General features: G+C 44.1%; 8 protein-coding genes across 12 annotated transcripts in view; 5 read left to right on the top strand and 3 right to left on the bottom strand.

Moving 5' to 3' along the window:
* Positions 1–23,787: 23,787 nt before the first annotated feature.
* Positions 23,788–27,672, top strand: LOC308311241 (cell adhesion molecule CEACAM1-like). Its single transcript, XM_080757891.1, has 5 exons — positions 23,788–23,843; positions 24,543–24,815; positions 25,008–25,286; positions 25,765–26,016; positions 27,517–27,672. The coding sequence occupies exons 1-5, from the start codon at positions 23,798–23,800 to the stop codon at positions 27,537–27,539; spliced, it is 873 nt and encodes a 290-aa protein (XP_080614017.1). The 5' UTR covers positions 23,788–23,797; the 3' UTR covers positions 27,540–27,672.
* A 10-nt stretch (positions 27,673–27,682) lies between these two features.
* On the bottom strand, positions 27,683–47,699 carry LOC308311232 (RNA polymerase II-associated protein 3-like). Of its 3 annotated transcripts, none has more exons than XM_080757878.1 (17): positions 47,555–47,699; positions 45,389–45,567; positions 44,801–44,956; positions 44,458–44,571; positions 43,786–43,913; positions 43,050–43,171; positions 41,986–42,056; positions 40,932–41,129; positions 40,177–40,304; positions 39,012–39,133; positions 35,638–35,709; positions 34,904–34,998; positions 33,989–34,329; positions 33,376–33,616; positions 31,850–31,947; positions 30,222–30,322; positions 27,683–29,190 (listed from the first exon to the last, which is right to left on the bottom strand). In XM_080757878.1, the coding sequence occupies exons 2-17, from the start codon at positions 45,563–45,565 to the stop codon at positions 29,105–29,107; spliced, it is 2,250 nt and encodes a 749-aa protein (XP_080614004.1). In that variant the 5' UTR covers positions 45,566–45,567; positions 47,555–47,699; the 3' UTR covers positions 27,683–29,104. The 3 variants fall into 3 exon arrangements, with proteins under 3 accessions (XP_080614004.1, XP_080614005.1, XP_080614003.1); XM_080757879.1 differs by having other exon boundaries at positions 34,904–34,990; positions 35,639–35,709; positions 45,389–45,571; XM_080757877.1 differs by having other exon boundaries at positions 45,389–45,571.
* Positions 47,700–48,202: 503 nt separating this feature from the next.
* atp23 (ATP23 metallopeptidase and ATP synthase assembly factor homolog) lies at positions 48,203–54,002 on the top strand. Its single transcript, XM_080757892.1, has 6 exons — positions 48,203–48,501; positions 49,144–49,189; positions 49,878–49,959; positions 50,417–50,554; positions 51,684–51,767; positions 52,606–54,002. Exons 1-6 carry the CDS (start codon positions 48,315–48,317, stop codon positions 52,807–52,809), a joined length of 741 nt encoding a protein of 246 aa, XP_080614018.1. The 5' UTR covers positions 48,203–48,314; the 3' UTR covers positions 52,810–54,002.
* Positions 54,003–58,726: 4,724 nt separating this feature from the next.
* LOC308311231 (chloride anion exchanger-like) lies at positions 58,727–103,444 on the top strand. Its single transcript, XM_080757876.1, has 24 exons — positions 58,727–58,816; positions 61,073–61,157; positions 61,580–61,648; positions 64,860–64,935; positions 75,682–75,911; positions 77,461–77,600; positions 79,871–79,981; positions 80,360–80,523; positions 84,313–84,477; positions 84,567–84,719; positions 85,881–85,963; positions 86,853–87,000; positions 88,914–89,027; positions 89,147–89,224; positions 89,893–89,988; positions 90,626–90,732; positions 92,526–92,595; positions 92,760–92,852; positions 95,037–95,132; positions 95,967–96,200; positions 97,071–97,125; positions 97,807–97,958; positions 100,248–100,316; positions 103,155–103,444. The coding sequence occupies exons 5-24, from the start codon at positions 75,781–75,783 to the stop codon at positions 103,179–103,181; spliced, it is 2,286 nt and encodes a 761-aa protein (XP_080614002.1). The 5' UTR covers positions 58,727–58,816; positions 61,073–61,157; positions 61,580–61,648; positions 64,860–64,935; positions 75,682–75,780; the 3' UTR covers positions 103,182–103,444.
* A 1,396-nt stretch (positions 103,445–104,840) lies between these two features.
* LOC308311246 (actin, cytoplasmic 1-like) lies at positions 104,841–105,944 on the bottom strand (the record flags this gene model as incomplete). The annotated part of the gene is made up of 1 exon (XM_080757896.1): positions 104,841–105,944. Exon 1 carries the CDS (start codon positions 105,921–105,923, stop codon positions 104,841–104,843), a length of 1,083 nt encoding a protein of 360 aa, XP_080614022.1. The 5' UTR covers positions 105,924–105,944.
* Positions 105,945–108,702: 2,758 nt separating this feature from the next.
* On the top strand, positions 108,703–122,645 carry LOC308310982 (chloride anion exchanger-like; the record flags this gene model as incomplete). The annotated part of the gene is made up of 18 exons (XM_080757475.1): positions 108,703–108,830; positions 109,677–109,816; positions 110,301–110,411; positions 111,423–111,583; positions 112,244–112,408; positions 112,817–112,969; positions 113,159–113,241; positions 113,604–113,751; positions 114,290–114,403; positions 115,099–115,176; positions 116,333–116,428; positions 116,505–116,611; positions 117,850–117,919; positions 119,414–119,506; positions 119,862–119,957; positions 120,849–121,007; positions 122,035–122,089; positions 122,494–122,645. 18 exons carry the CDS (start codon positions 108,703–108,705, stop codon positions 122,643–122,645), a joined length of 2,109 nt encoding a protein of 702 aa, XP_080613601.1.
* A 3,870-nt stretch (positions 122,646–126,515) lies between these two features.
* On the bottom strand, positions 126,516–135,405 carry cbll1 (Cbl proto-oncogene-like 1, E3 ubiquitin protein ligase). Its single transcript, XM_080757765.1, has 8 exons — positions 135,356–135,405; positions 133,049–133,231; positions 131,953–132,059; positions 131,251–131,334; positions 130,634–130,707; positions 129,836–129,959; positions 129,544–129,745; positions 126,516–128,893 (listed from the first exon to the last, which is right to left on the bottom strand). Exons 1-8 carry the CDS (start codon positions 135,366–135,368, stop codon positions 127,950–127,952), a joined length of 1,731 nt encoding a protein of 576 aa, XP_080613891.1. The 5' UTR covers positions 135,369–135,405; the 3' UTR covers positions 126,516–127,949.
* A 2,636-nt stretch (positions 135,406–138,041) lies between these two features.
* Positions 138,042–144,179, top strand: part of LOC308311230 (serine/threonine-protein phosphatase 6 regulatory subunit 2-like) — a 30,576-nt gene continuing 24,438 nt past the window's right edge. For all 3 annotated transcript variants that reach the window (XM_080757871.1, XM_080757872.1, XM_080757874.1), the window contains exon 1: positions 138,042–138,610. The gene's annotated coding sequence lies outside the window, so the exon portion shown is untranslated. The remainder of the gene's footprint in view (positions 138,611–144,179) is intronic.

The raw sequence follows: 144,179 nt of genomic DNA on the forward strand, positions 1-144,179 counted from the left end.
GTGTGTGGTTTGTGGTTTTAAAAAAAAATCTATAACCAACTTCCAACTATAAGCCCTGGCCTTAGCTGTCAGATATGCTTGAATCATTTCTGCTGTGAACATGTACGTGATTTGAATCATTTCTGCTGTGAACATGTACGTGATTTGAATCATTTCTGCTGTGAACATGTACGTGATTTGAATCATTTCTGCTGTGAACATGTACGTGATTTGAATCATTTCTGCTGTGAACATGTACGTGATTTGAATCATTTCTGCTGTGAACATGCACTTGATTTGAATCATTTCTGCTGTGAACATGCACGTGATTTGAATAATTTCTGCTGTGAAAATGCACGTGATTTGAATAATTGCTGCTGTGAACGTGCACGTGATTCGAATCATTTCTGCTGTGAACATGCACGTAATTTTAAATGCTCACCAAGGAAGGAAGGAACACCTTACAGTGGTGTAAACTAAATGTATAGGTACTTTTATCCAAGGAACTGAACTTTTACTACTAGAGTTAGAGTCGAAGTGTCCTTGAGCAAGACTCTGAACCCCTAATCGCTCCCGACGTGCAGGTTTTGTGCTTTGCATGGTTTCCTCCGCCATCGGTGTGTGAATGTAATGCACAATCTACGTAAAAGCACTATATAAATGCATGCACATATAAACTTTTACTCCACTACAATTCTATGAAAACTTTAGTTACTAGTTACTTTATTATTATGAAAACATTCGGTAAAATATACCTTTTCCACCACTGCACCTGTAACAAAATTATTTATGCACCATTAATCATACTGCAGTGCCGTTGAAACTCCTCTGTGATCTTAGTCTTACAATGTGGTTGAATAAATTATTATAAACATTGAATGACTTCTTGAATTTATACTGATTTTATACTGTATTTATTATTTTAGTGGGAATGCCACATGATACAAACCTAATCAGTCTTAATTAGCGAGAGGGAGAAAAACACTCCTTGCCTTGGCCTAAAAACGGCGACAGCCGTCATCACAAATGTGATGAGGTCAGCACATTTGGTGGATATGAATTTAGGCCAAGGACTGTATTTCGTGCAAAATACCCCCTAGTTTGGTGTGAAAATACTTGGAACTGAGTCTGAGAAGTGCACATGCTACTTAAAGCATGATTACATTTTGCCTTATATAGGTTGTCTAATGGTGTGGTATACAAAAATGGCCATAACATTTTTTCGCAATGTTTCCGTCAGAGCAGACCTCTCATTCTGTGGACCTTAATGACCAATCACGTTTGTGATGTCCTCATCACGTTTGTGATGTCCTCATCACGTTTGTGTAATCATCTGCATATAGGTTGTTGATGGTACCCCAACTTTCGGCAGTTCTCACAGATTCTCCTTTTAGGGAAACAAAATTTCAACCAATGTGAGATGTGTTCCATACTAGACACCTTTACAGACACATTGAGACCAATGTGAGTTGTGTTCCACACTAGACACCTTTACAGACACATTGAGACCAATGTGAGTTGTGTTCCATACTAGACACCTTTACAGACACATTGAGACCAATGTGAGTTGTGTTCCATACTAGACACCTTTACAGACACATTGAGACCAATGTGAGATGTGTTCTATACTCACCTTTACAGACGCATTGAGACCAATGTGAGTTGTGTTCCATACTAGACACCTTTACAGACACATTGAGACCAATGTGAGTTGTGTTCCATACTAGACATAGACACCTTTACAGACACATTGAGACCAATGTGAGTTGTGTTCCATACTAGACACCTTTACAGACACATTGAGACCAATGTGAGTTGTGTTCCATACTAGACACCTTTACAGACACATTGAGACCAATGTGAGTTGTGTTCCATACTAGACACCTTTACAGACACATTGAGACCAATGTGAGATGTGTTCCATACTAGACACCTTTACAGACACATTGAGACCAATGTGAGTTGTGTTCCATACTAGACACCTTTACAGACACATTGAGACCAATGTGAGTTGTGTTCCATACTAGACACCTTTACAGACACATTGAGACCAATGTGAGTTGTGTTCCATACTAGACACCTTTACAGACACATTGAGACCAATGTGAGTTGTGTTCCATACTAGACACCTTTACAGACACATTGAGACCAATGTGAGATGTGTTCCATACTAGACACCTTTACAGACACATTGAGACGTGTTACTAGCGGATGGAGCTCGTTCATTTTTATTGATAATGAGCACCTTATTGATCAGGCTTATCACGCCAGGTTCTTAACGAGCTCGCTATCGAGCATTTATGTTATTTTGTGGAACAATTCTGAACAGAACTATAGTGTCTTCAAATACAGAGCTGTTCTTAATAGACGGAAGGCAATTTACCTTTAAAAATATACATATATTAAATTAAAGAAACCACTTTAGAAGCGTGATTTAGTTTCTCCGGACAGCGCTGCATGGTTGGCAGGTATCAACATTAGACCCGACATGTTTGTCCCAGCATGGATGATTAGATGTATTTCTTGATCACCTCTTGTCTTGATTGTTTAAACATGACGTCATGCTCCATAACAGGCTTGATAAGCCTAAAGCAACGGGTACTCAATAAGATTGTTATCGTATTTTTTCGTGTATCGAGCTCCATCCATTGTTGTTACTACTAGCCTTTTTTTCTTTTACAAACACGTTGGTGAAGACATACATGTATCGGTAAGGAATGTATTCCCAGATTGGACATTATTGTTCCTATATTAAATATTCCCTGACAAAAAAAAAAAAACAATATCAAAACCATAATTATCAGATATTTGCCTGCAGCTACAGTAGGTGTACTCTCTCTCTCTCTCTCTCTAGCGTGCGATACAATTTGTACATTATGTACATGAAAACGTCAGACGTGTCTTTCAAATAGACTTTGTGGGAACAAAAGAATCCAGCTGTACAATAAACGCCGGCGCCAAGCACACATTAGAGCACGCCCTTAATACAGTACCAGGAAAAACATGCTGATAAAGCCGGCAGTGGCGTTCACCGTTGCCAGTAAATGTTGGGCAATGATGCCACATGTCATCTGCGGTTTGAACGATGGTGCGATATGGGACACGGATAAGGTCCTGTTCTCTGCGGTTTGAACGATGTTGTGATATGGACAAGGATAAGGTCCTGTTCACTGCGGTTTGAACGATGTTGTGATATGGACAAGGATAAGGTCCTGTTCTCTGCGGTTTGAACGATGTTGTGATATGGGACAAGGATAAGGTCCTGTTCTCTGCGGTTTGAACGATGTTGTGATATGGACAAGGATAAGGCCCTCCTCCGAGGGCTATAAGAGGCCAGCGGCAGGGCTCGGAGGAGCAGGGCATGCGTTGGTTCGACAGCTGGTTGTCAGGTTTGTCATGCAGGCCAGCGCCATGGGTCACCATCATCTTCATGCGTCATTCACTCTGCTTCTCGCCTGCCTGGCAGGTGAGGCAACGACACGTGCTTTCCACTGGAATACAGTATCGTTGGTGTCGTATTTCATGTTCCTACCGTATACCGACGTTGCCAGGTTTGACGATCATTCCGAAAATGGATACAATTTACAACTTTAGCAGACGCTCTTATTCTTATATGCTGCGTTCACACGCGCGCAGATGCAAAGATGCAGTCTACCGTCCATGTTCATTGGAAGCCAGCCAGTGACGTGAAGATGCAAAGATACTGTACATCGGGCGTTTTGTAGCTCATGCTGCAAATATACGACGGCTACAACAAAAAGTTCGGCCGGTTTCAACTTCAGCTACAAAGCTGAAAATATGCTGTGTCGCTTTGTAGTTTGTACAAATGTTTTTGATTTGACTGAGGATCTTTTTGGAATTTTCGTTTCTCAGTCAAATATGGTCACAAATGGTAAAATGGTAAATGGTGCATTTATATAGAGCTTTTATCCAAAGCGCTTTACATAGATTGTGCATTAGATTCACCCATTCACACACCTTTACATAGATTGTGCATTAGATTCACCCATTCACACACACAAACTCACACACCGATGGTGGAGGAAACCATGCAAGGCACCAACCTGCACATCGGGATAAATTAGGGGTTCAGTGTCTTGCTCAAGGACACTTCGACACTAACTCTGGGGGAGCCCACAGGGATCGAACCGGGAACCTCACCGTTTTCCCATCCTGGCTCAGGCTTTGTATCGTTTGCATCACGTGCAACATTACTACAGAGTGACATACAGTAAGACGAAACAACACATGGTAATACTGTACATCATATGCATGGAAATAGTCCTCAAGTAGTGTTGTTTTTGTCGACTAAAACCAAAACAAAAAATGTTCGTTGACGACCTTTTTTCACTGACGAAAACTAAATGGAAACTAAATGAAAACTAGGCTATGATGACTAAAACTAAGACTAAATATACTGAGAATTTTGTCAACAAATAAAAACTAGACTGTTAGGAGGGGACTATAGTGGACAAGAGATCCAGTATGAGTCATTTTACAATTAGTTGCATGCTGGAAATAGCCGATCTACAAGCTCACAACGCCTCGCGCTGCACCGCGTTGTGAGCTTGTAGTTCGGCTATTTTCAGCAAGTGAAAAAAAAAACAGTCATTACGACGGCATCAAGGCCCGCCAAAATACATTTTGTACGAATAAATCAACTGTCGATTTAGTCGACTAAAACTAGACTAGCACTAAAACATCTCAGGTGACTAAAATGTGACTAAAACTACAATAGAAATGTGCTGCCAAAAACAACACTGTCCTCAAGGATCATCAGTAAACTAATAACCTAATAATCTAACATATCTGTTCTTTGTTTATATTTTTTCTCACTGAAGGGATTTCTGCCAGTGAGAGAGAGCAAAGAGGAACGAAGGTGGAAACACCAGGTAAGATACAAATATTTGTTTGTATTATTATTATTATTATTTGCAATTTGTATTTATATAAAGGACAACTTTAAGGTTCATGTTTTAGGTTAATGTTATTTGTTAGAGAAAGTAAAAGATATGAGGGTTAAACTTTTCTCATTTGCTGCTGTCTTTAGTTTTAACGAGTTAACATAACAATAACTAAATGCATTTGAAATTCAATAAAAAGGTTACTTTTGTATTCCTCTGCAGACGGGCCGATGTCCGTGCAGATCCACGGCAGCAGCGTGGTGACGGTGGGCGTGCCGTACGGGTTCATGTGCACGGCCTCGTGCGTCCCTGCGTGCACGTTCTCCTGGGTCAGGGACAACGTGACCTCCCGCGGACCGCAGCTCGACCTGCGGCTCAAAAAAGGTGAGAAGAACAACAATATTATAATGTTCATTATAGTTTAGCTTTTAGTTAGTTTTGACTTATTTTTGTTTGTTTCTAATTCAGTTAGTTAGATTTTAGAGCTAGTTTTTGTGACAATGCTTACTTTTAATCAGTTTTAGTGTAAAGGTCCCTGCACGCAGAGTGCGTTTTTCCGTCGGTATTCCGAAAAACGTGTCCAGTGTGCAAACCACCTTTGGTGTTTTTTCGGCCCTTTTCAGTCCTGCAGTGTTGATTTCGCCGACTAAAACTAAGACGAAAATTGTTCGTCGACTACCTTTTTTGTTTAAGGAGGTTCGTTTTTGGAGCTTGGGTTGTTAAATAACCGAGGCTGGCAATCCTGGTGTTATAATAACTGTTTGATTTGAAATGATATTTCTAACAAACAAGAGGACACTGCAATGACGTTAGTTTTTAACAGAGATAAAGTCAGGACTTATGTTTCTAACAAACATGAGGATACTGCAATGACGTTTGTTTTTAACAGAGATAAAGTCAGGACTTATGTTTCTAACAAACATGAGGATACTGCAATGACGTTTGTTTTTAACAGAGATAAAGTCAGGACTTATGTTTCTAACAAACATGAGGACACTGCAATGACGTTTGTTTTTAACAGAGATAAAGTCAGTCAGGACTTGTGTTTCATACAAACATGAGGACACTGCAATGACGTTTGTTTTTAACAGAGATAAAGTCAGGACTTGTGTTTCATACAAACATGAGGACACTGCAATGAAGTTAGTTTTTAACAGAGATAAAGTCTGAAAATGGCCAGTGTAAGTATTGTCTCATAAAAACTCAAGAAAACACATTCGTCTACAGATTAAGCTAATAAATACATTGACATAAACGGAAAGTATAAGGGCATTTTGTCTGTCATGTCTATCAGTTAGTTTGTGTAAACACACACAATACACTTTCAGTTCAGTTATTGTTTTTCCTGTTTTTTCCCTTTCTGGTTTGTATTTAGTGCAGTTAACGAAGATGTATTTACTTTTTCTATAACCATCGTCTCAAAGGTGGCGTAGCATCGACAGTGCTGACATGCATAGCGGTGAATCCTACCACAAAACGATGGGTGACCGTCCACAAGACTCTGGAGGTGACGGGTACGTAGTAGGGGTGTAACCATACATTTTAACAGCGAAACGATACATGGTTGACGATACGATTCAATGATTTGAAATCGATACAGTAACTATTTAGCAAAGACATTAAATCTGTGTGAAACATGTGGATAGTCCAGCTTTTATTTAAGGAAAAATGTATGAATATGGATATAAATAAAAAAAAGTAAACAGTGATTCTCTGTAGTACCTCAACATTGTACTTAAATTACAGTACTATGTACTGTCCTTACTTTCCGAAATACCTATAATATCTATATCCGTGGTTCTCAATATTTCATGTCAAGGACCCCAGAAATGATATGGAATTGACCTGTGTTTTGCAGAGGGGCCGTCCAACATACAGCTGACCGGTCCCACCTACCTGACCAGCGGAGTGATGTCTGTTTTCAACTGCTCGGCCGACTGCAACCCCAGCTGTAGCTACACCTGGACGGTCGTCCACTGGGAGGCTTCTGGACAGAAGGCAACCCTCATGACCGCTCGGGGGAACACCATCTCCTTTGAGCCGCACCAGGGCCTCTTCCACGAGACTGTGATCTGCCAGGCCGCCAACACCGAGTCGGACATGTTCGTCTCCACCCACAGAAAGCTAGAGGTGGCAAGTGAGTGAGAGGAAAACCACTAAAGCGTTATTCATAGTCTGGATGTTCGGTGGTGAGGAGACCACCGCTCCGGTGGTGAGGAGACCACCGCTCCGGTGGTGAGGAGACCACCGCTCCGGTGGTGAGGTGACCACCGCTCCGGTGGTGAGGAGACCAGCGCTCCGGTGGTGAGGTGACCACCGCTCCGGTGGTGAGGAGACCACCGCTCCGGTGGTGAGGTGACCACCGCTCCGGTGGTGAGGTGACCACCGCTCCGGTGGTGAGGTGACCACCGCAACTACAACATGACGACACTGAGCCGCGGTGAAGAGCAAACCACCGCCACCGCCCAGCCCTTGTCTCTGTTTTTACTCACCACCGCTCAATGTTATTTCAGCTCCGGTGGTCACCTCACCACCAGTATACAAAAATTGACACAAAAACAATGATTTCAATAAAGTCAAATTTGTTTGACTGTATAAGTGAGTGAGAGAACAAAATCGCACTGTGCAAACTGAGCGGTGCACTGTGTGTTTGCGTGTGTGTGTGTGTGTGTGTGCGCGTGTGTGTGTGTGTGTGTGTGTGTGTGTGTGTGTGTGTGTGTGTGTGTGTGTGTGTGTGTGTGTGTGTGTGTGTGTGTGTGTGTGTGTGTGTGTGTGTGTGTGTGTGTGTGTGTGTGTGTGTGTGTGTGTGTGTGTGAAGAATGGGACGTCTTTTTTTCATGTCAAGGACCCACAAATTGACACTAATTAGACCCCCCATTTGAAAAGACATGCCAGGACCCCCAGTTTGACATGTATTAGGCTACGGAACCCCCATTTAATGGCATTTCTATCTCTGGGACCCCCAATTTATATTGTCAAATATAATCAATCAATGTTAATTTAACTCTGAGAGTGTACAAATCGACCCGTTTAGGGTCCATTTGGTTCCATTTGTACACTCTCAGAGTTACAGACCCATAGGGGTCCATTTTGGTTCCAAACTATGATTTAGCTGGGGACCCCCTGGAACTCCATCAAGGAGTAGTGGCAGCGGTGGCCGAACGGTTTGCGGAGCGGTCTTGATATCGGAAGGTCGCTAGTTCGTATCCCCGGACCGGCACGTTAAAATTACCACCGCTGAAGTGCCCTTGGACAAGTCATTGAACCCCTACCATGAAATGTTCTATGAGCAGGGCCTGGCTGTAAACAAGTTATTGAGCTTAGTCCAGTTACCCTGGGTAAACATAGTACGTTTCCTTTCTTTCCTTACCCCTTTGGGACTGATTCGTGTTGAAATCCCGTCTGGTTGTAGGACTCCAGGGCATCTACATCTACGGGCCCAGTTCGGTGACGCTGGGCAACACGTACACGTTCACGTGCATCGTGACGTGCCTGCCGTCCTGCAACTACACGTGGACGCTGGGCGAACACTTTTTCAAGCACGGAAACCAGATCCAGACGCCGGTCTTCCACAAGGGAACGGTGACCGTGGTGGAGAGCAAGCTGCAGGTCACCATCAGCGACGACGACAGACACCGCACGGAACCGCTGACCTGCGAGGCCCAGAACCACGCCTCGGGAGCCACCATTAACACCACCAAGATCCTCAGTGTCACTGGTACGCACACACACACACGCACACACACTCCAGAGGGCCACTATAGTTCCACACTCACTCCAGAGGGCCACTATAGTTCCACACTCACTCCAGAGGGTTACTATAGTTCCACACTCACTCCAGAGGGCCACTATAGTTCTACACTCACTCCAGAGGAAGACACTATAGTTCCACAATCAATCAAGAGGGCCACTATAGATACACACTCACTCCAGAGGGCCACTATAGTTCCAGACTCACTCCAGAGAGCCAATATAGTTCCACACTCACTCCAGAGAGCCACTATAGTTCCACACTCACTCCAGAGGACCACTATAGTTCCACACTCACTCCAGAGAGCCACTATAGTTCCACACTCACTCCAGAGGGCCACTATAGTTCCACACTCACTCCAGAGGGTTACTATAGTTCCACACTCACTCCAGAGGGCCACTATAGATACACACTCACTCCAGAGGGCCACTATAGTTCCAGACTCACTCCAGAGAGCCAATATAGTTCCACACTCACTCCAGAGAGCCACTATAGTTCCACACTCACTCCAGAGGACCACTATAGTTCCACACTCACTCCGGAGGACCACTATAGTTACACACTCACTCCAGAGAGCCACTATAGTTCCACACTCACTCCAGAGAGCCACTATAGTTCCACACTCACTCCAGAGGACCACTATAGTTCCACACTCACTCCAGAGGGCCACTATAGTTCCACACTCACTCCAGAGGGCCACTATAATTCTACACTCACTCCAGAGGAAGACACTATAGTTCCACAATCAATCCAGAGGGCCACTATAGTTCCACACTCACTGCAGAGGGCCACTATAGTTCCACACTCACTCCAGAGGGCTATACTATAGTTCCACACTCACTCCAGAGAGCCACTATAGTTCCACACTCACTCCAGAGGACCACTATAGTTCCACACTCACTCCGGAGGACCACTATAGTTACACACTCACTCCAGAGAGCCACTATAGTTCCACACTCACTCCAGAGAGCCACTATAGTTCCACACTCACTCCAGAGGACCACTATAGTTCCACACTCACTCCAGAGGGCCACTATAGTTCCACACTCACTCCAGAGGGCCACTATAATTCTACACTCACTCCAGAGGAAGACACTATAGTTCCACAATCAATCCAGAGGGCCACTATAGTTCCACACTCACTGCAGAGGGCCACTATAGTTCCACACTCACTCCAGAGGGCTATACTATAGTTCCACACTCACTGCAGAGGGCCACTATAGTTCCACACTCACTCCAGAGGGCCACTATATCACGTTTAAAATTGTCACCAGTTTTAATCGATTTTAATTGATTTACGATATATCGTTACACGCCTATTTAATTATAAAAACTATCGTTATTATTTATTTATTTATATATGCATTCATTTATTTACGGGAGGGTGATGCTTGAAATTCACCCGTAACAAATTACAGATTTGTTACGGGTAAATTACAGTTAATTTAATAGTTTTCCTGCGCATTTCTACACGTCATGCTAACTAAACGGCGGCTGTGGTTCAGGAGGTAGAGCAGGTCGTCCAATGATCCGTGGGTCGGCGGTTCGAAATCCCGGCTCCTCCTCCTCCTGTCCACATGTCCAAGTGTCCTTATTGGGCAAGAAGACACTGAACCCTACATCGCCTCCAATGAGTCGGTCGGTGTGAGCTCGCCACCATTAGTGTGTGAATGTGGGAAGTGAGGACGCTGGCGTCGACTGTTCACCGCTTCACCTCCCACTGTAGGAATGAATGGGCCGCGGTAAAGCGCTTTGAGTAGGCACGTAGCGCATTAAGCGCATTAAATAATAATTATTATTAACTGTTGTCTCTCCATGCAGACCCTATCTCTGTGCGTCCAGCATCGACCCACCTCCTCCCAGTGTCGGGTCAGCCCTTCTCCCTGCAGTGTGTGGGCTCCCAGAACCCTGCCTCCATAACGTGGCTGAAAGACTCTGTCCTCGTAGCCGTGTCCAGAAGAGTCCGTCTGTCTGACCACAACGCCACTCTGACCTTCAGCCCTCTCAGGCTGTCCGACGGCGGGACGTATCGATGCGACGTGGCGGAGAGCGGGTCGTCCATCAAGTCAGTGGGATATAAAGTAGAAGTGGACAGTGAGTATAAAGAGTATGACGTAGAAGTGGACTGTGAGTATACGTGTAGCAGGGAGGGATGTGCACACACAGACATCAAAGGGGGCTCCCGCCCCTGCCCCTTTTACCCGTCTGTAAAACAACTGCCCTCTCCAGACCACGAATGCAGGATTTACTACATGGTGAAAGAAATGCACATGCCCCTCCTTTCCTTTCCATGCCACGCCCAAAGTCTGCATTCAGGATAATTGCTTCTTTTTCTTTTTTTTTGAAGTCTCCTGAACTTGTACGCAGTATAATTTGTTTAGAATTCCATGTCGTTACACACCCGCATCTCCACTAGCTAAAGAGCGCTGGGTTGTGCCCCGCTTGTGAGCTTGTAGTAGCTCATAAAATGTGGATTTTTATGAAACAAACACTTTGCCGATAGAAAGAGGATAATTAAAGCTTTCACTACAGCTGCAATGTTGGTGATTTTGACGTTGTTTAATATAATTAGAGAGGACTTTTCCGTTTGTTTGAATGGGCTGTCTATGGGAAGTATCACCTATAGTTAAGCACCTTGCTGGCGAGATGGCTGCGGTCTGAATGTGGCCGACAGTGAATGAGCTGATAATCTCTCCCCAGACGGCCCTACGTCGGTGCAGATCAGTGGGCCTGACACAGTGACGGTGGGAGTCCAATATGAGTTCCAGTGCTCCGCCCACTGCTTCCCAAACTGCACCTTCACCTGGCTCAGGGACAACGTCACCTCCTCCCACGGACCACGGCTCCGCCTGCGGCTCGGCGTTCGCGCGGCGTCGCAACTCCTGACCTGCATAGCGGTGAACCCTGCCACACAACGAGCGGTGTCCGTCAACAAGACCGTGGAGGTGGCGGGTAGGTCGTGTCGTAGATACAGTGGGGGTATACAGTCCGGTTTTTCCCTCCTGGTCAAATGAGGGGCCTCTAGGTTTTCCTCGGTACCTCTGGGTATCTCTTCTCAGCCACACCCCCCCCTAGTCCAACCCCCAGATTCTATGACTCGCCAACGCGCTGCTGGCCAATGGAGAGCGACGCTGGCCACGTCGGCGGCCATTTTGCTGCAGTCAGCTCGCTCACGCGTCATGACGTTGTGTCTGCAGTGCATGTACTTTTTAAAATAACCTATAAATAACGGTAATGGGTCGCACACGCCAGACTGCATTTCAGTAATTTATTCATTCCATTTTGGACAGGAGACAAACGTTTGGGCTATCCAGCCTTCATCAGTGTCTGCTGATGCCCAAACGTTTGTCTCATGTCCATAATGAAAGAATAAATGTACATGAAATGCAGTCTTGGTGTGTGCGACCCATTACCGTTATTTATATGATATGATTTGAGCGGGTAACACACCTTAAGTCAGAGCGCGGAGGTCACATGAAGAGTTAGCTTCTTTTTTTTAACCACAACATGCTACATTTTCAACCGACTTTCAAACCGTTTGGTTTGTTATAAACGTACGATACTGCATATACTGATAAAGAACTTTCATATAAAACAATAACTTTAAGCAGATAAGTATCCTGAATCATAGCGTACGCTTATCATAGAGAACGCTTGTAATGAACCAACCCGTTTGTAAATATGTCAAAATGTCCTGCTAACCAAAACCAAAACGTACCCGAAAGGTTGACTGTAGCAAGATGGAAACTCCGCCATTGCGCCATCTTGTGTCTTTATAGAGCTCCGAAGTCCTGACGTCACTCGCTCATCCCCTGGTTTCCCCCGGTTCACGGAAGTCATTTCTCTATGGAGAATAACATGGGGTGATCTTAAAATCGTTTCATATAAGCATTTTGGGTCCAAAAATAAACAAGCTGTCTCAGCATTATTGTCAGGGAGGTGTCTCAGTCTGTTTCTAGCGAAAATGTAACAAATTCAGCAGCAGTAATATTAGCGTTTTCTCTCAGTCAGTTGATTCTTCATAGCCATACGAGTGAAACGGACGGGATGACGTGTTTATTTTTATATGAGGCGATCTAAGATTCCCCCTATGGGGATTACAATGCAAATAAAAAGTACATGAACCTGTGGACTTATAGCGCCCTCTACCGATATTGATCGGTAGATTCGGTGCTCATAGCGCGCCAAATCGAAGAATGACCGACATAGAAACATAGGTTTTTCAGAAAACTGTCAGGATGTAGAAGACAATTTTTTAATCTGATCTCAGGTCAATTAATGGATAAAAAATAAATCCCTGAACTTTGCAGTTGGACTGTCCAACATAAAGATCAGTGGTCCCACCCAGCTGTTGGTCGGGAGGACGTACACGTTCAGCTGCGCAGCCGACTGCTCCCCGTCCTGCAGCTACACATGGATGCTCAAAGACAACAACGGAGTGGTCTCCAGCACGTCGACGGGAAACACCATCTCAGTCCAGCCGAGGCGCGGAGAGGACAACGAGACGCTGGTCTGCGAGGCTCAGAACAGCGCCTCGGGAATGTTCGTCGCCACCAGTCTACAGCTGTCAGTGTCGGGTAAGTGTGGGAGGGGAAAAAAACCCCAATATTAGTATAAACAACGATTCAATTGAAATTGAAGCGTTTCATTCTGAAATGCCTGCAGGTTCACTTTTTTGGGGGGATGTCTGCAAATCACATGCAGCGAATTCTGAACTTAAACAGTTTTGATTTAATTGACATTCATTATAATTGTTCTTTCCCTAGACCTTTCTGTGCATCCTGGCTGGGACAATGAGGTTAGGGTTAGCAACCTATGTGGTCGGTTAAGACTGAGGTTAGGGTTAGCGACCTATGTGGCCGGTTAAGACTGAGGTTAGGGTTAGTGACCAAATGAAACAGTGAATGAACTGATAATCTCTCCCCAGACGGCCCTACATCAGTGCAGATCAGTGGGCCTGACACAGTGACGGTGGGAGTCCAATATGAGTTCCAGTGCTCCGCCCACTGCTTCCCAAACTGCACCTTCACCTGGCTCAGGGACAACGTCACCTCCTCCCACGGACCACGGCTCCGCCTGCGGCTCAAAAGTCGCGTGGCGTCGCAAGTCCTGACCTGCATAGCGGTGAACCCTGCCACACAACGAGCGGTGACCGTCCACAAGACCGTGGAGGTGTCGGGTAGGTAGTATATGGCTCCTCTAACCTGCAGTAAAGCTGCGTTCAAGGTTGGCCCGGACGGTTAGCTCAACCGTCCTCTAGAGGCTGCTGAGCCAGCCTGACGGCGTGCCGCGGGTTCGACCCCCCCCCCCATCTCTCCCCATTTCCTGTCGGTCTACTTTGAGCACATTTAAATTAATTACTTTCAGTAATATTTAAAATAACAAATCCCTTGAACTCTGCAGTTGGAGTATCCAACATAAAGATCAGCGGTCCCACGCATCTGTTCGTTGGAGTCTCCTCCACGTTCCGCTGCTCTGCCGACTGCTACCCGTCCTGCAACTACACATGGATGCTGAAATGGAACGCAGAGGTTCTGAGAACGTCGCAGGGAAACACCGTTTCAGTCACACCCAGTCTACACAACCAGACGCTGGTCTGTGAGGCGACCAACAGCGCCTCAGGCATGTTCGTTGCCACCAGTCTACAAGTGTCAGTGTCGGGTAAGTGTGGAAGGGAAAACAAAAAAAGTGAAACTATTAAATGTTTAAATTTGGGGGGGGGGGGGGGGGGGGGATAAATTACGCCTGTAATTCACATGAAGCAAATTCTGAACTGTAAACAGACCTCCATAATAACTCTATTCTAACCATAGAAACACAAACCATGTTTGTGTTAGCCCGGAAAGCCAATTTGCCTGTCCACATATGACGTAAATTCTCCTTTCATTGTCAATGGCAAATGTGACACGAATTAAGGACAAAAAGCTGTATATATATATATAGGAGAAAGAAATCACACCCGTGTGAAGTGAGGGGCGCTAATATATTAAAGTCTAACTCGTGTTGATTAGGTGATATAAAACAAACTGTGCCAACACGAACATCAAACGCCCATTAACAATAAAGAGACAACATGACAAACAGTAAACCTGTGTATATATATATAAGGAAGGGCTCGCGCCACTCAAAAAAAAGCAAACAAATCCCTGAACTCTGCAGATGGACTATCTAACATCGAGATCAGCGGTCCCACTGAGCTGTCCGTTGGAGTCTCCTCCACGTTCAGCTGCTCTGCCGACTGCTACCCGTCCTGCAACTACACATGGATGGTCAAACGGAACGTGGAGCTTCTGAGAACGTCCGAGGGAAACACCGTTTCAGTCACACCCAGTCGCGGAGGCGAAAACCTGACGCTGGTCTGCGAGGCTCGCAACACCGCCTCGGGCATGTTCTTTGCTGCGAGCGTACGACTAACCGTGGCAAGTGAGTATACACGTAAAAAAATAGGAATTTCAGACAGACAAGGGTATACAAGCGGATACACGCGACAAGATGCGGTGGTCGGTCACATATGTCATTATTATTCTAATCTAGACTACTAACATGGGTTACTCCTTTAGACCCAACATATGGGTGTAAACAGCTTAGTGAATCAGAGTAAATATAACCTCGCCTCACGTAGAGAGAGTCACCAGGCTTTCCACCGCCTCGAAGGAAAGCCTGGTCTCTGTTTCAAAAGTCCGTATGATCCGGGCTGGGGCCGGATGATGTGGTTACGTCATGTTGTAGTATTGTTTTGTAGTCGCCAGACAGGATGAACAGGCGGCGACAACTTCCTTTCCCCTCTCAATAAAAGCTCTCGCTTACGAGAGCTTTTATTGCTTTTAATCAAACAGGAAGCAACAAACAGCTTCCTGTTTGTTGTAGGCAAAGCATTGCCTACAACATGACGTAAGCATATCATCCGGCTCCAGCCCGGATCATATACCGAAATGAAATGGTGCCCAGGCTAGGGTAAATATGGGTGTAAACAGCTTAGTGAATCAGGGTAAATATGGGTGTAACAGCTTACTGAATCAGGGTAAATATGGGTGTAAACAGCTTAGTGAATCAGGGTAAATATGGGTGTAACAGCTTAGTGAATCAAGCTCATTTTGCCTGAAAGTCACACCCGGGGCGGCGGTGTGTGAATGGGTGAATGTGATGCACAATCTGTGTGTGTGTGTGTGTGTGTGTGTGTGTATGTATGGGGGAATGTAATGCACAATCTATGTAAGGCAATGCACCATTCCGAACCGTCAACCTTTTCATTCTAATTATCTGCATGTCATTCTAACTGTTCTTTCTCCAGACTATATCCATGTGCGTCCTGCATCGTCCAACGTCTTCCCACTCCCACTGTTGGGTCAGCCTTTCTCCCTGCAGTGTGTGGGCTTCCAGAACCCTGCCTCCATAACGTGGCTAAAAGACTCTGTCCCCGTAGCCGTGTCCAGCACAGCCCGTCTGTCTGACCACAACACCACTCTGACCTTTAGCTATATCACGCTGAACGACAACGGGACGTACCAATGTGAGGTGACAGAGAACGGGACGTCCGTCACATCAGCGGGATATAGACTAGAAGTGGACTGTGAGTATACAGATATACGCATCCGGTGGTGGGATTTCATTTGTGACTTTGTCTCGCATCGCTCCGGACATGTAACCGTTTCTGACGAGAGGTAAACAGTGTGCGCTAACCGCTAATGCTAACGATCACTGCTCAACAACAACAGCCCCCAACCCGGATATGAAACAGAGGCTCGTAGAATTGGACTCAATGGCTGGCAAGGTTTAGCTGTGCTTATTCTACCACCTAGCGGGCAATAAAAGAGTTTAAGTACAGTACTTGAGTAATTGTACTTAGTTAATTTACACCACTGCTAATTAACAAATTAATTGTGGTCTTGTCTTCCATTAATTTCCCAGCCATTACGGCTACCATTACCTCCAACGGCGAGCCGGTGCCGGTGGGTGGGCCGCTGGTGCTGTACCCTGGGTCCAGCGTGGCTCTGGAATGCTCTTCCCTGTGCAGCCCGGCCTGCAACACCAATTGGGAATACGACGGCCAGATAATCAGCTCCAACGCCTCTCTGATCTTCGCCCCGGTGCAGACCCCGCCGTTCCAGGGGGACCTCTGGTGTAACGCGTACATCCCGGGGATATCGTATAACTACGAAGCCTGGATTACAGTGATCATACTTGGTAATTAGTTTGTGCCGAGTGTCGTTGTGTGTGGATAAAGGTTTTAGGCCTGCCGTGAAAGATCATTTGAGCATCACGCACAAACTGGGGTATAGGGTTAAGCACTGTTTTACTGAGGTTATGAATAAGGTTAGGTTTAACTGTTTAAGCATAGTTTACTGAGGTTAAGGTTAGGAACAAGGTTAGGTTTAACTGTTTGGCATAGTTTACTGAGGTTAAGGTTAGGAATACCAGGCCTGAGCAGGTCCGCCGGCTGGCGCAAACCTTTGAAAATATATTCTTTCAGAGCGAACGGGGGGGGGGGGGTCCCTGGAGCAACACATTTTCAGATGGGGGTCCGCGGCCAAATACAGATAATTCTGTGGGTCCTTGACATGAAATGGTTTTGAGAACTGTCATGATTTAGAAGACCTTTTGCAGAATCTGATCTCAGGTCTTAATGTCTTCACTCCCTGTGCAGATCCTATCTCTGTGTTTCAGACTAACTGTTGTCTCTCCATGCAGATCCTATCTCTGTGTTTCATATTAACTGTTGTCTCTCCATCCAGATCCTATCTCTGTGTTTCATATTAACTGTTGTCTCTCCATCCAGACCTTATCTCTGTGTTTCATACTAACTGTTGTCTCTCCATGCAGATCCTATCTCTGTGCGTCCTGCATCGACCCACCTCCTCCCAGTGTCGGGTCAGAACTTCTCCCTGCAGTGTGTGGGCACCCTGAACTCTTCCTCCATAACGTGGCTGAAAGACTCTGTCCCCGTAGCCGTGTCCAGCAGAGTCCGTCTGTCTGACCGCAACACCACTCTGACCTTCAGCCCTCTCAGGCTGAACGACAACGGGACGTACCGATGTGAGGTCGCGGAGAGTGGAACGTCCGTCAAGTCAGCGGGATATAAAGTAGAAGTGGACAGTGAGTATAAATCTACTACTCTATACAGGTTGCCAGTTCGAACCCTGTGGGCTCCCCTAGAGTTAGTGTCGAAGTGTCCTTGAGCAAGACTCTGAACCCCTGATTGCTCCTGATGTGCAGGCTTGTGCCTTGCATGGTTTCCTCCACCATCTGTGTGTGTGTGTGTGTGTGTGTGTGTGTGTGTGTGTGTGTGTGAATGGGTGAATGTAATGCACAATCTATGTAAAGCGCCTTGTATAAAAGGCACTATATAAATACACCATTTACCATTCCAAACAGTCAACCTTTTCATTCTAATTCTCGGCATGTCATTCTAACTGTTCTTTCTCCAGACTATATCCATGTGCGTCCTGCATCCAAAGTCTTCCCACTCCCACTGTTGGGTCAGCCTTTCTCCCTGCAGTGTGTGGGCTTCCAGAACCCTGCCTCCATAACGTGGCTAAAAGACTCTGTCCCCGTAGCCGTGTCCAGCACAGGCCGTCTGTCTGAACACAACACCACTCTGACCTTTAGCTATATCACGCTGAACGACAACGGGACGTACCAATGTGAGGTGACAGAGAACGGGACGTCCGTCACATCAGCGGGATATAGACTAGAAGTGGACTGTGAGTATACAGATATACGCATCCGGTGGTGGGATTTCATTTGTGACTTTGTCTCGCATCGCTCCGGACATGTAACCGTTTCTGACGAGAGGTAAACAGTGTGCTCTAACCGCTAATGCTAACGATCACTGCTCAACAACAACAGTCCCCAACCTAATGCTAACGATCACTGCTCAACAACAACTGTCCCCAACCTAATGCTAACGATCACTGCTCAACAACAACAGTCCCCAACCTAATGCTAACGATCACTGCTCAACAACAACAGTCCCCAACCTAATGCTAACGATCACTGCTCAACAACAACAGCCCCCAACCTAATGCTAACGATCACTGCTCAACAACAACAGTCCCCAACCTAATGCTAACGATCACTGCTCAACAACAACAGCCCCCAACCCGGATATGAAACAGAGGCTCGTAGAATTGGACTCAATGGCTGGCAAGGTTTAGCTGTGCTTATTCTACCACCTAGCGGGCAATAAAAGAGTTTAAGTACAGTACTTGAGTAATTGTACTTAGTTAATTTACACCACTGCTAATTAACAAATTAATTGTGGTCTTGTCTTCCATTAATTTCCCAGCCATTACGGCTACCATTACCTCCAACGGCGAGCCGGTGCCGGTGGGTGGGCCGCTGGTGCTGTACCCTGGGTCCAGCGTGGCTCTGGAATGCTCTTCCCTGTGCAGCCCGGCCTGCAACACCAATTGGGAATACGACGGCCAGATAATCAGCTCCAACGCCTCTCTGATCTTCGCCCCGGTGCAGACCCCGCCGTTCCAGGGGGACCTCTGGTGTAACGCGTACATCCCGGGGATATCGTATAACTACGAAGCCTGGATTACAGTGATCATACTTGGTAATTAGTTTGTGCCGAGTGTCGTTGTGTGTGGATAAAGGTTTTAGGCCTACCGTGAAAGATCATTTGAGCATCACGCACAAACTGGGGTATAGGGTTAAGCACTGTTTTACTGAGGTTATGAATAAGGTTAGGTTTAACTGTTTAAGCATAGTTCACTGAGGTTAAGGTTAGGAACAAGGTTAGGTTTAACTGTTTGGCATAGTTTACTGAGGTTAAGGTTAGGAATACCAGGCCTGAGCAGGTCCGCCGGCTGGCGCAAACCTTTGAAAATATATTCTTTCAGAGCGAACGGGGGGGGGGTCCCTGGAGCAACACATTTTCAGATGGGGGTCCGCGGCCAAATACAGATAATTCTGTGGGTCCTTGACATGAAATGGTTTTGAGAACTGTCATGATTTAGAAGACCTTTTGCAGAATCTGATCTCAGGTCTTAATGTCTTCACTCCCTGTGCAGATCCTATCTCTGTGTTTCAGACTAACTGTTGTCTCTCCATGCAGATCCTATCTCTGTGTTTCATATTAACTGTTGTCTCTCCATCCAGATCCTATCTCTGTGTTTCATACTAACTGTTGTCTCTCCATCCAGATCCTATCTCTGTGTTTCATATTAACTGTTGTCTCTCCATCCAGACCTTATCTCTGTGTTTCATACTAACTGTTGTCTCTCCATGCAGATCCTATCTCTGTGCGTCCTGCATCGACCCACCTCCTCCCAGTGTCGGGTCAGAACTTCTCCCTGCAGTGTGTGGGCACCCTGAACTCTTCCTCCATAACGTGGCTGAAAGACTCTGTCCCCGTAGCCGTGTCCAGCAGAGTCCGTCTGTCTGACCGCAACACCACTCTGACCTTCAGCCCTCTCAGGCTGAACGACAACGGGACGTACCGATGTGAGGTCGCGGAGAGTGGAACGTCCGTCAAGTCAGCGGGATATAAAGTAGAAGTGGACAGTGAGTATAAATCTACTACTCTATACAGGTTGCCAGTTCGAACCCTGTGGGCTCCCCTAGAGTTAGTGTCGAAGTGTCCTTGAGCAAGACTCTGAACCCCTGATTGCTCCTGATGTGCAGGCTTGTGCCTTGCATGGTTTCCTCCACCATCTGTGTGTGTGTGTGTGTGTGTGTGTGTGTGTGAATGGGTGAATGTAATGCACAATCTATGTAAAGCGCCTTGTATAAAAGGCACTATATAAATACACCATTTACCATTCCAAACAGTCAACCTTTTCATTCTAATTCTCGGCATGTCATTCTAACTGTTCTTTCTCCAGACTATATCCATGTGCGTCCTGCATCCAAAGTCTTCCCACTCCCACTGTTGGGTCAGCCTTTCTCCCTGCAGTGTGTGGGCTTCCAGAACCCTGCCTCCATAACGTGGCTAAAAGACTCTGTCCCCGTAGCCGTGTCCAGCACAGGCCGTCTGTCTGAACACAACACCACTCTGACCTTTAGCTATATCACGCTGAACGACAACGGGACGTACCAATGTGAGGTGACAGAGAACGGGACGTCCGTCACATCAGCGGGATATAGACTAGAAGTGGACTGTGAGTATACAGATATACGCATCCGGTGGTGGGATTTCATTTGTGACTTTGTCTCGCATCGCTCCGGACATGTAACCGTTTCTGACGAGAGGTAAACAGTGTGCTCTAACCGCTAATGCTAACGATCACTGCTCAACAACAACAGCCCCCAACCCGGATATGAACCATAGGCTTGTAGAATTGGACTCAATGGCTGGCAAGGTTTAGCTGTGCTTATTCTACCACCTAGCGGGCAATAAAAGAGTTTAAGTACAGTACTTGAGTAATTGTACTTAGTTAATTTACACCACTGCTAATTAACAAATTAATTGTGGTCTTGTCTTCCATTAATTTCCCAGCCATTACGGCTACCATTACCTCCAACGGCGAGCCGGTGCCGGTGGGTGGGCCGCTGGTGCTGTACCCTGGGTCCAGCGTGGCTCTGGAATGCTCTTCCCTGTGCAGCCCGGCCTGCAACACCAATTGGGAATACGACGGCCAGATAATCAGCTCCAACGCCTCTCTGATCTTCGCCCCGGTGCAGACCCCGCCGTTCCAGGGGGACCTCTGGTGTAACGCGTACATCCCGGGGATATCGTATAACTACGAAGCCTGGATTACAGTGATCATACTTGGTAATTAGTTTGTGCCGAGTGTCGTTGTGTGTGGATAAAGGTTTTAGGCCTGCCGTGAAAGATCATTTGAACATCATGCACAAACTGGGGTATAGGGTTAAGCACCGTTTTACTGAGGTTATGAATAAGGTTAGGTTTAACTGTTTAGGCATAGTTTACTGAGGTTAAGGTTAGGAACAAGGTTAGGTTTAACTGTTTAGGCATAGTTTACTGAGGTTAAGGTTAGGAACAAGGTTAGGTTTAACTGTTTGGCATAGTTTACTGAGGTTAAGGTTAGGAATACCAGGCCTGAGCAGGTCCGCCGGCTGGCGCAAACCTTTGAAAATATATTCTTTCAGAGCGAACGGGGGGGGGGGGGTCCCTGGAGCAACACATTTTCAGATGGGGGTCCGCGGCCAAATACAGATAATTCTGTGGGTCCTTGACATGAAATGGTTTTGAGAACTGTCATGATTTAGAAGACCTTTTGCAGAATCTGATCTCAGGTCTTAATGTCTTCACTCCCTGTGCAGATCCTATCTCTGTGTTTCAGACTAACTGTTGTCTCTCCATCCAGATCCTATCTCTGTGTTTCCTACTAACTGTTGTCTCTCCATCCAGATCCTATCTCTGTGTTTCATATTAACTGTTGTCTCTCCATGCAGATCCTATCTCTGTGTTTCATATTAACTGTTGTCTCTCCATCCAGACCTTATCTCTGTGTTTCATACTAACTGTTGTCTCTCCATGCAGACCCTATCTCTGTGCGTCCTGCATCGACCCACCTCCTCCCAGTGTCGGGTCAGAACTTCTCCCTGCAGTGTGTGGGCACCCTGAACTCTTCCTCCATAACGTGGCTAAAAGACTCTGTCCCCGTAGCCGTGTCCAGCACAGTCCGTCTGTCTGACCGCAACACCACTCTGACCTTCAGCCCTCTCAGGCTGAACGACAACGGGACGTACCGATGTGAGGTCGCGGAGAGTGGGACGTCCGTCAAGTCAGCGGGATATAAAGTAGAAGTGGACTGTGAGTATAAATCTACTACTCTATACAGGTTGCCAGTTCGAACCCTGTGGGCTCCCCTAGAGTTAGTGTCGAAGTGTCCTTGAGCAAGACTATGAACCAGTGATTGCTCCTGATGGGCAGGCTGGTGCCTTGCATGGTTTCCTCCACCATCAGTGTATGAATGTGTGTGTGAATGGGTGAATGTGATGCACAATCTGTGTGTGTATGTATGTGTGTGTGTGTGTGTGTGTGTGAATGGGTGAATGTTATGCACAATCTATGTAAAGCGCCTTGTACTGTATAAAAGGCGCTATATAAATGCACCATTTACCATTCCAAACTTTTTCATTCTAATTCTCGGCATGTCATTCTAACTGTTCTTTCTCCAGACTATATCCATGTGCGTCCTGCATCGTCCAACAGCTCCCCAGTCCCACTGTTGGGGCTGCACTTCTCCCTGCAGTGTGTGGGCTCCCAGAACCCTGCCTCCATAACGTGGCTAAAAGACTCTGTCCCCGTAGCCGTGTCCAGCACAGTCCATCTGTCTGAACACAACACCACTCTGACCTTTAGCGATATCACGCTGAACGACAACGGGAAGTACCAATGTGAGGTGACAGAGAACGGGACGTCCGTCACATCAGCGGGATATAGACTAGAAGTGGACTGTGAGTATACAGATATACCGGTACGCATCTGGTGGTGGGATTTCATTTGTGACTTTGTCTCGCATCGCTCCGGACATGTAACCGTTTCTGATGAGAGGTAAACAGTGTGCGCTAACCGCTAATGCTAACGATCACTGCTCAACAACAACAGCCCCCAACCTAATGCTAACGATCACTGCTCAACAACAACAGTCCCCAACCTAATGCTAACGATCACTGCTCAACAACAACAGTCCCCAACCTAATGCTAACGATCACTGCTCAACAACAACAGTCCCCAACCTAATGCTAACGATCACTGCTCAACAACAACAGCCCCCAACCTAATGCTAACGATCACTGCTCAACAACAACAGCCCCCAACCCGGATATGAAACAGAGGCTCGTAGAATTGGACTCAATGGCTGGCAAGGTTTAGCTGTGCTTATTCTACCACCTAGCGGGCAATAAAAGAGTTTAAGTACAGTACTTGAGTAATTGTACTTAGTTAATTTACACCACTGCTAATTAACAAATTAATTGTGGTCTTGTCTTCCATTACTTTAATTTCCCAGCCATTACAAGTCCGGTCATTACCTCCAACGGCGAGCCGGTGCCGGCGGAGGGGCAGCTGGTGCTGTACCCTGGGTCCAGCGTGGCTCTGGAATGCTCTGCCCTGTGCCGCCCGGCCTGCATCTACCGATGGGAGTACGGCGACCAGATAGTCAGCTCCAACGCCTCTCTGATCTTCGCCCCAGTGCAGACCCCGCCGTTCCATGGGAACCTCTTGTGCCTCGCGTATATCCCGGCGATGCCGTTCAATCTCTACGTAAACTGGATTACAGTGATCATACTTGGTAATTAGTTTGTGCCGAGTGTCGTTGTGTGTGGATAAAGGTTTTAGGCCTACCGCGAAAGATCATTTGAGCATCACGCACAAACTGGGGTATAGGGTTAGGGTTAGGCACCGTTTTAAGATTAGGTTAAGTTTCTGGTTTAAGGAAGGTTTTGTACCATACTATTGTATGTATAAGTACAGAACAAAGAGGCTCTTCTTTGTTGAAGAAGAGGAACAAGGTTAGGTTTAACTGTTTAGGCATAGTTTAATGAGGTTAAGGCGCAAATCTTTGAATTTATATATTCTTTCAGAGCGAACGGGGGGGGGGGGGGGGGGTCAACACATACCTGGAGCAACACATTTTCAGATGGGGGTCCGCGGCCAAATACAGATAATTCTGTGGGTCCTTGACATGAAATGGTTTTGAGAACTGTCATGATTTAGAAAACCTTTTGTAGAATCTGATCTCAGGTCTTAATGGCTTCACTCCCTGTGCAGATCCTATCTCTGTGTTTCATATTAACTGTTGTCTCTCCATCCAGACCTTATCTCTGTGTTTCATACTAACTGTTGTCTCTCCATGCAGATCCTATCTCTGTGTTTCATATTAACTGTTGTCTCTCCATCCAGATCCTATCTCTGTGTTTCATATTAACTGTTGTCTCTCCATCCAGATCCTATCTCTGTGTTTCATATTAACTGTTGTCTCTCCATCCAGATCCTATCTCTGTGCGTCCAGCATCGACCAACCTCCTCCCAGTGTTGGGTCAGTCCTTCTCCCTGCAGTGTGTGGGCACCCTGAACTCTTCCTCCATAACGTGGATAAAAGACTCTGTCCCCGTAGCCGTGTCCAGCAGAGTCCGTCTGTCTGACCGCAACACCACTCTGACCTTCAGCCCTCTCCTGACGTCCGACAGCGGCACGTACCAATGTGAGGTCGCAGAGAGTGGGACGTCCGTCAAGTCAGCGGTATATAAAGTAGAAGTGGACTGTGAGTATGCAGATATACTACCATAGAACTGCATTCAAAGTAGGATTGCAGGTTGCAGCCTTGGTACTCGTAGTATCGGGGCAGGTTCCGAGTACGAGTACTTGAGAGGGTGGTATCGGCCCAAGTACCAGATAACAGTATCGGAACAACTCTAGAATTAACAGTGGTTCTGTCTTCCATTCCTGCCCCCAGTCGGACCCTCAGGGCGGGTAACCATCGTATCGCCCAGTGGGCGGGTGGGTGCGGAGCTGGTGGTGCTCCCTGGGTCCACCATGGCTCTGAGATGCTCGGCGGTGGACTGCCGCCCGGCCTGCTCCTACAGCTGGCTCTACGACGGGCGGAGGATCGGCTCCGGCCAGTCCTTAACCTTGGCGCCGGTGGCGCCGCCGCACCGGGCCACCCTCCAATGCGTCGCGACCAACTCGGTGACGAGGCGGAACGACAGCGTCGAGACTACAGTGATCATACCTGGTGATTATACAAGATATCTTCTAACGCATTTAGGACTGAAACGCTTTCTGAAAAACCTCATGTTTCTATGTCAGTGGGTGCTCAACCTTTTTCATGTCAAGGACCCCCAGAATTATCTGTATTTGGCCGCCGGACCCCCATCTGAAAATATGTTGTTCCAGGATATTGCATTATTGTGATATGGCATAAGTTTATTAAGGAAAAAAACGGTATCGGCAGATACTCAAAAGCAAAGAATTTTATATATTCTTTCACAGCAAATGTTTTCATATCTTTGCCTCTGGGGGTCCCTGGAACAACATATTTTTGAGATGAGGGTCTGCGGCCAATTATATAAAAATGTTGGGGGTCCTTGACATGAAATATAGTTTGAGCACCCACTGAAACATGAAAACTGTCATGATTTAGAAGACATTTGTGTAGAATCTCTTCCGAAGTTCCGCAGTTCTTTAAAAAAGTCTCACCGTCTATTCTCCAGACGGGCCGCTGAACGTGTCCATCTCGGGACCGGACGCCATCGAGGTGGGGGTCACGGCCAGCTTCACGTGCACGGCCACGTGCACCCCGGCGTGCACGTACACCTGGAGCGTGCACGGCAGACGCATGACGGGAAGCGTGGTGGACGTAACGGTCAACGGGCGCTCGCCGGGCGCCGAGACCATCAGCTGTCAGGCGCAGAACCCTGCGACCGGACGCACGGCATCGGTCAACCACACCGTCAGTGTCTACGGTACGGTACCGCTCATTCATCTCCACTGATATCGAGCCGGGTTCTTATCGAGCCGGGTTCTTATCGAGCCCACTATCGAGCATTTAGATTTATTTCTTGATCGCCTCTTGTCTTGATTGTTTAAGGCGAGACACCCCAGGTGAATAGGGTAAGAAAGTAATAGCTATCACAATGAAACTTCTCCAGTTGATTACTTATATTAAAACTAAGATTTTCTGTATTACAAGTTTTCTGAAATAATATGTTTAAATATGCAAATTAGGCATTATTTGGGCAAATTTGCATACATTTCGGGACGATAAATCTGAAGATCGGATAAAGCCAGGTTTCATTTCATTTTGTTGACACATTAGAGACAACGAAAATTACAGATGGGATTTTTGATATCTCTAAGTATCACTCCACAAAAAACCCAATTTTCGGCATGTTTTTAGGTATAAAATGTGATGTAAATCAGGCTGTGAATGATATATCAACAAATCCATCTGTAAATGTCTGCGGAATATAGTTATGAATAAGACTGGAACGTTTGGTGTATGTGAGTTCAACTGAAGTGAAGATTCTTTCATTTTTTCACTCATTTTCGATCATGATTTCACCTGTAGTGTCTCGCCTTAAACATGACGTCATGGGCCGCTATGCTCAATAATAACAGGCTTGATAAGCCCTACACAATCTACAAGCTCGCAACGCAACGCATTGCAACAACAGCGACGTTATGCGCTTCATTTTGTGTCGAGCAAAACCTTGACTGAACTCTAACCTGGTGTTCATGGTGTCTTAATAGAGCGCCGAAGTCCTGACGCCACTCGCTCATCCACTGGTTCTGCCTTGTTCACGGAAGTAATTTCTCTATGGAGAATAACATGGGCTCATCTTAATATCGTCTACTATAAGCATTGTGGTGCAAAAATAAACAAGCTGTATCGACATTATTGTCAGGGAGGTGTTTCTGTATCGTTTATGACAGTCAGTCACTCATATGTGAGACAGTCTGTTTCTAGTGAAAATCTAACTAATTCAGCAGCAGTAACATTAGGGTTTTCTCTCAGTCAGTTGATTCTTCATATCCATATGAGTGAAGCGGCCGGGAGGACGTTTATTTTTCAAACACAGTTCTTATATGAGGTGATCTAAGATCCCCCCCCCCTATGGGGATTACAATGCAAATAAAAAGAACATGAACCCGTGGATTTATAGCGCCCTCTACCGATATTGCCGTGAGACTTTGGTGCTCTACTTGACGGAACTCTAACCTGGTGTTTACGGTGTTCTATTGACGGAACTCTAACCTGGTGTTTACGGTGTTCTATTGACGGAACTCTAACCTGGTGTTTACGGTGTTCTATTGACGGAACTCTAACCTGGTGTTTACGGTGTTCTATTGACGGAACTCTAACCTGGTGTTTACGGTGTTCTATTGACGGAACTCTAACCTGGTGTTTACGGTGTTCTATTGACGGAACTCTAACCTGGTGTTTACGGTGTCTTCCATCACAGATCCTCACTGGTGCGGCTGCTGAGAACAACGTGGGAAAAGTGCACAAAAACATATTTACTCCATTGTAGTTTTATTATATATTTTTTTCATTCTCCCGTTTTAGATATACATTTACTTCAGAGACTCTTTGCTGCCCAGTCTTCCCCCCCCCCCTCTCTCTCTCTCTCTCTCGCTCTCTCAACACCAAAAATAAAGCAGAAAAAAAATGTATGAGTTGTTTATACCTGTTCAGAATATAAGTATATATATATCATACTTTCAACAAAACAAGTTCATTAAAGCTTGTGTGGGTTATGTTTCTCTCTCTCTCTCACACACACACACACACACACACACACAGAGCGAGAGAGAGAGAGACGGATAACAAAAAAATATGTTTATTTGTAATTCAGTGTGGCGTTTTTGCAACAAAACTTTAAATGTACTTTATATAAATGCAATCAAATCCTCACACCCCCTCTGGTGGGACAAATGAGAACTGCATGCCTGGCACGGACCAACCTGTTTCTCCATCAACCAAACAGAACAGAAACAGAAACACCTGCAGGCTCAGCACAAATCAGTGGATACTTCCCGAATAAAATCAAATAAAAACAGTGTATTTAGTCTTTAGTGTGTGTAGTCTTTGTGTTGGTTTGGATGTGTGGCGCGTTCCTTCTCCTCGTCAGTTACTGCTGAAATGAACACGGTTTGGATGTGTGGCGCGTTCCTTCTCCTCGTCAGTTACTGCTGAAATGAACACGGTTTGGATGTGTGGCGCGTTCCTTCTCCTCGTCAGTTACTGCTGAAATGAACACGGTTTGGATGTGTGGCGCGTTCCTTCTCCTCGTCAGTTACTGCTGAAATGAACACGGTTTGGATGTGTGGCGCGTTCCTTCTCCTCGTCAGTTACTGCTGAAATGAACACGGCAGTTGGCGCCCCTCTTAGTGATAAGGGAAAATTAGCTAAAGTTGTGGCAAATCTGCAAAAAAGAAAATGCTTACCACTTATAGCTTTCTTCACAGATGTGTTCATAAAAGGTGTCTACTATCATATATACATTTGTTCCAACCCAACTCCCTCCATGGGAAACTACCATTATCAACCAATATAAGGCAACGTTTTCCAAATTTCATTATGCTTGAAGTAGAATGTGACGACGTGTCAAACTAGGGGGTTTACATGATTCTGAATCCATTGCATTAGTTTTGCAACAAAAAAAACACCCCTTTGCCTAAACATGCCCATAGCCGTCAACACAATTAAATGTGTGGCTATGGCGGAATTCAGCCCAGGGAGTATTTTCGTGCAAAACTACTGCTTGGAATGGATTCAGCATCATGAAAACCCCCTAGTTTGACACGTCACATGCTACTTTTTTTTTGGAATTTGGAATTTTGCTTTATATTGGTTGATAATGGTACCCCGACTTTCCCAAGGGAGTTGGGTTGGAAAAAATGTATATGTGATAGTAGACACCTTTATGAACACATCTGTGAAGAAAGCTAGTGGTATTAAGCTTTTCTTTTTTTTTTTGCAGATTTGCCACACATTTCGCAAATCTTTCTCTAACTATAGCTCAAAAACGATGAACGAAATCCCAAGAGTCAGACGCCATATTTGTTCCGCAAGGACGCGACGGATGATCTGTCCAGGTCGGCGCGCTGAAGGAAGTCAAACAGTTCTTGCAGAACTGGAAGAAGAAGAAGAAGAAGGGGGAAAAAAGGACAAATCCAATAATGTTTAAAAGCGCATTTCACAACATTTCACCCGCGTGTCATAGAATAACTGGTCATTATGAGATGGCACTTCAAATATCTGTGACTGCGTATCAATGACATCCTCGGTGGGTAATCATTCAAGCTAACATGAAGCACAGCTTTTTCCCCCCTCTTCTTGTAAAGTTAGAATGTTAAAGGACCACTTCACCACTTTTCAACCTATCTTCATATAATAGGTCCTCACTAATAATCTTGAAAAAATGGCGCAATTTTTTTCTACTCTGTCTGTGTCTCATAGGAGGGCTGTGGGCAGTTCAGAAAACAGTCTTCCAGTGACATAATTGATGGGGAATACAAGCTAATAAAAACTGCAGGCTTTCTAGTCCTGAAAAGTTGCAATGCGAAAATGGAAGCCATCGTTCTCACGATAATGAAAATCTAAACATTTTTGTAAAAAAAGTCACTGGAAGACTGTTTCTAAACTGCCCACAGCCCTCCTATGAGACACAGACTGAGTAGAAAAACATCGTGCCATTTTATCATGATTATTAGTGAGGACCGACCTATTATATGAAGATAGGTTGAAAAGTGGTGAAGTGGTCCTTTAAATAGATGCCTTAAAAACAAAAACAAAGTTTGACATGTCTCTGTCCTCTGTCCCTACAGACAGAAATGGTACGATGTAGCAATTAGTGAGGACCAATTATATGAAGATAAGATATACTATAAGGAGCAATCAGTGAGGACCAATTATATGAAGATAGAATACGGTATGTTCTTCTTCACATACTAGAATAACTAGAGCATGTCTGAAATAAATGTCAGAGCTGAAATAGACATGGAAAAGGTTGAGCACCACTGACATACAGAAACATGGGGTTTTTCACAAAACTGTCAGGATTTAGTAGAATTTGTAGAATCAGGTCTCTGGACTAAGGGTGATTGGAATCCATTTCTAGTGACCGACGGCTGAACAAGAGGAGATAAAGACGAGAGGACGCACCTTTCCTCTCCGAGGAGGACATGAACATGACGGCCATGTCGAAGCGTCTCACACTGGCCAGACTGCCCAGGATGTCCACCATGTGTGACGGAGGTTCATTCCTGAAGAAGAAGAGTTGGTTTTATTATTATTATTATTAGCCATATCGGCAATAAAAATGCCGGAATGGTCTCAAAACTATACAGATTAATCGGTTTTCAACAGCAAAAAATACATTTTAATTTAAAATAAATCTACATTTAATTTGTGTACCGGAACTCATCTCATTCAGAAGTCATTCAGTTGTGAAAACAGACACGTGGAGAAGAGTATAGGCTATTTATTGATTGATTGAATACTTTATTAACAGGCTTTAGGGCCAAAAAGCCCCTATAGGGGCCTATAGGCTTGTTTCCATTGTGGTCCTCTGTATAATATCGGACCCTGCAGATAATCAGAGATCAGATATCGGTCATAATTTCATAATCGTGCAGCCCTAATTATTATTATTATTATTATACGTCATGCCAAATGTACAGATGATGAACGTTCATACAAGGGTAAAACTGGTAAAACAAAATGACTATTTAAGCATTTATGAGACGGTCTTAATCCAGAGCGATTTACAGCAAGCAAGAACACCACATGGTGACACATGAAATACATCGGAATAGTCATCAAGGATCATCAGCACGCTAAGAACCTAACACCCGTCTAAGGGCCGATTCATACTCCTATTTCAGAGCCGAATAAAAGTCGGTTCGGCGCTGTAGAGCCTACAATGTGACGTCATTTGGCTCTGTAGAGCCTTCAATGTGACGTCATTTGGCTCTGTAGAGACTATAGCAGGGGTAGGTAACCTTTGGCACCGGTGCCAACATTGGCACTAAGGAGGTAGCCGCAATTTGCAACTCTAGATTCATCCCATTATAAATCTAGAGTTGCAAATTGCGGCTACTAAGGAGGGTGATCACTGGCACACTGGCATAAGTGTGAGAGAGAAAATTATCTATTTAAACGTAGTCAAATAAATGTCCCTCACATGTACAGTAAATTACATCCTGCACATCCTGTAATTCTACATTCATTAAAACCCCGAACTCTGACTGGGGAGGGAGTCTGGGAGATACGTGGGTCTAATGATCATTATAACAATGTGAAAGAAAATATAAAAAATAAGTTTTCCATGTTTCCATGTACAGTCAAAATGTGTTGGAAATGTTGATCTTGTGTCATTCAAATTAATGTTGACATGGCACACGGACTATCCAGAAAATAAATGTCACTTAATTCCAAAAAGGTTGCAGACCCCTGCACTATAGAATGCTTATTGGGTAAGACTTTAGACAGCGAAGCGAAGAGGTCATTGTTACAGTTTACTCACTTGGTGAAGAAGATATGCATGGTGTGAAGAGGTCATTGTTACAGTTTACTCACTCGGTGAAGAAGATATGCATGGTGTGAAGAGGTCATTGTTACAGTTTACTCACTCGGTGAAGAAGATATGCATGGTGTGAAGAGGTCATTGTTACAGTTTACTCACTCGGTGAAGAAGATATGCATGGTGTGAAGAGGTCATTGTTACAGTTTACTCACTCGGTGAAGAAGATATGCATGGTGTGAAGAGGTCATTGTTACAGTTTACTCACTTGGTGAAGAAGATATGCATGGTGTGTAACAGCTGGCTGAGAAGGTGCGGCTCCAGGGAGTTCTGGAAGATCTTTGCATATGCAGCGGGATTTATTTGCTGGAAAGCAAAGGAGAAAAAAAAGATTACAGTCAAAACGAAATATTATATTATTCACACATCGGTTAGATTTGTTGGAACATACAACTTGTTTCTGACGATAAGAGTTGCTTATTGTAAGTCGCTCTGGATTAAGAGTGTCTACTAAATGCCTAAATTGTAGAGTAAGGTTTGAGACCGTGGCAGGCGACAGACTACGACATACATGATGACATACCATACATTTCGTTGAACTGTACCCATTCTACAAACTGTGACTTCGAATGTTCAATAAATCGATCAATCAAGAATGGCCAGTTAAGACGGAGCGTAGGGTTAGGGTTTGGGGTAGGGTTAGTAATGTCCGACATAGAGCACCGAAGTCTGACGTCAATATCGGTAGGGGGCGAAAATCCACTGGTTCATGTACTTTTTAATTTGCATTGTAATCCCAATAGGGGGATCTTAGATCAAACTGTGTTTGAAAAATAAACATGTCATCCAGGCCGTTTCACTCATATGGATATGAAGAATCAACTGACGCTATCGTTAATGCTAGTGAATTAGTTACATTTTCACTAGAAACGGACTGTATCATATATGAGTGACTGACTGTTGCAAACGCAGAGACAGCTTGTATATTTCCGGACCACAACGCTTATATGACACGATTTTAAGATCACACCATGTTATTCTCCATAGAGAGATGACTTCCGTGAACCGGGCAGAACCAGGGGATGAGCGAGTTGACGTCAGGACCGTGGCTTCGTGTGGTGCCGCTCAAAGCCACTACTGGGTTGGGCCTGCTGGATGCAATTGGCCAACTGCTAGTTTGCGCCAGCAGGTTTGCATTCACTATTAAATATATGGAGATCTGACATTCCATATGTTGATCTGACCTCATCAAACCCTGTACATTCAAGACGGTCCATATACAGCCAGTACAGAGACGTTGATCTGACCCCCACATGCCAAAGCGCCAGCACTCGCCCAGCAGTCTGCTGTCACCCAGGCAGATGCGTGCACGTGACCTCAGGCCGTCTTACTGGTAAGTATTTATGTCAAAGTATTGTCAAAGTATGTCAAAGTATTTGTATACTATGTGCAGTGACAATAAATTGAATCTAATCTAAAAAAAATAAAAATACAACTATACATGTATGTATATGTATATATATGTACGTATATGCTAATAAATAAGTTTGATGCAGTAAGTTGTCCGTCTCTGTTCCCTGGAGTGTGCAGTCCCTTCCTTGGAAGGTTTTTCTCTTTTTTGATGTCTATGCCTGCTAACTAGACTTGCACCTCCTACGGGTCTTTTTGGATGTGCAGGAGTCCCTTTTCTGTCTCATATGTACGTATATATACACATGTATGTATGTCGGACGGACGCAGTTGGTGTCTGGTTTCTGCCGTGGTGCGTGCCTCAGTCACACGGTCAGCACTCACCCTCAGATATTGATAAATGACTTCGGGCTTGTTTCCAATCTTCCTGAGGTCAGATTCCAGCTGGAAGCCGGAGCTGGGAGCGGGCGGGACGTCGATGACCTGTGGTTCTGTGGACGGTGCTGGAGTCTCTGGTTTAAGACTGGACACTTCTGTCCTCTGTCTGTCTCTCTGTCCTCCAACACTGGACACTTCTGTCCTCTGTCTGTCCCTCTGTCCTCCAACATCACCGTCCTCAAGAACCCTGGGAAAAGAAAAATACACAAACGCATCAATGTCGTAGAAATCACATTAAAATGTCTCTGCAGTGGTGGAAAAAGAACTTACATTAGGAATAAAGACTTTTGAAAATAGCAGATCTACAAGCTCACAAAATCGCTTGTTGTAGATTCGGTCGAAATGTATATAGGGCTAGTGTATGTTTTGTAATAAATCTATAAAGTAACTAAAGTTTGAAATACATGTAGTTGAGCAAAAGTACACTATTGGATCTGAGATGAGACATGAGTACAAACAGGTATTGGGATTACAAGTAGAAATACCTCAAATACCAGTACAATCTGTCACTGTGTGAATGAGTGAACAGCGAGCCTTTTGAAGCTACAGCGCCACTTACTGGACAGGAGAGGGAGCAGGGAGTTCCTCGATCTTTAGCATCTTAGCGATGGGGGACGTCGACAGTGGTGAGGAGCGATCCCTCCCCTGACCCTCCCCTGCTACGTCCCGGGACGAAGGCGCAGGGTTTTGGGGCCCGAAGGAAGACACAGCAGGGTTTTGGGGCCCAAAGGAAGACACAGCAGGGTTTTGGGGCCCAAAGGAAGACACAGGAGGGTTTTGGGACCTGGAGGAAGGCTCTGTGGGGTTTCGGGGCCCGAGCGCTGAGGCCCCCTCGCCCCCCGCGTCGGGCACAGAGATCTCTCCGCTCACTTCCTCGATGTCAATTCTCCTCAGTGGTTTCTGGTGATTGATGACAAAATGGAGGTGGTGGTCAAATCCAGCCCAGTCTTCACATAACTTCACAAAACAATGCTTGAGAGAAGTCAAACAATGAGCTCCCACAAATCACGTTCAACCCAGATTTGGCACGAGCGAAAGGGTCATTGACAACGAATGGAGAATTTACGTCATATGTGGACGTGCAAATCGACACGTCATGTCATGATGATGTACGATAAGATCGCCCCTCTCTTCACACAGGTGTGATTTTCGAGGGGCACTCCTTTATACAGCTTCTGTCCCCACACGTCTCAATATTTGCCATTTACAATGAAAGGATAAATTAGGTCAAATGTCCGCCAAATAGGACGTACATTTGTACGATGAGAAGAGCGCCCCTCACTTCACATGGGTGTGATTTTTTGGTTTTCTACTCGCTTATGTGATGCGTTTGTATGGAATGTATTGTGTATATTTGTTTATCATAAAATGTTTTTTGCTGATAAGAGTACGGCAGGACCCCAATGGATTCATCCGTTTTAGCAGACTGATTGAATACTTTAGTAAGAACTTATATACACAAACACGTTCTCACCGCTGAGCGCAGGTGGGCTGGTTTGTTGACGGCCTGGATGGTTCTCCTCTCTACGTTGTCCTGGGTCGCCAGAAGACCTCCGTCTCCCTTCATGTCCAATTAACAAAAAATAGCAAAAGATTATTCAGGATTTCAATTAAATTATAGCAAAAATAGCTGATCTACAAGCTCAAAACGTGTTGCAGTTTTGAGCTTGTAGATCGGCTATTTTTGCTATGATAGTAGGCCTATGCGTACGACAATGTGGCCCTCTGCAGTAGTGTGGAACTATAGTGGTCCTCTGGAGTGAGTGTGGAACTATAGTGGCCCTCTGGAGTGAGTGTGGAAATATAGTGGTCCTCTGGAGTGAGTGTGGAAATATAGTGGCCCTCTGGAGTTAGTGTGGAAATATAGTGGCCCTCTGGAGTGAGTGTGGAAATATAGTGGTCCTCTGGAGTGAGTGTGGAACTATAGTGACCCTCTGGAGTGAGTGTGGAACTATAGTGGCCCTCTGGAGTGAGTGTGGAAATATAGTGGCCCTCTGGAGTTAGTGTGGAAATATAGTGGCCCTCTGGAGTGAGTGTGGAAATATAGTGGCCCTCTGGAGTGTGTGTGGAAATATAGTGGCCCTCTGGAGTGTGTGTGGACTACTGTATAGTGGCCCTCTCCATCGTCAAAGTTGCCCACCCCTGTTCTAGGGTTAGATCTACACATCATCCGTCCTCTAGGACTAGATATATAAATCTTTCTACATACCATCATGATTTTGTGGAGCTCAGTGCGAGCCTGCTTGTTCCCAGGTTCTAGTTTCAACACCTCCTGGAAATCTGTCAAAACAAAACAACAAAAAGAAAAAAAATCTACATTTACAAAACGACTCCACTGTAAACAATGAAATCTGCTTTCCAAGTAGGGATGGAGCTGATAACGAGCACCTTATCGATCAGGCTTATCGAGCCGTATTCTTATCGAGCCCACTATCGAGCATTTGCTATTATTCTATGGAAAGACGGGAGACGACAATATATTCTGAACAGAACCAGTACTTTTCTAACAGACGGAAGGCAATTGACCTTTTTACTTTTGGAAAATAATTATGTAAGATACTATTAACTGGTTAATATGTGTAGCTGTGTACCGTCAATTTAAAAGCGTAATTTTGATTACCCGGACAGCGCTGGTTGGCAGCATGCTGTTTGTCCCAGCATGGATGATTTAATTTGTTTCTTGATCGTCGCTTGTCTTGATTGTTTAAACAGGACATCATGCTCCATAACAGGCTTGATAAGCCCAAAGCTTATTGATAACGGATCAGATTATTTTTCCAGGTATCGGGTTTCGAGCTCCATCCCTATTTCTAAGGGTTTACGTTTTTTTACGGTTTTTTAACCCATTTAAACCGGAGAACGATTCTACAAATGTCTTCTAAATCCTGACAGTTTTCTGAAAAACCCTATGTTTCTATGTCGGTCGTTCTCAAACATTTTCATGTCGAGGACCCCAAAAAATATATATTTAATTGGCCACCGACCACCATCTGAAAATATGTTGTTTTGAGCTTGTAGATCTGCTATTTTTGATAACTTTTTGTGGAACTATAGTGGCTCTCTCCCATAGTCAAAGGTGCCCACCCCTGTTCTAGACAGGCGAAGGGGGCCATCTTGTGGCGATAGACTGCAATAGCAGTCTCTGATTAAAAAATATTAAAGAATAATAATGTTACAGCCGTGCGACCGCATGGCCACGTTAGAATTAAACGGTAAAACCGAATACATTTTGGGAAGGACAGTAAGGACAGTTGATTTTTGTACCCTCTCTCTGAGTTACAAGAGACACAATTCTTTGGACTGAACAAATAATTCGAAAGAATAAAAAAATAAACTGTTTTAAATACACTTGTGATTTCTAGGGTAAGATTTGGGGCCCTAAAGATGAATACAAAATGAATATGAACATCTTAATACTGTCCAATAATTAGATAGGGAGGGGGGTGAAATTATGAAAGGCAGCTGTCAAAATATAACCCCCAAGTAAAAAAACACTTTGTTTGAAATAGACACTAATGCTTTCTCCCTCACTTCTAGTCATTTTGACTAGTTTACTAGTCGACTAGTTGTACTACCTATTATGTAGGAAATAATATACAGTGTATATATATATATATATATATATATTTGTACATTTAAAAACTGTGTACATTGGTGACTATAATTATATATTATATCTACCTGAACTTGAGGCCTACAAAAAAGGGGAAAAAAAGAAAAAGGTTTTTTTTCCTTTTCTTATCAACTAGTCAACTAGTACCAACAAGGTGGACTAGTGGATTTACTAGTCGACTAGCTGCTTAATGCCCTGCCCTAGTGCTGCACGATTCTTGCTCAAATATGAATCTCGATTTTTATCCTGCACAAGAATTGAGATCACGATTTTCAAACGATTCCAGTTTTTTCCTTTCATTAAAAATATGTATTGTCTTTAGTTGCTTAACAATATTTTGACAGCAACTGCCTGTCATCATTTCACCCAACCCTCCCTATCTAAGTATTGGACAGTATTAAGATGTTGATATTGATTGAAAATGAGTAAAACTTTAAAACAAAAACTTGCAGATAGAAAGAGGATAATTCAAGCTTTTCGTACAGCTGCAATGTTGGTGAGTTTAACATTGTTTAATGCAATCAGACAGGACCTTTCTGTTTGTATGTAAGGGCTGTCGAGGCCAGAAAGTAGGTTTTTGCCACTCAGTGGGCGTTCCCGCATAACTTCCAGGTACGATGATGTCATGTGAGTAAAGGAAAAAAAAGAGTAAGGAAGCTGCCATTACCGCTCACAAAAATATATAAAGACGAAACGAAAATGGGGAGGAGACTTCACTTCCGCTTTATATTTTACTCATGATGAGAGCTTCCGTTGCTCCAGACTGTATGATGGAAGCATTTATATTTTACTCGTGATCAGAGCTTCCGTTGCTCCAGACTGTATGACGGAAGCATTTATATTTTACTCATGAGAGCTTCCGTTGCTCCAGACTGTATGACGGAAGCATTTATATTTTACTCATGATCAGAGCATCCGTTTCTTCAGACTGTATGACGGAAGCATTTATATTTTACTCATGATCAGAGCATCCGTTGCTCCAGACTGTATGACAGAAGCATTTATATTTTACTCATGATCAGAGCTTCCGTTGCTCCAGACTGTATGACGGAAGCATTTATATTTTACTCATGATCAGAGCATCCGTTTCTTCAGACTGTATGACGGAAGCATTTCTATTTTACTCATGATGAGAGCTTCTGTTGCTCCAGACTGTATGACGGAAGCATTTATATTGTACTCATGATCAGAGCATCCGTTTCTTCAGACTGTATGACGGAAGCATTTATATTTTACTCATGATCAGAGCTTCTGTTGCTCCAGACTGTATGACGGAAGCATTTATATTGTACTCATGATCAGAGCATCCGTTGCTCCAGACTGTATGACGGAAGCATTTATATTGTACTCATGATCAGAGCTTCCGTTGCTCCAGACTGTATGACGGAAGCATTTATATTGTACTCATGATCAGAGCATCCGTTGCTCCAGACTGTATGATGGAAGCATTTATATTTTACTCATGATCAGAGCTTCCGTTGCTCCAGACTGTATGACGGAAGCATTTATATTTTACTCATGATCAGAGCTTCCGTTGCTCCAGACTGTACGACGGAAGCATTTATATTTTACTCATGATCAGAGGATCCGTTGCTCCAGACTGTACGACGGAAGCATTTATATTTTACTCATGATCAGAGCATCCGTTGCTCCAGACTGCATGACGGAAGCATTTAAATTTTACTCATGATCAGAGCATCCGTTGCTCCAGACTGTACGACGGAAGCATTTATATTTTACTCATGATCAGAGCATCCGTTGCTCCAGACTGTACGACGGAAGCATTTATATTTTACTCATGATCAGAGCATCCGTTGCTCCAGACTGTACGACGGAAGCATTTATATTTTACTCATGATCAGAGCTTCCGTTGCTCCAGACTGTACCACGGAAGCATTTGAAAATTGCGAGAGGCGACAGTCTGGCAACACGAGACGAATTAAATCAATGCTGCGCATGTAGTACGTACCTTCTTTGGCCTCTAGGAGGCGGCCTAGGGCAGCTCTTGCTGTTGCTCTGCGGGAGAAAGCCTTGGAGTAGGTTGTGTCCAGGGAGATGGCCTTACTGCAGTCCTGTTCTGCCTCACAATACCTGCACACACACAGTCACACACACACACACACACACACACACACACACACACACACACACACAGTCACACAGTCACACACACTTTTATTTTAGTCACATTTTAGTCACCTGCAATATTTGAGTGTTAGTCTAGTTCTAGTAGACTAAATATCATAGGATTTTAGTCGACTAAATCTACGGTTGATTCAGTCGAACAAAATGTATTTTGGCGGGGCCTGGATGCCGTCACTGTCATGACTGTTTTTACACTCGCTGAATATAGCCGATCCACAAGCTCACAACGTGTCGCAGATGTGACACGTTGTGAGCTTGTAGATCGCTTATTTTCAGCATGCAACTAATAGAGGGTATGCACATGCTTAAAGGGACACTTCACCCTTTTTGCAAAAAAATATATGTTAATGACGTTTAGAAGCTTTAGAACACTTTCCTGGGGGTCTTTATGTGTGTAATATGGGGTTTTAGATATTTTAGATTGTAGCAGTGAGCCTGTTGTCTCTGATGTCATGGACACTGGGCTCACTTCCTCCCTGGACTACATGTTGTCTCAGTAAGACAGCTCTCCCCCCTATCCACAAGGAGGAGCAGTGCACCAAAGAATTATGGGAATTGTAGTCCAGGAAGGTAGTGAGACCAGTGTCCATGACATCAGAGACAACAGGCTCACTGCTACAATCGAAAATATCTAAAACCACATATTACACACATAAAGACCCCCAGGAAAGTGATCTAAAGCTTCTAAACGTCATTAACATATATTTTTTTGCAAAAAGGGTGAAGTGTCCCTTTAAAATGAATGGCACATCGAGTGGCAAATCGAGTGGAAAAGCAACATGCAAAGTGAGTATAACATTGTTTAATGTTGTTTAATGCAATCAGATAGGACTTTTGTTTGGATGTAGGGGCTGTCAAGGCCAGAAAGTAGTTTTTTGCCACTCAGAAGGTGTTCCTGCATAACTTCCTGGTTTGATGATGATGTCACACGCATATACCCTCTATTGCAGTGTTGTTGGAAAATCAAAAGCGTTTGTAAGGTTTATAACCTCTCCATCTTGAGGTTGGCCATGGCTCTGTTGGCGGGCAGCAGGGCGTTGGTGGGGTCGGCGTCCATCCCTCTACTGTAGCATTCTATGGCTGCCTCGAACCTCCCCTCTTTGAAATAGGCGTTCCCCTGAATAAAGAAATAAAAAGGTCACCATAGTGTAGGCCGTAGGGCATTCACTTCTAATCATTTTTACTAGTCGACTTGTCGACTAGTTGTTTAACTACCTATTATGTAAAAATATATATATATATTTGTACATTTAAAAACTGTGTACATTGGTGACTATAACTATAATCTACCTGAACTTGAGGCCTACAAACCCCCCCCCCCTTTTTTTTCTTATCAACTAGTCAACTAGTACCAACAAGGTCGACTAGTTGCTTAATGCCCTGCCCTAGTGCTGCACGATTCTTGCTCAAACGTGAATCTCGATTTTTATCCTGCACAAGAATTGAGATCACGATTTTCACACGATTCCATCTTTCTTTCACAGATCTGCCATTACGACGCCATCACGGCACCAAAAAACTATTTTTGTCGACTAAAATCGTATGATATTTAGTCAACAAAAACTAGACTAAAAGCTAAAGCATTTCAGATGACTAAAATGTTACTAAAACTGCTCCACAGAATTTTATTCAAAAGACAGAAATAAGACGAAATCTGACGTGTGTGTGCGTGTGTGTGTGTGTGTGTGTGTGTGTGTGTGTGTGTGTGTGTGTGCATGCGTGCGTGTGTGCGTGCGTAACGTACCCTGTCTTTGTGTACGACGGCTTCTTGACGTCTCTGATGCTCCGTCACGACGCTATGATGTTTGGGGTCGTCGACTGCTGCTGGGGGGGCCTCCGTGGGTGGGTGGGCCGATGGGGGGGTTTCCGCGGGTCGGTCGACTGCCAGGGGGGTCTCTGCGGGTTCCGTGACTTGACTCAGACATTTAGCACCAATCAAAGTCTGAAGTAGGGGTGATAAACATGGTGATAAACACTTTATAATTCTGTAGAACAACGGTTTCGTCTGCAAGGGTATTTTGGCCTAAAATGGTCTCTTAAGGTCGCTGCACACTGAGCTCGTTTCTGATTTTTAGCTGCGTTTCTCCATCGGTTTTCCAAAAAAACGTGTGTGAACGATACAGGTCCGTTGTAGGAATTTGTAGAATTTGTAGCTCAACAAAAGGCGTATTCCTACTATTGTGTGACAGTCGAGGACAGTTTCACGATAAATGAACGTCTCCTCGATTATCATGATATACGACAGTGATAATCGTAATTAGGGTTAGTATCAGAGAGAACGGTAGCAGAGATCAGTGTTGTTTTTGTCGACTAAAACTAAGACGAAACATGTTCGCCGACTACCTTTTCTTTTTTAAATGGAAAAACTAAGCTATGATGACTAAGACTAAATATACTGACGATTTCGTCAACAAATAAAAACTAGAATAAAATGTTAGGAAGGGACTAGTGGACAAGAGATCCAGTATAAGTCATTTTACAATCGTTGCATGCTGAAAAAAGCAGATCTACAAGCTCACAACACGTCGCGTTGAGACACGTTGTGAGCTTGTAGATCGGCTATTTTCAGCAAGTGTAAAAACAGTCATTAGGACGGCATCAGGGCCCTGCCAAAATACATTTTCTTCCGACAAAATCAACTGTCAATTTAGTCGACTAAAACTAGACGAACACTGACACATCCCATCCCAGGTGACTAAAATGTGACTAAAACTACATGAAAACTATTCAAGAGACTAAATCTTGCTGCCTAAAACAACACTGGCAGAGATCAAACGGTGTGAACAGAAATAACTCACGTCTTTGATCTTCGTCACTTCATTCTGAGCTTCCAGGTTTCCAGGGTCCAGCTTCAGAACCGTCTCATAATCTGCGTGTATAAAAAGACATTCATATCAATAACTGGCGGGTTTTGAAAATGGCGTGATTGGGCCGATACCGACCTTTCCCGATCCGATATTTATATTTTTATAGAACACTTCTGCCATATCACATCACAACAGTACACTATCCAAAAATCTAATAGTCTAATATCATGATATGGATATCATATTGATACTAGGGATGTCCCGATCACGTTATTTGGCCCCCAATCCGATTCTGATCGCTTGAAAATGGCGTGATCGGCCCCCGATTTCCAATCACGTGATGATCGGATCGGGACAGCCCGATCAATAACCCATTGAAACCTGAGACTAGATTCTACTAAATGTCTTCAAACCCTACAACCTCATGTTTCTACATCAGTAGTTAGTAGTTCTCAAACTATTTCATGTCAAGGATCCCAGACATATGTATTTGGCCGCTGATCCTCATCTGATAATAATGTTGTTCCAGGGAACACCCCCCCCCCACACACACAGAAGCAAAGATATGAGTAAAAAATGTTTGCTGTGAAAGAATATATATATTCCTAGGGTTTGCACACATTTAAAAAAAATAGCACGTCTAGAGCTTTGAGCTTGTAGATCTGCTGTTTTTTCCAACAGCTAAAGTTTAAAATAATATCTAAAGTGGTTATAAGATATAAGGTGACACAGATGCAGTCCGTGGTAATGGGCTACCAGAGCTGTAAGCTTGGTAGTTATTAACAGTTCTACTGCGTTCCCCGCTATTTCATCCATGTGTTGGTGCTACGCTAAACTAAACCGCTATTTGTTTAATGTGTTTAATTCTCAGTTTTTTTATAATTAAATGATGATGACGAAACCGGAAATCAAGCCATGCTCTGGGCTGCAAGGGCTTCTGGGAAATGAGTTCAATGCAAGTGAACGGGCGGTTTGTTTGGACTACAACATGCTGTGGAGGCTGTGTTCGTCTCGGACTATTTTCTTAAGTACCTCTTTTAGACATATTTATTTACCTTCTAAGGCGGATTCATAGTTGTGCATGGCGATTCGCGTCGCTCCTCTTCGTGCAAACGCTTTCAGATACTTGCTGTCCAGCGCGATCGCCAAGTTGCAGTCAGACTCGGCCACAGCATACCTACAACAACAACAACAATGTAAACAACACAATGATCACCACTGGTTCACAGGAGAAAGGCCTGAGGACACACTCCTTATCAGCCTTTCGTTTTTCCACTGACAAACTAAATGGAAACTGAATGAAAACTAAGCTACGATGACTAAAACTAAGACTAAATAAGTAAATATATACACTGACAATTTCGTCAACGAATAAAAACTAGACTAAAATGTTAGGAAGGGACTATAGTGGACAAGAGATCCAATAAAAGTCATTTTACAATTAGTTGCATGCTGAAAATAGCCGATCTACAAGCTCACAACACGTTGCGCTGCGCCGAGTTGTGAGCTTGTAGATCGGCTATTATCACCAAGTGAAAAAAATCTGTCATTACGACGGCATCAACGCCTGCCAAAAAACATTTTGTTTGACTAAATCAACTGTAGATTTAGTCGACTAAAATCTTATGATACTTAGCCGACTGAAACTAGACTAACACTAAAGCATTCCAGGTGAAAAACTAAATGATAACGTTTCAAGAGACTAGGACTAAAACTAAAATAGAAATTTGCTGCCGAAAAACAACACTGCAACACAGGGGGGGGGGGGGGGGGGGGGGATGAATGGCTTACTTTTTCTGTCTGTAGAAGCAGGCGGCGCGGTTGGTTGGAAGAATGGGATTATAAGGGTCTGCAGTCATCCCATTGGTGTAGCAGTCCATAGCGTCCTCATATCGGCCCTCTTTGAACAGCTTGTTACCCTTGAGGGGGGAATGACGTACGGTGTAATATCATTTAGTTTGATTAAAACATGGCCTTTAGTTTGATGAACACATAAAAACGGGGGTAAAACTAATCTTATCAACTAGTCAACTAGTTGACTAGTTGCCACGCTACGGGGGTAGAACTCAGGGCTTGAAGCTAAAAAAATTATCCCAAGACTGAAAAGGTTTTTTTTGCAAATCTGCACTGATTAAATGATCCCTATGAAATCCTCAGGACTGAAATCAGTCCCCAGGACTGATAACTTTAAGCCCTGAGAACTGCTATTTTTTGAATATATATTCTTTCAGAGCGAACATTTTTTACTCAAATCTTTGCTTCTGGGGGGGGGGGGGGTTCCCTGGAACTACATTATTTTCAGATGGGGGTCGTCGGCCAAATACATGAAATAGTTTGAGCACCACTGACATAGATTAGATACATAGGTTTTCAGAAAACTGTCAGGATTTAGAAGGCATTTGTAGAATCGACCTCAGGTCTAAATGGGTTATATAGAGTCATGTCTGGCAGACGCCACCATACCTTCTCTTTCTCGGACAGAGCCTTCTCCTGGTCCACGGTTTCCTCAGAGTCAGAGTCGTTTGACTCCACGGGGCTTTCTTCCTTGTCCATGTCCATCACGGCCAACGCCTTGTTCTGCAACCAGGAAACAAGAAGATGTGGTCAATCTGTGCATGCTCTCTTCTTCGTCTGGTACGTTTACAAATTATACCGAGTCACTTAGGTCAGCCTGTGGCTTTCAGCCCTTTTCATATCAAGGTCCATTATTTATTCGCCATCTGAGCCACGGACCACCATTTGATGACATTGAGTGGTCCACACTGGTGGTCCACGGGTTGAAAACCGCCGAATTATAGACACTCACCACGTCAAACTTATCCCAGGAGCTGTAGTCGTAGGACTTTATTCTCGCCGTTTCCTTGGAGTCTGCCGTCTTTCTCTCGCCGTTGCCTGGCGGCGACTTTTTCTTCGCCGTTTTCTTCTTTTTGTAATCCTTGTTACGCACAGGGGGCAGATCTTTCTGCAAGGAAGGAACGGAGGGATGGGTCCGATTAATCCATTATAGGACCCTAAATCGAATCGATAATCTTTGTTTTTATTTAATTTTTATTAATACAAAGAATATATTTTGCCATGGCTATATTGACATACAAACTGTACAAACTGGCGCCCGTAAAAAAAAGTCAAAGTCTCCCCCCCCCCCCCTTTTCTACGAACTTTAACCCATTTTGGACTGACGTCGAAATAAATAAAAAGTATTCTGAAAGAATATTATATTCAAAGATTTGTTCCACATTTTCACAACAGCTAAAGTATAACATAATGCTTAGTTAAAACACCAAAACGGGTTCCCGTCTAGAATAGGTTAACTGTACATGTTTAATCTCTTTTTTTCATGGAAATGTATATTTGCACCGTTTTTACATGAAGGGAATCTCGCAGTGGAACGAACCTGAATCTCTCCGAGGTTTCCCGCTCTCAGCTGCTGGTCTTTGGTCCTGATCTCCGTCTCCCAGCTGTCCAGCTCCCTCATGAAGGTGTGGACGTCCTCCGCGTTCTGTCGCATCTGGAGCTGGAGATCCACCGCTTTGTTGTTTCCTCCAGCAGCAGCAGCAGCAGCAGCCATCATCTCTGTCTGTGTGAAACATGGTGGTTCATGGTTATTTCACTCAGAAAGGCTGGTTTTTACAGAGAAGGGCTCCAGCCATCATCTCTGTCTGTGTGAAACATGGACATGGTTCATGGTTATTTCACTCAGAAAGGCTGGTTTTTACAGAGAAGGGCTCCAGCCATCATCTCTGTCTGTGTGAAACATGGTGGTTCATGGTTATTTCACTCAGAAAGGCTGGTTTTTACAGAGAAGGGCTCCAGCCATCATCTCTGTCTGTGTGAAACACAGTTCATGGTTATTTCACTCAGACAGGCTGGTTTCTACAGACAAGGGCTCCATCTTGGGGTACAGGCTTTAGCTTACGACATACTATTGATCCCGAAACCTGAATCCCATACCTAACCATAACCATCGGCCATTTGTACTATTTTAACCCATTCTGGGCGGGAACCCCTTTTGGTGTTATGCTTTAGCTATTGAAAAATAGCAGATCTACAAGCTCTGCTATTTTTTTTTAATCGAAGAACGACTGACATAGAAACATAGCTTTTTCAGAAAACTGTCAGGATGTAGAAAACATTTTTAGAATCTGATCTCAAGTCAAAATGGGTTAAAAATGTTTTAAAATAGTAAAAGAAAATGGCAAATACGTTTAGGGATAAGCCGGGGTAAGGGGTGGCGCAAGATTTAGGGCTTAGGCTCTAAGGCAGAGGTTCCCAACCACTGCCCCCCCCCCCCCCCCCCTCTGGTGGTACACAGAGGACTCACCCAAAAAAGAAGAACAACACAAAACAGGTAGTTCTTCTGACCAAGCGATTGGTTTAGGCTATCCAGCCGTGCTAAAATGAGCATGACGGCACACCTAGGCATTAATATAAGATTTGAGGACGGATTAATCACATTGAAAATATCATCAGTTGAGCCGATTACTAGTGATTAGACAGAGTTTCGTCAGAGCAGCACTAGCTGCAGCGAAATTGGCTCATAGGAATGGAACAAAAACAAAAACAAAACAATTCAAAGAATAAATGACATTTTCCTCCTGTGTTAATAGCTGAACAGGATGGGGCAGGTCTACGCTCCTGTATTTTAACAGCAGTTATTGTGGAGGTACAGTACTTGGAGAGACAGACATTTTCAGTGGTGGGTACTTGGAGGGGGTTCTATAGGTGACCCATAGACTGTGAGGTGACCCCAGCTAAATGATGGAGAGTTGGTAACCAAATGGTCTGGACCCTTATTAGAGAGAGCGTAAAATTAAACCAATTGGACCTGTACGGGTCCATTTCGTTTCATTTTACGCTCTCAAGAGTTTCATTTTTCTTAAACATCTGAATTACTTACTATATAGGGATATTTCACTTTCAAATACAATCTATAGGACATATGAGTTAAATTATTGTTAAACATCTGCATTACTTTAATTTACAAGTCGTCGCACAATTACAGAATTAGCAGAAGTTATCTCTCCTAAATGGTACCAACGTCAATACAGCATGAAATTGTGGACAAATTAAGTCTTATCCAACGACAACAAAATATGAGGCCACATTGAGGATATAAATCTCACCAAATGATGGAGGTCCGTATACGTTGAATCAAACGCTGAATACACAAATGGACCTTGATATGAAAAGGGTTGAAATCCACTCTGTGCTCAGTGGATTATAATTTGTTTGGCAATGCGTTGCTAGGGAACAGTACTTTTGGGTCAAACATTATTTTCTACCAGCTATTCATTGATATTAGCATATCACGATTCACAACACTGCACTATTAGGTCAAATTGGACACATTTAGAATGTGTATGTTGTTATTGTTGTGGTCGAGTCAAGACTCAAGTGTGAAAATAACACAACAATTAACTTGCTTTTAAATGGACAGCTCGTGCTGCTGAGTGCTGACATGCTTGCTCATTGCTGCTAGGCTAGCAGATAGCTAGCATGTATAGCAACATATAGCAACTTCACACTCAAACAACAGAATATTGTGACATTATCAACTCACACAGAGCGGGTTATCTGTCTCCGTGTTCCATTCAGAGCCAACGTTCAGCCGTGGAACTATAATTAATTAATTAAACACGTTAACTAAAGACTAGAACAGAATAATGTGTCATCATTATCATTACTATCCTCCTCTTCTGTTTATGTTGGGCGCCATGACAGCACAGGATTTCCCAGCGGCCTTTGCGGGCTAAATAAAAAAATAAGAAAATAAATAATAGTAAATAAAGAAAAGATAATCAAAAAATACATAATAAATAATATAAAAAATATATAATAAATAATAATAAATGAAAATGACTGTCACTCAGTCATGACACTATTCACTCTGTTTAACGGACCTTGATATATTTACAACAATAAAGTCTACATAAAGGTACAGATTTTAAAGTCTATAAAGTTCTCACCCTCAGAACTAAGGATGTTATGATACTCTTCGGGTGGATATTAGAACCCGTATCTTCACTATTGTTCAATAAAATGCATTTTAATCACATCGGTGGACATTTTCCTCTAGAGTCTAGACTCTAGTATGTAATCACACAGTGTAATACAGCTCTCCGCCGATAGGCGCGTGTAGTTGAAAGCACTCACTGCCTCCGACCTATATCACGTGATCTAACACACGCACACACACACACAGCAGTTACACTACACAGTGACCTCTTCTTGCTAGCTTGCTAGCTAGAGCAAAAATAATCGCATCATAATATTAATAATATTAAACACATAGAGCTTTTAGGTGTTCATGCACCAACAGCATGTCTGCTGCTCAGGAGGCCAAACACCCTGCAGGAGAAACAGGGGACTTTGGATACGAACTGTTCCCAGACAGGAGTCAGAAGGGGGTGAATAAACCTGGGACTGGGTCTTCTTCATGGCTGACTCAGAACCTGCTCACTTTCAACAACAAGTGTCAGGTCATGCTGCACTTTGCATTGGAAACCAGTGAGTGTATTATATTGTTTATAGCTTATTATATATATATATATATATATATCATTTATGATGAATTCCTTTTGTGTTATTTGGCTGGAACTCCCTCTAGGACCCCTGGGGGTTCCCGGACCCCCACTTTGGGAACACTTTTTTGGAAATCAATTCAATTTCAATTCAAAGGAGCTTTATTGGCATGAGAAAACAGCCCTAGAGAATGCACTCTGTGATGTTACATATATTATATATACCAACCTGCACATCAGGAGCAATTAGGGGTTCAGAGTCTTGCTCAAGGACACTTCGACACCAACTCTGGGGGAGCCCACAGTGATTGAACCGGGAACCTTGCGGTTCCCATCCGGCCACTCTACCCCCATTATCCCCTTCCTCCCCAGAGTCCCCACACACACAAACAGGAACAATTTTGACGTGGGTTTTGACATATAATAATTTGATAATTATGCGCAAGATTGGTATCAGCCGATCATGAGAAAAACAATCGGTGCTCGGGATCGGCCCCAAAAAAACGCTGATCAGGGCAACTCTATACTGTAGCAGAACTTGTGTTGAACTGTTCTTTCCTGTGTTCTTTTTTCTTACAAACTGTTAATAAAGTATTCAATCAATGGATCTCTGTCTCTCTCTCTTTAGGTCCATATGCCAAACTACTGCTCAGAGCCATGAACAGTTCAGGATGGTAGGTACCCGGCTTCTACTTTTGGGCGGCTGTGGCTCAGGAGGTAGAGCAGGTCGTCCAATGATCCATGGGTCGGCGGTTCGAATCCCGGCTCCTCCTCCTGTCCACACGTGGAAGTGTCCTTGGGCAAGACACTGAACCCTACATCGCCTCCAATGAGTCGGTCGGTGTGAGCTCGCCACCGTCGGTGTGTGAATGTGGGAAGAGAGGACGCTGGCGTCGACTGTTCGCCGCTTCACCTCCCAATGTATGAATGAATGGACCATTGTAAAGCGCTTTGAGTAGGCACGTAGTGCATAGAAAAGCGCTTTACATGCAATTCATTATTATTATTTAGCAGCGCATCAACAAAACAAAACTAAATATTTCTTTATCAAACATGTGAGATTGATTTTTCTTTATGACTCTCAAGCTACAACAAACTTGACTGTCCTATAGAGCGCCCCTTTCTTGGCCCAGAAGAGACGTTTCTTAAAGTATTTATTTAAAGACCTGTAAGCCTCAGACAAAGCTAACTCAGCTCCTGGCAAAAAAATCATGACAACAAACACAATTATTTTGGGCTGAACAAATTATTAGACCGAAAAAAAAAGAGCAGGGTACAACACTTTTTATTTATTTTATTTTAAAAAGTGAAATCATGGTGTTGATATAATAAAACTGTCCTCTCTCTCTCATGTTTACACAGCACGGTGTTGAAAGACCGCCATTTCTCCTGTGAAGACTGCGACGGGAGTGTCAGTGGAGGCTTTGACGCCGCCTCGTCCCAAGTAAGGAACACGTCCGTTAGGGGTGGGCGGCATGTGTATAGTATTGAATAGAGGGTATGCGCATGCTTAAAGTGAATGGCACATCGAGTGGCAAAGCAACATGCAAAGTGAGTTTAACATTGTTTAATGTCGTTTAATGCAATCAGATAGGACTTTTCTGTGTGGACGTATGGGCTGTCAAGGCCAGAAAGTAGTTTTTTTTGCCACTCAGTAGGCGTTCCTGCATGATTTCCTGTTTTTTCGCTATATATAACATGTATATAAGTGCATATTTATATGTCACTAAATGTTATGATGAATTGAACAAGGTGGACCCTCTTGTAAACAAGTCCACTCACAGTTAACAGGTTTTTTTTATATTGAGTTGTGCTTGAAATGTATACTGTAATTCTACAAACTGTTAATAAATACTTCAGTCAATCAATCAATCAATCAATCAATGGATGGTGTGTTTCAGATTGTCCTGTGTCAGAACAACATCCACCAGCAGGCCCACATGAACCGGGTGGTCAGCCACGAGCTCATCCACGCCTTCGACCACTGCAGAGCTCACGTCGACTGGTTCAACAACTTCAGACATCTGGCCTGCTCCGAGGTCAGCCCTTCTACAAAATGTCTTCTAAATCGTGACAGTTTTCTGAAAAAACGCCGACCGCCATCTGAAAATATGTTATTCCAGGGACCGCCCAGAAGCAAAGATTTGAGTTAAAAAACGCTCTGAAAGAATATTCAAAGATTTGCGCCACATTTTCACGATTTTTCTACAAGCTTGTAGCACGGCACCGAGATCTGCTATTTCAATAGCTAAAGTATAACATAAGGCTTAATACACCAAAAGGGGTTCCCGTCGTGAATGGGTTAAAAAAGCCTTCTGTTTTGTTTTAATTGTATTTCTTATTTTATTTTCGCACAGTACGGTTGTCCGAGTGCATGTGCTTCGCTGGATCCCCGAACCGAAATGTGTCTGTTTTCCAACTGGTTCAACAGTGTTGATGTTGATTTAGTTTTAGTCATATTTTAGTCACCTGACATGTTTCAGTGTTAGCCTAGTTTTAAATCTACAGTTTACTTTGTCGACAAAACTGCATTTTGTCAGGCCTTGATGGCGCCGTAATAATGGCAGATTTTACACTTGGTCGCATGCTGAAAATAGCTGATCTACATGCGCTGTGAGCTTGTAGATCGGCTGTTTTCAGACCGTAACACCAGAGCACAACCAAACATAAAATGATCTCTTCTCCACTACAGTCCCTCCCTAACATTTTACTCTAGTTCATTTATGTGTTGACCAAATTGTCAGTTTATATGTATATAGTCATAGTTTTAGTCATCAAGGCTTAGGTTTTATTTAGTTTTGGTCAGTGGGAAATTAAAAGGTACATTTTCCGTCATAGTTTTAGTTGATGAAATCAACACTGCTGCTACTCTCGGCAGTGGCTCAGCGGTAGAGTGGCTGGATGGGAACCGAAAGGTTGCCAGTTCGAACGTGGGCTCCCCCAGAGTTAATGTCGAAGTGTCCTTGAGCAAGACACTGAACCCCTGATTGCTCCTGATGTGCTGTTTGGTGCCTTGCATGGTTTCCGCCGCCATTAGTGTGTGAATCTATGGGTGAATGTAATGCACATGTGATGCACAGTCTGTGTAAAGCGCCTTGGTTAAAGGCGCTATATAAATGCACCATTTACCATTTTACTCTCCACAGTAAACTCTTTGTTTGTTTTCAGATTCGAGCAGCTAACCTCAGCGGAGACTGCACCTTCAACAATGAAGTTGCCAGGTTCAACGTGGGCTTGAAGCAACATCAACAGGTACTGAGAGCTGGATTCCAGCTCAGCTGATGGTACTGTATTGTTGCGTTCCACACGAGGCAGATGCAAACATCACAGCATCGTTGTCTCTTTGTAAAATCTGTTTCCCACGCGGTCGTAGACGTCGTCAAGCGTGCGTCGGCAGTGACGTGTGTCGAAGGCGCGGCGGCCGGTGGGGTAGAAAAACAACAACAGTTGTAGCTTTGCATCTGGAAGTTGAAGCCAGCTCAGCTTCAATTTGTAGCCTTGTATCTTTTGCAGCAGCTACAAACATCTGATTTGCTTCACGTCGTTGACTTCCATTGACAATGAATGGCGGCAGACTGTATGTTTGCATCTGCTCGTGTGATCGCACGGGCATATGTCCAGGATACAGTTCTTAACATTCACCCGTGTTGAGTTGGCTAATGTATCGGCCATTCTTTGACTTTCGATTATAAAAAGAAGAAAAAAATCTAAAAATAGCAAGCTCAAAATGCATCGTGTTGTGAGCCTGCAGATCTTACATTTTTGAGAAATTTTAAATAGTTCATTAACCACCGATCAACCAGCGTCCCGTGTCTCTTCTGTCTAAATAAAGCAACGCATATAAAAACCAGACCATACACAAATTTATATTATTTCTATATCCATTATTGGCACTATATGAATCACTTCGTCTATCGTCTCCTAATCGTTTGCATTTCTCTTGCGTTGCCAGGAGTGTGTGCGTGGACGCGCCTGAGCCACCCATGTGTTAATCGTTTGTGTCTCTCTCTCTTGCGTTGCCAGGAGTGTGTGCGCGGACGCGCCTGAGCCACCCGTGTGTTAATCGTTTGTGTCTCTCTTGCGTTGCCAGGAGTGTGTGCGCGGACGCGCCTTGCGTTCCATCCTGGCCGTGAGGAAGATCAGCCGAGAGGAGGCGGAGAAGGTCGTGGACGAGGTGTTTGACACGTGCTTCAACGACCACGCGCCGTTCGGACGCATCCCGCACAGCACGAAGGACGCCAAGTTCGCCTTCAGGGACTACGAGAATAGAGATCGATACTACGCCAACCTCTAACGTCGAGCGCACTTACGTTTTCATTTCCAATGGTGCTTTTGGACAGCCGTGTCGACAAAAGTATGGCCGGCCGATGACCACAATACCCAGAATAATCATATAAACTGAGTGTGAATTGCCTTTAAAAAAAAGGGAATCCTCCGAGGCTACTCTCCTGTGGAAAATTCTTAAGGAGAGACCAGATGAGATTTTTATTTTGTCGTGGATCTTTGGACAAACATTCTGTGTCAAGTAGGGATGCACCGATATGGACATTTACCGATATTTAAAATAACAATTTAGCCGATATATGTTTATTTCGTTTTTTGTTGTTTTTATTTCCCCCCTTTTGTGCTGCCAGGGAGACGAATACATCTTCAATACAATAACTAAATGTTCAGAATCTACAGCTTGGTATAGACTGCAGATAACCAACATAGAATCTACAGCTTGGTAGACTACAGATAACCAACACACCAACATAGAATCTACAGCTTGGTAGACTGCAGATAACACACCAATTATTGTCAGTTTTATTTGCCTGCAGATTTTGACCGATAACGGCAAATATGGCCCGATACCGATACATGACGGGTGCATCCCGATAGTGTAAAGGGATTACGCAGCTGTAAAGGTGGTTTTACGGCTGGCGTGGAGGCATTTCTGTGAGCGAATGAATGCACTGCTTCATAATATTATAGAGCGCTGGACGAGAATGACATATGTTTGTATAACGTCACCTTCTTAAACTAAATAATTGCCTATGTTTTTGCCTAAGTCACACTCTTGAGATAGGCCATTTTACTAAACGTGACGGGATCAGCATGATCCTTTTCAATTAGGACTGTGGTGATTCTTACCAGAGATGGTCGAGTGTCATGAGGAGGTTTAAGAAGGTGACCATAAATTATGAAAATAAGCTCTGCAGCAAATAAAGGCTTAGACATTTTGTATAACAAGATCTTCACAAATCAATTAAGATGTGAGAACCACATGCAAATATTGTGTACACATTTCATGTGTGATGTATTGATGCCTGATGAAAATCCAATATTGCTAAGTCACTTTAGGTTTTAGGACTACAACCTGAATCTCTGTAGCGTTCTACTGCCTAAAGTTTTGACCTAAAAGAACAAGAGGCCTGTAAATAGTGCTGTGTGCTTAACTTAAATAAAACCAACTTGTTTAGAAATTAAACTGTGATTCATACGAAAGCTGGTTTTGTAAATTGATTACAATTTAATGTGTTTGAATGCTTAACCTTGTAATCGACCAGAGATACTTTAAATTAGTATGCTAGGTGTTTGTGGACATTGAAGTGATGCACATCAGCGTCCGAGAGGAACAGGCACTGTCAGATCAGTTACGCAACTTTTGGGAAATCCCTTGGAATCCACATGAAAGAAATGCATTCGGAGAAGGAAGACATTATGGCAGTGTATCCCAAGCCGTGCATATCCACGGCTTCCCAAGCCGTGCATATCCATGGATATCCCAAGCCGTGCATATCCACAGCTTCCGAAGCCGTGCATATCATTTCTAGTTAATGTCTGCATCTCTTAGGGCCCACAGTCATGTCCACAGCATCAGCCTCAAAAGTCTAAAACGTACTAGGCCTGCAGTACTGTAGTACCACCTCAGTCCTTTAGATGGCAGTGGTGGCACACTGAACACCACCACATCAGGATAAGACTTGTTAAGACTTTCAAAGACAGTCACTGTTATATTAATCTGAGTTCCCAGAAGCTTTCGCCACTAGGACTGTTTTATTGATTATTGTAATTTAATCCGTTTCTTTGAGTCCTGTTTCAGGTGGATGTCAGCCAGGCCGTTTATAAATTATATGGCCGAAGTTACGACGCAGTATTAAATAAAACTTGAATGCTCTAAAGATCCATGTAAAACTGGAAGCTTTTTTCCCCCCTCCAAGATGTGTAAAAAAAAAAAATAATAATAACTAACATTTTAATTAAAAAAAAAAACAGATCTGTGTTACCCTGGAAGAAGGTAAAAATTATTGTCAAACATCTGCATCAGCCCACTTAGTTTACAGAGTCATATTTGGCTCTGCACCTGGGCAGAGTACAGTGTGAGAGTGGTGACAGTAGCGTTGGCTCATGGTTGGCTCCCATTGTAACAATGGAATGCGGAAGTGCTCATTCTATCTCAATGGGATGGATAGTTCCAATGTTTGCAGCTAGATCAAAGCGCGTCGCTACTCTCCTACTCTGCTCTGCACCTGGGATGAGGAACGGAACCTTTGTTTGCAGCAGGTGTTTCCCGACGCTCCTTTTTAAGGTTCTCCCTTTTCCCTCCCCTCAGAGTAAAACAATAATAACAACTTATATCTCCTAATGTACGGTTTAATGTTGTTTATGTGAAGAGAGTCAGAGACTGTGGTGGGTTTAAACGAAGACTTTGAGTGTTTAATGTGGAGTTTATTGAATTGAAGGAAGAACCGTAGAATTTACAACACAGAAGCTTGTTTTGTTGTTAATTACATTAATTCCAACTCGAACAACACATTTCCAACGTTGGTTTAATACTGGGTTAGTTTCTTGACAGATACACTATTGGACTTTGGTGAAGGCTTTTGTAAACTTTGTTTATACGGCCATTTTACTAGTTTTATTTAATTTATACTTTGGTGCTGAACAAACATTTGCATTTATAATATTTTTTGTATTGATACTAGGCCTATACTCTCTTTATTATTTATTGCAAAAGTATACGTTGTGTTTGAATGTATTATTTGAATATGCTAATCCTTCATAATAATTAAGTGGTGGGGAAAAAGGTAGGCCTACAGTACATGTTTTACTTAAGTAAAAGTATCATTACTCCGTTAAAAGTAAATGTCTGGAATTCAAAATGTGTGAAAGTACAAAAGTATTATTTTCAATGTAAATATTAACTACCAAAAGTAAAAGTACTCATCATTATGCACACATATATTATTCACTGAAAAGTCTGCCATTCATTTAACCCCCATAGAGATTTACACACATGGGGACAGCTGGAGAACATGGCCCAGGACCGGGATGTCTGGAGAGCTCTTGTTCGTGGCCTATGCCCAAAGTTGGGCTATAGGCTATAAGTAAGTAAGAGATTTACACAAATATTTATAAGCCTAGAATCAAACCATCTAGGATTCTGGTGTATCATGACCATAAATCCTGTGATATTGTGAAGGAGAAAAAAAAAGAAAACGCTAAACACCATATTTATTAAATGTATAGTCTCGTTGCTCTCGGGAGGAAACCTCTTAAATCCATTTTTGAGTTTAAAGCAACTAACTCCACCACCTCTCCCCCTCCAATGGAAGTAATTGACAATATATAAAGTTACAACACCAACTTTGATGAGGCTGTATTGCTTTGTTTAAAGGTTTTCTTAATTTCCCGAAAAATTTGTATTTTTCATTTCCTGAACAATTAACATTTTGGAGTTATGAGGTTTCCTCCCGACAGCAGAGATATCATAATATAATAAAATATTCAAACATGTTTTTTTCTTCACAAAATCAAAGGTTTTATAGTTCCGAATCAACTTCCGATTCACCAGGAACCTGCATGGCTTGATTCAAGCTATAGGCTTAAAATAATTGATATGAATATTTGATATAAATCTCTGTGGTTGAAAATACATTTTAAAATAGGGGTGCATTTTGCATCCCAAAACGCAGTTTATAGTTAAGGGACACAATAAAACAACGACCTCTGCATCCACGGGATGCACTACTGCACTGTTTTTATTTATTTATTTGTTTGTTTATTTTGCTAGCTTTAGTTATAATAATTTATTCTTCTGTTTTCTACATAAATATAACCACATTATATTACTAACCATAATGAAATGGGAGTTAAATGCTGCAATTTGTAAAAATGGCAAAATATGACTCCTAACGTCGTTGAAGTGGGACTGGGACTCATTTCTAAAAGACCATCCCTGCATCCTGGGACTCATTGCATTGAAAACCTATTTACATCACTGCTCTGCTCTATTGTAGGAGTGCAGCACAAGAACCGATGGACAGATGAACCGATGGACCCCGGGTGGCAGTGATGTTTTTGTCGACTAAAACTAAGACGAAAAATGTTCGTCGACTACCTTTTTTCACTGACGAAAACTAAATGAAAACTAAGCTATGATGACTAAAACTAAGACTAAATGTATTGACAATTTCGTCAACAGATAGAAACTAGACTAAAATGTTAGGTAGGGACTAGTGGACAAGAGATCCAGTATAAGTAATTTTACACTTGCATGCTGAAAATAGCCCCCTCACCTGTATAATTCCCAACCTCTGACAATTGATTGCCATGGCAACCCCACACCTGCCATTTGATTACTTAACCAGTCCACCTTTCACAGTCAGTTTGCGCTCTTCAGACACAGACCGGCCGCAGGCAGACCTTCGCGCACAGCCGCAGACAGTTGAAGTTGAAGCCCGACGTCATTCCGGTTTTTTAGACAGCTGGTGGATGTAAAAGAAGCTCCACCTCCGCGTCAGTCAGCCGCGGAGGTGGAGCTTCTTTTCCATCCACCAGCTGTCTAAAAACCCGGTTTTGAAGCTGTGCGCCGCCGAAAACGTGCGCGGCTGTGTGCGAAGGTCTGCCTGCGCTGACAGACAGACAGACGGTTAAATGGGTGCTATGACAACGGGTATTGCATACTAAGGTTCCCAACTAGGCCAGTGGCACAGGTCTAGTGTAGTATAATTATATACTGTACCGTGTCAGAGAAGGATTATATATATATGTATCTAATGTGTTGTTCACCTTCAGCTAAGACCCGGCCTCTCCCACTTAGACACTCCCACTTGGACACTTTCCAGCCAGGCTCATTCATTCCAATGTAAATATGGATTTTACACATTAAATACTGGTTCATTTTTGGAACCTAGACCTTCAAAATCTCTTCCAAATCCGTCCATATGCACTGGAAAAATATGTTCTTTTTTAAAACAATGTTTTATCATTATAGGAAAACTATTGGTGGAGAGGTTTGTCTATAACCCATGTCAGGCGCTTAGCTGTGATTGGAGCAGTTTGGGGAGGGGCTTATAGCTATAGGTCAATTGTGTCACTGTATATGCTGTCGTAGCCGTTTGCTATTGTTTTTGTGCATAATTAGTGGTTCACCTAATTATCAACGGTTCACCTAAAGTGGACATTCAGTCGTGAACATGTTTGTCCCCAAACGCACGCACGCGCGCGCACACACAGACACACACACACACACACACACACAGCGGAACCTAGGGGTTGTCGGTCCCTTCTGTTTCCTCTGTCAGGGTGCGACGCCCCCCCCCCCCCCCCCATCCATAAGAATTCACACACACACAGGACTGTAGGATCAAAAGAGGAACATGGCTGTAGGAAAGACTTTCAGATTCTTAGTGGCTGGTTATTATTGATTATATATTATTTAATATTGTGGCATGTTCATTGTTTAGAATCCGATGAAGACGTGATGCAATAAGGACTAGTGTTGATTTTGACAGCGCATTTAGATTTTTAGTTTTAGTCGTAGTCTCTTGAATAGCTTTCATTTCGTTTTTAAGTCACATTTTCGTCACCTGGAATGTTTTACTGTTAGTCTAGTTTTAGTCGACTAAATATCATGAGATTTTATTCGACTAAATCTACGGTCGACTAAAATGTATTTTGGCGGGCATTGATGCTGTCGTAATGGCAGATTTTACACTTGCTGAAATTAGCCGCGTTGCGAGCTTACAGTAGATCTGCTATTTTCAGCATCCAACCAAGTGTAAAATGACTGTCTTATGCTTATACTGGATCTCTTCTCCACTAGTCCATTTTAGTCTAGTTTTTATTTGTTGACGAAATTGTCCATATATTTAGTCTTAATAGTTAGTCATCATGGCTTAGTTTCCATTTAGTTTCTGTTTAGTTTTCGTCAGTGAAAAAAGGTAGTCGACGGACATTTTTCGTCATAGTTTTAGTCGACGAAAACAACACTGATGTGAGGACACCTCCAGGGACACTGACCACAACAATGCCAGGTAGGCCAGGATTTCACTAACCTTTTCATGTCAAGGACCCCCAAATTGACACAATAATCAGCCCGCGGACCCCTCATTTGAAAAGATATGCCCCATTACATTAGAGAAGATTTTTACGGCTCTAGCAGTGATGGTCAACCTGTTTAATTTCAAGGACCCCCAGTTTGACATGCATTGGGCTACGGACCCCCCATTTAATGGCATTTCTATCTCTGGGACCCCCAATTTATATTGTAAAATCAATGTTCATTTATAACTCAGAGAGTGTTCTGTCAAAGTGGTTGTTCTTGTCAAAGTGGCGCCAGGCAGCGTCATGTTGACATTTAACAACAATACACCTGATTGTAGACGAGCTCAGGTTGTGATCCACTCACTGAGACTCACACAGACGCTCTCATTCACGTTGGAAACGGGCCCTTTATAATGTACCCCGTAAGGGTCCATTTGGTTACATTTGTAGTACGTGCACTTTCAGAGTTCTAAAGGAACACCGGAGTATTTTATTGTACTCTCTCTCTCGGAAATGGATTTGCTGGTGTCGCGTTTGCTCCTGGAGTGTCTAACCAGTTTGCTCCTGGAGAGTCTAACCAGTTTGCTCCTGGAGAGTCTAACCAGTTTGCTCCTGGAGAGTCTAACCAGCGATCCGGGGTAATATAAGGGGTTGACACTGTGGCAGGAATACAATATTAAGGCATGTGGTTGTGGAGTTTGCTTTTGGAGTTGCCCAAACTGCAAGTGCACATTTGAGTGAGGAGTCTGCTATTAACAACACGAGATAAAATAAGTAATGTTCTTTTTATTATTACCTACTGGTAATAATACTGGCTCCTACTGGTACATACTGGTGCTCATTAACGTCACATAGGTGAACGTCACATACTGTAGGTGAACACATAGGTGAACACGAACACACAGACATTGCTGTTCCTTGGAGTGGTTGCACCACTCAAAAAGTGTATCGGGACATCCCTAGTTGGAACCGTCTGTCTGCCTGCCTGCCTGCCTGCCTGCCTGCCTGCCTGCCTGCCTGCCTGCCTGCCTGCCTGCCTGCCTGCCTGCCTGCTTGCCTGTCTCTCTGCCTGCCTGTCTCTCTCTCTGTCTGTCTCTCAGACGGCGCCAGTATTGTCCGCAGCATTCCCAGAGGGTCCGAGCACTTCCTGCTTCCTATCACGCCCACTTCTGAATCTGAACACACACACACACACACACACAGCGTTTGTTGTTGTTGTTTTTTTTTTCTTCTTTCATTGAGCCGTTCCTTATTGTCATCGTCGTCGCTAAGTCAGGCAGCAGCAGGCTGCGTTCCATACTGGCATACTGTACATACAGTGGTGGGAAATTAACTCAAAGGCTGTACTGGAGTAAAAGTATCAATACTTCAATATAGAACGGAATTCAAAATGCACTTGAGTGAAAGTACAAAGGTAGTAGAAAGTACTGCAGAAGAATGTCCCACAGAATGTCCCACTTACTATGTGGTATCTTTGCAGTTATTGAACGTTTTAAGGAGTTTTAATTATTCCATTAGATCATTCAATTATATGAATGATTGTGATTCTATCACGAGATTAAGAGGTAAGACTTAATTGAAGTAGAGTCTCTGCCTCTTCGCCTGGAAAGGAGCCAGCTTATGTAGGTTCGGGGCATCTGGTTAGGATGCCTCTTGGGCGTCTCCCTAAGGAGGTCCTCGAGGCACGTCCCACTGGGAGGAGACCCCGGGGAAGACCAAGGACCAGATGGATTATATCTCCACTGGGAGGAGACCCCGGGGCAGACCAAGGACCAGATGGATTATATCTCCACTGGGAGGAGGCCCCGGGGCAGACCAAGGACCAGATGGATTATATCTCCACTGGGAGGAGACCCCGGGGCAGACCAAGGACCAGTTGGAGGAAACACGTAGACTCACTGGCCTTGGAACGCCTCGGGATCCCCCAGGAGGAAGTCTGGGAGCTCTCTGGTTGCCCCCCGCGACCCGACTACGGATAAGCGGTTGAAGATGGATGGATGGATGGAAGAGTGGATAAAAATTATAGTGCGATGCATCATGTTGCAAAGTTCTTTCATTTCAAAATAAAGGCTGCATGGAAGGCCCTCTGGTTTCCTCTCTAAAATCAACGGAACAATTTGACCTTGAAATATGCATTTCTTATCGCGATGGCCTGCTAACATTACAGACATTATTTACATTAGTCCTTTGCCTTCCCGACACACGGTGTGTGGACGTGTTAATCTTTCCTTTTCTTCCTTCCACAGTCCGGCGTGTTCCTCCACCATGCTCGGAAACATAACCTGGGACAGACATTTACCGCAACGTGAAGGACTAAGGAAGAGAATGTAAGTCTGCACACATTTATTTTCAAACACGATTCTTTGATATCATTCTGATAGTGTACGGGAGGGAGGTAAGACGCATGGATGTTGTGAAGCCCTTATTCATGAACTCACTGAGACCTGCAGACCAGATTCTACAAATCTGAATAAAACCTAATGTTTCTGTCACTGGTGCTCAAACGGTTCTCATCTCAAAATGTTTTGTTCCAGCGGTTGTTTAAGAGCGTCTGCTAAATGCCCAAATTGTAAATGGCCAATGAAAACACTGCGTTGTCGGGCGGGGTGACAGCCAATGAAAACACACTTGTTGGCGGGGTGCAAGGCTGTCACTCAACAACCGGTACGGCGGGTTTCTGTCTGTCAGCGTGACGTTAACGTCCCGTTCATTCATTAGGCTGTCTTTGTTCCTCTTCTTGTCTTTTTGGACAGGTTTCAAAGAGCCCCGCCCCCTTCCAGCCAGGAAGATGACCATATTTAGACCTATGATATCCAGCAGAGGTGAGGGAAAAAATATCTGTCGCTTATAATTGCAGGCCTAATACATCTTGTAATAATATAGTTTAACCCATTTTGGGAGGGAACCCCTTTTGGTGTTTTAAAGCATTATGTTATACTTTAGCTATTGGAAAATAGCAGATCTACAAGGTCTGCTGCTATAGGAGCTTTTTCTGCTATTTCTGAAAAATCACGAAAATGTGCCTCAAATCTTTGAATATATATTAGTGAACATTTTAACTCAAATCTTTGCTTCTGGGGGGGTCCTGGAACAACATATTTTCAGATGGGGGTCGGCGGCCAATTTCATATGTTTGATGTGTGTGATAAAGTGTCTGATAGATGCCTAAATTGTTGCTTTCCACCACTGTGCGCGTCCACACGGCCGTGGATGATCTGCATTAGAAACACTTCATTTCCCAGGGGTCCCCTGGGGGAGGCAGCGGCTATGGGATCCTAGTGGTGGTCCCTGGGGTGGAGGGGACGACCACCTGGGATGACCCAAGACCCTGTGTGAACCTGGGGGGAGAGAGAGAGGGAGAGAGAGAGAGGGAGAGAGAGGGAGACAGAGAGAGAGGGAGACAGACAGACAGACTGGTCCAGTGCTTACAGTGAGTCTCTCTCTGACGCCCTGTGGAAGTCCTTTCCGCAGCCCTCTAGCGATTTTCTCACTCCTGTGCGAGTGTTTACAATTCCCAGCAAATAAACAAAACGACGTAACTACTCACCGACACAAAGCCCTTGGTAAAAGTCTATTCTCGAAGCTGGGAAGCATCTCAGGTCCCCAGCTTCTCTCTAAAATGAGAGAAGCTGGGGACCATTTATTCTACTATGGCATTTCCGGGTTTTGCCTGCGCCGATCTGGTTGGATTCATTTTATTTAATGATTAAAATAGTGCATTTTAGAGAGAAGCTGGGGACCTGAGATGCTTCCCAGCTTCGAGAATAGACTTTTACCAAGGTCTTGCAGGCTTTGTTTCGGTGAGTATAGTTACGTCGTTTTGTTTATTTGCTGGGAATTGTAAACACTCGTACGGGAGTGAGAAAATCGCTAGAGGGCTGCGGAAGGGACTTCCACAGGGCGTCAGAGAGAGACTCGCTGTAAGCACTGGACCAGGGCTAACATACCGGGACGCCGAAACCAGACCGAAACAAAGACGGGGCAGCGAAAGCGAGACAGACGGGTAGGTTGTGAGACAGACGGGTGTGCGGCGATCAGGGCGACAGTCGACGTTGACGAATGGCGGCTTAGGTTCCTCCTGTGTGTGGGAGGAGGGGGAGGAGGCGAGGGGGAGGGAGGGCGTCAGGGCATAGAGAGGCAGCGAAACGAACGCACCCAAAGACGGCATCACTTTAAGCCAGGCTTGCGTGGCATGTAGAGCAGAGTGAATACTATGGCCATACAGTAATTACACCAGATCTCTAGAGCCATATGCAAACAACCAGCTGTTTAAGTGCCGGCGCTATGAGCTTGTAGATCTGCTATTTTAGGAGAAAAATGTGGCGCAAATAATTGAATATATTCTTTCACAGCATTTTTTTGGGGGGTCCCTGGAACAACATACTTTCAGATGGGGGTCCGGTGGCCAAATTCATATAATATGTGCGGGTCCTTGAAAGGAAAAATTGTTTGAAGAATCACTGATATAGAAACATGAGGTTTCTCAGAAAATGATTGATGATTTTAGAAGACATTTGTAGACTCAGCCTCAGGTCTCAATGGGTTAATAATAGATTGTGACAATAACGTGATGCAATAATTTAACGTGCCGTTAACTCAACTGTGTTACATGATGTACTAGCATTTATTATACTGCCGTTGATTGGCTGTCGTCCGGACGAGATTACACAAAGGAAACTTGTATGTCGAGTCCCGTGTAAAAATGCTGAAGGTCTGAGCTGACAGCGACGTGTTTGCTTTGCTCTCGAGCGTGATGCGCACACACACACACACACACACACACACGCATGCATGCACGCACGCACGCCCACACACACACACACAGCACCGCGCCACAACATTAACCCATTTAGCACGGGAAACGCATCTGTGTCGCTTAGCCGTTGTTTTAAACTTTAGGCTGTTGAAAAATAGCAGATCTACAAACTCATATATTTTTTATGAAAATCGTTGACTGAGTGAAAAAATGAGTTACAAAATTGTGGGATGAAGTTATATATATATATATATATATATAAAAATCGTGAAAATGTGGCACAAATATTTGAATATAGCCTATATTCTCTCAGAGCGAATGTTTTTAACTCAAATCTTTGCTTCTGGGTGGGGGTGTCCCTGGAACAACATATGTTCAGTTCTAGGGTGACCAGACCATGTTCAGTTGAGGGTCCAGTGAGGGATACAGTACATATAACATTTTGGGGGTCCTTGAGATTAAATAGTTTGAGCACCACTGACATACATTAGAAACATAGGGTTTTTCAAGAAAACCCTCATGATTTTAAGAAGACATTTTTGTAGAATCTGGTCCTCAGGTCTAGATGGATTAATCACAGGCCGGCTTTACTTTCCCACACGGCCAGCAGGGACCACCTGATTCCCAGGGGAAGAACTCCAGGGACCACCTGATACTCGGGGGGGGGGGGGGACACGGGGGGGGGGACACACGGACGACAGGCGTGTGCACACATAGTCATCAAAGGGGGCTCGATCCTTTTCACCCCGTCTGTAAAAACAACTGTCCTCTCCAGACCAACGAATGCAGCATTTTCTTTACACGGTGAAATTAATGCAAATCCCACTCCTCTCCTTTCCATGCCATATACTGTACGTACCCGAGAATTAATTAGCTTTTTTCCCTGAACTCAATCTGATCTTGAGAACGCAGCATTTCGCGTTGAAAGAATTTGCTTTTCAAAAATCCATGTCGTCGCCCCATCTCCAGTATAGGCAGTATAGTGTTGATGAATTGAACAAGGTGGACCCTCTTGTAAACAAGTGTAATGCTGTATTTATTGGGTCGTCTATACTGAGTTGTGCTTGAAATGTACTGTAATTCTGCAAACTGTTAATAAATATTTCAATCAAAGCCAACTGGGGCGTGGTCGGTCGCGCCGGGGAAAATAGCCGATCTACAAGCTCTCTACGAGCTTGTAGATCGGCTATTTTCTTCCAAAAAGTGCATGCAATGCCCTCTTACTGTACTTATCTGCCCCTGCCTCCCGTAACACTCTCTCTGCACGTGTCTGTCAGCAGGGGAAGTCCTCCTGGATGAATGACGGTGAGTCCACATCGAGCCAGAAGAGGCACACTGACTGCAGGCTGCAGGGTGAGTTCCTTTCTTTGGTTACTTTTATTTACTTTTTTTCTCCCCTTTTTTGCCAGTTTCCTGCAAGGTTCAAAAGGTTGTACTTTAAATTGTTCCATCTTTTCTTGTGCGCATGGTGCATAAGAGAGTACAACTTTATTGTTTCATGTTGTGTACATGGTGCATAAGAGTACAACTTTATTGTTCCATCTTGTGTACATGGTGCATAAGAGTACAACTTTATTGTTCCATCTTGTGTACATGGTGCATAAGAGTACAACTTTATTGTTCCATCTTGTGTACATGGTGCATAAGAGTACAACTTTATTGTTCCATCTTGTGTACATGGTGCATAAGAGTACAACTTTATTGTTCCATCTTGTGTACATGGTGCATAAGAGAGTACAACTTTATTGTTCCATCTTGTGTACATGGTGCATAAGAGAGTACAACTTTATTGTTCCATCTTGTGTACATGGTGCATAAGAGAGTACAACTTTATTGTTCCATCTTGTGTACATGGTGCATAAGAGAGTACAACTTTATTGTTCCATCTTGTGTACATGGTGCATAAGAGTACAACTTTATTGTTTCATCTTGTGTACATGGTGCATAAGAGAGTACAACTTTATTGTTCCATCTTGTGTACATGGTGCATAAGAGAGTACAACTTTATTGTTCCATCTTGTGTACATGGTGCATAAGAGAGTACAACTTTATTGTTCCATCTTGTGTACATGGTGCATAAGAGAGTACAACTTTATTGTTCCATCTTGTGTACATGGTGCATAAGAGTACAACTTTATTGTTCCATCTTGTGTACATGGTGCATAAGAGAGTACAACTTTATTGTTCCATCTTGTGTACATGGTGCATAAGAGAGTACAACTTTATTGTTTCATCTTGTGTACATGGTGCATAAGAGTACAACTTTATTGTTTCATCTTGTGTACATGGTGCATAAGAGTAAAACTTTATTGTTTCATCTTGTGTACATGGTGCATAAGAGTACAACTTTATTGTTTCATCTTGTGTACATGGTGCATAAGAGTACAACTTTATTGTTTCATCTTGTGTACATGGTGCATAAGAGAGTACAACTTTATTGTTTCATCTTGTGTACATGGTGCATAAGAGTACAACTTTATTGTTTCATCTTGTGTGCATGGTGCATAAGAGTAAAACTTTATTGTTCCATCTTGTGTACATGGTGCATAAGAGTACAACTTTATTGTTTTCTTCAGACAGTGCAGCAGCATACTGTGTGTAGTCTGTGTACATATACATCAAACAACAACAATCACAGCGAACAAAGGGATAGAATAAAGAGTGGAAGAAAACGAGCAAACGAGTAAAAACAAGAGTAATGTACTGTACATGTGCATGTTTTCACCTGTAGTAGCAAAGTTAGGTGACGCTTATGTTCCTTAAATACAGCAAAGTTTAGTTTAGAAAGGTGCAATTCATGGCTATATATCGTTGGGAGGAAACCTCATAACTCCATTTTTGAGGTTTTTGATCATACAATTTGGCATAAATCAGTGCTATTGAACACCCTTTACGTCTGTGTGTTGTTTCGAAAATATTGAACTGATGGAAAGTAGTAAAAAGTGCTTTGGACAAAACCTCTTCACTCCATTGGACCCTCACAATGTCTGCTAAAGCAACTAACTCCACCACCTCTCCCCTTATCATGCAAGTAATTGACAATATATAAAGTTACAGCACCAACTTTGATGAGGCTGAATTACTATGTTTTAAAAATATACGGTTTTCTCAATTTCCTGAAAAATGAACATTTTGGAGTTATGAGACATTTAGTTTAGAAATGAAGGTGCAGTTCGAGTATAATTAGTACAATCCAGTACAGATTATCAGACAAAACAAACGTGGGAAATACGTGGAGATCAAACCAACATTTTTAAAGAAAACCTCACACCTCCTACTGTGTCAGTTCATTTTTAAGGTGCTCGATACTGTACATACTGTACATGACTGTTATTTAACTAATCATGTCATTATGTTTATGTTGGATGGAGGCATTTTAGTAGGCGTGCACGATTATGAAATGATGATCGATCTCCGATTATCTGCAGGGTCATATGATCTGCCGATACCGATTCTGACCGATTCAGGACCACAATGGAAACAAGCCTATAGGACCCTATAGGGGCTTATTGGCCCTAAAGCCTGTTAATAAAGTATTCAATCCATCAATAGATAGCCTATACTCTTCTCCAAGTTTTCACAACTGAATGAGATGAGTGCACAAATTAAATGTAGATTTTTTTTAAATGTTTTTTTGTTTTTTTTGCTGGTGCAAAACGATGAAATAGTGTGCATTATTTTGGGACCGTTCCGATACCGATATGGTATTTTTATGGCCGATATGGCCCATTCAGATTATCCCATTTTGTGTGGGAACCCCTTTTAGTGTTTTAAACATTACGTTATAATTCAGCTATTGAAAAAAGCAGATCTATACAAGCAGATCTACAAGCTCATAGCGGGTCTGCTGTTTTTGAAAAATCGTGAAAATATTTATTTCTGAAAACTGGAGGATTTAGAAGATCAATTCACAATTCACAATGCGTCGCATCACAACGCATTGTGAATCTTTAAAGTAACTAAAGTTTAATTGTTTAATTTTAGTGGAGTAAAAGTACGATATTTGCCTCTGAGACGTAGTGGAGTAGAAGTAAAAATTATTTGGATATTGGAAATACTCCAGTAAAGTACAAATACCTCAAAATTGTACTTGAGTGCGGTACTTTCCTAAGTAAAATGTACTTAGTTTCCATCCAATTTGAGATACTGTAGGTGTAGGTTTGGCACCAGAACTGACATAACTTTATACATGCCTTATCTCTTTGATTATCGTCGCGTTGTGATTAAATTAATCGTTGATTACACACACACACGCACGCACGCACACACACACACACACACGCACGCACGCGCGCGCGCGCGCGTTAAATATGTCATGCTTGTCAAATAAGGACATAGTACGTGTTCGCAGCGTTATCAGCTTGTAGAAATATTTACAGCCCTGTTGGGTTTAAAGTTTGTGCCATAAAAGTGACACCTTTTATGCTTTGTTCACGTTTTTTTTTTTGCCTTGCATGCTTCGGTTTGCCGACAATCTTCCAGACGCAGTGGGGAGAGAGTTTAATTGGAGAGTAGACTTTATGGAAGAAACGTGTCGCGTGTTTTCAAGGCATTTCCGAGAATCTATTTTCAGACTAAATGTTACAGTATAAGGTGAAGTCCCGCCTGGCCTACAGTCCACTTCAGGCCCACTTACAGTAGGCCTGTCAATCTAAGGCAGGGGTTCTCAACCCGTGGGTTGTGCCCCTCGGGGGGTCGCCAAATTCGCGAGACATGGCCAAAGCATTTCCGGGGGTCCCCCCCCAATGACCCTACAGAAATTGCAATTTCATTCAAGGTAAATTAAGGGGTTGACAGTTGGGGTACCCTTACCAAGTTACCATTAACAATCTATAAGACAAAACATTTCTAACTTTTATTATGAGGTCAGGCCTAAATGGGTTAAAGTTTAAAGCAGGGGTGGGAAACTTTGACGATGGCGAGGGCCAATATATTTCTACACTCACTCCAGAGGGCCACAGTGCATATTACTGTCGTATAGCAAAAATAGACGATCTACAAGCTCAAAACACGTCGCAATGCGACATTTTTGAGCTTGTAGATCAGCTATTTGTATTTTAATTGAAAACCTGAATAATCTTTAGCTATTTTTTAATTGGAATCCTGAAAAGTAACATTTTTATTGAATTTCAAATGCATTTAGTTATAGTTATGTTAACTTTATGAACTGGTATCATAACTACATTGGACACAAAAAGTGTAATACTAGTCATTAAGTACTAGTCATTTAATATACTAGTCATGAAGTAATTAAAGCGGGTTTGGAATTGTAACAGCTGCAATCAATACTATATATAGTTGCCATTAATATAGTGGTTGCAACTGTATTAATTGATTACCCGAGTCCCGTGGTGGGAGTTCTGCTCTGGTTTTGGTGAAATATTAAGTAGTTCCGGTCATTTTGTGGGGGGCACAGGGGCCACGTAGTAAAAGTAAATTAATTCACAAAACTATCATCATTTGTATTGTTGACCTATTTCTAGCATTTTTCATACAACTTAAGTTAAGTCGTGTGACGTGTCAAACTAGTTTTTTTTCATTATTCTGAATCCGTTCCAATTTGTTTTGCACGAAAAACACTTGTTGGGATAAAAACGGCCATAGCCGTCATCACAAATGTGATGAGGTCATCCCCATTCGGGCACGTTTTTAGCCCTAAGGAGGTTTTTTTTCATGCAAAACTATTCTAATGCTCGGAATGGGTTCAGAAACATTTAAATCCTGGACAGATCTAAAAGACATTCCCTGCAGGCCGTCTAAACCAGCGGTGTCACCGTGCGTATTTGTTCATTTGAGATCTCGTCTGGCAAGATTTTTGTCTACAGTGAAAGGCATCCTCACAGTGCTGACAGCTTGCCAATGTCACTGGGGGAAAGTACTGTAACTAAGTACATTTACTCAAGTACTGCACATAGGTAGTATTTCCAATTCTATACTTTCAATTCTACTCCACTACATCTCAGAGGCAAATATTGTAATTCTACTCAACACATTTTTTTTAAAGATTAGTTACTACTTTAGTAGTGATTTGAAAATAGCCGATCTACAAGCTCAAAATGCATCGCGATGTCGAATTGTCGATGCGACGCATTGTGAGCTTGTAGCTTGAATACTTTAAGTACATTTTAAAACAGGTGTTTTATTTAGCTGCCAGGGCCAGGTGAGCCACCCTTAGTGTTTTATTTAGCTGCCAGGGGCAGGTGGGCAACCCTTAGTGTTGTATTTACCTGCCAGGGGCAGGTGGGCAACCCTTAGTGTTGTATTTACCTGCCAGGGGCAGGTGGGCAACCCTTAGTGTTGTATTTACCTGCCAGGGGCAGGTGGGCAACCCTTAGTGTTGTATTTAGCTGCCAGGGCCAGGTGGGCAACCCTTAGTGTTTTATTTAGCTGCCAGGGCCAGGTGGGAAACCCTTAGTGTTGTATTTACCTGCCAGGGGCAGGTGGGCAACCCTTAGTGTTGTATTTACCTGCCAGGGGCAGGTGGGCAACCCTTAGTGTTGTATTTAGCTGCCAGGGCCAGGTGGGCAACCCTTAGTGTTTTTATTTACCGCAGGGGCAGGTGGGCAACCCTTAGTGTTGTATTTAGCTGCCAGGGGCAGGTGGGCAACCCTTAGTGTTGTATTTAGCTGCCAGGGGCAGGTGGGCAACCCTTAGTGTTTTATTTAGCTGCCAGGGGCAGGTGGGCAACCCTTAGTGTTGTATTTAGCTGCCAGGGGCAGGTGGGCAACCCTTAGTGTTTTATTTAGCTGCCAGGGGCAGGTGGGCAACCCTTAGTGTTGTATTTAGCTGCCAGGGGCAGGTGGGCAACCCTTAGTGTTTTATTTAGCTGCCAGGGCCAGGTGGGCAACCCTTAGTGTTGTATTTAGCTGCCAGGGGCAGGTGGGCAACCCTTAGTGTTGTATTTACCTGCCAGGGGCAGGTGGGCAAAGTGTTTTTATTTACCTGCCAGGGGCAGGTGGGCATTCATTCATAGTGTGTATTCATTTCTTATTTTAACCTCGGTATTAGTAAAAAGGAATAAACTGGATATTTTTCCTAACATTTAGCAAACTCAGCATAAACAACCGCTGCCTGCTATGGTTGGTCCGTCCAGGACCAATTGGGTGAATTCGTCCTGGGTTTAATTGACAGCCGAAGGTGTCACGGCTTTTTATCAGATGTGTTAATGATTATGCGATCAATCATTCCTATAAAGGTCTTGTTATTGAACAAACGCTGATCAAAACCATGAGGGAGAGAAGTGGTTTATCTATCAGGCCATGTTGATGATTAGGTGTTATGATAAAGAGTTATCGCAAGTTAAATGACCGTATAGTTACAATGACCGTATAGAAACTTCTTGGAAAACACATAGACAATGCACGCACGTGCACGCACGCGCACACACACACACACACACACACACACACACACACACACACACACACACACACACACACACACACACACACACACACACACACACACTGGATGCTTAATCCAAGATAAACAACATGGTGAGATATTACATTGACTTGAGTCTGAACTGACACCTCCATAAGGTCATTCACACACTTCCTGAACTGTTTATATTAGTCCAGGAAGTGCCCCGTACACGCACGTATGCACGCACACAAGCACGCACACACACACACACACACACACACACACACACACACACACACACACACGCACACATGCAGTGCACATATTTTGTTTAATTTATTCTTCTTTTTTTTAGTGGTTTAGGTAGGTACACCTACCTAAACCTGTGGCAGTGGCAGTGGTCATGAGCACGAGTATATGACTTATTAGTACCAGTAGGGGGCGCCAGAAACAGAGAGAGAGATATGGGGGGGGGGGGGGGGGGGGGGGGGGAATTGCACCACTCAGTTCACACGGGTGTGATTTTAGCCCACGATTGGGAATGTAACCCATTGTTTTCACACGGTATCAGTTGCCTAATTAAGCTGTAATCCTGGGTGCTACTCTCCCTCTGCCAGCATGGGGAGAGCCCCGAACTGACATCCCTTTGAAGGTCCCCCTAGAAGGCCCCCCTGTCAGGATCACCTGACAGGGGGGAGTTTCTCCCCGGTAGGACGTATACGGTAGCGCGTGGAAGTAACACGTTATTCCATCCATGCAGTTCCTTTCCCCTCCATCAGGCGCCCAGGCTGGCCAGGGGGAGGCAGTATAGAGACCAGTTTCTTTCCCCTCCATCAGGCGCCAGGGGGCGGGCCAGGGGGAGGCAGTATAGAGACCAGTTCCTTTCCCCTCCATCAGGCGCCCAGGCTGGCCAGGAGGAGGCAGTATAGAGACCAGTTCCTTTCCCCTCCATCAGGCGCCAGGGGGCGGGCCAAGGGGAGGCAGTATAGAGACCAGTTCCTTTCCCCTCCATCAGGCGCCCAGGCTGGCCAGGGGGAGGCAGTATAGAGACCAGTTCCTTTCCCCTCCATCAGGTGCCCCGGCTGGCCAGGGGGAGGCAGTGTGACGCGTTGTGCGGCTTGTAGATCTGAGTGCAATATATACCCGAGCACAACCAAACATGAAATGTCTTTTAGTTCTACTGAATCTCTCCTCCAGTAGTTTTAGTCTAGTTTTTATTTCAATATATTTAATCATAGTTTTAGACGTTATCAAAGCTTGGTTTTTTATTTCATTTTTTATTAGGTTTTCGTCAGTGGGGGAAAAAAGGTAGTTTTTTTTCGCCCTTGGTTTTTTCTCGAGGAAATCGACAGCGTTTCTGAAGCCTTAACTATTTTGGTACTGAGTGTCCGTCAGACGCACGGCACTCCGTTTCCCTCCAAGACCACTTGATTTCCACTTTAATTAAACAATGACCAGTGTCTCTCTGCTCACATCCTCCTCATCCTGGACACAAGTTCACCATGTCATCCCCACTCACTGCCGGAATGGAAGAAGTACATTCATTTTATTTAACCCATTTTGGGGCGGGAACCCCTTTTGGTGTTAGCATTATGATAATATGCTTTATAGCTATTGAAAAATAGCAGATCTACAAGAACTTGTAGGTCTGCTATTTTTTAAAAAAATCGAAGAACGACTGACATAGAAACATAGCTTTTTCAGAAAACTGTCAGGATGTAGAAGATGAAAGTCTAAATGGGTTAATTACTTACGTTACGTACCATTTTTACTTTTACCTCACTTTACTTGAGTAATTCAATTGTTCTATTATTTATACTTCTACTCCACTACATCTCAAATACAGACTACGCTGCAAATATTGTACTATTTGTTGTTCTCTCTTTTTTTTTGCACTCCCAATATCAGGTTTTATCCTGTGTTGTCATGTCTGCTTATAATAAGCGACTTATTTGGGCTTGTTTTTTCTGTAAAGTTTCTTGTAAATATTAGTAGTTGTCTTTATTTGGTCTTGTTTCTAAAGTGTAGTTGTTTATTTGTCTTGTTTCTAAAGTGTAGTTGCTTATTTGGGCTTGTTTCTAAAGTGTAGTTGCTTATTTGGGCTGGTTTCTAAAGTGTAATTGCTTATTTGGGCTCGTTTCTAAAGTGTAGTTGCTTATTTGGGCTTGTTTCTAAAGTGTAGTTGCTTATTTGGGCTTGTTTCTAAAGTGTAGTTGCTTATTTGGGCTTGTTTCTAAAGTGTAGTTGCTTATTTGGGCTTGTTTCTAAAGTGTAGTTGCTTATTTGGGCTTGTTTCTAAAGTGTAGTTGCTTATTTTGGCTACCAGTATATTATGAACAATTTAGTATAAGAATTTATTTAGACCTGATGTCGCCAATTTAAAAAAAAGTCTTCTAAATCATGACAATTTCTGAAAAACCTCATGTTTCTGTATCAGTGGTGCTCAATATTTCATGTCAAGGACCCCAAACATTATCTGTAATTGGCCACCGACCCCCATCTGAAAATATGTTGTTCCAGGGCCCCCCCCCCCCCCCCCCCAGAATAAAACTCCTACCTACTGTAATGTACAGTAAGTATCCTCCCCATCCTGTAAATTCACAATATCATTCCGCATGCCGCTGCCTGCGAGGGGGCGGAAAGCCCTCGCCGAAAAAAAAAAGAAAAGAAAAGTTTTCCCATCGGTGCCAGGATGGTTATCAGTTAAGAACAATGGTCAAGGATAAGGCCAGGCGTACACACATGTACGCATAGCCCTCTCTCTCTCTCTCTCTCTCTCTGAAGAACTCCATCATATTGGCTGTTAATAATTACAGTCGTGATAAGGCCTCGTGGAGGAACGAGATGGGATTTATGGATGGACACATTCTCCACGCTCCCACTTCATCTCCGGAGGCTCTGCGGCGCGCACGCTGGATGAAGACTCTTTGAAAAAGAGGGGAACCTTTTTCGGTGTTTTGTTGTTTGTTGTGTTTCTCCCCCTCCACCCAGACACTGGATATGATACGTTGGATCTGAGATAGAGAGAGAGAGAGAGAGTCACTTTACTTTGAGGTATTTGTTTGTGTGTGTGTGTGTGTGTGTGTGTGTGTGTGTGTGTGTGTGTGTCTGTGTCTGTGTCTGTGTCTGTGTCTGTGTCTGTGTCTGTGTCTGTGTCTGTGTCTGTGTGTGTGTGTGTGTGTGTGTGTGTGTGACACCGTCACAATGTGAGGTCAAATTGTATAGTTTAGTAAGTGAAAGAGTTTTTTGAGGTGTAGTCGACTCGTAGCTACTTCTGTGGCTCCAAAAGTTCTCTCAAATAAATCGACGTGGTGGCGGGCGGCGGGTAGCGGGTGTTACCGCTGGGCCGCGACCGTAGGGGGCCGCTCAAGTTATGATATGATTAAAAAAGATTGACAGGCAGGCAAAGTGAGTGACAAATATCTTGAATCCTTTTGCCAGCATAATTCTTCAGAGAGCAACAAAGGGTTGCGTACTGTAGTTGTCTGTTGGTTTGTATCATTTATGTTGTTCTGTAAAAGTGGTGGTATTAGGGGTTGTTTATGTGTGTGTGCCTCGACAGAGCGGCGGTAGAGTTTCTGCTATCTGCGTGCTGGTTGTGGTGGGTCGGTCTGGGCCAATTTCGCGCAGAAATGACCGGGGCGGATTTTTGTCCCAGTCCAGCCCGGGTGACGGGTGCTGTCCTGTGTGCCTACATGGGCAACCGGCGCCGCCCCCCATTATGTTATACTTCAGCTGTTGAAAATAGCAGATCTACAAGCTCATAGTGCGGCACCGAGTGCTGCGCTACAAGCTTGTAGATCTGCTATTTTTGTGTCACAAAGTTGGAATATATATGCTTTCAGACAGAACGTTTTTAACTCAAATCTTTGCTTCTGGGGGGAGGGTCCCTGGAACAACATATTTTCAGATGGGGGTCGGCGGCCAAATACATAGGGGTTTCAGAAAACTGTCAGGATTTACAGTATAGAAGCATTTTTTTAAATAATCGGCCTCAGGTCTAAATGGGTTAAAATATGGTAATTACAAAGTTGGGCATTCATTTTTAAGAAAAAAGTTTAAATACAGACTTTAAAAACAGAAAGTTTCTGCCCGACAGTATGAGTGTGGAACTATAGTGGCCCTCTGCAGTGAGTGTGGAAATATAGTGGCTCTCTGGAGTGAGTGTGGAACTATAGTGGCCCTCTGCAGTGAGTGTGGAACTATAGTGGCCCTCTGGAGTGAGTGTGGAACTATAGTGGCTCTCTGGAGTGAGTGTGGAACTATAGTGGCCCTCTGCAGTGAGTGTGGAACTACAGTGGCCCTCTGGAGTAAGTGTGGAAATATTGTGGCCCTCTGGAGTGAGTGTGGAACTATAGCGGCCCTCTGGAGTGAGTGTGGAACTATAGTGGCCCTCTGGAGTGAGTGTGGAACTATAGTGGCCCTCTGGAGTGAGTGTGGAACTATAGCGGCCCTCTGGAGTGAGTGTGGAACTATAGCGGCCCTCTGGAGTGAGTGTGGAACTATAGTGGCCCTCTGGAGTGAGTGTGGAACTATAGTGGCCGTGTGTGCGTGCGTGCATACGTGCGTGTGGGGGGGTCCAGAGCTGTGGTCATCTGGGCTGATGTGGTTAGCGGACGGCCAGACCAGGAAGCAGACCTGGGCCTTTTGTAGTGTGTTCTATTAATGGTCTGTTCAAAGACGCCGCATGCGTCTTAATTCTAACGTAATATTGGTCCTTATATCTCATGGCAGCACAGCCACACACACAAAGAGAGAGAGAGAGAGAGAGAGACATAGGGCACCACATCGGTTGGTCAGCGCTCCAGGAAGGAGGTGGACGCCATCGTCACGATGCTAAGACCCTCGGCCCGGCAGTACGTGGTGGCGCGGCCCGTCTTCTCCGAAGAGGCCTTCGCCGAAAAGCACGAGAAGATCTACCGCCAGCGCAAGACCCCGCTGGACCACCTCCGGCTGTGCTTCACGTAAGTCCCCACATTTGGAGTTTGGAACTTCATTATTTAACCCATTCTGACCTGAGGTCAGATTCAAAAAATGTCTTCTACATCCTGACAGCTTTCTGAAAAAGCTATGTGTTTCTATGTCAGTCGTTCGATTTTTCAAAAATATCAGACCTAGTGGCGCGCTACGAGCTTGTAGATCTGCTATTTTTCAATAGCTAAAGCATAACATGATGCTAACACCAAAAGGGGTTCCCGCCCCCAAAATGGGTTAAGTTGTAATTTCTCCCGTTTGGAGGGAGGGTCCGAGGGAGGAATGGTTTGGTACGTGAATTGTAAAATATTTCTTTTACAATATTTCTTCTGTCTGGAAGAAACTGCCTATAACTCCAAAATGTTATTTTTTCGGGAAATGAAAAAAACGTCCAACTCAAGTGGAGTTAGGAGGTTTTTGTCAAAGCGCTTTTTAATACTTTTCATTGGTTCAATATTATATTTCTGACCTATGTGTGATTTTCTTTTTTTACCAACACAACAGGTGGAGTTAGCTGGTTTGGCAGATATGTTGAGTATCCAATGGAGTTAGGGGGTTTCCTCCCGGGACCCAAACTAGTGAAGCGGCAGTTTGTAGATCTGCTACTTTCACCCACTTCTTAAACATTTATATTTTCTAATTTATGGAGTTTCTTAGATTTCTCTTTGATTTCTTCATGGATTTAATTCATAAACCAATTTGTATGTATGGGACCCCCCAAGAATGGTCCATGACCAACAAATGACTACTGATGTAAACCATATATTTATTAATGTTTGTTCAACCTGTTTCCCCTCAGATGTAACTCCAAGGCCTCGTTCACATCTAAAAAGACACCTACCTGTCTTTTAGGTGTGAATGAGGCCTAAGCGAGCTAAAAGAAACAGTGACGTAAACCATATTATTTATTGATGTTTGTTCAACTTCTTTCCCCTCAGATGTAACTCCAAGCCGGCGAAAAGAAACAGTGATACTAAACCATATCTCTGCTGTCGGGAGGAAACATCATAACTCCAAAATGTTCATTTTTCAGGAAATGAAAAATATATGTTTTCAGGAAATTAAGAAAACCTTATATTTTTAAAACAAAGCAATACAGCCTCATCAAAGTTGGTGTTGTAACTTTATATATTGTCAATTACTTCCATGAGAGGGGGAGAGGTGGTGGAGTTAGTTGCTTTAGCAGACATTTTGAGGGTCCAATGGAGTTAAGAGGTTTTGTCCAAAGCACTTTTTACTACTTTCCATTGGTTCAATATTTTCGAAACAACACACAGGGTGTTCAATAGCACTGATTTATGCACAAAAAAAAAATCTAAAACCAAAAAAATGGAGTTATGAGGTTATCTCCCGACAGCAACGGATATTATTTCTTGATGTTTGTTCAACTTCTCTCCCCTCAGATGTAACTCCAAGGCCTCGTTCACACCTAAAAAGACTTCTAGTCTTTTAGGTGTGAATGAGGCCTAAGCGAGCTAAAAGAAACAGTGATGTAAACCATATTATTTCTTGATGTTTGTTCAACTTGTTTCCCCTCAGATGTAACTCCAAGCGGGCGAAAAGCGCCGCCCTCTCTCTCCTGCCCATCATCCAATGGGTGAAGATCTACCAGATCAAAGAGTGGTTGCTAAGCGACATCGTGTCTGGAGTCAGTACGGGCCTGGTGGCCGTACTGCAAGGTACGCTGCCAACGAGCTTGTAATAATAATAATAATACATTTTATTTATAAGGCGCCTTTCAGGGCACTCAAGGTCGCCATACAGGTTAAAAACAGTACAAGAACACAGTTAAAAGCAGAAAAGAAAACTAGGGCACAGCTTGCAGCAGAAGACACTAGAGGTCACACAGAGTTATAGGCCTGCCTAAACAGGTGGGTTTTGAGGTGAGTTTGAAATATGGTGATAGAGTCCATGTTTCTGATGTCAGGGGGGAGGGAGTTCCAGAGGTGAGGGGCAGAGCGGCTGAAGGCTCTTGAGCCCATGGTGGAGAGACGGGCTGGGAGGACTTTCAGGGTGAGGGAGGAGGCAGACCTGAGAGACCGTACATTGTACATTGAAAATTGTACAAGTGTGATGAGAAGGCATTTGTAGAATCAGCTTCAGATCTTAATGGGTTATAGGGTTAGAAACTGAACTAAACTGGAAATGGAAGAAGAAAATAAATAACACTGAACTAAAAAACATCGCTATAGGATGCAACTGGGACGTATCCTCAGTGATGTATCCCAAGGTCATCACCTGGGACGTATCCTCAGTGATGTATATCCCAAGGTCCTCAACTGGGACGTATCCTCAGTGATGTATCCCAAGTTCATCACCTGGGACGTATCCTCAGTGATGTATATCCCAAGGTCCTCAACTGGGACGTATCCTCAGTGATTGCGAACGCAGTGAGCACTTACTATGAGACCTAGCAGATCATGTCTGTGTGTCTGTGTGTGTGTCCGTGTGTGTGTCCCCCCTTTGTGCCCATATATGGAGCTGAGTGATTTGTGAATCACTCAGCTCCATATATGGGCACAAAAGGGGCCAGGTCCACATATACAGTAACAGCGGGACAGACACACAGACAGACAGACAGACATGCACACACACGAGTTGCGTTCGCTTCCCGCGTTTGCGCGTCTTACTGGTGTATATCCCAAGGTCCTCAACTGGGACGTATCCTCAGTGATGTATCCCAAGGTCCTCTGGGGTTCCGGGTCTTCCAACATCATATACCGCTCACTCGGGTGACCAAGTCCCGACGTACGTCCCAGTATAGCTACCCTCGATCAGTCCCTTCAGAACCACTCTGCCGGTACTGGGCGTGCCATCCGGTGAGTGGAGGGACTAGTAGGCACTGTGGGTTGACTCCTGGCCGGGCACTTCCTCTACGTCTCACCAGGAGTACGACCAGGACCTGTGCGTTGCACCAGACTCCAGCACTTCATTGGACTGAAGCCCCATGAAGTGAACGCAGTTTGCCTTAACTCTGTCTATCTCTAAGGCTCTGTACAACACCTCCTGTGGGCATTATGTGGCTCCTCTTGCGTTGGACTGATGCCATGGAGTACATTTGGTTGTACTCTGGTGTTCAGTGACTATAAATAACGCCATCCATCCTCCATTACCAGTAACAGTACCCTGATCTCTCTGGGTCTGCAGTACACCTCATCTGATCTTCACTAATTAACCCATTTTGACCTGGGAACGATTCTGCAAATGTCTTCTAAATCCTGACTGTTTTCTTGAAAAAGCAGTTTTTCTATGTCAGTCGTTCTCAAACACTTTCATTTCAATTTTCACGATTCTTCAAAAATAGCAGACCTACAAGCTCGTGGCGCGCTATGAGCTTTTTGGTGTTTTAAGCATAACACTTGTTATACTTTTAGCTATTGAAAAATAGCAGATCTGCGAGTGCCGCACTATACAAGCTTGTATACTGTAGGTCTGCTACTTTGTTTTATCGTGAAAATGTGGCGCAAATCTTTGAATATATATTCTTTCAGAGCGAACGTTCCCTGGAACAACATATTTTCAGATGGGGCTCGGCAGCCAATTGCATATGATTTTGGGGGTTCCTTGACATGAAATATTGAGAACCACTGATATAGAAACATTTCAGAAAATATATGTTTTTTAAATTTCGACGTCAGGCCTAAATGGGTTAAGCAGTGGTGGAAAGGATCTAAGTACTGTACTGTACTTAAGTACAGTGTCGAGGCATTACATTTTATACTTTTACTTTAGTATTTCAAATTTCCGTCTACCTATAGGTTGGTTCTACTCCACTACATTCATTTGAAAACTTGAGTTACTTACTTACTTTTGAGTTACTTACTCAGGTCTGGCTGCTATAGCCTCTATATATTTAACTCTGTATTTACTTGTTTTCCTCAGGTCTGGCGTACTGCCTGCTATAGCCTCTACGTATATATTTAACTCTGTATTTACTTGTTTTCCTCAGGTCTGGCGTACTGCCTGCTAGCCTCCCTGCCGGTCCGTTATGGTCTTTTCTCCGCCTTCTTTCCGGTCGTTGTTTATTTCTTCCTCGGCACGTCCCGACACATCTCAGTGGGTAAGGGCCTGTGTGTGTGTGTGTGTGTGTGTGTGTGTGTGTGTGTGTGTGTGTGTGTGTGTGTGTGTGCCTGAGCGAGCGAGCGAGCGAGCGAGCGAGCGAGCGAGCGAGCGAGCGAGCGAGCGTGCGTGCGTGCATGCGTAATAGTTTAGTGGGCCATCCAAAATCTCTTAAAACAGCTTAAAAAGTCTGTCTCTCTCCATCTCTCTCTCTCTCTCTCTCCCCCTTTCTCTCCTCTGCTACTCTCTCTCTCTCTCTCTCTCTCTCTGCTATTCTCTCTCTCTCTCTCTCTCTCTCCCCCTTTCTCTCCTCTGCTACTCTACCTCTCTCTCCCCCTTTCTCTCCTCTGCTACTCTACCCCCCCCCCCCCCCCCCCAGGTCCGTTCCCCGTTCTGTGCCTGATGATCGGGTCGGTGGTGACCCGGCTGGTCCCAGATGAGGGACCCCCTGCGGTCAACATCACGGGGTTCGAGGGCCTGACGCGGGACGAGCAGCGAGTGATAGTGGCCTCCTCGGTCACCTTCCTCACTGGGATCATGCAGGTGAATTAACCCATTCTGACCTGAGATCAGATTCTAAAAATGTCTTCTACATCCTGACAGTTTTCTGAAAAAGCCATGTTTCTGTGTCAGTCAAAAATAGCAGACCTACAAGCTCGTAGCGCGCCACTCGGTGGGATAACACACAGTACTCAAATCTTTGACTTGTAAAAAGTCTGTAATTCAAATCTATATACATATATATATATATATATATATATATATATATATATATATATATATATATAGGGCTGAAGTGGTTAATGTGTGTTTTGTAAAAAATTATGAAAATCTACAAAGTAACTAGTAACTAAAGTTTAGTAAAAGTACAATATTTGGATCTGAGATGTAGTGGAGTAGAAAGTAGTACAGAAAATTGGAAATACTCAAGTAAAGTACAAATACCTCAGAATTGTACTTAACTCATAGAATGCTGAAAGCGTTTTTAAACGTTTTATTATAGCCAAGCGCAAGAAGCGCATAACGTTTTTATACGTTTTATGGTCCAAAAAACGTTTTTTTATTGATTACTATGGTTCAACTATATTTGCGCCCGGACAACTCATAATGTAACACCGATCGGCTCTAAAAAGAGTTAAAACCCCCCCCTGCTGAAAAGAGGTGTTGGTCTGAGAAGCGTCTGGCACCGCCTATTGGTTGGTCTATGCGAGGACGTACGACGTATTGGAGACGGCCGTCCGGCATAGACCAACGCAGATGTCAGGGGATCTAAAATGGATGGGACAATGCTCTTGTTTGTGTGAATACACTCGATTCCCCCTCCCCTCCTGTTTCTACATGGTTTCTCCCGAGGGAGAATGGTGGGGGGGGGGGTCTCTTCCTCTTGGATCGCATTGGCAGTTCCCCCCCCACTCCCGAGTCCCCACTGCTTTCAACTGCAAGGCTTGCACTCACTCTCATTCTCGGAACAAGATACAACGCGATTTGCTCTCTGCCCGTATATAAACCTGCAACGATCGGCATTTGATTTCATAACGTAACGTTTGCCAGACACATGTGGAGTTAGTCATGGACAGATTGCACATCATTATCGAGGGCCCGCCATGATACGTTGGTCGCTGATCGCAAGCCGTACTGCTGCTGCGCTGCTCGCATCCAACCATCCAATCCACCCCCCTTTCTCGTTACAACAGGCTATTATAAACTCACCGTCGAGCAGCCTGCCCTGCACCTAATGTGATAAAATGAACGGCAGGACAAAATCGGATCGATTATTATCTGTCTATCAGCAACATACGGGTGTTTGTCTTGCAACGACAGGTGGTGCTTTCTCGTTTTTTTTCTTCCAAATACGTTGACGTGCTGCTTCTGCTGCCGCATCCATCTCGTTGTTTTTCTTGTTTTTTTTCCCAAACATGTCCAGACACAATCCGATCCAGTCTCGCGTCTCACCTTATAGATACGCGAGACTGGATCGATGAGGTTAGTGGTATGTCTGGACATGTTTGGAGCGGCACACGACAATCGACAATAATGTTGATTATGCAAGATCATTTCCTCAAAGCCTAGTTGCCCCCCCCCCCCCCCGTTACTGCGATTGTTTGTAGCTCGAATCACAGAATGAGTTCAATGAGCGTAGGGAGAGGGCACATATGGGGCTACGATTGAAGAAAGTTTCCAAGTCCGTTTTATGATCAGATAATGTGCATCAAGACTCTCTGCTTTCATAAGAAAAAAACTAATACTGTAATTGCGAATGCAATGAGCACTTACTATGAGACCTAGCAGATCACGTCTGTCTGTCTGTCTGTCTGTCTGTCTGTCTGTGTGTGTGTGTGTGTGTGTGTGTGTGTGTGTGTGTGTGTGTCTGTCTGTCCCGCTTACTGTATATGTGGACCTGGCCCTTTTGTGCCCATATATGGAGCTGAGTGATTTGTGAGTCATGGTGACATGAGTGTGATGGCGTGGTCCTGCTTTGGGGACTCCTTATATGGTTATGGCTGAGTCATGGTGACATGAGTGTGATGGCGTCTTTTGTGACCATATATGGAGCTGGCGTGGTCCAAGCACTAACTATGACACCCTGCAGATCATGTCTGTAATTTATTCTAATTGTTATTGCAATTTACGATCTGCGTTCGCCTTCCGCGTTCGCGCGTCTTACTCGTAATAATAAAAATCACACCCCTGTGAAGTGAGCAGTGCAATGTTGTGAAGTGAGCAGTGCAACATTGCACTGCTCACTTCACTGGGGTGTGATTTCTATTATTATTACAGTATTAGTATTTTTCTTATGAAAGCAGAGAGTATTCTGTTTCATACGGTATATAGTATGTACATGTCGCTATAGGCCTTATTTTGTGAATATTTAGTTGTTAGGTCCATGCTCTCTAAAATTATCTTTTTCAGAGAACTTTAGAGATGGCATGGGCCTGAATAACTATTATTCACAAAATAAGGCCTATAGCGACATGTACATACTATATACCGTATGAAACAGTCGACTCTCTGCTTTCATAAGAAAAATACTAATACTGTAATAATAATAAAAATCACACCCCTGTGAAGTGAGCAGTGCAATTGCACTGCTCACTTCACAGGGGTGTGATTTTTCTGGGTGGTATTTTTCTTATGAAAGCAGAGAGTCTACTGTTTCATACGGTATATAGTATGTACATGTCGCTATAGGCCTTATTTTGTGAATAATAGTTCTTCGGGTCCATGCCTTCTCTAAAGTTCTCTGGTGGGCGCAAGCTGCATTCAATAGCCAATTAGTGACAAACTGTATATGTGTACAATGTGTACTGTTTTCCTCCTAAAAGTAGACATTCAGGGCTTTCATTCGGTATATGGTTTGTATAGGATATTATTTGTGCTCAATTTTATATCGGTCTTTTGAACTAAAAAAACTGAACTGAAATGTCTGTCAACTTCAGGCCTCCATATCTCTGTTGTTTTTTTTCACAAGCAGCGTGCAGGCAAAAGCAGGTGTTAGAAAAAGGTCAATATCTCCAGAATGGAAGATGGTAGAATCATAATTTTTTTTTAAATTGAAGTGGACAAGTTGGGCTTTCTTTTTATTTATGCGATTGTGATTCTCGCTATAAGAGGCCCCTCGCTGTGGGCCCCCCAAAAAGTTCAAAAAGCCCATGTTAAGCCTTCAGCACCAGTAAGCCAGGGTCCGCTAGAACCTGTAGCAGTCTATGTGTTAAGTACAGTGCGTAAGTAAATGTACTTACTGTAGTTATTTTTACACCACTGGCTAAAATAACACGATGACGACCGACTCACAGTCACGTCATCAGCATTAATAAAATAACAACATAACGAGCTGACTCACAGTTACGTTGTCAGCAGTCACCGTTATGGAAGTCTCACCTGTGTCTCATTGTTTTGTCCTGACTGTCACTTTGATAACGTTCAAGGGTTCTTTTCAGCTATAGTGTCACTTTGATAACGTTCAGGGGTCGATTACAGCTATAGTGTGAAAATGTGTCGCAAATATTCTTTCAGAGAACGTTTTTAACTCAAATCTTTGCTTCTGGGGGGGGTCCCTGGAACTACATATTTTCAGATGGGGGTCGGCGTCCCAATTGCATATATTTTTGGGGGTCCTTCACAAGACATTTTTTGAGAACGACTGACATAGAAACATAGGCTTTTTCAGAGAACTGTCAGGATTTAGAAGGTATTTGTAGAATCGTCCTCAGGTCAAAATGGGTTAAAATAATATCTTCTTGTATCTCCCTGCCTGGCGGGGCGTGTCCTGCTGGGCATGGGGATCTATTAAATATGTTCTTGTATCTCCCTGCCTGGCGTTGTGTTGTCCAGCTGGGCATGGGGATCTTCCAGGTGGGTTTCGTGGTCATGTACCTTTCGGACACTCTGATCTCTGGCTTCACCACCGCCGCCGCCGTCCACATCCTCGTGTCGCAGCTGAAGTTCGTCCTGGGCCTGACGGTCCCGGGCCTCAGCGGACCGCTCGCTATCATATATGTGAGTAAAGGAATCACGCCCGTGTGGCGGTCCCCGGAACTTCCAGACCCATAGGAACGTGTGTTAACTCTTCGTGTTCTCCTCCTCAGACCCTGGAGATCCTCTTCGGTCAGATCACCTCCACCAACATCTGTGACCTGGTGACGTCTCTGATCATCATGGTGGTGGTGTTCGTCGTCAAGGAGATCAACGACAGATACAAAGCCAAGCTGCCGGTTCCCATCCCCATAGAGGTCATAATGGTGAGATCCCATCCCCATAGAGGTCACACAGGGAGAACATGTGAGGGCACCTACCCTAGAGGACACGGGGAGAACATGTGAGGGTACCTACCCTAGGGGACACGGGGAGAACATGTGAGGGTACCTACCCTAGGGGACACTGGGGAGAACATGTGAGGGTACCTACCCTAGGGGACACGGGGAGAACATGTGAGGGTACCTACCCTAGGGGACACGGGGAGAACATGTGAGGGTACCTACCCTAGGGGACACGGGGAGAACATGTGAGGGTACCTACCCTAGACTCTAGGGCCTGAGGACACGGGGAGAACATGCAAACTCCACACAGAACGAAAGGCCCTTTTCGCCAACCCCACGAGGAACCTTTGACACCGCCACCATTAGTTGAGTGACTGTATTGAGTCAGTGTCAAAGTGACAAACAGTAGTATCATACACTATGTTCTTATTTATGACTATAGTGACTACATTGTCTTTGATTATATGGCATTGTATTATATAAGGAAATTCGAAAACTTCAAAGGGAACGACACTGGCAAATCATTAACCAATTCCTCATCCTGAAACCGGCAGTGTTGTAAAATAACGTAAAGTACATTTACTCGAGTACTGACTGTAACTTTGCTTGAGTACCGGTATGTAACAGTGTTGTTTTTGTCGACTAAAACCAAGACGAAAAATGTTCGTCGACTACCTTTTTTCACTGACGAAAGTTACATGGAAACTAAATGAAAACTAAGCTATGATGACTAAAACTAAGACTATATATACTGTCAATTTTGTCAAATAATTAAAACTAGACTAAAATGTCAGGAAGGGACTAGTGGACAAGAGATCCAGTACAAGTCATTTTACACTCTGTTTTAATGCTGAAAATAGCTGATCTACTGCGACGCGTTGTGAGCTTGTAGATCGGCTATTTTCAGCAAGTGTAAAATCAGCCATTACGACAGGCATCAAGGCCCGCCAAAATAGATTTTAGTCGACTAAATCAACTGTAGACTTAGTAAAACTAAATGAAAACTATTCAAGAGACTACGACTAAAACTAAAATCTAAATTATCTGCCAAAAACAACACTGGAATGTAAAGAAAGTGGGAGTGTAGCAACGGCGCAGGACTCGACGACATTGACGTTGTGTTTCTGTGGTTTCCGTTCTCAGACGGTCATCGCCTGTGGGATTTCCTTCGCCTTCGACTTCAGGAACAGATTTAAGGTCGATGTGGTCGGTCACATTCCTGAAGGGTAAGACGTTCTGAATGTCTCTCTCTCTCTCTCTCTCTCTCTCTCTGTGTATGACATCACTGGATTACAGGGAGTATATTTTGGTGGAGCTTCAGTGGGAGTGACCGGCAGGTCGGCTGCCCCGACAGGTCGCGGTCACCTTCCCAGATTGAGGTCAAATGCATGCCATCAAATCGTATCCGAGACTCTGTACACATCCTAGTCTATAACACAATGTGGACTCGTGCGATAATATCGCCACTGGATTTAGTGGACCTTAGTTTAGCACTCTGTGCATTGGGCCACATGCAATAAGGACTACGTGCAATATGGACAGATCATGTTTTTCTTCTTCCTTTCATTATTATTTATTTATTTATTTAAATGACTACTGCTCAGCACATTCTACTGTTACTACTGTAACATGTTTGCAATTGCACCATTGGTGAGATGCGAAAATACTTTTCGCTGTGCTGTGCTGTACTTGTACTGTACATTGACAATAAATTTAATCTCATCTCATCTCATCATCAAATCTCCTAACTGTTCCCAAAATGGAACTTGTGCTTTCATTTGGTATATACATTATACACACAGCTGTATTTCCAAATGACACGCACATGCCATTCATTGAGTACACACACACACAACTAAGCATTTGCTGCACACTACCACACACAGCATTCACAGAAAAATGAAGTGCAAAATTGAAAACACACATAAAAACACACAAATGACTCTGGAGAATGAGCCATTTCTCCTTTTGTAAAAAGGACTCGTGTAGGCTTACCTTTTCATAGTCAAACACAAATCAGCACAGATATGTAGCCATGTTTTTTACATTACTGTGTCTGTAAACCGGGCCCCCAGCGCCCCCAACCCAATCTAACATCACCTGGTCCGTTCCCAGGTACCAGGCCCCCAGCGCCCCCAACCTGCACATCTTCCAGGAGACGGCGGTGGAGGCGTTCCCCATGGCCATCGTAGGCTTCGCCGTCGCCTTCTCTGTCGCCAAGGTCTACTCGGTCAAGCACGATTACACCATCGATGGAAACCAGGTGGGCACTGCTTAATCACACACTGCGTTTACATGGAAACCAGGTGGGCACTGCTTAATCACACACTGCGTTTACATGGAAACCAGGTGGGCACGGCTTAATCACACACTGTGTTTACATGGAAACCAGGTGGGCACTGCTTAATCACACACTGCGTTTACATGGAAACCAGGTGGGCACGGCTTAATCACACACTGCGTTTACATGGAAACCAGGTGGGCACTGCTTAATCACACACTGCGTTTACATGGAAACCAGGTGGGCACTGCTTAATCACACACTGCGTTTACATGGAAACCAGGTGGGCACGGCTTAATCACACACTGCGTTTAAAACCAGGTGGGCACGGCTTAATCACACACTGCGTTTACATGGAAACCAGGTGGGCACTGCTTAATCACACACTGCGTTTACATGCACGACATCCATCCGGAATGAATGCTTTGGTCGCTAATCAGGTTCCATGTAAACAGCTGGGCATGAATCTCTGTTTGGAATTCATTCATTCATTCTGAATACATTTTGTGCATATATAAACACTCAGCCACTACTGTAGCTGCGTGTAGCACATACACTATTTACACTATATAGGGTATGCGCATGCTTAAAGTGGATGGCACATTGAGTGGCAAAGCAACATGCAAAGTGAGTTTAATGTTGTTTAATGCAATCAGATTGGACTTTTCTGTTTGGATGTCAAGGCCGGAAAGTAGGTTTTTTTGCCACTCAGTAGGCATTCCTGCATAACTTCCGGGTTTGATGATGATGTCACGCGCATACTCTCTATTGTAGACTCTAAGAAAGTATTTAGTCTGCTCTGAAGAAGGTTGTTTTTTTGCTGAAACGCGTCAGCGTTCTCAAATAAACATGAGAAATTGCATCTGAGCCAGTCTCGCTTATTTTATGTTGGAGTGCCTCATATTTCTATGTCGGTCGTTCTCAGACATTTTCATGTCAAGGATCCCCAAAATTATATAGTAATTGGCCCACCGACCCTCATCTGAATGTATGTTGTTCCAGGGACCCCCCCCCCCCCCCCCCCCCCCAGAAACAAAGATTTGAGATAAAAACGTTCGCTCTGAAAGAATATATATATTCAAAGATCTGAGCCACATTTTAACATTAAGCAGACCTACAAGCTCCTACGAGCTTGTAGTTCTGCTATTTTGCAATAGCTAAAGTATTTTCAGACTCCATCATGGCCCATAGCACTTACCCCACCCCCTTAGATAGCATTTCCGTAGACTTAGATATCATTTGATACAGACTTATAGCATGATATGTAGACAGCACTATAATTGCATTGTATGTGGTCATAGCACGTCATAGTACATATGTATAGCATAGTATAGTATATATGTATAGTTTATATGTATAGTTTCATTATATAGATATTCCACTGTTACTTTCTTAGCTCACGCATGTTTCATGATAAATGCTTGTTATGTGATGTATTCCCATGCTTTTTTGTTCTTGCTTAATGTAAGTCGCTCTGGATTAAAGAGCGTCTGCTAAATGCCTAAATTGTAAATTGTATAACATAATGCTTTAACACACCAAAAGGGCTTAACCCATTCTGAATGGGAACCCGTTTTTAGCATCATGTTATGCTTTAGCTATTGAAAAATAGCAGATCTACAAGCTCATAGCGCGCCACCGAGTGGCGTGCTACGAGCTTGTAGATCTGCTATTTTTGAAAAAACGAAGAACGACTGACATTTTTAGAATCTGATCTCAGGTCAGAATGGGTTAATCAGACCAGTGTATGTGTCCAGTGGAAACCTCGTATGAATCTGATCTCAGGTCAGAATGGGTTAATCAGACCAGTGTATGTGTCCAGTGGAAACCTCGTATGAATCTGATCTCAGGTCAGAATGGGTTAATGTACTCAGTTACCTGGTCCTGTGCTGTAGGAGCTGATCGCCTTCGGGACCAGCAACATCTTCGGAGCGTCCTTCAACTCGTTCTCGGCGAGCACGGCTCTGTCCAGGAGCGCCGTTCAGGAGAGCACGGGGGGGAAGACTCAGGTGTGTGTGTGTGTGTGTGTGTGTGTGTGTGTGTGTGTGTGTGCGTGTGCGTGCGCGCGCGTGCGTGCGTGTAGCTAATCTCCGGCACCGTTAGAGTTCATCTATCTTGTCCTCTCCAGGTTGCTGGTTTGCTGTCGGCGATAATAGTGATGGTCGTCACCTTATCCCTGGGGTTCCTACTGGACCCCCTCCCAAAGGTAAACCAGTCCTACTGGAGTCTGGACCCCCGGCTGAGGGTGTTCCACTACAAAGACTAATCGGTTCAAACTATCCTTTGTCCCAGCTGCTATTCAACTGCTGAACAGCAGATAGCACCTTTTTTTTAAATTCTTGCCTCTTTGCACATATACTGCCCACTAATGCACTTTTGCTGACTTTGCTACTACTACTTGAATATCATGAATTCTCTGTCTCTAGTGCCCTGTTCTTAGATATAAGCGATCTGAAAATGCGAAATATTGTATGTTGCAGTTCGCCTGCGAATCTCTCCTAAATTCGACACCAGAGCGAACAAATAAAGAGCGAAAACGGTCGCATTTTCGCATATTCGCGCATTCGCCACTGATGTGGAAGCTTGCATTGACTTCAATTGGTTTTAAAAAAATGCGAATTATTCGCACGAATAAATCGCGTCGCCAATTCGCCAGTGTGTAATGACCTTTAGTCTTGTATTGAATGTTGTTGTGTGTATTTTTACTATGATCTGGCTGCAAACCAATTTCCCCCAAGGGACAATAAAGCTAACCTTTGGCCGCCGACCCTCATCTGAATGTATGTTGTTCCAGGGACCTCCCCCAGAAGCAAAGATTTGAGTTAAAAGCGTTCGCTCTGAAAGAATCGTAACCTTTGACCTCTGTGTTTCCAGTCGGTGCTGGGCGCTGTGGTCATCGTCAACCTGAAGGGAATGCTGATGCAGTTCAGAGACGTGGTTTACCTATGGAGACGAGACCGGCCAGACTGTGTAAGTAACCAACCATCTAGGTATGGTACAGTATATCTATATTTATGTACATTACATTTAGACTGTGTAAGTAACCAACCATCTAGGTATGGTACAGTATATCTATATTTATGTACATTACATTTAGACTGTGTAAGTAACCAACCATCTAGGTATGGTACAGTATATCTATATTTATGTACATTACATTTAGACTGTGTAAGTAACCAACCATCTAGGTATGGTACAGTATATCTATATTTATGTACATTACATTTAGACTGTGTAAGTAACCAACCATCTAGGTATGGTACAGTATATCTATATTTATGTACATTACATTTAGACTGTGTAAGTAACCAACCATCTAGGTATGGTACAGTATATCTATATTTATGTACATTACATTTAGACTGTGTAAGTAACCAACCATCTAGGTATGGTACAGTATATCTATTACATTTAGACACGTAAAACAAAGTATATTTAGTAAATAGTTTGTATCCATTCCAAAGCGCTTTACATAGATTGTGCATTACTGTACATTCACGCATGCAGGCCATTCACACACCGATAAGGATGGAGCTCGATAAACGATACCCGAAAAAATCTGATACCAAGCTTATTGCGTATACCCGTTATGGTTGTTCCCCTACAGGTGGTGTGGTTGGGGACGTGTCTGGCGTCCATCCTCCTGGGTTTGGACCTGGGTCTGGCTGCGGGTCTGGGAGTGGAGCTTCTCTCCGTGGTCATCAGGGCTCAGTTGTAAGTATACCATTTACATGTGATGAAGTCGGATCCGTTCGATTTTTCACATTCCATCCCGTCTTAGGGACGATTCATACTCCTATTTTACAGCTGTAGTTTCGAAATGATTTCGGCTCGTCAGACATTTTCAGTAGCACCGAAGAGCCGACTTTAGGACGGTACCCCCCAACCTCCCCCCCCCGAACCTCAAATGACGTCACATTGTAGGCTCTACAGCGCCGAACCGACTTTTATTCGGCTCTAAAATAGGAGTATGAATCGGCCCTTGCGCTTTCTTGCACTGACCAATTGGACACTTCATTGTTCGGCTTTGCACTGTTACCTTTATTTTTCTTGTCTTTATTAGGACGAGACACGTGATGCTCTTATGACGCACTGATTTATAGACACCTTATTTGTTTTTTACCCTCTGCTCTGTAGTATTAGTTTTAACTAGACCTGTACGTGCCCGTCGGCCACAGGCCTACTTGAGAACGATGCAACTTGTCATAGCACCCACACACACACACACACACACACACAGAGAGAGACGTGGCACATTATAGTAGGATTATTACTGTAGTTTTATGCACGTTGCCTTTTATTTGTGTGTGTATTCCGAATGAATGAAGTGGTGCAGATTGCTTAGATTTCTTTCCTTGTCTTTTTTCTTTTCCTTTTATTTCTTCTTGCTATATTCTAATCTAATCTATGTATTTAAATTGTTTTTTCTTTGCGATGCGAAATGCAAAGAATTGTTTCTGTTTTATTGGCATATTCGAAATAAACACGACAAACAAACAAACAAACATATGAAGGAGTTACATGTGTTGACCTTGCAGCGCTGCAGTGTCCTGGACATTAACATGTTACGTTGACCTTTCAGCCCGCGCTGCAGCGTCCTGGACATTAACATGTTACGTTGACCTTTCAGCCCGCGCTGCAGCGTCCTGGACATTAACATGTTACGTTGACCTTTCAGCCCGCGCTGCAGCGTCCTGGACATTAACATGTTACGTTGACCTTTCAGCCCGCGCTGCAGCGTCCTGGACATTAACATGTTACGTTGACCTTTCAGCCCGCGCTGCAGCGTCCTGGACATTAACATGTTACGTTGACCTTTCAGCCCGCGCTGCAGCGTCCTGGACATTAACATGTTACGTTGACCTTTCAGCCCGCGCTGCAGCGTCCTGGACATTAACATGTTACGTTGACCTTTCAGCCCGCGCTGCAGCGTCCTGGACATTAACATGTTACGTTGACCTTTCAGCCCGCGCTGCAGCGTCCTGGACATTAACATGTTACGTTGACCTTTCAGCCCGCGCTGCAGTGTCCTGGACATTAACATGTTACGTTGACCTTTCAGCCCGCGCTGCAGCGTCCTGGACATTAACATGTTACGTTGATCCTTCAGCCCGCGCTGCAGTGTCCTGGACATTAACCCATTCTGACCTGAGATCAGATTCATACGAGGTTTCCACTGGACAACACACTGGTCTGATTAACCCATTCTGACCTGAGATCAGATTCTAAAAATGTCAGTCGTTCTTCGATTTTTCAAAAATAGCAGACCTACAAGCTCGTAGCGCGCCACTCGGTGGCGCGCTATGAGCTTGTAGATCTGCTATTTTTCAATAGCTAAAGCATAACATGATGCTGAACACCAAAACGGGTTCCCGGTCAGAATGGGTTAACATGTTACGTTGATCTTTCAGCCCGCGCTGCAGTGTCCTGGACATTAACATGTTACGTTGACCTTTCAGCCCGCGCTGCAGCGTCCTGGACATTAACATGTTACGTTGACCTTTCAGCCCGCGCTGCAGTGTCCTGGCCAACATCAAAGGGACAGACATCTACAGAGACAGGAAGGACTTCCTCTGCGTAAGTGGGCTTTGCTCCTGCAAACGGTGGTTCCGTGGCTCAAATGGGTCTGAGAGGATAAATGTCATCAAAATGCATGAATAAATAAATGGACCTTGACATGAAAAGGGTTGATACAACCACTGGTCTGCTGTCCTAGACCGTAAACATTGTCGTCTTCACAGATTTACGAGCCGGAGGGAGTGAAGATATTTCGGATTCCTGCTCCGCTCTTCTTTGCCAACATCGACTTCTTCAGGAGCAAGCTGGTGGAAGCCGTACGTATGTCCATCTCCAGAGAGCCCAGATCGCTTTGATCTCTCGTTTCGTTATCAGTGTTTCATGATTATATAACCGTCCAAAGTTAAAAGGAGGAGCCGTTTTAGTGGACTTAAAACGACTCCAAATTGGATTTGAGCCAATCGCCATGAAGACGAGGAAGATCAAATGAGCTGGGAAACGGGAGGCCATAAACCAGTGGTTCCCAGAGTGGGGTCCGGGGACCCCCAGGGGTCCTTGAGGGAGTTCCAGGGGGTCCCCAGCTAAATGATCCCACTGAGCATTTAAATATTAAAGTACAGCAATAGATGGCAATTTTATGTACTCTTCTTTATGGCAAAGAAAAACGAAAAATAGATGTCATTAATAATAATAATAATAATAATAAAACTTTATTTGTATAGCACCTTTCATGACATGAAATGCAGCTCAAAGTGCTTTACAGAGAAATGGAGGATAAAAGAAAAGCATGGCAACAACATTAAAAACAAGCAGTAATGCAGTGAGGACATGAATAACAAAAAATAAAAAAATAAAAGATCAATTAAAAGCAATGTTGTAGAAGTGGGTCTTGAGCTGAGCTTTAAAAATGTCTACAGAGGCTGCCTGACGAAGGTACAGTGGGAGCTTGTTCCATACCGACGGCCCGTAGAAGCAAAAAGCTGCTTCCCCGTGTTTTTTAGTTGCCATTTTTTTTGGCAAAGCGAGCAGGCCGGCAGTGGAAGACCTTAGGGGGCGGTTTGGGACATATTTAGGCAGGCAGTCATGTAGGTAGGAAGGTGCGAGACCATTGAGAGCTTTATAGACAAGTAAAAGAATTTTAAAATCAATCCTAAAAACAACCGGAAGCCAGTGCAGTGATGCCAAAACTGGAGTAATATGTTCTCTCATCTTAGTTCTAGTTAAAACTCTGGCTGCTGCATTTTGGACAAGTTGTAGTCTGTCAGTTGTTTTCTTAGGCAGTCCTGAAAAGAGTGCATTGCAGTAGTCAAGCCGAGAAAAAACAAAGGCGTGGATTAGCGTTTTTGCATCGTCCAAGGACAAATAGGCTCTGATTCGTGCAATATTTCTAAGGTGAAAAAAGGCAATCTTGGTAACATGATTAATGTGTGAATTGAAATTCAATTCAGAATCGATAATAACCCCCAGGTTCTTTACTTTACTGTTACTTTCTACAGTCAGGTTACCAAGTCTGCTTATTATTGATTCTTTCTGCTCACTAGAACCGATTATGAGAACTTCTGTCTTATCCTCGTTTAGCTTGAGAAAGTTCTCACTCATCCAACATTTGATGCTAGACAGACAGGTCAACAGCGGGTCTAAAGCACAGGGATCATCTGGAGCCACAGAAAGATAAAGTTGGGTATCATCAGCATAGAAATGAAAATTGACTCCGTGGTTGGTAATGAGTTCGCCCAATGGCAGTATGTACAAGGAGAAAAGCAGAGGGCCAAGAATCGAGCCCTGTGGAATACCAGAGCTGATGTCGTGTTTGTCTGAGTCAAACTCGGCTAGATTGACAAAGTAACTTCTGTTTGATAGGTAGGAGGAAAACCAGGACAGGGCCGTACCAGACAGGCCTATCCAGTGTTCCAGACGCTGTATTAAAATTGAATGATCAATCGTGTCAAATGCAGCCGTTAGATCTAGGAGTAGGAGAACAGATACATGTTTCTTGTCAGCAGACACCCTAAGATCATTAATTACTTTTACAAGTGCTGTTTCTGTGCTGTGACCTTTCCTAAAGCCAGATTGGAATTTGTTGTGCACATTATTGTTCTGTAGAAACACATCCAATTGATGAAAGATGCATTTTTCTAAAACCTTGCCCAGAAAGGGTAGATTTGAAATGGGTCGATAGTTACCCAAAACAGAGGGATCAAGATTGTGTTTCTTGAGTAGGGGCCTAACTACAGCAGTCTTCAGTGAGTCTGGGAAGACACCTGATTGTAGAGAGCTGTTTACAATTTTTAGGATATCTCCAATCACACTGTCCAAGACCTCTTTGAGAAAGGTGGTGGGAATTTTATCCAATGAACAGGAGGATGATGTCATCTGTGATATGGTTTTGCGGAGTTCATCTTCATCAATTGCGCAGAACGTTAATAGGCTCCCCTGCCTATGGGGGGGGGCATTAAACAAACCTATTACTGTATCATTTATTTACACCAATGTGGTTTCAGATCGGATTTAACCCTCTGAGGGTGTTGAGGAAGCGAAACAAGGCTCTGAGGATGATCCGAAAGCTTCTGAAGAAAGGAGACCTGAAATGGAGTGCAGTGAGTATAGTGTTAAGGGTAACCATATGGAATTTTATTAGATCTTAACTCGTGAAAGTGTCAAGTGAAACCAAAAGTTTCACTTATTCTCAAGAGTTAAGTTATTGTTAAACATCTGCATTACTTCATTTGCAAGAAGTCTACACAATTAGAGAATGTAGTAGAATGGTCATTGCTGTATTGATGGCAACCCCATCAATACAGCATGGAATTGTGGACAAAATCGTCTCCATAACGTGGACATTTTGGAAAACTCCTTTTACACCCAAAATATGGATGTAAACAGCCTTAGTGAATCAGGCCTGGATTCTAAATCACAATGCTAATAAATGCTCTCTGCAGTGTTGTTTTCGTCGACTACCTTTTTTCACTGACGAAAACTAAATGAAAAGCTATGATGACAAAACTAAGACAACAATTTCATCAACAAATAAAAACTAGACTAAAATGTTAGGAAGGGACTAGTGGACAAGAGATCCAGTATGAGTCATTTACATTTTACACTTGGTTGCATGCTGGAAATATCCGATCCACAAGCCCACTGTAACGCGTCGAGCTTGTAGATCCGCTATTTTCAGCAAGTGTATCATTACGACAGCATCAGCGCCCGCCAAAAGACAATTTATTCGACTAAATCAACTGCAGATTTAGTAGACTAAAATCTTATGACATTTAGTCGACTAAAACTAGACTTTCCAGGTGACTAAAATATGACCAAAACTAAATGAAGTTTCAGTCCAAAGACTATGACTAATAAACTAAAATAGAAATGTGCTGCCAGAAACAACACTGGCGCCGTTGCTTTGCTAATGCTCTCTGCCGTGCGCGTTGCAGAAAGGCTTCGCCAACAGCTCGTGCGGTCCCATGCACGACTTGGGGGACGACGACGAGAAGAACCTGGAGGACCTGGACCTGCCCATGGACTTCAAGGACCTTCCCATAAAGATCGACTGGAACTCGGAGCTCCCCGCCAACATCAGCGTGCCCAGACTGGACCTCCACAGCCTGGTGCTGGACTTCTCTGCCGTGTCCTTCCTGGACATCTCTGCCCTCAAGAGCCTCAAATCGGTCAGGCCTGCTTCTATACGGTTCCCCCAGCAAATCTTCAGGGGTGGGGGCGGCGGTGGCTCAGGGGTAGAGTGGCTGGATGGTAACCGTAAGGTTGCCAGTTCGATCCCTGTGGGCTCCCCCAGAGTTAGTGTCGTGTGTCGAAGTGTCCTTGAGCAAGACTCTGAACCCCTAATTGCTCCTGATGTGCTGGTTGGTGCCTTGCATGGTTTCCGCTGCCATCGTTGTGAATGTGTGTGTTAATTGGTGAATGTAATGCACAATCTATGTAAAGGTGTGTGAATGTGTGTGTGAATGGGTGAATGTAATGCGCACAATGTATGTAAAGGTGTGTGAATGGGTGAATGTAATGCACAATCCCTGACCCCTGTAAAGCGCCTTGGATAAAGGCGCTATATAAATGCACCATTTACCATTTCAGAGATACTCTGGAAAGTCTGGAATATGGATAAGTCTGGAATCAAAATATTACAAAAGAATTGGCATCAAAATGTACTTCAAGTAACAAAAGTAAAAGTACTCGTTTTGGAAAATACCAGATATACTGTACAAGCTCAGTAGCTCGCATTGTGAGTTTGTATATCAGCTATTTTAAAAAGGCCGAAATGTATTTAGTGCTGAAGTGGTTAATGTATGTAATAATCAAAATCTACATAGTAACTAGTAATTCAAGTTTTCAAACAATTGTAGTGGAGACGTAAAAGTTATATACTATTCCAAAAGAATTCCTCAAAATTGTACTCAAGTATGTACAGTACTTTAGTAAATGTACTTAGTTAACTTTACACCACTGCAAATCTTTGCACTGTAAAAAAAATATAATATATTTTTTTCTTTTTCTTTTTTTTTATGTCCTCCTGTTTGTTTCAGGCACTGAAAGAACTGATCCGAGTTGAAGTTGACATCTACATCGTGGCGTGCGACAGTAAGTTCTCTGTCTTTAAAAGGGATTACTTTGAACGACAAATCAGGAAAATTAGGTACTTTGAGCAACAAATGAAGGAAAAGGGGGTATAGTATATTGAAGCCAAATCAGTTTGAGAAGCATTGATCTGATGTCTCTCTTGTCTCTACACACAGCGTACATCCTGGAGAAGTTTCATGGTGTCTGTCTGTCTGTCTGTCTCTACACAGCGTACATCCTGGAGAAGTTTCATGGTGTCTGTCTGTCTGTCTGTCTCTACACAGCGTACATCCTGGAGAAGTGTCATGGTGTCTGTCTGTCTGTCTGTCTGTCTGTCTCTACACAGCGTACATCCTGGAGAAGTTTCATGGTGTCTGTCTGTCTGTCTGTCTGTCTGTCTCTACACAGCGTACATCCTGGAGAAGTTTCATGACGTCTGTCTGTCTGTCTGTCTGTCTGTCTGTCTCTACACAGCGTACATCCTGGAGAAGTTTCATGGTGTCTGTCTGTCTGTCTCTACACAGCGTACATCCTGGAGACGTTTCACGGTGTCTGTCTGTCTGTCTGTCTGTCTGTCTCTACACAGCGTACATCCTGGAGACGTTTCACGGTGTCTGTCTGTCTGTCTGTCTGTCTCTACACAGCGTACATCCTGGAGACGTTTCACAGTGTCTGTCTGTCTGTCTGTCTGTCTCTACACAGCGTACATCCTGGAGAAGTTTCATGGCTGTGCTTTCTTCGACGACGAGGTCCTTCCGTCCATGTTCTACCTGACGCTGCACGACGCCATGCTGCACATCCTGGAGAAACACCCCGAGTCCGCCACCGAGAAGATGTTGTACAGCGACGAAAAGGTACACGACATGTTCACTGATAACGTGTTGAATAATGTACCCCCGTGAAAAGGTACACGACATGTTCACTGATAACGTGTTAAATAATGTACCCCCGTGAAAAGGTACACGACATGTTCACTGATAACGTGTTAAATAATGTACCCCCGTGAAAAGGTACACGACATGTTCACTGATAACGTGTTGAATAATGTACCCCCGTGAAAAGGTACACGACATGTTCACTGATAACGTGTTAAATAATGTACCCCCGTGAAAAGGTACACGACATGTTCACTGATAACGTGTTAAATAATGTACCCCCGTGAAAAGGTACACGACATGTTCACTGATAACGTGTTGAATAATGTACCCCCGTGAAAAGGTACACGACATGTTCACTGATAACGTGTTAAATAATGTACCCCCGTGAAAAGGTACACGACATGTTCACTGATAACGTGTTAAATAATGTACCCCCGTGAAAAGGTACACGACATGTTCACTGATAACGTGTTAAATAATGTACCCCCATGAAAAGATACCCGACATGTTCACTGATAACGTGTTACATAATGTACCCCCATGAAAAGGTACACGACATATTCACTGATGTGTTAAAATGTACCCCCATGAAAAGATACCTGACATGTTCACTGATGTGTTAAAATGTACCCCCGTGAAAAGATACCCGACATGTTCACTGATAACGTGTTGAATAATGTACCCCCATGAAAAGGTACACGACATGTTCACTGATAACGTGTTTATAATGTTGTACCATGAAAAGGTACCAGACATGTTCACTGATGTGTTAAAATGTACCATGAAAAGGTACCTGACATATTAACTGATAATGTGTTAAATAATGTATCCCCATGACAAGGTACCCGACATATTCACTGATAATGTGTTGAATAATGTACCCCCGTGAAAAGGTACCCGACAGATTTACTGATAATGTGTTGAATAATGTACCCCCGTGAAAAGGTACCCGACAGATTTACTGATAATGTGTTAAATAATGTACCCCCGTGAAAAGGTACACGACATGTTCACTGATAACATGTTGAATAATGTACCCCCATGAAAAGGTACCCGACATATTCACTGATAATGTGTTGAATAATGTACCCCCATGAAAAGGTACACGACATATTCACTGATAATGTGTTAAATAATGTACCCCCATGAAAAGGTACCGGACATGTTCACTGATAACGTGTTAAATAATGTACCCCCGTGAAAAGGTACACGACATGTTCACTGATAATGTGTTGAATAATGTACCCCCATGAAAAGATACCTGACATGTTCACTGATAACGTGTTAAATAATGTACCCCCGTGAAAAGGTACACGACATGTTCACTGATAACGTGTTGAATAATGTACCCCCATGAAAAGATACCCGACATGTTCACTGATAACGTGTTAAATAATGTACCCCCATGAAAAGGTACCAGACATGTTCACTGATGTGTTAAAATGTACCATGAAAAGGTACCCGACATATTCACTGATAACGTGTTGAATAATGTACCCCCGTGAAAAGGTACACGACATGTTCACTGATAACGTGTTAAATAATGTACCCCCATGAAAAGGTACCCGACATGTTCACTGATAACGTGTTAAATAATGTACCCCCATGAAAAGGTACACGACATGTTCACTGATAACGTGTTGAATAATGTACCCCCGTGAAAAGGTACACGACATGTTCACTGATAACGTGTTTATAATGTTGTACCATGAAAAGGTACCCGACATATTCACTGATGTGTTAAAATGTACCATGAAAAGGTACCCGACATATTCACTGATAATGTGTTAAATAATGTACCCCCGTGAAAAGGTACACGACATGTTCACTGATAATGTGTTAAATAATGTACCCCCATGAAAAGGTACCCGACATATTCACTGATAATGTGTTAAATAATGTACCCCCATGAAAAGGTACACGACAGATTTACTGATAATGTGTTAATATGTACCATGAAAAGGTACACAACATATTCACTGATAATGTGTTAAATAATGTACCATGAAAAGGTACCGGACAGATTCAGTGATGTTTTTCAAATGTAGCAAACGGATTCAGTGATGCGTACAGGCTTTAGTTTACAGACATACTATTGGTCCGACTGTCGACCTCGACAACCTACCTCGAACCCTAACCTAACCCTATAACCGCAAGAAGTAAAAGTATTGGAAATTGGAAATACTCCAGTAAAGTAAAAAAAAAAGTACCTCAAAATGTTACTTAAATACAGTATTTGAGTAAATGTACCATGTTGTGTTCTAGGTGATGACAACAGTGACCGTTCACCATCCAATGGGCAGAGGAGGCAGTTTAAGGAGCCGAGATAAAACGGTACGGAACAATTTACCCAAATTAACCTCACAAAAGAACATGCAGTAATCCTGGTCTCTATAGAGAGCGTCGCAGTCCCGCCCCCTACCAGGGCCCAGGAAATTATTCTCCGTTCATTTTCCTCAGAAAGTATTTATTTAAAGCGGTTTACGCCGCGGACAAAGCCAACTCATGACAACAAACACAATTTTTTGGGCCGAACATTAGAAAGAAGGAAAACGGCAGGTTACAACACTTTTGTTGTAACTATGTAATTATTTGTTTGGTCCACAATATTGTGTGTTTTGTCATGATTTGTCACGACTCGAGTTGGCTTCATACGGCGCTTAAAAGGTCTTTAAATAAATAAATACTATACCGCCTCCCCCTGGCCAGCCGGGACACCTGATGGAGGGGAAAAGGAACCGGTTGGAATAACGTGTTCCGTCCAACCGGGGAAACTCCCCCTGTCAGTTGGAAAGGAGCTGCTTGGACTCCTCATGCATAGAAGGAAGCATGAGGTCAGTCTACTGCTCTCCCCAGGTTGGCAGAGACAGTGTCGTGCCCAGGATTACATTAGATAATTGACACTGGGTGGAAAAAAATGGGTTACAAAATCATGGGATAATTTTTTTTACATTTCAAATAAAAATGCCCTTATGGCCTGGCACATAGGCACATAGGCACTGCATCGCGGGTTCGAGTCCCGTTCCCGACGACCTTCCCTGCATGTCTCTCCCCCTGTTTCCCCTCTATCTACACTCGCTACAAGGCAGAGAAGCCCCCAAAAATATATACACAAAAATGCTCTCATTTCTGACTCATTGTGAACTTGTAGATCTGCTAAAAGTTTAGTTTAGTCTATTTTCTGCATTTAATGAACCACAGTTTTTAAGGCGGGAACCCCTTTTGGTGTTTTAAACATTATGTTCTAATTTAGCTATCGAAAAATAGCAGATGTACAAGCTCATAGCGCGCCCCCGAGTGGCGCGCTACGAGCTTGTAGGTCTGCTAGTTTTGAAAAATCGTAAAAATGTGCCTCAAATCTTTCCGAAAATTGTCATTATTTAGATTTTTTTTTGACGTCAGGCCTGAATGGGTTAATCAATGGCGTCCCTAAATGATGCGCAGCCTGTGTATAGTAGCTGGTTCAAGCCCTACACACACCGTCTGCGAACGCCGCGCGTCAAAACAGCCGCCTCCGTTATTTTCAATGAACCTATTCCACACCGGCGGCGTCCGACGCGCGTTCACGCCTCGCCTGACGCTCCGATACGCCACCGTTCTATTTTGCCACGTCGCTGCACACCCGGTGTGTGTCGGGCTTCAGGCAGGCAACCCAAGAGAGTCAGGTGACCTAGTCACATGACCTAGTCACATGCACCTATCTGATCAGGTGACCTCTAGTCACGTGCACTCTTTACCTGATCAGAGCGGCCATTTAAACTTCTCTGCTTGCGACCTTCGACCTAGAACTTTTTCCCACCCCCGGTGGGAGGGGCTGAAAGAAGTGACGCGGTTTGTGATTGGGTGAGACGCACCGCCAGTCAGTCGGGTATAGGGAGCGCTCCGCTGTGTTCATTGTGGGGGGGGGGGGGATTTACTATTCTGTCCCTGTCGGGTCGCAACTCTTGATCGGCTCAAGTGAACTTCGTAACGTTCAACGCTGCAACTAGCTTTCGCTCGCTCGGTGCAGGTGTTTCTCTCTCGTGGCGCAAGTTAGCTTGAGACGGGACGGGGGGGAGCTAGTTCGCTGTCTGCCTACTACTGCTGCTGCGTCGCTACTGCTGCTGCTGTCTCCCTGCTGTTGCTGCTGTCTCCCTGCCTCCCTGCTGTTGCTGCTGTCTCCCTGCCTCCCTGCTGTTGCTGCTAACCTGCTGCTCATGACGTTTTGCAAATCCCACCCACCGCCTCCCCAGCATCCACCTGTAGGCTCTGTTTCTTCTGTTTCTAGATCCCCCTGCATGGGGGGGGTTCTTAATTAATTCCCTGTAATAGAGTGCCGAAGTCCTGACGTCACTCGCGATTACGGAAGTAATTTCTCTATGGAGAATAATATGGGGTGATTTATATATCGTCTACTATAAGCATTGTGGTCCAAAAATAAACAAGCTGTCTCGTTATTGTCAGGGATGTGTGTCTGTATCGTTTATGACAGTCAGTCACTCGTATGATCTCTCTCAGTCAGTTGATTACAATTTACAATTTAGGCATTTAGCAGACGCTCTTATTCCAGAGCGATTTACAATAAGCAAAACAAAAAGCATGGATACATCACATACATAAAAATTAATCATGAAACATGCTTAAGCTATGAACGTAACAGTGGAATATCTATGTAATTAAACTATACATACTATAAAGTGCTATGACTACATAGGATGCAATTCTAGTGCTGTCTACGTAACATGCTATAAGTCTGTATAAAATGCTATCTAAGTCTACATAAAGTGCTATCTAAGGGGCTAGGGTAAGTGCTACAGGCCATGATGGAGTCTGAAGAGGTGGGTTTTCAGACTATGAGTGAAACGGCCTGGATGATTTGTTTGTTTTTCAAACATAGTTCTTATTTGAGGCGATCTAAAATCCCCCTATGGGGATTACAATGCAAAAAAAACCTACATGAACCTGTGGATTCTCTACCGATATTGACGTCAGACTTCGGTGCTCTATTCCATTTTAGAACTTAACTAAAATGATCATGCTACAGGCAATGTATATCGAGACAGGAGTCCTGACGCCAAACTATGCGTCATACTCACTGTATATCTATGCTCAATTATGCTCATTAAATATATTATTCCTAATTCAATCTAAGAGTTGTCTGACTGAATTAAACGTCTGTTTCTCCACCCTCAGGTTCCGGATCCAGAAACCAAGTTCTAGTAAACCAAATGTTTCTCCGTGGCCCTTGAGGGAAGAATGTACCAAGTGCACCAAGTGCAAAATAATATTTAATATTAATATATTTCTTTACAAATAAGTAACTTTAACAATGAATCATGAGAAATTTCTATATTGCCAAATCTCTGTATGTTTATATTTATTATTGTCAACAATTAAACTGGAACTATTGTTGCATTTTACACTGTAAATAGAGGATTTGTAGAAAAGTTGACTAACAATATATTTTGTTTCATGTTTTGTATTTTCATGACAGCATTTCTTGTAAAATATTTTGTATGTTTTTGTTCAATTCGAAGAAATGTCCTATAAGGAAAGGAAATAATGTGCACTGACTAAATAAAATACAGTTGACTCCAAATGAATCATGAGTTATGGCTCCAAATTAATCATGAATTTGAACTTCTTGAAGGGCCCAAGACAGTGGTGGAAAAGGCACTCATATTTTGTACTTTTGTACTAAAAGTATCAATACTGCAATATAGAAATATTCCATTACAAGTAAAAGTAAAAACACAAATGTATTGGTATCAAAATGTACTTAAAGTACCATGAGTATAAAAACATTTTGAAAATAGCAGATCTACAAGCTCACAATGCGTAGCACCTGTTTCAGATGTTGCACATAATGCAGGACATAATAGACATTTCAGAAAGTGTTTATTTAAAGACCTTTTAAGCATCGTACGAAGCCAACTCGAGTCGTGACAAATCATGACAACACACACAATATTTTGGACAAAACAAATAATTACATATAATTATGACAACAAAAACAACATTTTGGACAAAAAATAAATTGCAAAGAAGAAAAACAACAAAAAAAGTGTTGTAACCTGCTAGCCTGGTTTCCAGCCCACTCGACTGAGCGCACTGGTTTCAAGAGTCTGACAATCAGGCTAGTAACCTGCCATCTTTTTCTTCTTTCTAATTATGTGTTCGGCCCAAAAAACTGTGTTTTTTGTCATGATTGTCACAACAAGAGTTGGCTTTGTACGAGGCTTAAAAGGTCTTTATATAAATACTTTTTGAAATGTCTATGAGGAAAATGAACGGGGAATCATTTCCTGGGCCCTGGCAGGGGGGCGGGACTGAGAGCTCTATTGTTCATGTGTTGTGTGATCTGTCCATGTGTTGTGTGTGTGTTGTGTTGTGTTATTTCCGCAAGGACAAATAATTAACCCATTGGAATGCATCTGTGTCACCTTAGCTTTTAAACCACTTTAACCATTATTTTAAACTTTAGCTATTGAAAAATAGTAGGTATACAAGCTCATATAGGCTAGGAGATTGTAGATCTGCACAGTCTTTTGAAAAATCATGAAAATGTGTGCAAGACGTCTTTGAATATATTATTCTTTTGAGTTTTTACTCAAATCTTTGCTTCTGGAGGTCCCTAAAGGGCTACACACACCGTCTGTGAACGCCGCATATCAAAACAGCCGCCTCCGTTATTCACGCCTCGCCTGACGCTCCGATATGCCACTGTTCTATTTTGCAGGCGTTGCCGCGTCGCTGCGCACCCCGTGTGTGATGAATACAAAATATTTTCAGATGGGGGTCGGCAGCAAAAAACCTAATTCTTTCACACCTGTGTGAGGTGAGGGGCACTGACTCTGGGGGGAACCAGAGGACGTCCGTTTAGAAGCATTTGCGGTGGACGATGGAGGGGCCGGCCTCGTCGTATTCCTGCTTGCTGACCCAATACTGCTGGAAGGTGGACAGGGAGGCCAGGATGGAGCCTCCGATCCAGACGGAGTACTTCCGCTCCGGCTGCGCGGTGATCTTGATCTTCATGGTGGACGGCGCCAGGTCCGAGATCTCCTTCTGCATCCTGTCGGCCAGGCCCGGGTACATGGTGGAGCCTCCGGACAGCACCGTGTTGGTGTACAGGTCCTTGCGGATGTCCATGTCACACTTCATGATGCTGCTGTAGGTGGTCTCGTGGATGCCGCACGACTCCATGCCCAGGACGCGAGGCGTGAAGAGGGCCTCGGGGCAGCGGAACCTCTCGCTGCCCACGGTGATGAGCTGTCCGTCGGGCAGCTCGTATCTCTTCTCCAGGGAGGACGAGGAGACGGCGACAGCCATCTCCTGCTCGTAGTCCAGGGCCACGTAGCACAGCTTCTCCTTGACGTCGCGCACGATCTCCCTCTCGGCCGTGGTGGTGAAGCAGTAGCCGCGCTCCGTCAGGAGCTTGGTGAGGTGGTCGGTGAGGTCGCGGCCGGCCAGGTCCAGACGCAGGATGGCGTGGGGCAGGGCGTAGCCCTCGTAGATGGGCACGGTGTGGGTCACGCCGTCCCCGGAGTCCATGACGATGCCCGTGGTCCGCCCCGAGCTGTACAGGGACAGCACGGCCTGGATGGCCACGTACATGTCGGGGACGTTGAAGGTCTCGAACATGATCTGGGCCATCTTCTCCCGGTTGGCCTTGGGGTTCAGGGGGGCCTCGGTGAGCAGGACGGGGTGCTCCTCGGGGGCCACCCTCAGCTCGTTGTAGAAGGTGTGGTGCCAGATCTTCTCCATGTCGTCCCAGTTGGTGACGATGCCGTGCTCGATGGGGTACTTCAGCGTCAGGATGCCCCTCTTGCTCTGGGCCTCGTCGCCCACGTAGCTGTCCTTCTGGCACATGCCCACCATCACCCCCTTGTGGCGGGGGCGACCCACGAGCGACGGGAAGACGGCGCGGGGGGCGTCCTCTCCCGCGAAGCCGGCCTTGCACATGCCGGAACCGTTGTCGAAAACCAGTGCTTCGTTCTCGTTCGCCATGACTGAACTTTTTGAGGGGGCAAGCTGTCACGTTTAGAGGACGGGATTAAGAATTTATGACGGGGCGAAGGGGTTTCACTGTTGCCTTTATTAGATTGTTGTTGTGACGTCACCGTGATGTCAGGAACTGCTGAAAGTTCAGTGTCCTGTCCTGCCCTGTCCAGTTCAGCTGGCCCAGTGTGTTGGCCCTGCCCCTGCCGCTTCTGTTTTGTTCCCTGCCCTGGCTCTGCCCCCTCTCTGCCACTTTTTCTGTCCTCGTTTCCCTGCCTCATGTCATGTCTGTTACACTGTTGTTGCCTTGGTTTTGTGTATCTTATTTTGTAGTGTGTCCTGTCTGTCTAGTTCAGTCTAACCTACCTTGTTGCGAATGCAGTGAGCACTTACTATGAGACCTAGCAGATGATGTCTGTGTGTCCGTCCGTGTGTCACGCTTTTGTGCCCATATATGGAGCTGAGTTATTTGTTTGCGATTGATGCAACACACTCCATATTTGGACGTATAGCTGCTTTGGGGACTCCTTATATGGTTATGGCTAACTTAAAAATAACTTAACTTAAATATGTACGAGCTGCGTTCGCTTCCCGCGTTTGCGCGTCTTACTGGTGATGTGTCAGTGAGTGTTTCCGCCTGTGTCCTGTGTGTCCTCAGTAGCACCAAAAGAGACGACTTTAGGACGGTACCCGGCGTGCCCCCCCCCCCCAACCTCAAATGACGTCACATTGTAGGCTCTACAGAGCCGAACCGACTTTTATTCAGTTTGAATCCCGCCTTAGTCTCCCAGCCTATCATAGTGCTGATTGCATCTTGGTCCCACCTGTGTCCAGTTAGTCTCCCAGCCTATCATAGTGCTGATTGCATCTTGGTCCCACCTGTGTCCAGTTAGTCTCCCAGCCTATCATAGTGCTGATTGCATCTTGGTCCCACCTGTGTCCAGTTAGTCTCCCAGCCTATCATAGTGCTGATTGCATCTTGGTCCCACCTGTGTCCAGTTAGTCTCCCAGCCTATCATAGTGCTGATTGTATCTGGGTCCCACCTGTGTCCAGTTAGTCTCCCAGCCTATCATAGTGCTGATTGTATCTGGGTCCCACCTGTGTCCAGTTAGTCTCCCAGCCTATCATAGTGCTGATTGTATCTTGGTCCCACCTGTGTCCAGTTAGTCTCCCAGCCTATCATAGTGCTGATTGTATCTGGGTCCCACCTGTGTCCAGTTAGTCTCCCAGCCTATCATAGTGCTGATTGCATCTTGGTCCCACCTGTGTCCAGTTAGTCTCCCAGCCTATCATAGTGCTGCTTGTATCTTGGTCCCACCTGTGTCCAGTTAGTCTCCCAGCCTATCATAGTGCTGATTGCATCTTGGTCCCACCTGTGTCCAGTTAGTCTCCCAGCCTATCATAGTGCTGATTGCATCTTGGTCCCACCTGTGCCCTGTTATTCCTGTGTCTATTTAAGTCCTGTGTTTGCATTGTGTTGTTGTTGGTTCCTAGTTCCCTGTCGAGGGAGCATGTCGATCCTGTATTTCTATTCCTGTTATTATCTTTGCATGTACATGCTGTACATGGAAGAACCTTTGTTTAGTTAATAACCCATTCAGGGCGGGAACCCCTTTTTGTTATACTTTAGCTATTGAAAAATAGCAGATTGAGCTTGTAGATCTGCTACTTTTTAAAAGATCGTGAAAACGAGTGCAAATCTTTGAATATATAATGCGTTCACACACAGCAAACGTTTTTAACTCATAATCTTTGCTTATTATATATTATATTTCCAGATGGGGGTCCATGGCCAGATTATTCTGGGGGTTCTTAAATTAAAAAGGTTGAACACCACTGACATAGAAACATGAGGTTCTTCAGAAAACTGTTAGGATTTAGAAGACATTTTTGTAGCATCGGTCTCCGGTCTAAATGGGATAAACATATTTCTAAGTTTACTTCTGTCTCCTGCGTCGGCTGCATTCGTATCCTCATCCATCCGTACTCATTCGTGACAAAGAGATGACAGAGACAATAAGTCACGTTTTGTGTTTTCCATGAAAGAGTGTCACAGTGGATTACGCCTCATCGTGTGTTAATAATTAAGCAGAAGAAAGGCAAAACGAGAATCTTCACAGATCCTGCAGATTATACAGATAAGGTTGGACGAGCACAGGTCAGCAGGGCTCACGCTGCAGGACTGAAGGCTTCTGTTATGGTCATTTCTCTCCCCACACGCAACTCACTTTACGCTCGCTGTTGAGGAGCTGGGAACGAGGAAGAAGGTAGGCCTGTGACCATTACACTTTTTAATTTAAGCTGACGATTAATTGTCACATAAATAACAATTTAATAGTTTTTTTTTGTTGCATTGAACATTGGTTACAATTTGAATTAGCTTTTTGCCTTTTAGGTTTCGTAATCACAAATTGCACATCAGGGCAGATATGACAAATAACCTATGTGCACAAAGTAATCAAATCACTGACACATTTAATAATTTTTCATATTTTTCATATTTATACAGCGAAAATAGCAGATCTACAAGCTTATATAGATCTATAAGCTTGTGGACATATGCTATTTATGTTATTGGACATTTTTCTAAATGGAAACGATTTGACGATTATGCAAAAACAATTGTGATTATCTCAAATTGTTGTTGAGATGACGTAATCATTGTGATGTTTTATTTATTGTGACAGCTATAGGCCTATAGAAGAAGAACGTTAGAAGGTCACCCAGCGTCCAGGTGTGAAGATGACCACCTCCAGGAGACAATACCTGTTGGTCAGACCTGTGTATTCAGAGGACAGCTTCTCCGAAGACCACCAGAGGGTCCAGAGGAGACGCAAAACGCTGTGGGACCACGTCAAACACTACTGCACGTAGGTGGTCACCCAAAAAAAAAAGCTTACCTTGCTCTCTCGTTTGCATTATATCTCGAAATAATCCAAAGCGTTCATATTTTGAGAAGTCAGAAATGAAGCGCTTTATAGTGTATATCCATCAGATCAAAACCACGGAGAGCTTCCTGGATCAGGAGAGACGAGGCATTCTGTCTGCAGCGGTAAACCAGGAAGTGAACGGGACCGCGTATGGTGGCCTTATAAGGCTCATACATAGTCTGGATTTTCGGACATGACGTCACGAGCCGCGGTGAAGAGCAACCCACCGCCCACCGCTCCAGCCCTTCTCTCTGTTTTTTACTCACCACCGCTCAACGTTATTTCAGCTCCGGTGGTCAGCTCACCACCGAAAATCCAGACTATGAATAGGCCTTCCCACTTAAAAAATATATATATATATATCTGAATATTTTTCTCTCACTTGGTATCATTGAAGATGCGCTAGGACGTGTACACACCCTAGGACGTGTACACACACACACACACACACACACACACACACACCTTTACATAGACTGTGTGCATTACATTCACCCATTCACACACACATTCACACACCTTTACATAGATTGTGCATCACATTCACCCATTCACACACACACACACACACACACACACCTTTACATAGATTGTACCTGTACATTTATACGCAGATGGCGGAGGAAACCGTTAAGAATTCTCAGTCCCTCCCGGAGCCGTGAGCCAGTTTTGATCTAGGATAATTAAGGCCTGTGAATAAAGGATGCGTGACATTAATGAACACATCTGTCTTTGAGTTCATTGCCACATATATAAATACCGTACGTGTGCCGTTCGTTTGTACAGCTGTGACTCCAAACGGCTGAAGAACGCGACGCTGAGCGCTCTGCCGTTCATCGGCTGGATGAGAATCTACCGGCTGAGAGAATGGCTGCCGGGAGACGTGGTGGCTGGAATCAGCACGGGGATGGTGGCCATTATGCAAGGTAACACAGCTTCAATTCATCATGGAGGTAACACAGCTTCAATTAATCATGAAGGTAACACAGCTTCAATTCATCATGGAGGTAAGTTGGTAACACAGCTTCAATTCATCATGAAGGTAACACAGCTTCAATTCATCATGGGGATGGTGGCCATCCCCATGGAGGGAAAAGGAACTGTTCCTTCCATGCACTGTTCCTTCCATGCACTACGTCCAACCGGGATAAATCCCCCCTCTGTCAGGTGAAAAGAAGCAGCTTGGACTCCTCATGCATTGAAGGAATCATGAGGTCAGTCCGTTGCTCTCCCCAGGTTGACATGTGGGTGAAATGTTTTTTCGGCGGGTGAAATGTTTTTTCTGTGCTATCCTACTCAATAAATCATACATTAAAAGAATAAATAAAATAAAATGTTCCTCTCAACTGACCTATATGACTATAACCGCCCTGTCTCTCTCTCTCTCTCTCTCTCTCTCTCTCTCCTCAGGTCTGGCCTTCTCGCTCCTAGCCGGCCTGCCTCCGAGCTACGGCCTGTACACAGCCTTCTTCCCCATGCTCACATACTTCTTCCTGGGAACCTCCAGGCACATATCTATAGGTACATTTTGTTCCATTTTGTACACTCTCAGATTTAAATTAACATTGATTTGACTATATAAATCGGGGGTCCCAGAGATAGAAATGCCGTTACATGCGGGTCCCTCGACTAATGCATGTCAAACTGGGGTAAAATGGTTGAAAATCTCTAGATCTCTAGAGCTAGAACTGTAAAAGTCTTCTCTTATTGGGGTCCCTGGAGGTCTTATGGGGGTCCCTGGGGGTCTTATGGGGGTCCCTGGCATATCTTTTCAAATGGGGGTCTGCAGGCTAATGAGTGTCATTCTGAGTGTCACTGTTCCAGACACATCTGTGGGTACTAGGTCATGACACAGTATATGTTTACATACTGTAAACATACAGTAAGGTAAGTGTCTCTTATCGTCACTGTGGCCGTAAGTGCAATAAGGTCCACCCTACCCTGGAAGAGAGTCATAATGTGTCATTTCCCATCTCAAGGTTCAAGGTTTCAACTTTATTGTCACACCAACAACTGCCCACAGCCTCCCTATGAGACACAGACTGGTGTTTGGCCTCTGCTCTCCTGATAGCATAGGATGAACACAACCATCATGAGACATCAAAAGAGTAGAGCAGGAGGGCATGGATAGCAGTAGCCATACAGAACATAAATATATAATATATAATACAACATAAATATATATATACCGGTATATATATATATATATATATATACAGCAGTAGGGCAAACAGGTCAGCAGTTACGCAGCGGAGTCAAGGTGAGCAGTAATAGGGCCCCATATATATTCAAAAGTTGCTAGACTGTCCTGTCTGTTGCAACCTCTCCAGATGTATCAAAGATACAAATTCATTAAGCCATTTAATAAAACATGGTACAGTCGATGGTTCCCAGTGTCGAGTCTGATGTTGTCCTATAATATGTTCTTCCAGGATGGTTCCCAGTGCTGAGTCTGATGTTGTCCTATAATATGTTCCTCCAGGATCGTTCCCAGTGTTGAGTCTGATGTTGTCCTATAATATGTTCTTCCAGGATCGTTCCCAGTGTTGAGTCTGATGCTGGGGATCGTGGTGACGAGGCTGGTTCCCGACGTGGGTCCTCCCGCCAACATCACAGGCTTCGACGGGCTGTCTAAGGAACACCAGAGGGTGCTGGTGGCCTCGTCCATCACCTTCCTCATGGGGGTCATCCAGGTATACAACTGTCTCTCCGTCCATTCCCTCCTTCCTACCTATCATACGGTTCGTCCGTTTCATCGTCCTCGTCCTTTTCACTGTCAGAGTGGCTGCACAACCAAATCCTCGGTGTTCAAGGTTGTTGTTGTTGTTACGGCCCTTTAAAATGGGCTCCGACACCAAAAGGCCATACCATAATATCACAGGGAAAAAGCCAGGTCAAAAGTGCAATGAAATTGTATTTTAAAGTCATAATCAGACATCAGTGTCTTTTGGCAAACAATAACGGAGTGGAACAATGTACGAAACAGAACTATGACGTAACTAAAGCCCTAAAGAAAACAAAAGAAAGGAAGGTGTTATACATATATTCTGAGGAAAACCTGGAGATTGACATTCAGTAATTGTAATTGGGTCTTATGATCAAAATAAGAACATTATAATAATGGTGTGTAAAACAGCACTTTACATGTTGATGAACGTTGTGCGTGCGTGCTCGTGCGTGCGGGCATGCGCGCGTCCGCCAGCTAGGTATGGGTCTCCTCCAGGTAGGGTTCATGGTGGTCTGTGTGTGTGTGTGTGTGTGTGTGTGTGTCTGTGTGTGTGTGTGTGTGTGTGTGTGTGTGTGTGTGTGTGTGCGTGTGTGTGTGTGTGTGTGCGTGTGCGTGTGCGTGTCAGCTGGCTATGGGTCTCCTCCAGGCAGGCTTCATGGTGGTCTACCTGTCGGACACGCTGGTGTCGGGTTTCACCACGGCCGCTGCCGTCCACATCCTGGGGTCTCAGCTCAAGTTCGTGTTGGGGCTGGAGGTGCCCGGCCTGACCGGACCGCTGTCCATCATATATGTAAGAATGACCTGTCTGTCTGTCTGTCTGTCCATCATATATGTAAGAATGACCTGTCTGTCTGTCTGTCTATCATATATGTAAGAATGACCTGTATGTCTGTCCATCATATATGTAAGAATGACCTGTCTGTCTGTCTGTCCATCATATATGTAAGAATGACCTGTCTGTCTGTCTGTCCATCATATATGTAAGAATGACCTGTCTGTCTGTCTGTCCATCATATATGTAAGAATAACCTGTCTGTCTGTCCATCATATATGTAAGAATGACCTGTCTGCCTGTCCATCATATATGTAAGAATGACCTGTCTGTCTGTCTGTCCATCATATATGTAAGTCTGACCAGACCGCTGAATGACCTGTCTGTCTGTCCATCATATATGTAAGATCATGTTCTCCTCCTCAGACCCTGGAGATCATCTTCGGTCAGATCACCTCCACCAACATCTGTGACCTGGTGACGTCTCTGATCATCATGGTGGTGGGTTTCTTCGCCAAGGAGATCAACGACAGATACAAAGCCAAGCTGCCCGTTCCCATCCCCATAGAGGTCATAATGGTGAGATCCCATCCCTGTAGGGGTCATAATGGTGAGATCCCAGTAAGGGCATATGTCGACCCCACCCGCTCACCTCCGCCCCACCCCCTCCTGGTGCTGCGGCCATCTTGGAAACTAAACACAATACAAACAATTGGAGAGGGGTGGGGCGGAGATATTTATTGGAGTGCTTTTTTCCCGTTCCCACAGACCGTCGTAGCGTGCGGAGTGTCTTATGGCTTCAACTTTGAGGAGAGATTCGGAGTTGCTGTCGTTGGTGAAATGGTTAGTGGGTAAGCAGCATATTGAACCACTCCTCCTCAGTAGATAAATGGTTAGTGGGTAAGCATCATAGTAAACCACTCCTCAGTAGATAACCTTTCCATCTATTGATTAAAAACATTTATTAGCATTTATAGTTATTCATCTATTTATGATAAATTGCTTGTTATAGTAAATGGGAAGAGCTCGGTGGTGCGCTATGAGCTTGTAGATCTGCTATTTTTCAATAGCTAAAGTATGACATAATGCTGAAAACACCAAAAGGGGTTCCCGCCCAGAATGGGTTAATCTATGTAAAGAGCTTGGGATAACAGCGCCATCTATAGACAGTATGGAGTGAAGGTGAACCACCTGTTGGCTCTGAATGTTCCAGGTATGAGTCTCCCATAGCGCCCAGCGTGGAGGTCTTCCAGGAGGGGGCGCTAGAGACCTTCGCCATCGCCATCGTGGGTTTCTCCGTGGCCTTCTCTGTGGCCAAGGTGTACGCTATCCGAAATGATTACATCATCGACGGGAACCAGGTGAGTGACATCAGCAATGATTACATCATCGATGGGAACCAGGTGAGTGACATCAGCAATGATTACATCATCGATGAAAACGAGGTGAGTGACATCAGCAATGATTACATCATCGCTGGTAACCATGTGAGTGACATCAGCAATGATTACGTCATCGCTGGGAACCAGGTGAGTGACATCAGCAATGATTACATCATCGATGGGAACCAGGTGACCTGATGCCTCTATTTTACAGTGCTGGAAAAAGTACTCACATTATTTACTTATTTTTAACACTAAGCCGTGAGGTTTAAGGCTCATTCATAATCTGGATTTTTCGGTGGTATGGCGACCACCTCTCCGGTGGTGAGGCGACCACCGCTCCGGTGGTGAGGTGACCACCGCTCCGGTGGTGAGGCGACCACCGCTCCGGTGGTGAGGTGAAATAACGTAAAAACAGAGAGAAGGGCTGGGGCGGTGGCGGTGGTTTTCTCTTCACTGCGGCTCCGTGAAGTCATGTTTAAGATGGTGACATGTTTCATCCACTTCTCCATCACAGGAGCTCATTGCGTTCGGGGTTAGCAACATCTTCGGCGCCACCTTCAGGTCGTTTGCCGCCAGCACGGCTCTCTCCAGGACGGCTGTGCAGGAGAGCTCTGGAGGGAAGACACAGGTGAAAATATCGTTCCACTTTTTACTGGTCATCATAGAGCACCGAAGTCTGATCACTATGAGGGCGCTAAGTCCACGGGTTCGTGTACTTTTTATTTGTAGTGTAATCCCCATAGGAGGATCTTAGAAAATAAAATAAACATGTCATCCCGGCCGTTTCACTCATATGGATATGAAGAATCAACTGACTGAGAGAAAACGCTATTGTTACTGCTGCTGAATTAGTTACATTTTCACTAGAAACAGACTGTATCAAATATGAGTGACTGACTGTCACAAACTATACAGAGACACCTCCCTGACAATATAACATTAAAAAATAAATGTAAGCACAATTCTTATCTGAGACCATTTTAAGATGACCCCATGTTATTCTCCATCGAGAAAAACTTCCGCAAACCCCTTGGAACCAGGGGATGAGCGAGTGACGTCAGGACTTTAGAACCAGGGGATGAGCGAGTGACGTCAGGACTATACTGGAAATAACATCTTACTTTTATACTATTATACTGCTAGGATTTCTTCACTCCAAAATAGATTTTATGATCCTTTCTTCATAAAGTAGTTTAATTTTACAATGCATGTTATATCATAGGTCTACTACCATACTACCACACGTCGTATACATTTATGGCAATGTGTGAAAATTCTCATAAGGTTTTTCTTTTGTTTTTTTTGTTTTTTTAACAACTGCAGGTTGCAGGGCTGATCTCGGCACTGATGGCCATGATTGTCACCTTGGCCCTAGGCTTCCTGCTGGTGCCTCTGCCCAGGGTGAGACTGACACCCCTTTAATAACCCTGGAGTCTCTGCCCAGGGTGAGACTGACACCCTGGAGCCTCTGCCCAGGGTGAGACTGACACCCTGGAGCCTCTGCCCAGGGTGAGACTGACACCCTGGAGCCTCTGCCCAGGGTGAGACTGACACCCTGGAGCCTCTGCCCAGGGTGAGACTGACACCCTGGAGTCTCTGCTCAGGGTGAGACTGACACCCTGGAGCCTCTGCCCAGGGTGAGACTGACACCCCTTTAATAACCCTGGAGTCTCTGCCCAGGGTGAGACTGACACCGCTGTAATAACCCTGGAGTCTCTGCCCAGGGTGAGACTGACACCGCTGTAATAACCCTGGAGTCTCTGCCCAGGGTGAGACTGACACCGCTTTATAGTAACCCTGGAGTCTCTGCTCAGGGTGAGACTGACACCGCTTTATAGTAACCCTGGAGTCTCTGCTCAGGGTGAGACTGACACCGCTTTATAGTAACCCTGGAGTCTCTGCTCAGGGTGAGACTGACACCGCTTTATAGTAACCCTGGAGTCTCTGCTCAGGGTGAGACTGACACCGCTTTATAGTAACCCTGGAGTCTCTGCTCAGGGTGAGACTGACACCGCTTTATAGTAACCCTGGAGTCTCTGCTCAGGGTGAGACTGACACCGCTGTAATAACCCTGGAGTCTCTGCTCAGGGTGAGACTGACACCGCTTTATAGTAACCCTGGAGTCTCTGCTCAGGGTGAGACTGACACCGCTGTAATAACCCTGGAGTCTCTGCCCAGGGTGAGACTGACACCCTGGAGCCTCTGCCCAGGGTGAGACTGACACCCTGGAGCCTCTGCCCAGGGTGAGACTGACACCCTGGAGTCTCTGCCCAGGGCGAGACTGACACCCTGGAGTCTCTGCCCAGGGTGAGACTGACACCCTGGAGTCTCTGCCCAGGGTGAGACTGACACCCTGGAGTCTCTGCCCAGGGTGAGACTGACACCCTGGAGTCTCTGCCCAGGGTGAGACTGACACCGCTGTAATCCCATGTCTCTATAAAAAATATGAAATTAAGGTGAAAGCCAAAAACAAAAAAAGAAAATAAAACCTCTGACCTTTGTGTTCCAGTCAGTGATGGGTGCTTGGTGGTCGTAACCTTTGACCTCTGTGTTCCAGTCGGTGCTGGGTGCCTTGGTGGTCATCAACCTGAAGGGAATGCTGCTGCAGGTCCGAGAGGTCCCGTACCTCTGGAAGAGGGACAAACCAGACTGTGTAAGAGATGTCACGTTTTGTCATGTTAATGTTGTTAGGGTTGAAGGTGGTGCGGTCAGTAACCTCTCCTCTCCAGGTGGTGTGGCTGGTGACCTGCCTGGCGTCCATCCTCCTGGGTTTGGACCTGGGTCTGGCCGTGGGCGTGGGAGTGGAGCTCCTCACCGTGGTCTTCAGGGCTCAGTTGTAAGAAAGAACGACTCATCATTCACATCATCATCATGTCGTACATTCAGTTCAGTGGTTCTCAACCAGTGGTCCTTGAGGGGGTTCCAGGTGGTCCCCACAATGCAGCTAAATGATATATCCTGGCTAACATCCTTTCTGTTTGTCCAGCCCTGGTGCTCCATATCCTGGCTAACATCCTTTCTGTTTGTCCAGTCCCCGGTGCTCCATATCCTGGCTAACATCCTTTCTGTTTGTCCAGTCCCCGGTGCTCCATATCCTGGCTAACATCCTTTCTGTTTGTCCAGCCCTGGTGCTCCATATCCTGGCTAACATCCTTTCTGTTTGTCCAGTCCCCGGTGCTCCATATCCTGGCTAACATCCTTTCTGTTTGTCCAGTCCCCGGTGCTCCATATCCTGGCTAACATCCTTTCTGTTTGTCCAGCCCTGGTGCTCCATATCCTGGCTAACATCCTTTCTGTTTGTCCAGTCCCCGGTGCTCCATATCCTGGCTAACATCCTTTCTGTTTGTCCAGTCCCCGGTGCTCCATATCCTGGCTAACATCCTTTCTGTTTGTCCAGCCCTGGTGCTCCATATCCTGGCTAACATCCTTTCTGTTTGTCCAGTCCCCGGTGCTCCATATCCTGGCTAACATCCTTTCTGTTTGTCCAGTCCCCGGTGCTCCATATCCTGGCTAACATCCTTTCTGTTTGTCCAGTCCTGGTGCTCCATATCCTGGCTAACATCCTTTCTGTTTGTCCAGTCCCCGGTGCTCCATATCCTGGCTAACATCCTTTCTGTTTGTCCAGTCCCCGGTGCTCCATATCCTGGCTAACATCCTTTCTGTTTGTCCAGTCCCCGGTGCTCCATATCCTGGCTAACATCCTTTCTGTTTGTCCAGTCCCCGGTGCTCCATATCCTAGCTAACATCCTTTCTGTTTGTCCAGCCCCGGTGCTCCATATCCTGGCTAACATCCTTTCTGTTTGTCCAGCCCACGGTGCTCCATATCCTGGCTAACATCCTTTCTGTTTGTCCAGTCCCCGGTGTTCCGTCCTGGCTAACATCCTTTCTGTTTGTCCAGTCCCCGGTGTTCCGTCCTGGCTAACATCCTTTCTGTTTGTCCAGTCCCCGGTGTTCCGTCCTGGCTAACATCCTTTCTGTTTGTCCAGCCCGCGGTGTTCCGCCCTGGCTAACATCCTTTCTGTTTGTCCAGTCCCCGGTGTTCCGTCCTGGCTAACATCCTTTCTGTTTGTCCAGTCCCCGGTGTTCCGTCCTGGCTAACATCACTGGCACAGACCTCTACAGGGACCGGAAGGATTACACATCTGTAAGATACAACAAAGACACAACATATACATTCAAAATGATCGTTACTTACTGTACAAAAAGAAAAAGGTACATTTACAAAGGGTCCCAAGATTTAATCTCCACTTTATTGTACTGTACTTATTGTACTGTACTTTAACCCCCTTTTAATTGTCCTGTACATGAACTGGCAGTTAATTTTCTCTTATACACGCTATTTATATTCTTATATAAATACCATTTTTCTCAACGTTTTTTTTTTTCAAATGACTCTGCCTTAAGGCCTATTCATTTCATAGTCGGTGAAGAGGTGACCACCGAAAACTACAACCTAACGTCACTGAGCCGCGGTGGTAAGAGACTCACCGCTCGCCCCAAACACATCTCTCTGTTTTTACTAAAACTACCACAAAACAACAAAACTAGACTAAAATGTTAGGAAGGGACTAGTGGACAAGAGATCCAGTGTAAGTCATTTTACACTTGGGGCCGATTCATACTCCTATTTTACCGCTGTTTCGGTGCTGTAGTGCCGAAATGATTTTGGCTCGTCAGAAATTTTCAGTAGCACCTCTAATGACATCAAATTGTAGGCTCTACAGAGCCGAACCCACTTTTATTCGGCTCTAAAATAGGAGTATGAATCGGCCCTTGGTTGCATGCTGAAAATAGCAGATCTAAAAGCACAGCTTGTAGATCGGTTAAGTGTAAAATCAGTCATTACGACGGCATCAAGGCCCGCCAAAATGCATTTTAGTCGACTAAATCAACTGTAGATTTAGTTGACTAAAATCTTTTGACATATAGTCGACTAAAACTAGACTAACACTAAAACATTCCAGGTGACTAAAATGTGACTAAAACTAAATTAAGTTTAATTCCAAACACTATGACTAAACTAAAATAGAAATTTGCTGCCAAAAACACCACTGCACCGAAACAGTCCTCATCATCGTCGCCTATAACTGGACTAAACAGTAGTCACCTCATCATCGTCACCTATAACTGGACTAAACAGTAGTCACCTCATCATCGTCACCTATAACTGGACTAAACAGTGGTCACCTCATCATCGTCACCTATAACTGGACTATGGGTATAATAGGCCTTTTATTTCATGCTCAAAGCCATGTAGAATGACAGTATAGGTTCAGTGATCAATTAGTGACACCTGGTGGCTGGACCGCAGCACAGCGGTTAAATAAAGTCCTTGATGTCAAGACAAGAAGCAGATAATTGATAAATGACTCCAAATAAATAATGTCAACAATGTCGTCACCTCGTTAAACTAATGGCCTAAGTCTTTATTTATTTAAGTTTTTGTTGCACATGGTTTGTTGTACTCCCTCTGGTATTGTGGGTGTGGACTTCCTTGACATTAAGGGAGTATTTAGACAGGTACATGGATATCTTAGTGAAGTATTTAGGCAGTTACATGGGTGTAACATCCCCTTGTTCCATTATTATCAGATCTATAGAACCCATGTAATGTTGTCAGTATGTGTTCCATTGTCAGATGTATGAACCCAGAGGAGTGAAGATCTTCAGGATACCTTCGCCTCTCTTCTTTGCCAACATCGACTTCTTCAGGGACAAGCTCTCAGAAGCTGTACGTATGTGTGTGTGTGTGTGGGGGGGGAGGAGTGAGTGCAGTTCTGCCTGCAATGGGGAAGTTCATTCCATAAATAAAATGTCATAATCCATGAGGATTAGTGTATTGATACCTGCCAACCAGCGCTGCCAGGGTAAACAATATAACACTTTTAAGTTGAACAGTTTCTTTAATATTTTATTGGTAAAAAGTTAAATTGCCTGTTAGAAATGTAGGCTACTGTATTTGAAGGCCCTAGTAAAAGATACTGGTTTTGTTCAGAATTTATTGTCTCCTTTCTTTCCACAAAATAATAAAAATGCTCGATAGTGGGCTCGATAACGGATCTGGGGTTCCGTTCTCTGTGTTTCAGGTGGGGTTCAACCCTCTCAGAGTTCTGAGGAAGAGGAACAAGGCGCTCAGGAAAACGGAGAAGCTCCTGGAGAAGACGAGGTCAAGCGTTACGGAGGTGAGAAGACCTTTTGGTGTTTTAAGCATTATTTATGTTGGACTTTAGCTATTGAAAAATAGCAGATCTACAAGCTCCGAGTGCCGCGCTACGAGCTTGTATAGGAATGCTATTTCTTTTTTTAACAATATATTTATTGCATTTTTCTTTTTTTAACAAACAGACAATACAACAAAACAATACATAATACATCAGACAATAAAATACAATTACTTAAAATGAAAAACAAACAAAAAACAAAACAAGAACATACAGTATAATAAAATAAGGGCACTTAGAATGGTAACAACAACAGAGTCCTTATGGACAAGACCAAACAGCTGCAGAGAATACAATTAGACATTTTCAGTTTCCACCATTAACCGTAATATATTGGATTATTTAATTTCTCTGGAGTGATATAGAACCTCATCAGCCAATTATATTGCAACAGTTTTAACCGAGTGTTACCCGTCTGGGATTGAGCATCCATACAGTCTGAGCTCCACTCTTCCAATGTCAATTCCTCTTGTAGATCAGCCTTCCATGCATTATATTTGGATTCAGAGGATTCAGGAGAGGAATGCTATTTTTGAAAAATGGAAATGTGGTGCAAATCTTTGAATATATATTCATCAGAGCCAACGTTTTTAACTCAAATCTTTGCTTCTGGGAGGGGGGGGTCCCTGGAACAACATATTTTCAGATGGGGGTCGGCAGCCAATTACATATAATCTTTGGGGTCCTTGACATGAAAATGTTTGAGAACCACTGACATAGAAACATGGGGGGGGGGTTTTTCTGAAAACTGTCAGGATTTAGAAGACATGTGTATAGAATCGTTCCCAGGTCTAAATGTGATAACGTATTGGACGCTCTTTGTGTTTTAATGTGTTTAACCAAACGGACCAGAGCACGGTGAAGGACTTGGACTTGGAGCTCCCCAGAGTGGACAGGACGGTGCAGACCACACGGACCTCAGAGCTCCCCCTGGTGGACATTCACAGTCTGATCCTGGACTTTGGCGCCGTTTCCTTCCTGGACATCGCCGCTATTAAGGGACTTAAAACGGTCAGGCTCAAATTCTCTAATGCTTCTACACTATTCTGGGGGCGGGAACCCCTTTTGGTGTTTTTAAAGCATTTATGTTGTACTTTAGCTATTGAAAAATAGCAGATCTACAAGCTCATAGAGTGGCACAGAGTGCCGCACTACGAGCTTGTAGGTCTGCTATTTTTGAAAAATCGTGGAAATGTGGTGCAAATGATTCTTTCAGAGCCAACGTTTTTAACTCAAATGTGTGCTTCTGGGGGGGGGGGGGGTCCCTGGAACAGCATATTTTCAGATGGGGCTCGTCGGGCAATTACATATATTTTTGGGGGTCCTTGACATGGAAATGTTTGAGAACGACTGACGTATAGAAACATAGGGTTTTCCAGAAAACCGTCAAGATTTAGAAGGCATTTGTAGAATCGTCCTCAGGTCTCAATGGGTTAAGCCTAATTTATAGTTGGTCACAGAACCACGTTGCTCAATAAATATCGGCGATAATGTAACATTCCATTGAGGGACATATAGTCGTGACTTGTGCGTATAATTAAGTCTTTGTCAAAAGGAACGGTTGCTCTCACTTGCACAATTTTGATTCTCACAGTTCACGCCACGGACATTTGATAACATTTAGCCTCTCAGACAGACAGGCTATACTAGGCATTGAGTTGACAAGCAGTGTGATGTATAGTTGATAGTGAAGGAGGGACAAGCAGGCTATAATAGGCATTGAGTTGACAAGCAGTGTGATGTATAGTTGATAGTGAAGGAGGGACAGACAGGCTATACTAGGCATTGAGTTGACAAGCAGTGTGATGTAGTTGATAGTGAAGGAGGGACAGACAGGCTATACTAGGCATTGAGTTGACAAGAAGTGTGATGTAGTTGATAGTGAAGGAGGGACAGACAGGCTATACTAGGCATTGAGTTGACAAGAAGTGTGATGTAGTTGATAGTGAAGGAGGGACAGACAGGCTATACTATTGAGTTGAAAAGAAGACGCAGATCTCAGCGTCTAAAGCGTGTTTGTTTTTCCTTCTCACTGCAGACCCTGAAGGAGTTCCTCCGTGTTGACGTGGAGGTGTACGTTGTGTCCTGTGATGGTGAGTGATTGTTCAGCCAACCCAGGGAAGCTGGAAGTACCCTCACTAAAAACGCCGGGACAACGCTCCACACGTCCCAAACTCTTGTCCCTTCTGGCTCCAAAACTATGGAATGCACTTCCCATTGCCTCACTCCCAATCTTCTGCCGTAGACTGAAAACCCACCTTTTCAGACTTCATCATGGCATGTAGCACTTACCCTAGCCCCTTAGATAGCACTTGATGTAGACTTAGATAGCATTTTATACAGACTTATAGCATGTTACGTAGACAGCACTGGAATTGCATTGTATGTAGTCATAGCACTTGGAGAAGCTCCACATGTTCTTTATCATGTGTTTGCTGCTGTAGAGTGCATCATGGAGAAGCTCCACATGTTCTTTGTCATGTGTGTTCTGCTGTAGAGTGCATCATGGAGAAGCTCCACAGCTGCATGTTCTTCGACGAAGAGATCCAGAGCTCCCTGTTTTTCCCGACGCTCCATGACGCCGTGTTGACCGTGCTGGAGAAACACCCCAGTCCTCCAGCGGTAAGGATGAGAAACGGCCATGGGTAGCCGCGAGCTATCGGATATCTATAAAGCAAATTAACATTTTACTTTAACCTCAGCATTCGGTATTTTAGCCGTGACTTGAGCGCCCCCTCCAGAGATACTTCCGGGTCCTACTTTTGTGTCGCTTTTGTGTCCCCATAGAGTTATACTGTGACGCTCCGTCTGACTAAATCTGAGACGAAAACAACCATGAAAGTCTCATTTGCTCTCCCGAATCTGGCTGTGACAGGCCGTCTGCCCCACACGGAATACTATCGCCATTTTATTTCATTGTGTCAACTAAATCCTCATTAATTGCAAACCAGATTCAACATACTCAAGCCTGCACACATTCTAAATATGTCCCCGAAATATTGTACTGAGCAAATGGACTGTTACCACCTTCAATAATAATGATAATAATAGTCTTTACACTATAGATTTTATAAACTTGTATAATTCTACTCGAGTTGGAAGCATTAAGACCCATTTTAACCCTCAATGGCGGCTTCCCTTCTGAAAAATAACGTCATTGTAAAAAGATTCACGCGTTTAGATATTCTATTTACAATGAGATGTGGACGGGAGCTGGTGCCACTTGGACCCGGACGTAACGTAGCACTACAAAATGACGCCGGACTTAAATACTGCCAACCCTGTAGAGCAGTGGGTTTCAACCAGTGGTCCTTGAGGGGGTTCCAGGTGGTCCCCAGCTATAGAACAGTGGTCTGGGGACCACCAGTGGTCCTTGAGGGGGTTCCAGGTGGTCCCCAGCTATAGAACAGTGGTCTGGGGACCACCAGTGGTCCTTGAGGGGGTTCCAGGTGGTCCCCAGCTATAGAACAGTGGTCTGGGGACCACCAGTGGTCCTTGAGGGGGTTCCAGGTGGTCCCCATGCAGCTAAATGATGGAGAGCTGGTAACCAAATGCACCCTTATTAGGATCTTTAACATTTTACGCTCTTCAAGAGTTACAGACCCATAAGGGTCCATTTGGTTCCAAACCATCATTTAGCTGGGGACACCCTGGAACTCCCTCAAGGACCCCTGGGGGTCCCTGGACCCCACTTTGGGAACGACTGGCCTAAAAGACCATTTGTAAACATGCATATCATCTTAATGCTGGTACATTGGTACATGTATGAGAGCCCACTCGCTGCTGAATAGAGAAATAATTGAATAAATTAAATAAATGGTTCAGCCTGTGAGTGTGACACACTATGGTTCATGTTTTAACCACAATACAACCATTGCAACAGTGTTGGTTTTGGCAGCACATTTTGATTTTAGTTTTAGTCATAGTCTCTTCAATAGTTTTTCTACTTTTAGTCACATTTTAGTCACCTGGAATGTTTAGTGTTAGTCTAGTTTTGGTCGACTAAATCTACAGTTGATTTAGTCGACTAAAATGTATTTTGGCGGGCCTTGATGCCGTCGTAACGACAGTTTTTTTTTAAACATTTGCTGAAAATAGCAGATCTACAAGATCACAACGCGTCGCGAGCTTGTAGATCTGCTATTTTCAGCATGCAACCAAGTGTAAAATGACTTATTGTCTCCACCAGGCCGAAGGCATGGGGAGAGAGTCGAAGGCATGGGGAGAGAGTATGTTTTGCACTCCGTCCGTCCGTCCGTCTGTGTACAGCTAATCTCCGGCACCGTTAACCCGGTCGATGCCAAATTTTGCACACACACTCCCTGGATGCCAACGATGAACCTCTGCCCCAAAATTTCCAGCGCCACCAGGAGGCCGCTTTGTGCAAAACAAGTTTTTGGACAGTACTCCTACAGATTTTGTCCAAACATCACGCAAATTGGTACACAGTCTCTCTAGAAACGGGTCTTTCAGATTTCTCAGACTCCATCCTGATTGAATAAGATTGGCTTCCAAAGTTCGCAGGAGTGTTCAGTTTCAAACAAAATGCTGCAAATCATGAACGCATTGTGTGATTTCCGTGAAATTGTGCACGCACATTCCCACTAGGCCGAGGAAGAAATGCCACATGAACATTTTCAACTCAGCCTCATGGTGGCGCTATAACTGGCCGAAAAGTGTTTTTAACAGAACTGCATGGATCTGTGGGTAACTTTGTATGCCAACTCCCTAGAGGAAAAACCTTTCCCTGGAATTTTTCACATCTGCTCTTTATAGCGCCACCAGGAGGAGGCGACACATTTTCCATTTTCTAATATTACTCCTTCAGATTTTATCCAAATTTCACGCAAATCGGTACACATGCTCTCCATAGTCATGTGATCAAGACGGGTTTGTTTGATTTCTCATATTCCACCTTCATTGCCTACTAAACTTTTCAGGAGTAGCCTGCTTTGTACCCGTTTTGTACAAATCGCCACAACTACTCAACGCAGCGTCCGATTGCAGTGAAACTGTGCATGCATATTCCCACTAGGCCGAGGAAGAAATGCCACTTGACAGTTTTCAAATCAGCCTCATGGTGGCGCTACAATAGGCCAAGCCGCGTCTCTCACACACACACACACACACACACACACACACACACACACAAAACATGATTATATTACTCCTAAACATTTTGCCAAACATCACACACACTCCTATCCTCCTGGTGGAGACCTGTGCCCAGAAGGGCATTTTTTCTAGTACTGGATCTCCACTAGTCCCTTCCTAACATTTTAGTCTAGTTTTTATTTGTTGACGAAATTGTCAGTATATTTAGTCTTAGTTTAGTTTCCATTTACTTTGTCAGTGAAAAAAGATAGTTGACGAACATTTTTTGTCTTAGTTTTAGTCGACAAAAACACTGCATTACAACAAATGTTTTTTGTTCCTTTTTGCAGTTTTCAGGCACCAAAATGTAGAGGAAGGGAACCGTCTTCTGGAAAGGAATGGAGACACAACACAACACACCGTATATTCACTATCTATGCACAGAGATTAAAATATGGTGCATTTTGCATCCCAAAATGCAGTTTATAGTTAAGGGACGCAATAAAACCACGACCTCTGCATCAGTGCATCCACAGGATGCACTACTGTACTGTTAGTTTATTTTGCTAGCTTTAGTTATAATAATCATGTCTTCTTCCGTTTTCTACATGAATATAACCATTATAACCATTAAATTAAATGGGAGTTAAATGCTGCAATTTGTAAAAAATAATTGCAAAAATATGACTCCTAACGTGGTTGAAGTGGGACTCATAAAATGTCCCCGGGACTCATTTCTAAAAGACCATCCCTGCATCCTGGGACTCATTAGATTGAAAACCTATCACTGGATACAGTCATCATGCTATCATGGTCATATTTAATCTGCTCTTTGTACTACTATGCACTTTTGTACAATTTTACAGAAATGTTGGATTATTTTACAAAACATTTAACAAAACGAACAATTTTCAACTTTCTGAAATAAAGTTAAAAAAAAAAAGGTTTGCTCCACATAATGTGGGTGATTTTCCTTAATGATTATATCTGGTTTCAGTATTTATTTGTTGTATTGTTTCTATTGGTGATGGAGGGGGTCGCGAGACATGGCCAAAGAGGCGGCGGTAGAGTGGCCGGATGGTAACCGCAAGGTTGCAAGTTCGAACCCTGTGGGCTCCCCCAGAGTTAGTGTCGAAGTGTCCTTGAGCAAGACTCTGAACCCCTAATTGCTCCTGATGTGCAGGTTGGTGCCTTGCATGGTTTCCTCCACCATCTGTGTATGAATGTGTGTGAATGGAATGCACAATCTATGTAAAGCGCCTTGAATTAAGGCGCTATATAAATGCACCGTTGACCAAAGCATTTCCAGGGGTCCCCAGCCAAAAACGTTGAGAACCCATGCCTTGGATCACAAACCCCAAAAGACAGCCGAAAACCTAAATGATCCTAGTGAACCCTCATATCAAACACAGATGATCAGATGGGAATCTTTAAAAATTTATTGAGCCAAACTTAACGTCTTAAATGTACATAATATGCGTGAAATCGGGTGACATAAATTGATAATTATACACACATTAAGCTATAAAAAAAAAGAAAAGGACAATTCTGCTCATTTGCCAAGTTTATATATCCTACTCATCAATGCAGGTTCAGTACGAGAGACTCCACTGTAGCCTGGTGAAACCACTCCCCCTGCTGAACAACAGGGTGAGTCTGGGATCTCTCAGGCAGACTCCGGTCCAATTCTATCCGGAGCGATATGAGGCGCGATCAACGCGAGACTTATGACATATTGAAGCGCTGCCACTGCACAAATATAAAACACAACCTAACAGGACTACAACTCTAAATTATTATGGAGATATCAGATTTTTGTTTTCCACTGCTTCCGGGTTCATCGTTTCTGCCTGAGAGATCCCTGAACAGATGCAGGCAGGAGGAACTTCATGTGAACTCGGTACTGCCGCGGTCTGGCGGCGTCAGGTTAACTCCACCGTGCACCTCGTACACATCTGACTAGAGGCCACATTCCAACACCCCAAAGCTCGGCCACTCCAGCATGGTGGGGTTACGGTGAAGTTGGTGACCTGCTGAAATATGTGACTGTCTCGTGAACCTCACACAAACTCACATGGAGGTCTTTAACCCATTTAGGAATAAAAAGAAGTCTTCTAAATGATGACAATTTTCCAAAAAAAAATCTGTATCAGTGGTGCTCAATCTTTCATGTCAAGGACCCCATGTAATTGGCTACCGACCCCCCATCTTAACATATGTTGTTCCAGGAACCTCTCAGAGGCAAAGATTTTAGTTAAAAACAATCGCTCTGAAAGAATATATATTCAAAGATTTGCGCCACATTCTCAGGATTTTTCTGAAATAGCAGACCTATGAGCTTGTAGATCTGCTATTTTTCAATAGCTAAAGTATAACAATATGCTTTAAAACACCAAAAAGGGGAACGAGAACTGAGAACGAGTGTTTTCAACCAGTGGTCCTTGAGGGAGTTCCTGGTGGTCCCCATGCTAAATGATGCAGAGAGTTGGTAACTAAATGGACCCTTTTATTTAATTCTTGAGTGTATAATGGACCCGTAAGGGTTAAACATCTCATGTTAATTTACATAGAAGTCTAACACAATTAGATGATATCAAAAGATAACAAAATATCCTTTAGTTTCGGTGTCTGAGAGGCTAAATGTCATCAGATGGTGGTTCCGTGGCTCACATGATAAATAATAGGCCTTGATTATGAAAACATATTTCATCAGGTCACCAATGTCACCGTACCACCACCATGCTGGGGTGGGTCTTGGAATTTGGCGTAACTTATCAAAATGTCCCACTGCGACCCTGAGGTTCACTATCACATTATACAGACGAGTGGTATGGGGGAACCGTGGGGGGAGGGGGGGGTTTACTGGTAATACGGCCTGTAGCGGGACTGATCGGGATGGTGGGGGCCGGGCATTTGGCCCTGCGGGGGCCCAGGCGGGGGGCCCTGCATCCGCGGGGGCCCCGGATGCTGCGGGGGCCCCCTGGGGGCGGGCCACCCCATCCCGGGGCTGAGCCCTCCCCCGGGGGGCTGCCCGCTGAAGGGGGGGCTGAGGGTGCCCTGGCCCCCCTCCTCGGAGAACTGCTGCATGGCGTTGGGGTTGTAGTGGTGGGGCGGGGGCTGGTGGGGGCCCCCCGCGTTGGGGGGCCCGCCGTGCTGCTGCTGCGGGCCCTGGGGGGGCCCGTGGGGGGGCCCCGGCGGGGGGGGCGGGTGGTTCATGTAGGGGGGCATCTGGCCCATGATGTGCCCCGGGGGAGGGGTGTTGGGCGGGGCGAGGGCCGAGGACATGGGCCCCCCGGGCGGCGGGCCCCCCTGGCCGTACACCATGTGGGGCCCCGTCTGAGGGCCCTGGCCCTGCGGAGGGGGGGGCCCGTGCTGCATGCCGGGGTGGCTGATGGGGGGAGGGGGGGGCGGCGGGGGCCCGTAGTGCTGCTGCGGAGGGGGCGGCGCCATCATGTGGTGAGAGTGGGGCGGCACGCCCTGGCCGGGCGGCTGGCCGGGGTACTCCCCGACCCCGGGATGGTGGTGGGGAGGGGGAGGAGGGGGCTGCTGCTGCTGGGACCCCGGGGGGCCCTGGGGGGGGCCCCCGCCGGGGCCGCTGGGGGGCTCACCCCCACCCCCTGGGCCGCCGCGGGGAGGCGGGGCCGTGGAGGAGGAGGCGGAGTCGTCCTGGATGGGCACAGTGATCAGGTTGCTGTGTTGACGCGTGGTCACCGTGGAGATGCGGAACGTCTCCGAGGAGGGGGGCGGGGCGTCGTGGGGCCCGGGGGGCGGCGGCTGGCCGTACGGGTCACCGTGACCTCCACCTGGGGGGGGGGGGGAGGGGGTTAAGTTACTTAAACAGTACAACCACCTATAAGGTTACAGAATCCAAAAGAAAAAGGAGTAACAGAACATTTAGACCAAAATACTTTTGTCATTGGTCGATTTGCCTGACTACTTCCTGATTAGTCATTTCCGAAGTTTTTTTTTTCGTTTGTTTTTTAACCAATGACAAAGCTTCTTGAATGCAGATTGCGGCCCCTAGATGTGTCACAGAGACTAAATATGAACACTAAAACATTTGGTGTATCATTGTATTGTATTTTAAACCTATTGTTCGTGAGTGTATGGCCCCTTAATTGATGTATTTGTATTGCTCTGGAGTGGATCTTCACATACAGCCTATATGGCTTATCAATTGATTGAATGACGACACCCAGGCAGTTATGTTCCACCTATTTAAGGTTTTCAAGGCCATACCCATGTAACTTGAGAAAGCCCGGAGGGGCGAAGCGTTGTTGTATTTATAGGTTGAAATAAAAAAGACGGGGGGGCAGAATTATATCGTGTGCGGACATTCCACTTTTTTCTTCATTTAGTCATTTTTTTGGATCCAGCACAGTATTCTGAAACTGGGATGTGCATGTGCATATCGTTGTCCTGCTTTACACTAAAACGTTAGTTTCATAATTACCTCCTCCGTGCTTGAGCGGCGCTGGGAGGTGCCCGTGGTTCTTGTTGGGGTTGAGGTGGGGAGGGGGCACACGGAAGCGCTCGGGCACCTCGGAGGAGGCCCCCGGGGGCAGGTGGAGGCCGGGCTCCCCCCGGGGGCCCCCGCCACCTCCGGGGCCTCCCGACGACTTGGCCGCTCTCAGGTGGCGGTGGTTGACGTGGGCCTGCAAAGGTGAGGTTCGACAACAAATCACTACGTAGTCGTTTTCCCGTAGGTCTTGTTGGGGGACAAGGTGTATTATATTAGGGTGTACCTGTAGGTCTCTTTGGGACAGGTAGGTGCGCTTGCATCCCGGAACGATGCTGCACATGTACAGCGCCCCGCGCAGACTCTGCTCGATGCGCTGCACCGGGTCGGTGCAGTTGTACATGGTGAGCCTGGTGGACAGGAAATGTTCACCATTAAATAACCCATTTAGTTCAACCAGAGAGAGAGAGAGAGGGGGATAGGGAGGGAGAGAGAGGAAGGGAGAGGAACTGAGGAAAGGGAGAACAGACAGACAATGGTGAGAGAGTCGAGTGGGAGTCAGCAAGAATGCATCGTTATCTATGTATTGGACCCTGACTTTTCGGAAGAGAACCAAGAGAAAATAATGATACAATGAACAGCAATATCGTTATATGAAAAGAATAGTAAATCTAGTTAATATAATTGGTTACTAAATGTCAACTTAACTTCAGTGAGTGCTATATAGCAAACACGGTAGTAAGATGGAAATTCTCCGTCAGTTGATAAAATAAAATAAAACAATTCTTCTACATTCGCTAATTGTGTAGACAGATATTTAACAATAATGTAACTCTTGAGAGCGTAAAATGAGGTCCATTTGCATATGCTACGTTCTCAGGAGTTAAAGATCTATAAGGGTCCATTTGGCTACCAACTGTCCATCATTTGGGGACCACCTGGAACCTCCTTAAGGGCCACTGGTTGAAAACCCACTGAAATAAAGGATAGCCAATCTACAAGCTCACGTTCTCCACGAGACGAGAGCATCGCGAGCCTGTAGATCTGCTATCTGCGTAACTTTAGCGTGTGAGCAGCAGCTTACCCGGGACACATCTTGTCTCCCTTCTTCTCGTGATTCAGGGCGCACTCGTAGCAGAACACGTGCTTACACGGGATCTGAGGAGACACACCATACTACTCATAGCAGCAGTGTTGTTATTGGCAGAAAATTTCTATTTTTAGTCAAGTCAGTCTTTGGAATGAAACTTAATTTAGTTTTAGTCACCTGGAATGTTTTAGCGTTTTAGTCGACGAAATATCATAAGATTTTAGTCGACTAAAAGCGGGCCTTGATGCTGTCGAATGGCTGATTTTACACTTGCTGAAAATAGCTTCTATATCAGTGGTGCTCAATCTTTTCCATGTCAAGGACCCCCAGAATTATCTGCATTTGGCTGCGTACCCCCACCTGAAAATATGTTGTTCCAGGGACACCCCCCCCCCCCCCCCCCCCAGAAACAAAGATTTGAGGTAAAAACGTTCACTGTGAAAGATTTGCGACACATTTTCACGATTTTTCAAAAAATAGCAGATCTATAAGCTCGCAGCGCAGCACTCGGTAACCGCACTGCGAGCTTGTAGATCTGCTATTTTTCAATAGCTAAAGCATAGCATAATGCTAACCCAAAATGGGTTAATGCAGAGCAGTACGGTACGTACCATCCGTCCGTAGATGTGAATTGGAAGACCACATTTGTCACAGAAGTGAACTGGAATGTCGTCCTTCTCGCCGATCAGATTCAACTGTTGGAAGAAAGAACAACATAGTTAACGTCGTTGGTCTTAGAATCTATTTTATGCTCATTTTACAGATTATTCAAATATAGTGGGAGGATATAACAAAAATAGAACAATGGAAAGCTGTCCCACAAAGTCATATTAATAAATGACATCTCTGAAGCGAGGATGTCTCGTTCTGTGGCGAAGTCGGTTGAGCTGCGCAAAACACGTGCTCGTCTTTAAGGACTTCAAATAACGTCGATGTCCGAATGTGCGTAATCACTGCTGTCGTGTTTACTATTTAGGCCACGTCTCGCAAGACCTTCGATATGCATTATGCGAAGTCCACAAGATCTGTCCCGTTATTTCAACGCCGCTGAAGTGCCCTTGAGCAAGGTACTGATCCCCCAACTGCTCCCCCTGGAGCTGCTTAGTGGCCAACAGTATATGACTGAGGTTGTACTGGTCAGCTCCCAGGTTTTAATGTGTGTGTGTGTGTGTGTGTGTGTGTGTCTGTCTCTATGTGCAGGGCGTTGCTGAAAATGAGCACCTGTGCTCAGCTACTACCCTGGGTAAATAAAGAATAAAAAAATAAAAGTTTCAGGATTTAAGGAGAAGGACGAAGAGGGGAGTGAAATGCACCTTATAGTCCCAGAACAGCTGCTGGGGGAACCTCCTCTGACTCCCAAAGACGTCACCGGCCTTGGCGCCACAGTCGAATTTCTCCTCCTTCTTAAATACAAAGTTCTCTGTGAAACAGAAAAGAAATGTTGGACGAGTTAACGCTGAAAGTATACGTTGAGTAACGCACGACCTGAAGCACACACACTCCACTGACATCACAAATATAGAGGGTCTTAGATTATTCCATTCTGTATCATTCAAGAATAGGAACGCACCCGATGTATCGGCCACATATGGGTATTGACCGATGGCAGTAGACAATATTTATCTGATTGATTGAACATTTTATTCACATTACGTAGAATCAGGGTACATTTCAAACAAAAGCACTTATGGTAGGGACTTATGGTATAGACCTAAGTTGCAAACCTACTGCCTTATAAAGGACATATACACCGTAGAACCTTATGTGAAGTATAATTTAAACAAAAGACAACGCTCTCTCTGTGCACAAATAATACGGTCAGGAACATTACCATTAGCACTGGTTTAATGCCACTCCTGAAGAAGAGAGATATTGCTTGTTCTGTGAACTTGGTGAAATGTTATTGCTCTAAATATGATGACATAAGGCAGGGATATTTTGGTTAATAAGATGTCTTCTATCTGTGGGGATTTCCTAGATTTAAGTGACTATGAAAACATGGAGATGTGTTTTGCCAGAAAGGGACTTTTGTTGTGGCTGATTTTATTTGTCAAGCTTGGGAAAGAAGACAGAGTACTCTGTATAAGTCTGGGCTGTAATGTAATGATTTATGTAATGTAAACATGCTGTACATGAAATTGTGAAATGTCCAGGACACGAAAATAAATAAACAACAAACAATCAAATATTAAAAATAGCCCATCTACAAGCTCTCTCTCACTCTCTCTCACTCACACACACACACACACACACACACACACACACACACACACACACACACAACGGGAGCGTAACATATTGTTAAATAGGCCTATAGAGCGTCTCAGTCCCGCCCCCTACGACGACCCAGGAAATGATTCCCCGTTCATTTTCCTCATAGACATTTCAAAAAGTATTTATTTTAAAGACCTTTAAATGCAAGCGTTCCCTCGTCCCCGGGCGGCGGTTTGAAGGGCCGGCTGCTGGTGGATCTGGGGGGTCTGGTGGGAGGTTTCCTCAGAGGCTGTTTAGAGATGAGCTTGATGGGGATGCGTCTGCGGACGTCTGGCCCGCCCAGACTCCCAGAGCCGTCGCTTCCCTGGAGGTCATTGTCTGCGGAGGAGGGGAGAGAAAAGAAAAGACGTTCTTTTAGTACAGTGTTTTAAATTAGTAGTCAGTGGTTCCCAAACTGTTCAGCCCCGTGACCCAAACTAGTGAAAATAGCAGATCTACAATTTTCACTACTTCTTAAATATGTGTTCTAATTCATGGAATTTCTTAAGATTTGTCTTTCATTTCTACAAGACATTACTGGAGAGGGGGGAAAAATCATTGGAGTTTTTTTTTAATAAAAATTTCACAAAAGGTTAGCTTTTTTGGGAAAATGTTTTGTAATAATAATAATTAAAAACCAAATGTAGGAAACAAAAACTAAGTTGACCTGCACTCGTTTTAATTAACGGGTCACACTGCTGCCTCCTGCATTATGTGCAAATTCGAAACAGGTGGTACGCATGGCTGTTCAGTGACTTCGACGAGTGCTTCCAAACTTCAACACTTAGCAGTGAATTTCTTGACAGAAAGTAGCTCATAACATGTCTACGGTGGATTTTTATGTAACAAAAGCTTACTAGCTTAGCAGATTGAAAGAGGATAATTCAAGCTTGGCCTAGAGCTGCAATGTTGGTGAGTTTAACGTTGTTTAATACAAGCAGATCGCAAACGCAAATTGGATGAATGGGGACTCCATTGGAGGGTATTGCAACTCTAGATACAGCATGGAATATTGTCTGCGGCCTGAACGCTTTGGGTCTGAGAGGCTACATGTCATCAAATGGTGCTCTCAAATGACAGGGTTAAGGCCCTTAACCCCTTTGGACCAGGTACTTATGACCTCAGTCACAGCTTTTTTTCAAGTTCAGCTGACATTGATTGATTGAAATATTTATTACCAGTTTTCAGAATTACAGTACATTTCAAGCACGTAACTCAATACAAAGACTGTTAACTGTGAGTGGACGACCCAAGAAAGCATTACACTTGTTTACAAGAGGGTCCACCTTGTTCAATTCATCAAAACATTTAGAGACGTACTACACATAGACACTTTTATATAGCCAAAGAAACTTCAGTGCCAGACAGACAGACAGGGTGGGGCACAACTTTAAGAGACTCACATTTACATTTCTACACTACATGCTCTGAGTCAAATTGATTGATTGATTCATTGACTGTAGAATCACGGGGTAGTTAGTAGTTCAAGGAAAACCAGAAAAGGCGCTAAGACTTGTTTACGTAAAAGTTCTCCATTTTCCATTCATCAAAAGATAAAAATAAACATAAAATATCCCCCTAATAAATAATGCAATTCAACTAATCGCAGTAACGTTGCTTAATTGCTGCTCGTTATAGGTCCTTTTTTATATCATTAATATCAATAAGCAATCTATAAATATTAAATAAATGTAACTGTGTATGCGCCTCCTCAAACACAGAGGCAAGGCGTGGAAATGACAACTTTATCTAGCGTTAACAAGGTAACGTAAAGCAGTGGTTGTGGTTCCCAAACTTTTTCATGTCAAGGACCCCCAAATTGACACTAATTAGCCCCGCGCCGGCCGCGGACCCCCATTTGACAAATATATGCCAGGGACCTCCATATAAGAGAAGATGTTTACGGCTCTAGCAGTGATTCTCAACCCGTTTCATTTCAAGGACCCCCCCCCCCCCCGTTTGACATGCATTAGTCTACGGACCCCCCCAGTCTTTTCTATCTCTGGGACCCCCGATTTATAATGTAAAATCAATATGTTATGTAACTCTGAGAGTGTACAAATGGACCCGTCAGTGTCTATTTGATTCCATTTGTACACTCTCAGAGTTCCAGACCCAAAGGTGTCCATTTGGTTCCAAACTGTAATTTAGCCGGGGACCCCCTGAAAGTCCCTCAAGGACCCCTGGGGGTCCCCGGACCCCACAAATGTGTTCTGAATAAAGAACAGTTAGTTCTATAGCGCTGCTATGTGTGTGTGTGTGTGTGTGTGTGTTAGCACAGGCTAGCTAAACCTGCTAACAGGTTGGTTGCTGACTGTGTGTGTGGACGACAGTTTTACTGTTAATACAACGTGTTTAATATGAATTATTATACGTGTCATAACGTCGCTGAGCTTGTTAAAGAATCATACCGCTGTTAAAATAAAATATTAGTATGTATTATTATGCTAACGGCTAACTTACCATTTTGGTCCATGATCCATTAACGTTACGAACGAACGCAATGCATTGTGGGATAGGGAAGAGAGGGGGGGCTATGGGAGAGTCTGAGGTCCCATAGGCCGGGGGGGGCTGGGCTGCTGCTGATTCTGTGATTGGCTGGTTGGTTGTCAGGGCGACTAGCTGGCACTACCGCACTTTTGATTGATTGATTGATTGATTGATTGATTGATTGATTGATTGATTGATTGATTGATTGATTGATTGACAGACAGTTTGCATTATACAGTGAGTAAGGGGAAAAGGGGTGGGCGGTGGTGGGGGGCAGTGGCGGAAGGTTCCCCTAACGACAGTGGGTGCCCACCTTAGAGTAGCCTATATATTTTAATGTGCCCACCTTAACCGCCTTTCACTATTTAATTATAATAATAAACAGTGACATTATATACCAGTACATTAATTCATACTCAAATGACATTCACAAAAAGGATGTTCAACTTTCTGTTAAAAACAACAACACAGTACGTGGAGCAATAGAATGTGACCAAAGGTCGCAGTTAACGATGGAATCGTGCATTTCCCGGCCGTCAGTGTGTTGGTTTGTTGGACACATGACATCACTTGACATCATCAGGGATGGAACACGTGACATCACGTGACATCATCAGGGATGGAGTACGTGACATCACGTGACGTGACATCATCAGGAGTGAGGGGTGGACCGTGGAGATCCCTGATGTCATCAATATTGGCCAGCAACTCTACCTACATCTGACCTCAAACCTCAAACCCTTAGATCTCCATACATGGAGCTGACCCGTTCTGACATTCCATAATGTTGATCCTTCCCCATCCATCCTTCATCTTCGATGTCTCCCTTTTGACTGATACCTGTCCATTGAAACTCTAGACGGGCCCGCCCCAAATGTATTAGTGTGGCTGCGCCCGGGACAGCCGGCGAACTAGAGTTCTTAACAGGCCCGGAAATTAATGTATCACCCCCCCCATGCCAAAGCGCCAGCGCTCGCCCAGCAGTCTGCTGTCACCCAGGTCGCTTCTTGCCCTCAGGCGTCTTACTATGAATAAGGTTATTACAGCGGTATAACATATAGGATAACAGTTTGACCTGGTTTAGAAGAGGTTATTACAGCTGTAACATATAGGATAACAGTTTGACCTGGTTTAGAAGAGGTTATTACAGCTGTAACATATAGGATAACAGTTTGACCTGGTTTAGAAGAGGTTATTACAGCTGTAACATATAGGATAACAGTTTGACCTGGTTTAGAAGAGGTTATTACAGCGGTAACATATATAGGATAACAGTTTGACCTGGTTTAGAAGAGGTTATTACAGCGGTAACATATATAGGATAACAGTTTGACCTGGTTTAGAAGAGGTTATTACAGCGGTAACATATAGGATAACAGTTTGACCTGGTTTAGAAGAGGTTATTACAGCTGTAACATATAGGATAACAGTTTGACCTGGTTTAGAAGAGGTTATTACAGCTGTAACATATACGTAGGATAACAGTTTCACCTGGTTTAGAAGAGGTTATTACAGCGGTAACATATACGTATAGGATAACAGTTTGACCTGGTTTAGACCTGGTTTTACAGCGGTAACATATACGATAACAGTTTGACCTGGTTTGTAGGAGTAGGCCTGCAGATGTTAGTTCTCAACCTTTTCTGGACCAGGGATAAAGCTTAACATGGTATCCCTCTGGCCGCAGAGTTAAGTTTGTTTACTGTACTCTCAGTTCAGTAATAACAGTGTGAGTTCGATATTTTTTGGGCCTTTTTGCCTTTATTGACAGATTAACAGTAGTTTGACACGAAATGGGTCTGTAACTCTGAGAGTTTCCCCACCCACCCCTTTTTCCCCTCACTGTATTTACAGTATATGTTTGTTTCTTTCCTTTTTAACCTCCTCTATGATGATTTCCTGTATTTTTTGCTATACATAACAGAGTATATTTGTATACATCTGTAATTAATTGTTATGATGAATTGCACATGGTGGGCCCTCGTAAACAATTAAGTGTACTGCAATGCTTTATGGTGTCGTCCACAGTTAACAGTTTTGTTTTGAGTTGTGTGTACTGTACTGTAAGTCTCCAATCTGTTAATAAAATTCATCGATCAATGTACAAATTAATTTAACCAAATGGACCCTTAAACAGCGTAACAGGTCCATTTGTACACTCTCAGAGTTAAATTGACAGTGATTTTACATTATAAATTTGGCTCCCAGAGATATAAATGCCATTAAATGGGGGTCTGTGCTGCCTAATGCATGTCAAACTGGGGGTCCTGGAAATTAAAATGGTTGCGAATCACTGCTAGTCAGAGCCGTAAGAATCTTCTCTGGCATATCTTTTCAAATGGGGGTCCGCATAGGCTAGTGGCTATATAGTTATATATGTGTCAATGTGGTGGTCCTTGACATGAAAAAGTTTGTGAACCACTGTCTGTGCTCAGCCACTCTCTGTCTCTGTCTCTCTCTCTCTCTCACACACACACACACACACACACACACACACACACACACACACACACACACACACACACACACACACACTCTCTCTCTCTCTCCACTCCACTCTCTGAAAGTCAACGCGCGTGCCCGCGGGCCCCAGGAACCAAAGCGGTATTCTTCCGCGCGGCGCGTCCTCGTCACCCCCATCGTCGCCATTTTGATTCAGCAAAAAATATGACTGAGTTTTTCCTGGGTTTTTTTTCTCCTCTGTGTGTGACTGACTGTGTGTGAATGCTACAAACTTAGCTTCGTGTTGTTTTTCAACTCGACTTCGTTCGGTTCGGTGTCTAAAGAAGAAGTAGCCTAAAGAAGAATCTATCTGGGAGTGAAGAGAGGCCATTATTGGAGCTGTTAATGTTTTAATGCGACACAACACTTAGTTTGACAAGACTTTATATAAACGGCCAGGAGGAGAGAGAGACAACACACACACACACACACACACACACACACACACAGACACACACCCGCACACACACACAACGGTAGCTAAGTTCAGCTAACGGCTAACTTTAGCCCTGCTGTCTGTGTGTCTGTCTGTCTGTCGCAGTCCAGACTCCTTCCTTCCTTCTTCACAACAAACCAACAAACACACTTCAGCTGTTGTTGTTGTTGTTGTTGAAGCTAATGGAAGTTAGCTAGTTTGGTTTAGCTGCTGTGTGTTGTGTTGTTGTTTGAGCTCCATAGCCCATACATTATAAAGAACCAGAGGAGAGACAACTCTTTGAATCAAAGGTAAGTTGTTGTGTTGTTCAGAAGGACATGTCTCTGTCTCTCTCTGAGTGCTGCTGCATCATCAAAGTTCAACTCTTTCTTTTAGCTTTCTGTGTGTGTGTGTGTGTGTGAGAGAGAGAGAGAGAGAGAGAGTTGGATGACTGTCTGTCTGTCTGCTTAACTAGTCTACTATACCTTCTCATGTCAAGGTCCATTTATTTATTTATTCGTGCATTTGAGACACTAAATGATGACATTTAGCCTCTCAGAGACTCAGAGAACCCGAGACTTAAAGATTATTTTGTTGTTCGATAATACGATTTTCGTCAACAATTCCAATCCATGCTGTATTGATGTTGGTACCATTACAGGCAAAACGTTGATCAAAATAACAACTCTTCTACATTCTCTAATCGTGTGTACTTCTTGTACATTAAGTAATGCAGGATGTTTAGCAACAGTGCACGGGTCCATTTGATCTAACAAGGGGTCCGTTTGGCTACCAACTCTTCTCTGGCCTGACTGGAACCCCCCTTTCAAGCCAAGGACCACCGGTTAGGTGGTCCCCGGACCCCCCCACACACTAGCCGAGAACCCCACTGATGGTTGTTAGCATGACATGCTAACTGTATGTCTGTCAGCTAGTTCTGGTAGCAAGTTGAGAAAAGGAGGAACTTAACTGATTGTGGCTGCAGTGCAGTGGCCATTTAGTTCAAACTAACCAACTGTAACTGGGAGCTAATGTCGGCTAACTTTAACCAACAGACAAAGCAATGAGATTAACTATTGACTTGTTGTTGTGGGCTGTTTTCTACTCGTAACTTAACCCCAGTTATGATGATCCATTCATGTTGTTGTTAAACGAATGAATCTGGTTCTTCAGACTAAGTGAATACTAGAGAGGATTACAAAGTTGGTTGAGGCCAAAAAAAATGTAACTACATTGTTACTACTGAAGACAATAAACTACTACCTTCTAGTCCTGGCGAATGAGTTATACTGACGTTTGAAAGGCTTGTTTGAAAGTGTGGTCGTCAGAAATGTGTGATTGAATATGTGCAATATATATATATATACTGTTAATGTTGTGCTTAATGTTAGCGCTGGGATTGGAAGTCGAGGTAAACAGAAATCTGAGCTGAGCTCTGCTCTCTCACCACACCACCACCACAGGCCAGTTGATGTGCACTGCACGAGCACGACATATCACTTTACATTTATATCACTGCTTCACAAACATTCATGTCATGTCAAGGACCCCCAAATTGACACTAATTAGCCCGCAGACCCCTCCAGGGACCCCCCCCCCCCCCCCATAAGTCAAGAGAAGATTTGTATGGCTCTATAGCAGTGATTCTCAACCCGTTTAATTTCAAGGACTCCCCAGTTTGACATGCATTTGGCTACGGACCCCCCCATTTAATGGCATTTCTATCTCTGGGACCCCCAATTTATGTTGTAAAATCAACCACCTAACTCAAACAAAATGTAGGAAATGAAGAAAACCTTATATTTTTGAGGGCCTATTTATGTGCAGCTTTTGGTGTGTGTAAGTGTAACCCAACATTTGTCCCAACACAAACATTAAATGCTATCGACAATGAATGGACAATTTTGAGTGTTTGTGTAAACACACACATTCCGGAATGAGATGATGTACCATGATAAGAGCGCCCCTCACTTCACACAGGTGTGATTGTTTTTTAAAGATTTAAAACAAAGCAATACTAGCTGCCTCATCGTCTGTATTGTGAGGAGTTAGCTGCTTTAGCAGACAGTTTGAGAGGGAATAGGGGGTGGAGTTAGCTGTTTTTATAGCAGACAGTTTGAGAGGGGGAGAGCTTGTGTAGTTAGCTGCTCTAGCAGACAGTTTGAGAGGAGGAGATGTGGTGGAGTTAGTTGCTTTAGCAGACAGTTTGAGAGGGGGAGAGGTGGTGGAGTTAGCTGTTTTATAGCAGACAGTTTGAGAGGAGGAGACGTGGTGGAGTTGGCTGCTTTAGCAGACAGTTTGAGGGTCCAATGGTGTTGAGAGGTTTTGTCCCAAGCACTTTTACATTTTTTATTGGTTCAATATATCTTTTAACCAACACACACACACACACACACACACACACACACACACACACACACACACACACACACGTAAACGTTCAACAGCAATGATTTATGAGGGGTTCTCCGCCCGACAGCAACAACATGCATATATAAAGACCACCACAAATGATTCTGCAAACTGTTAATAAAGTATTCAATCAATCGAATTAATCAATGTGGCAGGTGGAGGTGAAGGGAATAGTTGACAACGTAAAACCTCTGCATAATGATTCCGTCCTTATTCGGCGGTGGCTCAGGGGTAGAGGGGCTGGATGGTATGGCCTGTTCGAACCCGGGCTCCCCCAGAGTTAGTGTCGAAGTGTCCTTGAGCAAGACTCTGAACCCCTAATTGCTCCTGATGTGCAGGTTGGTGCCTGCCTTGTATGGTTTGGTTTCTGCTGCCATCGGTGTATGAATGCGTGTGTGAATGGGTGAATGTAATGCACAATCTACGTAAAGCGCCTTGGATAAAGGCGCTATATAAATGCACCATGTTATATCGCATCACGTTTGAAAGGCCCTTTACTGTTAATTTACAAGAAGTCTACACAATTAGATGATATCCAACGATAACAAAATATTCTTTAGTTTTGGGTCTGAGAGATGGGTCTGTCATCAAATGGTGGTCCGTGGCTCAAATGGTTCTGAGAGGCTAAATGCCATCAAACGGTGGTCCGTGGCTCAAATGGGTCTGAGAGGCTAAATGTCATCAAACGGTGGTCCGTGGCTCAAATGACAAATACATAATTAATTAGCCTTGATTATGAAAAAGGTTAAACCACCTGCAGTCAGTTATTTTAAGATGAAAGAGTATTTGAAGTGAGCAAACTAGCAATAGAATACAAGTTTTGAAGCATCTGCCAGAAACATGAATGGTCATCAGAAAGAAATGTCATGATTTCTTCAGCCGGTCGGCCCCAGAGCCTTAGGATGTAGACAGAGTTACGCAAACTGTGTTCACTTCATGGGGCTTCAGTCCAATGGCGACTCTCCTACGTAGACTTCTATTGAGAATGAGGGACAACCAACTGGGACAAGTCCTGGACCGGAAGTATATGCAGAAATGCATTGGACTCATCAGGGCAACAGCCCAGCTTTAATCTTAAATCCCTTTATTTTAAATTGTTTTGTAGTAATCGTACAAAATAAATTAAAAAACGAAATGACAGAGACTTTAGTTGTTACTGTACAATACTTTAAAACAGTTGTCATGTTGCACACATGCTTAAAATAGCTCTTATTTGCGCCGCCCTCGTTGAAAACAATGTATTTCCAACTCCAGCTTGTCTCAGTTCAGTTCAGGCTGCATGAACAGCGCTCGAGCGCTCGGTTTCTGCCCCCTCAATGTCGTATACCTCTTCTATTAGATGGCTCTGGTCGGCCCTAAAACATCACCATTACATTCTCTAAGAGGTCAGTAGAAGCCCTGTTCTATCGTATTCTGTGTGGTCAGTAGGCTGTTCCATTCTAAGTGGTCAGTAGTAGGCTGTTCAGTGGAGCCGTCATCTGGTCAGTTCTATTTCGGTGGTGAACTCGGGGGGCTTTTGCTTTCCTGTCAGACCGTTTGTCCGTCCGTCCGCGGGCCACGAGGGGACGACCCTTGCTTGTATTCTAACGGATTGTTATTATTGCACTTTTGTGTCTGTGTGTACACTGTAAATGTATGCCAGATTACAGTGTACACTGTAAATGTATGCCAGATGGACGCCCGCTCTGAGCGTGGCACGCTACGCTACGCCACGCCACGGCAGGGCACGATGTCACCGAGCGGAAGGACTTGGATTTCCTCCTTCAGTTTGCTTCAGTGTTTTGGCAGCAATTTTTTTGTTTTAGTCATATAGGGCTGTATTTTGTGTGTCTTAAGTACCAGGTCTTATTCCCTAACTTGAGTAAACTAAAGACCTGGAGGCGTGATCAATGCCATTTGGCCGAGTGTCCAAAGAGCATTGATCACGCCTCCAGGTCTTTAGTTTACTCAAGTTAGGTAATAAGACCTGGTACTTAAGACACGCAAAATACAGCCCATAGTCTCTTGAATAGTTTTCATTTAGTTTTAGTCACATTTTAGTGAATGTTTTAGTGTTAGTCTAGTTTTAGTCGACTAAAATCTACAGTTGATTTTAGTCGAAAAAAAAGTGTTTAGACGGGCCTAATGACAACTGAAAAATAGCCGATCTACAAGCCCACAAGGCGTCGCACATGCAACCAAGTGTAAAATGACTTGTACTGGATCTCTTGTCCACTATAGTCCCTTCCTAACATTTTAGTCTAGTTTTAGTCGACGAAAACAACACTGGTTTGCTTCCGTCCATGAAGGACAGGTCTGTGAGTCTGAGGCGTGTTTGGACTGTTAATTCACAGACAGACTGACTGACACTCTGAAAGTTAATTCACAGACTGACTGACTGACTGACTGACACTCTGAAAGTTAATTCACAGACTGACTGACTGACACTCTGAAAGTTAATTCACAGACTGACTGACTGACACTCTGAGAGTTAATTCACAGACTGACTGACTGACTGACACACACTGAAAGTTAATTCACAGACTGACTGACTGACTGACTGACTGACACTCTGACAGTTAATTCACAGCTTGTAGTTCTGCTATTTTTCATAATGTATAACATAATGCTTAAATACCAAAAGGGATTCCCGCCCAGAATGGGAAATCGTGAAAATGGGCCTCAAATCCTTGAATATATTTTACAGAGTGAACATTTTAACTCAAATCTTTGCTTCTGGGGGGGTCCCTGGAACAACATATTTTTAGATGTGGGGCGGAGGGAGGCATATTACATAACATTTTTGGGGTCCTTGACATGAAATAGTGAGCACCACTGATACAGAATCGTAAGGTTTATTTCAGAAAACTGTCAGGATTTTGAAGACATAATCTTTTTCATGAAATCCTCTTCTTGCGCTGCCTGCTAAATGAATGAGGAAGAGATGATGACAACATGGTAACTTTTTGTGTGTGTGTGTGTGTGTGTGTGTGTGTGTGTGTGTGTGTTCTAACAACAAACGGCAATCACTGACTAACATAAACGAACCTAACTTTTCATGATGGTGGGTCGGCAGCAACAGCCGTAGAACACGGACATTATATGTGACTAAATTGGACTGAGGGACTGCCATTGAATTCTTTTGAATTTCCGTTTTTTCACGTCATGTGAAAGCATTCAAATTGACAGATTGGTTGTTCAGTTTGACTCACCAGTTTTGGATATATTGCTTATAGAGATGTCTTGCAAAAACAGCGAGTTGAGAAAACATGCTTGAAAAAGCTTCACTTCTGTGGTCTCTAAAATTACACCTAGCTAGCTACATGTTTATGCATTTATTTCATATTTACATGTCGATTTCAGCTCTGACACTTATTTCAGACATGCTCTAATATGTGAAGAGTCTGCCCGTGCTATTACCTCATTTTGGATAAAAAAATAAAATCTGTTTTTCTCCTTTCCTGAACAGTTAGTCTTGCCGCCATGACT

Source organism: Protomyctophum bolini (genome assembly GCF_963924005.1).
Source record: "Protomyctophum bolini genome assembly, chromosome: 23".
NCBI classification, from domain to species: Eukaryota; Metazoa; Chordata; class Actinopteri; order Myctophiformes; family Myctophidae; genus Protomyctophum; species Protomyctophum bolini.

Excerpts from the sequence above, each read along its gene's own strand:
- LOC308311241 (XM_080757891.1), top strand. The coding sequence starts at position 23,798 with ATGCCGTTCAATCTCTACGTAAACTGGATTACAGTGATCATACTTG. Across the intron at positions 23,844-24,542 it reads GATTACAGTGATCATACTTG|ATCCTATCTCTGTGCGTCCA; the intron begins GTAATTAGTTTG and ends CTCTCCATCCAG. Across the intron at positions 25,287-25,764 it reads GACTACAGTGATCATACCTG|ACGGGCCGCTGAACGTGTCC; the intron begins GTGATTATACAA and ends TCTATTCTCCAG.
- LOC308311232 (XM_080757878.1), bottom strand. The coding sequence starts at position 45,565 with ATGATGGCTGCTGCTGCTGCTGCTGCTGGAGGAAACAACAAAGCGGTG. Across the intron at positions 35,710-39,011 it reads CCTCCTAGAGGCCAAAGAAG|ATTTCCAGGAGGTGTTGAAA; the intron begins GTACGTACTACA and ends TTGTTTTGACAG. Across the intron at positions 33,617-33,988 it reads CCTGCTCCCTCTCCTGTCCA|GGTTCTTGAGGACGGTGATG; the intron begins GTAAGTGGCGCT and ends TTCTTTTCCCAG.
- atp23 (XM_080757892.1), top strand. The coding sequence starts at position 48,315 with ATGTCTGCTGCTCAGGAGGCCAAACACCCTGCAGGAGAAACAGGGGAC. Across the intron at positions 48,502-49,143 it reads GCACTTTGCATTGGAAACCA|GTCCATATGCCAAACTACTG; the intron begins GTGAGTGTATTA and ends CTCTCTCTTTAG. Across the intron at positions 50,555-51,683 it reads GACATCTGGCCTGCTCCGAG|ATTCGAGCAGCTAACCTCAG; the intron begins GTCAGCCCTTCT and ends GTTTGTTTTCAG.
- LOC308311231 (XM_080757876.1), top strand. The coding sequence starts at position 75,781 with ATGCTAAGACCCTCGGCCCGGCAGTACGTGGTGGCGCGGCCCGTCTTC. Across the intron at positions 77,601-79,870 it reads CCTGGTGGCCGTACTGCAAG|GTCTGGCGTACTGCCTGCTA; the intron begins GTACGCTGCCAA and ends TGTTTTCCTCAG. Across the intron at positions 85,964-86,852 it reads GTCGGTCACATTCCTGAAGG|GTACCAGGCCCCCAGCGCCC; the intron begins GTAAGACGTTCT and ends GTCCGTTCCCAG.
- cbll1 (XM_080757765.1), bottom strand. Across the intron at positions 132,060-133,048 it reads GGGAACGCTTGCATTTAAAG|AGAACTTTGTATTTAAGAAG; the intron begins GTCTTTAAAATA and ends TCTGTTTCACAG. Across the intron at positions 130,708-131,250 it reads TTCACATCTACGGACGGATG|ATCCCGTGTAAGCACGTGTT; the intron begins GTACGTACCGTA and ends GTGTCTCCTCAG.